The sequence below is a fragment of the Panthera pardus genome, unplaced genomic scaffold (assembly GCF_024362965.1).
Source record: "Panthera pardus isolate Hobbes unplaced genomic scaffold, ASM2436296v1 HiC_scaffold_22, whole genome shotgun sequence".
Classification (NCBI taxonomy): Eukaryota; Metazoa; Chordata; class Mammalia; order Carnivora; family Felidae; genus Panthera; species Panthera pardus.
The window spans coordinates 67,731,708-67,875,886 of NW_026526788.1; the positions used below are offsets into that span (position 1 = coordinate 67,731,708).

At 43.4% G+C, this 144,179-nt stretch overlaps 1 protein-coding gene across 1 annotated transcript; it reads right to left on the reverse strand.

The window, feature by feature from the left end:
• Positions 1-125,369: 125,369 nt before the first annotated feature.
• Positions 125,370-126,357, reverse strand: LOC109272899 (peptidyl-prolyl cis-trans isomerase FKBP3-like). The gene is given in 2 exon segments (XM_053909916.1): positions 125,370-126,158; positions 126,160-126,357. Coding segments are annotated over 2 exon segments (675 nt in total). The 5' UTR covers positions 126,349-126,357; the 3' UTR covers positions 125,370-125,672.
• Between the last annotated feature and the right edge of the window lie 17,822 nt (positions 126,358-144,179).

Here is a 144,179-nt window from a genome sequence, read left to right on the forward strand (position 1 = left end):
AGAATTTCCTTTCTTTTTAAGGCTGGGTAATATCCTTTGTATGTGTGTACCACATCTTGGTTATTCGTTCGTGTTTTGGTAGACATTTGGGTTGTTTCCACCTTTTGCCTATTGTAAATAATGCTGCTGTGAACACTGTTGTAGAAGTATCTGTTCCGGTCTCTGCTTTTGATTCTTTCAAGTAAAAATCCAGAAGTGGAACTGTTGGATTACATGGCATTTCTATTTTTAATTTTTTGAGGGACTGCCTACTGTTTCCCCCTGTGGCTGCACCATTTTTAAATCCCACTGGCAACGCACAAGGATTCCAGTTCCTCCACCTCCTTACCAACATGACAGTTGTCACTTCCCATTTTGTTGATAATTGCCACTCTAATGGGTGCGTCCATGTATTTTTTTAAGTTGCTTTTTTCTTGGTCGCAAATATCAGCAAGAACGAGAGGCAACACATTCTAAAATTTTTAAAAGTGGTAGCTGTCTGACTTCAACAAATAAGCAACACATTAATGAAGATGCCGCGTGCATACTAACATATAGTCCAGTGAAGCCAAATATATTTAATCATGTGCATGAGTATACAATTAGGCACAAGTAGCAAGTGGTTCCTGTAAAGGAGCGTGTCATATTTTATATAGCCAAAATAAGCTGAGTTTTTCCACATTATCATACCCAGCATCTGGGGTGTGTGTGTGTGTGTGTGTGTGTGTGTGTGTGTGTGTGTGTGGTGTGTCTGATGGTTTTTCCTGCTGCTTTCTCTCAGCCCCACCCCTAGTCCAATTGGATAAGGCACCTTTTTTTCCCCCCAAGGAGTCAATGCTTCACTTCTGTTTTCTATTCTTCCTTCCTCTTCTTATTTTGGATGCTGATAGGATGGATACAAATAAAATTCTAGGTCCTGAGGTTGAGGTACAGGAAAGAAGTCTAGCAAAGCCACAGAACCAAGTTCATACCCTACCGATGTCCGTTGACTACCACGTCAGGCCTGTGTTAGAAACTTTCTCATGTATTGATTTTTTGGGATTCCCACAGCCAGGCAAGGCAAATTATGCCTATTTTTACAGATGAGGAAACTGTTTCCCAGATTGGCAAGTGATTTGCCCAAGGTCACCCAGCTGCTAAGCAGCAGAGCTAGGACCTAAACCTGGGTTTTCTGACTGAGTGCTTTTTTTTCCTTGTAACACCACCTGTTCCTTCATAACTAGGTGGTTTAAATAGAAGAATGTGGACAGTTGGATTCCAAGCTGGCACCACGGTATAGCCATCTCACACCACAAATACTCATCATGCTGCAAATATTTACCAGGGTGCCTACTGTGCGCTATCTCAGTGGACACAGGCTTATGTGTTCCTACAAGAGCAGTAAATCAACTTTTGAATGGTCTTCGTGCTTTTGCTATTGCATTGTTATCACATTGACTGCATAAGGAAGGTAGTTATATCTGAGACCTGAGAAAGTCTTTTGATTGATGTGGGTTGTTTAGGAGACTAGTGCAAGAAAATCCTCCACAGAGGGTCTTGAGTTTTCTCAGTTACACCACCTGTATTGCTGCGATCTTAATGATCCTGATGATGAAGATGATGCTGATGCTGGTGGTGATTTAGGAGTTACTATTTATCAAGCTCAAACAAAATTCTGGTTTCAGTTGTAGTGACTTTTTGACTAGCATTAAAAGTTATTTATTTATGTGTGCACTCAGAAATACATACTTGGTACTTGATAGGTGCCAGGTACTTGGGATGCAAAGGTGAAAGATGACAAGGTTGTTACTGTAGCCCTTGGCCACCTCACTGTCTATGACAAAGAGTGGAGGCAGACACATAAACCTTCAGTGCACAATGTAAGGAGGGCTTCAGTAGAGAGGGGTACAAAAGGACTGTAGCAACAGGGATGGAGTAACAATGACCTCTCCCCACAGAAATCCATTAAGGTTCTACTGAGCAAGGGGCACTAGAGCTGGGCATTGAAGGTTGAGTGGAAGCTTGCACTATGCGGAATTGGAAGGTTAGTGTGTGAAGTAACAAGACTGGCAATTTGGCCTGAGGCTAACTTAGTAAGATTTATATAGGGCAGGCTCAGGCATTTGGACTTTTCCCTATTGGAGTTAAAGACTTGTTGAAAGAAGGGCTTTAAATGGACTACTGAAAGCACGGAGCTCCTTTCTGATCCTCACACTCTCACACTTTTCCAGATTGCCAGGACAACTGGTAAACCTCACATCTCTAAAAATGTGCTCATCATAAGCATCCTCTGAACTATAAAATGACTTCCAAATTACTAACAAGATACTTTCGGATTTTGTTTTTAATTTTTGAGGAATCTTCCAAGTTGTGGTGGTTTCAAAACTCTTTCCAGCCCTTTACTTCATAAGCTTCCCTGCTGGGTTGATTATGCTTTTCTTGTAGAGCTGCTCTCAGGAATTCACGAGCTCTTTGCCAGGACATGGTTGGCATACAGGATTTCAATAGCTAAGATTTCATCGAGCCAACTTGCCATTTCACAGATGAGTAAACTCCACCATGAAGAAGGTGAGTGCCTTGAACAAGGTCTCCCAGCTAGTAAACAGTGGAGCCAGGATTTAAACCCAGGATGCCTGGCTACTGAACCCTATTCTTTTTTTTTTTAATTTTTTTAAAATTTTATTTTTGAGAGAGAGGTGGGGGGCAGGGGCAGAGGGAGAGAGAGCGAGAGAAAGACAGAATCCAAAGCAGGCTCCAGGTTCAGAGCTGTCAGCCCAGAGCCCGACTCAGGGCTTGAATCCATGAACTATGAAATCATGACTTGAGCCGAAGTTGGATGCTTAACCGACTGAGCCACCCAGGTGCCCCTGAACCCTATTCTTTTTTTTTTTTTAATTTTTTTTTAACGTTTATTTATTTATTTATTTATTTTATTTTTATTTTTTTTTTTTCAATGTTTTTTTATTTATTTTGGGGACAGAGAGAGACAGAGCATGAACAGGGGAGGGGCAGAGAGAGAGGGAGACACAGAATCGGAAACAGGCTCCAGGCTCCGAGCCATCAGCCCAGAGCCTGACGCGGGGCTCGAACTCACGGACCGCGAGATCGTGACCTGGCTGAAGTCGGACGCTTAACCGACTGCGCCACCCAGGCGCCCCAACGTTTATTTATTTTTGAGACAGAGAGAGACAGAGCATGAACGGGGGTGGGTCAGAGAGAGGGAGACACAGAATCTGAAACAGGCTCCAGGCTCTGAGCTGTCAGCACAGAGCCCGACGCGGGGCTCGAACTCACGGACCGCGAGATCATGACCTGAGCCGAAGTCGGACGCTTAACCGACTGAGCCACCCAGGTGCCCCCCTGAAGCCTATTCTTAACCATGACATTACTCTTCGCCCAACAAAACCACCAAAGTACAGCTCAATAATTCACGATCTGCAGGAAGAGTCTTAGAGTTTACCAGAGAACACTGAACGGTGGAGAGAGTAGGAATATGGAGTTAGATCTCAGGTTTAAATCCTGACTTCATGAATTTTGAGTAGTCAGACCGTGGGCAAATCACTGTACCTCTCTGTGCCTTAATATCTCCCATTTCTAATGTGGAATCAGGACTTACCTTGTGCTAGTATTGCAATGATTGGAAACACTATGCCCAGATCACATAGAGCAGGACCTGGTTCATAACAGCTGCATAGTAAATGAAGGTGATTAACAGCAGCAGCAACAACAATGATGTAATTACGATGAGTTATAATGAGTTTCTTTTGTAGGGGTTTTTTCCTAACTTCAGACTTCTGAATGTTAGGGAGGTAAGTGTTTACATAATAATGGTTGTTAGGAATGATTGTAAATCCTTCTTTTTCATAGGAAATCAGATATAGATATAGTACAGTGCAGTATAGTATAATGTATATATAGTACATTGGTAGTATAATATAGTATGAGTATAGTACATATAGTATGAGAAACTCCAAGCCAGGTACACCAAGCCCATGAACTTGGGTTTATACTGTATGCAAAGCATAAAAGAACAGGAGGTGGTAGTCTTTCCTCCCTGTAGGAGCTGACACTCTCCCTTACGCTGGCTCCCCACCCCACCTCCCCCCACCCCTCTACTGTCCTTAGATGCTTGCTTCAGAAGTGCTGGAGAGAAAAAAAGTTCCCTGTGAGCGCTGGAGAGCACTCCTAATTCTGGCTAATGAGAGCTGAGAAGACTTCAGGAGAAGGTGGCCTTTGCCAGGCCCTGAAGGACAGGAAGGACGGGCAGAGATGCTGGGGAGCAGGGAAGAGCTGGAGGTATTAGGGGGCATGGGAGGAGGAGGGTAAGGACAGCAAGTGGGATCCTTTTTGCAGCTTAGCTGGGGACTGTGGCTCCCAGGAAAGAGGGAGGCAAGGGACCCAGAAGAGACCTGGAAGGAAATGAAGAGAGAAAAGGGGCCGTGATGGGGCCACCTGGCTGAGTCATGGAGACTGGCTGGGGTTCTGGAGATGAGTAATGAGGGCATCAGTGTGGAGCCAGCTCAGGGGTTTTCAGGATAAACACACAGAGGTGCTTCACACAGGCTGACAGAACCCGCCCCTAATGCATCCAGGGGACACTAAACACTTTAGTATATTCTCTGATGAAGAATTTCTCCAGCTCTAACCACATTAGGGACACACGGGGCCATGGCTCGATGCTCTGTCTGTCAGATGTCGTTGCCATTTAAGTGAGTGATGCAGAATGGGTCAACCACAGTGCCTGGGTCTGCGGATGAGGCAGGCAGCCAGGAGAGCTGGCCCCGGAGGTCTTATTTCTTTGGCTCTGTAATCAGATTGGAGGCAGAATGTTTTTCTGTGGCTCCTCCATATAATCTCTCTGTTTTGATACTATTTCCCTCTTTGCCATTCTGTTCCCGTGTCCTGGGGGTCGACATGGTTAACTGCACTGTCTCTTCTTCTTCCCGATCCACTGCCCATGCAGGATTAGACGGGGTGGGGAGGGGGGCGGTTGGGGATGACCCCACAGCAGCCCATCCTCCATTCTGTACCCAGGGGGAGCGGGGGAAGGAGAAGAAGGAGTTGATTAAATTTCCCAAAGGTACTGAGCCAGGAAGCTAAGGTATCCATGACAGAGACGGGAGTCAAAAGGACCCCAGCAGGCTGGAAATCAGTGTCCCAGCCAAAATGATGACATTCTGCAGGCATAAATGCAAAAATTGGCATTTAGGTTAAAAACTCAACTAGGTAACACCAGGAAACAAAATTTCCTGGGCTTTATTTTTTATGAAAGATTAAACATGAACAGATTGTGTGGTAGAGCTTCTTAAAACACTGAATGTAATCTTAGCTCACAATACAGAATTTTACTAGTAGAAAAGAAACCGATAATCATTGCCAAAAAAACTGGAAAATTACAAAGAAATGAGAGAGAGAGGAAGAGAGTGAGTGAATCCCATTTCTCACGATCATCTGTTAACCCTTCAGGTTATAACCTATTAATTTCTCTAGACAAATAGACATGGTGTATACGTTATAGTACGATTTTTTAAAGAACACATTTTAAAACTGGCTTTTTTTTTTACAGCTAAATCTCATAATCAACTTTTAAAGTCATTAAGTATTTTTCCACAACACTATTCTCAAGGGTTACAAAGTATTCTATTTCAGGGATTTATCATGGTTTGTTTTAAAAAAAATTCTATTTTGTACATCTTTTCCTCAATTTTTATCTACTGTAGTGAATTCTGGGATGAATAGCACCGGAAATACATTTTTGTGCACACTTTCGAGTATTTCCTTAATATAAAGTCCTAGAATTGGAAGTTCTAAGATTGAAAGGATTGTGAACATTTTTTTTTTCTTTTTTTTCTTTTTTTTTTTTTTTAAATTTTTTTTTCAACGTTTTTTATTTATTTTTGGGACAGAGAGAGACAGAGCATGAACAGGGGAGGGGCAGAGAGAGAGGGAGACACAGAATCGGAAACAGGCTCCAGGCTCCGAGCCATCAGCCCAGAGCCTGATGCGGGGCTCAAACTCACGGACCGCGAGATCGTGACCTGGCTGAAGTCGGACGCTTAACCGACTGCGCCACCCAGGCGCCCCAGGATTGTGAACATTTTAAGGTGTTTCTTTTTCTTTCTGTTTTTGCTTTTTTTTTTTTTAATTTTTTTTTTAACGTTTATTTATTTTTGAGACAGAGAGAGACAGAGCAAGAACAGGGGAGGGGCAGAGAGAGAGGGAGACACAGAATCCGAAACGGGCTCCAGGCTCTGAGCTGTCAGCACAGAGCCCGACGCGGGGCTCGAACCCACGGACCGTGAGATCATGACCTGAGATCATGACCTGAGCCGAAGTCGGCTGCTTAACCGACTGAGCCACCCAGGCGCCCCTGTTTTTGCTTTTGATGTGTGTGGCCAAACTGTTGTGTAGGCTGTCCTACTGATATGTGAGTACCTACTTCCCTACATTTCCCCTAGCCCTGGGTATTATGATTTTAGAATAACTTGCCAGATTGATCAGCAAAATGTAGTATCTTGCCTTAATTTGTATGTTTTGGATTATTAGTGAGGTTAAGTGTTTTTTCTTTCAGATTTGGCCTTTTTTATACCTTCTTATGAATTGCCTATTTGTGTCTTTTCCCTATTTTTTTCTGCCTGTCTTATCTTTTTCTTGTTGATGTTAAAAGTTTTTAATATGAAGACTCTTAGCCCTTGCTTGCCATCTAGGTTGCAAGTGTTTCTTTTCAGTTTCTTTCTTGCCTTTGATTTAGTGTATACATATTTCAGATACTTATACTGCCAACTTCATCAAAAATTTTACTTAATTTTTAATCCATCAAAAATTTAATTAATTCTCTTCTGGTGGCATATCTAGAAAAATCTCTCCTGATCTAAGATGATATGTTTCCCTATATTTTTTCCCAATACCCTTTGGGTTTTATTTTTATATTTAAATCCTCATAGTTTAATTACAATGCAGTTTTTAATTTAATTTAATTTTTCCTTTTTTAATTTAAATTTTAGTTAATATACAGTGCAATGTTGGTTTCAGGAGTAGAATTCAGTGACTTATTATTTACATATAGCACCCAGTGCTCATCATAGGTGCCCTCCTTAGGACCCGTCGCCCATCTCCCAACAATGCAGTTTAATATCTAAATCAAAGGAGGTAAGTTATGGGAAGGAAGATTTTGGTTCAAACTGTGAACGGACTTTCTAATGATTTGGAGATGTACAACGGAAGAAAAGGATAGCTGAGGAAGAAAGGAAGCTGATCTCACTGCTCCTTTTACCAGGGTTTAGGGGTTGGTTATCATTCTGTAAATGCTCAGTTAACATTTGCTGGATGAATGGTGGAACGAGAAACCTCCGCGGTGCCTTTCAGCACCGCTTCCCTGACTTGGCTCAGTCTTCAACCCTCTCTGTGTCCCAGGTCATTCCAGAATTGGAGACTGTGGTTCTCAGGGGTGGAGCAGGCAGGAGGACAGGATGGCACAGGGGAGAGTGGATACCAGGGCCGCTGCTTCTCAGATCTCAACTTCCACATGTTGAGGGGAGAGTTGCAGGGGCCATTGCTGTTTGCTGGGCACCGGGATGGGAGGGAGAGAAGTGGGCAGTCAGTTCTTGGCCAAAGGGATTTAAAGCAGGTTGGGGAGGTGAGGCAGGTGCCCCTGAGAACTGAAGGAACAGTGTGTGTGGTGTGGAGGGAGAGGGCTGTAGGAATGAGGGTCATTGCTGCTGTAGGATCTTAAAAATAGGCAAGTGCATTTTATGAGTTGAGTCCCAGAGGTTTGCTCCAAGTGGGTCTCTTCTGAAGGATATTTTGAAGAAGTTCTTCATTCAGGTAAACTGAAGAAATCACCACAAGGGTTAAGAATTGCTTCTCTGCGTTTTCAAATGACTCAGTGACTCAGGGGAGAAGAAAATATACATACTTGGTAAAATTGCAAATGAGGGAAGTGTGAGTACACTAATGTCTGTACATATACTCACATACAAAACCCATGTGTGTGTACGTGTACATATATATCCATCCGATGTTTGATTTATTGTGTTGTTTGTTTTTAGTGGATAAAGATCATTGTACTTTCCAGATTCTACCAGCCCAGGGTAAAAGTAGGCTCTGGATGATAGAGACAAATAAGAATTTCTCTGTGGAAATGCCAGCCCCGCTCAAAGTACTCGTGATCATGTCTGCTCTCTTCTTGGTAACCCCAGGCATTTGTCAGCAATGCTGCTCTGGTTTTCCTGTCTCGGGGGTGCCCACAGTGGCAGTTCTGCATGCCCTTCTGTGGCCGTCCCTGCTGTCTGCCGTCTGCTGTGTGCCCTGCTGACCAGCCCCAATGAGGAGGAGGATGAGGTCTGCATCTGGGGGCTGCCTCCATAGCAACTGAATCCATTCAGGGTTCCAGCAATTTTAATGTTAATGCCTCTGTTATTTTACCTTCCATTGCCAAGGTCGCATGAGCCTTTGGGGACTGGGTTGGGAGAGGGTTTTATGGGCAGCTGTTTGTGAAACTTCTTCCCCATCCTGACACTGGCTTATTATGTTTGGAGAGGCCTTGGACAACCCCATGCCTGTTCTTCTTTCCTGGACTCCTTATTTCTTCAGGCAGAGCCCTCTCGTCCAGGTATGCCTGAAGTCTAGAATGAACATAGTTTATGGGGCATGCTTACCCACTGAGGACAGATATGATAGATTCCTGCACAGGCTCCAGAGTCAGCTGCTTTGCTTTGTACCATTTATCACCTGGTCACATGGCTTCACCCCTTTGGGCCTTAGTACTCATCTGTGAAAGTGAAGAGGCTAATAGAACCTCACAGCATTGCTATGGAGATTCTCCTAGTTAATGTAAATGAAATGATTAAACGTGTGCCAGGCAGATAGAAAGGACACAGGTAAAAAAATGTTAGCAATTATTACTGTAACCTCAAGCTCATCCTCCTGTTTCTTAGATTTTGCCTGACTGGACAGTTCTAATGGGCATTGACTCCTCACGGATCCCAAAGGGCTGAAAGAACAAAATAGAGGAAAGCCACTCGAATAGTGGTTGCCATACATCTATCCAGGCTTTGAGCTTCCTTGAGGATCAAGAGGTGCCTGGCTAGACCAGGTTTCCTTCCCTCTTTCCTGTGTCCTTCCTCAAATATTTTTTTTGAACAGATTATACCAGCCTGGGGTAAAAGTGGGTCTCGGGCTGCTGGATGAATGAACCGGTGCTCAAGGTGGCTACGTGGAGAAGTAACAACTATCATGTAGTGAATTAATACAACAGGATAGACCGGGTCCATATTCTCACTGAGCTCCAGTTCTTACAGAGAGGGAATAAAGAGACAGATACAATAAAAAAAATTGGGAGAGGAAGTGAGAAAACAAAGATTTATAGGGTGGGCATTGGTTTTGGGCATAAGTTTTGGGGTGTGCAGACCTGTGCTTTGTCATTTCTAGTGTGACTTTAAGTATACTGCTTAATCATTTTGAACTCAAGATCTGTACAGTGGGGTTATTAATTACCTAGCTTATGCAATGGGGGTGAGGATTAAAGGAGAGAACTCATATGGTAGCTACTCAATAAGTTTTAGATGTTTATTTATTTATTTTTGAGACAGAGAGACAGAGTGAGCAGGGGAGGGGCAGAGAGAGGGAGACAGAGAATCCCAAGCAGGCTCTGTGCCGAGCCCAGTGCAGGGCTTGAACTCACGAACTGTGAGATCATGACCTGAGCCGAAACCAAGAGTTGGATGCTTAACCGACTGAGCCACCCAGGCACCCTAGTTTTAATTTCTTACCTCCCGCCTGCCCTTACCCTAACAAATGAAACCCATGTCATAAGTTGCCTGCCCATGACGTTGACTTTGGAAGCCATTAAAAGATTGTTTTTAAGAGTCTATCCAACCACATCCCTTCTATAATGTTTTCTTTTACCAGATTTTTTTTCCTTTTTCTTTTCTTTTTGTCTTTTAGAGGATGGGGCTTATCTGTAGCAAGTACAAATGAAATCTGCCATGGTAGCTGGGTAACGTGCTGACTGACTTCTCCTGACTGCTGCTGTTGTGAAATGATGTGGGCAATTGATGCATTTTGTCACTTTCCATCTGTTCCCCCCCTTCTCCATTGGTATTTTTGGAAGAACGGTTAAGTATGTCAACCTTTAAAAAAAGTAATTATTAAATCTTTCTTGTCATCAAGATGTAGTGGGGTTGTGTCACGCATAACTCTTGGCAGCATCTAAATCTGGATTTTAGAAACAAGATGAATTTTTCTCTTGCCCCTACTTTTTTTTCCTTTTGAAAAAGTCCAGCTTCTGTAGCTGCGTGATGCTTACTTCTCAGAGCTTATCCCGGCTTAACCAGTGGCAAAATGATTTTCCCACTTCAGTAGCTTTGCTGAGGTCCACCAAGCCACACAGCACAGAGTGGTGGCTAGCATGAGCTTTGTAAGAATGTTCTTACTTACAAAAAATGGTTTTCTTAACTTCTCATCCCTGAAGCCTACGAGGTGGGGCGTCAACAACGTGCTCATTGGAGCTTGCTGGCTGTCTGGGCTGCTGGCTACCATGGAGAAGTCCTGACTGCCACGTGTGGGATAAGGGCTCGCCCCGTGTGAGCAAATGCAGAGGTACTTTAGGTGGCGTTGTTTCAGCGAGCTCCCCCCATCCCATGACAGCTTGTGTTTATTGAGCACCTACTATCTATGGCATTCTCATTTAATCCCCGTATCATCTTATGAGTGTAGCTGTTTAGTGCGGATGCAAGCAGTGGTTAGCTTGACTCAGCTTTTGTTGGTGTCCAAGCTAGTTTTACCTGACGCTGACTTTAGGACAAATCGTGATAGCTTTAGGCCTTGCAGGATCTAGGTGTTCAAATGACATGATTGGGCTCTCGCTACCTCTCTTCTCATACTGCCTTGCCTTCCTTTATACTGACTTTCTTCCCAGCAGAACTCTTTATGATGTGGCAAAGATGGCCACCAGCAGCTCTGGCTTATATCCCAGCAGCCTCAACACCCAAGTAGAAAGAACGTGCCTTGCCTCAGCGGACTGCCTTGGCTTGCATTCTCATTCCTGAACTGGAAAGGGAGACTAGCCTCATTGGCAACAGCCAGGTCACGTATGTACCACAGGTTCTTTGCTGGAGGGAGTAAGGTCTTACTCCATTCATAGCATACGGACAGAGATTGGGAGGGGATGGTACTCCCAAAGAAAATCAGGGTTCTTTATCCCAAAGAAGGCAATGATAAGGCATTTACTACAGTTCTATTCTTGGACCCATTTCATAGATGAAGAGACTGAGGGTTAGAGAATTATTTGCTTCAAGGTCTTAGCACTGAGGAGTGTCAGAGCTAGAATTTGAACTCTGACCCCATCTTCGTGTTATTTTGCCTAATCTGGGGGTCCAAACATATTACAGTCTCTGTTTCAAGGAGTGCCTGTTGTGTCTTTCCATTGGCTTGGATTCCTACAGGTTACTTGTGAACACCTGAAACCTCTTGTCAAACAAGAAGTGAGCCAGTGACACAGGTGGGGGTTTAGAAAAGAGCTCTGCTGTGTGCCGTGTACGTGAATCCGGTTACTTATGTGGTCAGTGGGGCCCAAAGAACTGTAGCACTGTGGCTAGGCACAGAATGAGCTCCTTAGGAAGCAGAGGGGTCACCAAAAATCTCTTCCTTCTGAACATTGCTTCCTGGGGCCCAGGATCCTTTCCCTTTGGTACAGGGAGCCCCTGCAGTGACACCTGAGAATTTGGGCTGATGCCTCCTCTAGCTGCTGGGGAAAGGGCAGTATTACAGTGGCTTCTGTGGTTCTGTTGCCAAGAAGGGGTATGACCTTGACGCCCAAATATGTCACTAGGGAGCTTTCTACTGGGCCCCGTTCTCAGGGTACAAAGGAAACACGAAGCAAGTGGGTCGATTCTAGTGTCCTCACGGCTGGATTTGGCAATTCCCTGCAGTTAAACTAAGACCAGTTGTTCTGGACACTGAGTAACCACCGGGAAGGAAAATCCTTCCGCACGCTCCCAGCTGCTTTTCGACAACCCTGCCGTGTTGTGTCTGCACAACCTCTGGTTGCACGGGAGAGGATTCCAGATGGGATGTGCTTGGGCACGTGGTACAGGTGGTGAGAAATGCATTCCCTTCTCAGCTCTCTATCAGTCTTTCCGGTCAGCATCTCCCTGAGACTTTGTCCTTGATGTAGACACACCCTGGCACCAAATCAACTCTCTCATGTTCTTGTTAACACCAGCAGGATGGGCCTCGTGCTCTGAGCCTTGGCAGGCAGTAGCATCCAGCTGGGATTCCACGGCATCGCCTTTGTTTTTATTGTATTTGTCTTTATGGCTTCCTTCTGTGCTGGCAGGTGGTACTGGTTTTCTACTTATGGTAGGGATATAAATTTTGTGTGCAAGATAAATTTATTTTTTGGTGAGTGGATTGAAGGAAAACATTCTAAATTGTATGTATCTTAGCTATATGAATCAGGGTTCAGCCAGGTACCCCGTGGCAGTAGGAGATATGTAGGAAAAGATTTATTGAAAAGAAGCAGCTCACACAACACAGGTGACCGAGGTTGTGCAAGAGATAAGCACATCGTGGGCGGTTGGCCAAGCTGAGGCACAGAAGTGGGCAAATGGTTGGGATGCTGGGCCCTGAGTGGGAGGGCTGGGGGTTCAAGGTCCGGGCGTGAGGCTTTCTGTGTTCGGTGAAGACATTTTAGCAATCTAGGGGTTGGCATTAGGGGTTGGGGGGGTGGGGTGGCAGCCCGCCTTCTGCTGTCTCCTCTTAGGGACCTTTTCTAAGGGACCAGCTTCTGTTTGTTTTTATCTTCCTAATTGCATCTGTTCGACTTAACAGAGGTAAGTTCGTTTTGAGAAAAAGTCTTGCTAAAAGGGCCACACTCCAGTCATTTAACGACATGGCGACTGTAACACTGGCAAAGCCTCACCACCATCACCAATGACCCCACTTTGACGAAGACTTCGCTGTCAGAGTTATTGACAGACTTCATCTTGATCTTCATCCAGTGACAATGGTCACTGAATTGGAAATGTAATTACATGATTATTAATCAAATGAAATGTATTTTCTCCAGATTGAAGAAACAACTGAAACAGTCCGTGGGGAACTTTTCCTCGCTCAGGCAATTAGAAAAGGATATGAGACTTGTGCTCGGATTCGATTGACTTCGTGCAAGTCTCCTGGGGATGTAAGGGGAGGAGAGGGGGATTGGTTTTACTTTTTAAAAGACCAGAATTTTCTGTGGCCTTTAGGGGCTTTAATTAATCTTCTGGATCCTGAGCTGTGCCTTTGTGGAGCACAGAGGGCTGATCAGATGTCCAATGCCGGCCCCGTGGAGCAGTGGTGGTAAACCCGCATCTCTGCTGACTTTCTGAGATTGACGTGCTGACAGGTGACTTGTGGTGGGAGGTCTCTCTTGCATCGCTGGAACTGTACAGTTTGTCGGGGCCATTGCTCTGGGCCAGACCTCCCCCCAGAGCTGGGAAGCGAGAGTCCCCGCTGCCAGATCCATTGCACTGGATGGCTCACTTTCTCATGTTGGCTCGATTGAGATGGGTGGGTCTGAAGGCTTATTTCTTGTTCACTGGTATCTAGGAGGCAAATCATTTTCTGGGGATCCCTAGGCAAAAATTATTTCATTTAAGCCTGTTGAGAGAAAAAGTGTATTTCCACTCTCTTTTTTTGTGGCCTAAAATCTATAAGTTTGCAGATGACCGCATCACGGCAGGTAAATTTCACTTCAGCAGCTGACCTTAACTGAGTGGTAGGGGCTGCCTGTGGGCACGGAGGGTTCCAGGCCTTCCCTGGGCCTAATGGGAAGGAATGAAGTGACTGTTACATATGTCTGTCTTGGGTGGAGTGGTGGGCGTGGAGATGAAGCGCCAGCTACTAGTGATTGGTTAAGGCACATTTTCTCTGCTTTGTTTCCCCAGTGAGATTTCAGACTACCTGAGGGTAGGATTTAGGACTCGTTCATTCATAATACAGGTAATTGGGTTCTTTCAGACGGAGGCCTCATGTTCTGCCGTGTTTTAAACACAGGGCCACTGTCGCCCTCACTTCCCTCAGGGTGCCCCTCCCCCACCCCGCAAGGCTGGGATGCAGCACTGGTGAGTTGATCTTATCATGCATCTTAGGGCAGGCATCCCCTTGTTCACTTCGGAGTAGCCCTCCGTCCAGATCGCCTCTGGATTATTTAGGGCTTGGGCTTGACAGCGTGGAGCGCTAGTTTGATTTTCATGGCATCATCCCACGGGGGCTTATTTTTCTCACGTACCAAGAATTCTGGAGGTGGGCCTCCCACACACGGCAGCTCGGCCATGTCGTCAATTTTCCAGGCCTTCTCTCTTCTTTGTGCCCCACCAGCTCCGGCCTGTGGTTTCCATCCTCAGGCTTATCAATTATCTCACGGTAGCAAGGTGACTGCTTCCCCTGCAGGCCTCCGGCCCACGTTCCAGGTGGCAAGGACGGGAAGAGAGGAGGGCATCAGCCACAGGCCAGTTAAGCCAATCCCTTTTTATCAGGAATATCCAGCAGATTTCGCCTTCCATGTTTCCATCTCACCAGCCAGAATGGGGTCACATGGCCACTTCTAGCTGCCAGGGAGTCTAGGCTGTTTCTGTGCTTGAGCAGGAATAGCAGAGCAGAGACCAGGTAGGCGATCAGCAGCAGTAAGCACAGCTCCCGGCTGCTTCCTCATCTTGCCCCTGTGCCTGAAGACATTCCCCACACCTCCCACCACATTGGTTTCAGACTCCACCCTCCTGGGGATCTTCCTCTCCTCCCTGACACCCCTCCAAATACCCCCATCCTGAGTGGCCATGGAGGTGCCCGGCTCAGCTCTCCTTGCCTGGACAGCCTCAGCTCCCCCACCCCCACACCCCACTCTTTGAATTTCCCATCATATTAATGTCAAGACTACACTTCTCCCGGGCCCTGCCCGGACTGTGACTGAGTGCAGTGGGGACACTGGAATTGGCTATTTCTGCTCAGTGTGGGACTCTTCTAATGGACAGCCTTTGCTCAGTGGCTGTCTGTCCACCTGCCGAGACTTTTCCGGAGCTGCCCTGGAGACTCAAAGCTCTTCTTACCCAATCTTTTTCCCTTCCTCCTTTGATGAGTGTTAGACCTACAATGTGGTCCAAAGGCCCTCCCGCTTCTGCTTCCTTCCCCTTTTACTCTTTATAGGCATTTCCCCCAAATAAATCTCTTCCATGTCTAATCTATTTTGGCATCTGCTTCTTGGAGGACTGACACTAACATGCCTCCCTTGTCGCATGTTCAGGCCCTTTTCCTCATCAAGAGCCATTTCACTTCTGTGTGATCTCCAGTTTGCAGTGAGAGGAACGTAGTTTTCCTTATAATCTCCTCATTACCCCTTACATTTTAAAGAGGGTAAGAGCCCAAGATGTATTCTTTATTTGAATTCTTTTGTGATTCCCAACCCCCCCCCCCCCGACCCCCGTACCACCAAATGAATCAGTCACGTCTATTGAGACTTAGTTATGCACCATGTGCTGGGGAACACGGGGGTTTATCAGAGCGGGTCCCTGCCCTGCTGGAGCTCACAGGCTGGTGGATTTAGGAAAGGGCCTTAGCTTTTCAGTGATGAGGGGTGTGCTGTTCCTACCTGCGGTTCCTCTAGACTCCGGGGTCCTATCTAGCATTTCTACCTCTCTGCCGCTTTCCCAGCAAATCACAGGAGAAGCAAAGCAGCTGTTACCCTTGCGTCCAGCACATCAAAAGTCCAGGTAACCCCGGGGCCTGGCGTAACCATGGCAACCTTAATGGAACACAATGACCTGGCATAAATTCAGGCCTGAGCTAGTTATGAAATGTAAGGGAGCTCTGTTTGCTCCAGACCACTTGGAGGGAAAGGTGCCTTGCTCCCCAGGGGTGACTGCTAGGGTTCCTGATAGCGCAGGGGAGGGCCTGTGAAGCTGCATTCGGAGCGAAGAGCAGGAAGCGCTGCTGTCAGTGCAGAAGGGCTTTCCATGGCCTGTGAACTGGGTGGACATGTCGATGCGGCCATTTATTTCCGTGTGCCGGCTATGCCTTGGGCTTGCCAAATAAAGCCAGATGGGCACTCCGGCAGTGGAAGGGGCACGGGGCGTCTTGTCTGCAATACGCATGTACGTGTGCGTACGTCGTCGGGCGCGTGGGTGAGGCTGAACGGCCTTGTGCATAATTCCTTTACATGTGTCTCTTCTCGCTCTTCACCTTGCACAGCCAGAACGGCTTCATTGTAGTGCCTGCTGGTGCCAGTGCTACATTTTCTGCTCCCTTTGCTGAAAGCTGCCTTCTTCGTGGCCTCCAGGTTTTGACCCAGTGTCCTGTCCTCGGACTGACCCTCCCTGACTATTGTAGCAAGCACCCCACCTCACTGACCCTCTCTTACGTCACCCGGCTTGTCTTCCTTGTGGCCCTTAACCTTCTCTCCATTTATCTTGTTCATTTGAGTGCTTGTGGTCTCTCCTCCCACTTGCACATGACTTCGGTGTCTGCCGTGTTTTGTCTTTAGCGTGCTGGCAAAGGTCCTGGCACAAAGTAGGTGCTCAATAAATAACCGTTGAATGACTGGCTAAATGCTTTGTTTCCAGGCCCTTGGTGTCCAATAGTGGAAGCAGTATTGGGAATCCATAATCAGGGCAGTATGGGGAAGGGCTTTTTCTTTTTTCTAGAAGCTGCCTGTCTAGCTGCCATGACCTATTATAGATGAAGTTTGGCTATAGGCAGGCTGCCAGTTCTCACCTGTTGGAGTGATTCGTGCCTCTACCATTAGGTGGCAGGGAATCAGTGACTTAGGGGAGGCGCAGGAGGGCTATGGAAAGGAGCTGGCTGCCCTCTGCATTTTTGTATGTTCACATTTATATATCTTTATCCAGTTGCTTTATTCAAAAGCACTCTGGGGTATGTACAGCAAGCTGGGAGGTCTCAGGTAGAACCAGACCGATGTCTCTATTTAACTCCTAAGCTGATTATATCCTGCTGTGTCTCAAAAACTAAAGTGAAAAATAAACGAAGAACTCCTTAACTCCTGCCTCTTTTATTAAAAAAATTTTTTTTTATTAAAACACTTTTTTAATGCTTATTTATTTTTGAGAGAGAGAGAGAGAGACAGAGACGGAGAGTGAGTGAGTGACGGAGGGGCAGACAGAGAGGGCGACACAGAATCCGAAGCAGGCTCCAGGCTCCCAGCTGTCAGCACAAAACCCGAGGCGGGGCTCGAACCCGAGAGCAGCGAGATCATGACCTGAGCCGAGGTCGGACACTTAATCAACTGTGCCACCAACTCCTGCCCCTTTTAAACTTCGTTGGAGAAGGTGTGATTGCCGCTCATTTGGTGTTAGCTGTGCAGTGGGAAGGCTTCTTTCCTCTGTTCCTCTCTCCTGTGTGCTCATCTCCCTCCTCAGATGTGCCTCTGCCAGGGGATAATCAAGGTTATCAAATGTTTGAATAGCTCGTGGCTGGAAGGTAATTTCTAAATGGGATTGACATGCTTCTGTCTAGCCTGATGCGAGGGATGCAGTGCTGTGGGGCAGGGCCTGGATTAAATACCCTGTGGGGAGAGTCCCTTTGACGGGTGACTGCTCTGTGAGACGGACGTTTGTACCAGTCCCAGTAACACTGGAGGTGTTTTGAGCCTGACAATTGGCTTCTCCCTGATCAGAGAGGCCAGCATATAGGCAGTCTGCCTGGTGAGCTGGGGAGTCTGGTGCCATCAGGATGGGTGGTGGGGGTGGGGGGGGTGCGGCTGGCATCCCCTTCATCACCATCTTCCCACCCACCCTGGCCCTTCGCCACCTCCCTAGCTGCATCCGGTTGTTACGGCTGGATTGTAATGGTGTGATCCCTTGGTCAGGACTGGCCTCTCCTTCAGGCTGAGCTCTACTCCTCCTGAGATCGCCACTGGCGTTTGGTGTGACCTTCACTCCCCTCCCCCTCCCTGTTTGTGGGCCTGGAGCAGACGGGCTTGATCGTTCCTTGTGGAGGCTGGTATGATGAGCTCCCAGTCTCTGTCCCCAGTCACTGGAGTCATTGAACGGTGTTCCTTTTCTGGCCTTACGTGGCCCTTCAGCCTTACTTGTTACCTTCCTGCTCTCTGGGCAGCAAAAGTCTTCTGATGTCAAGCCTCGCTTCCCGAACCTGATGGATGGCTGCAGGGGCTGAGCTGTCATGTGTCGGGGAACAGTTTCCTCAAAGTGATGTGTTGCTTGCTCCCAACTACTCTTTGGATTCCTCCTGCAAACAGTTTTGGAATCACTTAATTCCTTAGAGTCCATCAGAATGTTCCTAATGCCAACAGGCCAGTGCTCTTGATCACATTAAGGCATTCAAATGTACTTGAGGGATTTGATTTCCCGGCCATCCCACACTGCCTCTCATCACCAGGGAGCCTCTTTTGGCTTACTGATTTTAAGGCAAGATTGATTTTCTTTGCACCTTCTTTGAGTCTCAGGGGTGGTGAAATTGGGGTGGTTGGGTCTGTACTGGGAAACCTGGCAGAGAGTCATGGGCTTGAGGGGAACAGAGGTGAGACCAAAGAGAGGGGAATAAACACTGGTGTGTGAGACTGGAAATTTACAAATTGCCCCACACACGAGTCCTCAGGAGACTAATCCTTATGGTTTTGGATGTTTCCTGTCAGTAAAGTGGAGTAAAGTGGATCAAGTGTGCAATGTCAAGATATTGGGCACTGGACTTGGAGGTAGAGAAAATCTCTGTGCAAGATCACTGAGGTTGGGCTTGTGTAGTGGGCATTATTCAGTCCAGCTTCAATTAATGGTGTTTTTAGGAAGAGAAAAAGAAGAAATACTGACTTAAGTGTGTCTAGTGTGCCAACAAATATTCTTATGTTTAATAATAATAATGATATAGATACATTCACTGAGTCCTTACTATGTTTCTTGAGGTTCTTTGCATATATTATCTCAAATCATTACAAAAACTATGGATGCTGGTAGAATTATCTCCGTTTTATAGATAAGACACCCACACCGAGCATGTCCAAAGGGATCTCTTGACTTCCCATTTCCCCCTAGCCTTGCCCATCCAAGCAGATGGTACCACTCTTCACCCTATAGAAGCTGCAAACCTGGCTGTCACCCTAGATTCTCTCTCCCCCTACCTTGGCCTTCTTTCAGCCCATGAGCCCACTTCCACCTTGTGCCTCAGACTTGCATGCCTTGCTGTCTCCACTTTTACTAACGTAGCCCAAGTCCAAACGGTCTTCGGATTTCTTTCCTTGCGCTGCCAACTGTCTTCTCCGCACCGCGTCAGACCAGTCTTTACAGAACACAAATCAGCCAGGATACTGGACTGTGTAAGACTCTTCAGTGACTTCCCATTCCCAGCCTGCCCTTCCAGCCCGTCTTGTGTGGTCCCCACCTCAGCCTCTGGGCTTCTGCCACACAGGCCTCCTTTATGGTCCCTGAAGCATGGTCCTCTGTCAGAGTCGCCCTGTGTTCTGATTCTTGCCTCCTGCTTCTCCCGTTCTGGCTGCTCTTCCGTTGTAGGTCTTGTCAGAGACCTTGCCGGTCTCCCTCATTATTCTCCACCAGCGGGTTCGTTTTAATTTCCTCATAGGTTCAGGATGGGGCTCTGAGCTGCATTTTAACAAGCTCCCTGGACTCTGCAATTCTAATGCAGGCGATCCATATTTCCATGGAAGACATAAGTGCGGTTTCCTTACGTTGCTGTTCAGCTCAAAATGATTCTTTGGGAAGTGCCTATAGAAAAGTCAAGTGAGATATGAAACTTTCTATGTCCTGGATAACATGTAACAGGTGTTAATGAAAAACGAAAAAACAAAAAGGTGTTATTTACCTCCGTCTTCCAATTATGCACCAGGCTTGGCCCCAAGTGTCTTTTAGACACTTGCTAACTCCACAGGTCGAAGTAGAGTAACCACCACCGCAGATATGTAAAAGTTGTTGCAAAACTATGGGGCGCCTGGGTGGTTCAGTCAGTTAAGCATCCGACTTCGGCTCAGGCCATGATCTCGCGATTTGTGAGTTTGAGCCCCGCATCAGGCTCTGTGCTGACAGTTCAGAGCCTGGAGCCTGCTTCAGATTCTGTCTCTCTCTCTGCCCCTCCCCCAATCGAACTTTGTCTCTCCCTCTCTTAAAAATAAGTAAACGTTAAAAAAAATTAAAAAAAAGTAGTTGCAAAACTAGTTTGGGGAGTGGCTTTGCATTAGGAGTAAAGGTTTGAGCTCCCAGGATGACAGCTATGGCAGGGATGCTGTTGGTGTGGTGGAACAGGCAGCCTCCTTGCCCACACCAGCCCTACATCCGGGGAGCTTGGGACTGGTGTGAGGGGTGCCTGTGCTGAACCCCGCTGAACAAACTTGGCAGTCTGGCGGCTGGGTTTGGACATTTCTTCCTTAAAGTTGACAGATCTGATGGTATTCCAGAGCAGTGAATTCTAGAACTACACTGATTCTGCCAAAGAGTTTGAAAAAAAAAAAATCTTTGCTATCCCCTAAGGGACTTGTGTAATTTTTGGAAAGAGGAAAAAAATATTATTAAAAGAAGATTATCGCACATGCCAGTTATTTGGAATCCAGGAAGAATGGTGGTTTGGCATACTGAGTTGAGTTTTCTGTACACAGTCAGATACTTTTTCTTCAGACGGTTTATAACTGGTACTTTTTCTTCAGACGGTTCCACTATTGTCAAGTTTTATGTGTAAGCCTGAGCTTGTTTCTTTATTAAAGTAATGAGGAAAGAAGAAAATATATTTATACACACATGCATATACTTTTTCTAAAACAACTTTCCTTGAAGTCTTCTACGAAAGTATTATTCTCTCTGTTCCAAACATAGGGAGAAATCAGTTCAAAAAGGAACCAATTAACTGTCCTTTCATCCTATTTCCCCCTTTCATTTCAACTTGTTTTTCCACAAACCTTTCCTGAGCGTTTCACAGTTACATACTTAGAATGCAGGGTGGCACCTGGCAGATCGTGTCTACCCTCACTGAGCTTACAGTTTGAAGATTGGAGCGAGGGAGGAAGAGACAAGCATTTAATAAATAATTATAAAAATAATTACCAGTATCATAAATACTGTGAATAAAACACAGAATGCTATGAGAGCTCACTCTAGGGGGTCAGGAAGGCTTCCTTGAGAAGGTTGCCATTTAAGCTGAGACCCAAGGGATAATGAGTTGGCTGAGTGAAGGTGAGTAGGGGCCCAGGATTCTATGCAGATGTTGACAAGCATCATGTGCAAAAGCTATGGGACAGGGAGGGACATGGTGCCTTTGGGAGACCAAAAGAAGGCCAATATGGTATAGAATGATGAGAGAGGAGGTTGGAGAGATTGGCAGGAGTCGGGTCTCCATAAGCCAAAGCTAAATCTATGTTCTTAATTCTAAAAGCAGTAGGAAGCCTTTGGAATGTTTATCCAATGGTTTGTGTCCTTAAAACTTACCCTAATGTTGGAACTGATTGAACAGAGTTAAGAGTGAGGAGTTGGAAGGTCAGCCAGGAGGCTGTAGGAATAGCCTAGTGATAAAATCACGATGATCTGAAAGGGGTGATGGTAGTGAAGTTGTCGAGTAGTAAATACGTGGGAGCCTGTTGACGATTGAGGAGGTGGAAGTGTCAGGATGACCCAGGATTTCTTCTTTGAACATACAGAACTTCCATTTTCTGCGATGGGGGACCTGGAAAGGACTGGGGATGGTGCATATGGCTGGGGCAGTTTTGCCCTTGTGAAGCTGATGCTGCCTGGGTCACGTTGAGTGGAGGCATCAAGAAGGCAGGGTATGTGGCACTGGTATTCAGAACACAGATCTGTCCCAGAGAGATGCATTTCTGAAACGTCACTGTTTGGTAGTGCAGATTTTTCCTGACTCCGCGTGTCCCTTGCTTGAAGAACATTACCACTTCAACTGCTATGCAGGATTGACAAGATGCCACGCACTTGTTCTACCTGCTCGGACTTTGAGTAGCAGGTGTCTGGAACCACTTCAAAGCGGAGGCCTTTTAGCACTTGTTGTTCTTTCTCCACACCCTTTGCTGGTTCGTCAGTGTATTAGGGTTCTATCAGGAATCAGGGCCAATAGGATACAAAAAAGAGGTAAATAATGATATCGTTGATGATATAGATGATATAGATACAGATATATATTTATTTTGGGAATTGGCCCACACAGTTATGGAGGCTAAGAAATTCCACCATGTGCCACCCACAAGCTGGAGAGCCAGGAAAGCTAGTGGTGTCGTTCATTCTGAGTCCAAAGGCCTGAATCAGGAGGCCAAGGTGTGAGTCCTGGTCTCAGTCTGGAAGCCCCAAAGCAAGAAGTGCCAACGTCTGAGGGTAAGGGAAGATGGATATCTCAGTTCAAGTAGAGAGAGCGTGAATTTGTCCTTCCTCTGCCTCTTTGTTCTATTCAGGGCTCAGCGGATTGGATGTTGCCCACCCTGTTCGTGAGGGAGGATCTTCTTTACTCTCTCTGCTGATTCAAATGCTAATCTCTTCTGGACACACCATCACGGGCATACTCGGAAATAAAAATTTTCCAGCCTTCCAAGCAAGCCTTAGCCTAGTCAAGCTGACATATATAATTAACCATCACTGTCAAACACTAGTGTCTGTAGAGCTGGGGCATCAAGCAGTGGCCACAAGGCACTGTGGTTACCAGGGCTTGTCATCCGCTGGAGAACGGGTGCGAACAACACACTTGAAGGTCTCAGCTAGAGAAAGATCTGTGGGTTCCCAGTGACCCCAGGGATGAGCAGGGGAAAGCCCTGAGTCAGGTATTTGGAAAGGCTGGAGTGGAAAATCTTATACAAACTAACCTGTGGAGTGCCCAGGATATGGGTCACAAATATGTGGTGTTGGGAAGGGTGGCAGGTCCCTGCCTCTCAAGCTCTCTCCAGAGGAATAAGACTAGCTGTTGAAACTCTAATACAACTTCATTACATAAATTGTGAAATGTAGCTCATAGTTCTGCATGTTTTGCAATAGCATAAAAAGCATAGTCCTCCCTATGAAAATAGACAAGCAGAGCAAAGCTAGGAAGGAAAGGAAAGGCTTTTGTTCGGACATTGTAAAGGATCTTTCGTTGGCTTAATCTAACAGTTAACGTTTTTTCCCCTCCCTCCCTCTGCCTGTCTCTCTTGTCTCTCTCCTTGTCACTTCCCTCTCTCCCCTCTCTCCTTTTTCTACACATATTCCCCTCTCCCATCCTCCCTTTTTCCTCATTCCTCTGTCATGTAATTGAGCATTTCTGGAAGATTCTGGAGGAATGACGCATAAGAGACATGCGAGAAATAGTTATGTCTTCGTGTAAAGTGAGAAATTAAGGTTGAAGACGGTGACTATATGGTGCTGGTGGTTGGGTGGCAGTGTTAATCTTGTTACGCACCCATTACCCAAGCAAAAACGTTCCCCTCCCTCTCCCCCAAGAACTTACTCGTTTACTTCAAGAATGTGGATGTCTGGGTAACAGAGTAAAGGGGAAGGAAGAAGATAGGTGTTCATATGATTCGGTGCTTAAGTTCATTTTAATTTTCATTAATTGTTTCTATTATAAAATCCTGAGACCCCACTTAGATTCTCAAATCTGTGTTTGCCTGGGCTGTGTTGTCTTGAGTGAATCACTTAATCTTTCTGATCCTCAGTTTACCAAAAACTTGAGATGACGGTGATTATCCTTGCCCTGCCTTCCTTACAACTTTTAAAGAATAAGGATTAAATAAAATAACACATATAAATTCCTTATAAAGAAATTAGTTGTTGTAATTACTCTTAGCATCAGTTTGAGGTAGTTTGCAATAAAATGCGTATAGCAATGGAACTGTAGAAATATGGGTAAAAAACAAAAAAGTAACAAAGCAATGGAATGGAATACTGAGAAGGGTGACAGCAAACAACAGAAATGAAAGCAGAAGAGAGTTCTTGTCAGCACTGAGTGTTGAACTTTCTGGCTGAAAAAGCATAAAGGGAAGTTAACTAATAAAGGATGTTCCCTATTTCATCAGCAGCCATCAACTTTTTCTCAGAAATTACTGCTGATAATTTCATCTCCTGCTTCTAGCTTAGGGTAGGCTCAGAAAATATTTGGTGAACTGAACGGATACAAATTAGACATGAACCTTGCCTTCAGCCTAGTGGGGTTTGTTATAAGAATCCTTATGTTAGGGACCCAGTACAATAGAAGGGGCCAGTTTGCTAGAGTTACTTTACCAAAGAAATAACACTTGTCTTTTTAGGACCAATTCTTTTATTGACTCTCATTGTTTGGTCAGGTCAACCATCATTTCTCTTTTCTTTTTTTTATTTATTTATTTTTAATGTTTATTTACTTTTGAGAGAGAGAGACAGAGACAGAGCATGAGCAGGGGAGGGGCAGAAATAGAGGGAGACACAGAATGTGAAGCAGGCTCCAGGCTCTGAGCTGTCAGCACAGAGTCCGATGTGGGACTCGAACTCGCGAACTGTGAGATCATGACCTGAGCTGAAGTTGGTTGCTCAACGAACTGAGCCACCCAGGCGCCCCAGTCAACCATAATTTCTGAGGCATTTTTGGTTATGGACACCGCACCGGTTGTCTGCAGAGGGAAACAAAGCTGTAAGGATACAGTGTTTCAACTTTTAGAATCTATCCCAGAAAAATACTACTTTGTGGACACAAAGAGATAAGCATAAAAAAAGTTCATGGTGGTATTATTTGTATAGCAAAGCAAATGAGTATAATGCAGAAGTCCTTCCATGGGGGAGTGGGTAAATAATTGATGGCACCTCTCTACAGTGGACATTAGGCAGCTGTTAAGATGAACATGTTAGAAGCCATGTGCTTCATCAGGGAAGTGTACTTCTCTGTCTTATGCTGCTTAGTGGTAAAAGCAAGTTGCAAAACAGCGTGTAGGCAGTGATTTCATTCTTTAGGAAGAATTATAGCATTAGTAATTTATATATATTTTACACACAAATTGATGACAGAGCATCCACCAAACTGGCAGTGGTTATCTTACAGCAGAAGATTCTGGGGCAGTTTCACTATTTACACTTTGTATTTCTGTGAGATTTGAATTTTACATTCCCTTGTATTGCACACATTATCAGAAAACGCAAGTTACTGTCCCCACCCTTGCAAAGGTCAAGGTATAGTAGGGGAGAGAGCCCCTAAAGGAATTATTACCACCATGTGGGCCCTGTAATGGCAGAACTCTGTCCACATGGACACAGGGGCTGTGGGAAGAGAGTTACAACTCTTGAGTCAGGGCAGGGTGGGGGAAGGGGTGATGGAGAAGGTCTTGCTCCTGGCCATGATCCGGAAGGATATATAGAATGGCCACGACCAGGCAGCCATGTCAACAAGGGCCAAGTGAAGATTTGAAACGGTCACCAGCACGTTGGTAATTTGGGAAGTAGCTCAGTCCTTTGGACATTCTGACTCATGAGATGCCATAGGAGGCCAGACGGTGCAGGGGACATTTTAAAGACAGATGGTCTAAGGGAGGCACGGAGGGTCAACTCAAGTTTTCTACAAACCAGTCACATGGCTCTGAGTGTCCCCTCCCACTTGAAAGAACTTGGCATTAAATCAAAATTTAGTTGGTGATCTAAGGACAGATTCTAGACAATCCTAATTAATCCTCAAGCTTCCTGCATCACATTGTTCTTACATCTTGACTTTATGGCCCAGAGATGAGACACAAATGTCATCAGAGTGAATATTTATCTAGAGATGAAATCACCAAGATGCTTTGATTGATAGCAAGGTGAAGGACAGAGCTTCAAATATCTTGATGATGAAAAGAACTTTCTGTTTTCCCAGTGTTCTCACATTCATTTATCCCAGGAAGGCCTTGAGTGGACACATCAGTAGCCTGCCTCCATTTTCGCCAGCCTTTAGAGTTGGCCTTCCTGGTGCTGCATTTCTCCACCGAGCTTCTTGTTAGACCTTGGTATCTAACTTGGTGGGATGCTTAGGAGACACAGTTCAGGATGGAGTGAGTCCCATGTGAATAGTCTCTCCCCAATTTTGTTCTTGTGCTATAGAGCCAGGGAGGGAAATGGGGTGAGAGAAATGGGCATGTTGATGGGAACCGAGCCAAGGACTTCTTGCCTACAAGAAGCTACATCCATCCAGAGCTCTTCATCTGGCTTATTGGGAATTTCTATTTTCTACCAGTTTGTTGCCACTGGCTGGTTCCATACACAGCCTCTGCGCTGTCTTTAGATCAGTAAAGTGTATCTGGAGGCTGCTCACATTATTAACCTGTTTCTTCCCCCACCATCCCCCTTAAGGGTCTTTCAGAGGCATGTATATAGCTCCTTCCCCTCGCTGTAAACTTACTGTTACATATACATTTAGAAGAGTACACAAATATAAATGTGTCACTTGATGAATATTCACAAACAACACACCTGTCTAATCAGCCCTCACATCAAAACTCAGAATATTATTGGCACCAGAAGCTGCCCTCATGCCCTCTTCCAGTCCACATCTGCCCCCTCCTCATCCTCCTCTCCTCAACCACAGGATGCCTACTGTCCTCACGTCTAACGCCAGAGATCAGTTTTGCCCATTTTTAACTTTATATAAATGGAATTATGCTTTTATGCGTTTCTGATTTATTTGGTTCAATAGCATGTTTATCACATCCATCGGTGTTATTGCATTTATTTTTTATTTTTATTTTTATTTTATTTTAACTTTATTTTTTAAATTTACATCCAAGTTAGTTAGTATATAGGGCAACAATGATTTTAGGAGTCGATTCCTTAATGTCCCTTACCCACTTAGCCCTTCCCACCTCCCACAACCCCTCCAGTAACACTCTGTTTGTTCTACATATTTAAGAGTCTCTTATATTTTGTCCCCCTCCCTGTTTTTATATCAGTTTTGCTTACCTTCCCTTATGTTCATCCGTTCTGTGTCTTAAAGTCCTCATATGAGTGAAGTCATATGATATTTGTCTTTCTCTAATTTAGCTTAACATAATACCCTCTAGCTCCATCCATGTGGTTGCACATGGCAAGATTTCATTCTTTTTGATTGCCGAGTAATTCTCCATTGGATATATATGTACCACATCTTCTTTATTCATTCACCCACCAATGGACATTTGGGCTCTTTCCATACTTTGGCTATTGTTGATAGTGCTGCTATAAACATGGGGGTGCATGTGTCCCTTTGAAACAGCACACCTGTATCCCGTGGATAAATGCCTAGTAGTGCAATTGCTGGGTCGTAGGGTAGTTCTAGTTTTAGTTTTTTTGAGGAACCTCCATACTGTTTTCCAGAGTGGCTGTACCAGCTTGCATTCCCACCAGCAGTGCAGAGGAGATCCTCCTTCTCCACATGCTCGCCAACATCTGTTGTTGCCTGAGGTGTTAATGTTAGCCATTCTGACAGGTGTGAGGTGTTATCTCATTGTGGTTTTGATTTGTATTTCCCTGATGATGAGTGATGTTGAGCGTTTTTTCATGTGTCGGTTGGCCATCTGGATGTCTTCTTTGGGGAAGTGTCTATTCGTGTCTTTTGCCCATTTCTTCACTGGATTATTTGTTTTTTGGGTGTTGAGTTTGAGAAGTTCTTTATAGATTTTGGATACTAACCCTTTATCTGATATGTCATTTACAAATATCTTCTCCCATTCCGTCGATTACCTTTTACTTTTGCTGATTGTTTCCTTCGCTGTGCAGAAGCTTTTTATTTTGATGAGGTCCCAGTAGTTCATTTCTGCTTTTGTTTCCCTTGCCTCCGGAGACGTGTTGACTAAAAAGTTGCTGTGGCCAAGATCAAAGAGGTTTTTGCCTGCTTTCTCCTCGAGGATTTTGATGGTTTCCTGTCTTACATTTAGGTCTTTCATCCATTTTGAGTTTATTTTTTGTGTATGGTGTAAGTAAGTGGTCCAGGTTCATTCTGCATGTCGCTGTCCAGTTTTCCCAGCACCATTTGCTGAAGAGACTGTCTTTTTTTGCATTGGATATTCTTTCCTGCTTTGTCAAAGATTACTTGGCCCTACATTTGTGGGTCCATTTCTGGGTTCTCTATTCTGTTGCATTGATCTGAATGTCTGCTTTTGTGCCAGTCCTATACTGTGTTGTTGATTACAGCTTTGTAATACAGCTTGAAGTCTGGGATTGTGATGCCTCCTGCTTTGGTTTTCTTTTTCAAGATTGCTTTGGCTGTTTGGGGTCTTTTCTGGTTCCATGCAAATTTTAGGATAGTTTGTTCCAGCTCTGTGAACAATGCTGGTGTTATTTTGATAGGGATTGCATTGAATTCGTAGACTGCTTTGGGTAGTATTGACATTTTAACAATGTTTGCTCTTCCAATCCATGAGCCTGGAATATTTTTCCACTTTTGTGTGTGTGTGACGTCTTCAATTTCTTTCATAAGCTTTCTCTAGTTTTCAGTGTATAGATTTTTCACCTCTTTCATTAGATTTATTTCTAGGTATTTTATGGTTTTTGGTGCAATTGTAAATGGGATCGATTCCTTCATTTCTCTTTCTGTTGCTTCATTGTTGGTGAATAGGAATGCAACTGATTTCTGTGCATTGATTTTATATCCTGCAACTTTGCTGAATTCATGAATAAGTTCTAGCAGTTTTTTTGTGGAATCTTTTGGTTTTCCATAAAGAGTATCATGACATCTGAAAAGAGTGAAAGTTTGACCTCCTCCTGGCTGATATGGGTGCCTTTTATTTCTTTGTGTTGTCTGATTGTAGAGGCTAAGACTTCCAATACTATGTTGAATAACAGTGGCGAGAGTGGACATCCCTGTCGTGTTCCTGACCTTTGGGGGAAAGCCTCAGTTTTTCCCCATCGAGGATGATATTAATGTTGGGTTGTCATATATGGCTTTTATGACCTCGAAGTATGATCCTTCTATCCATACTTTCTTGAGGGTTTTTTATCAAGAAAGGATGCTGAATTTTGTCAAATGCTTTCTCTGCATCTATTGAAAGGATCATATGGTTCTTGTCCTTTCTTTTATTGATGTGATGAATCACGTTAATTGTTTTGCGGATATTGAACCAGCCCTGCATCCCAGGTATAAATCCCACTTGGTTGTGGTGATAATTCTTTTAATGTATTGTTGGATCCGGTTGGCTAATATCTTGTTGAGGGTTTTTGCATCCATGTTCATCAGGGAAATTGGTCTATAGTTCTGCTTTTTAGCGGGGTCTTTGTCTGGTTTTGGAATCAAGGTAATGCTGGCTTCATAGAAAGAGTTTGGAAATTTTCCTTCCATTTCTATTTTTTGGGACAGCTTCAAGAGAATAGGTGTTAACTCTTCCTTAAATGTTTGGTAGAATCCCCCTGGAAAGCCATCTGGCCCTGGACTCTTGTGTTTTGGAAGATTTTTGATTAGTAATTCGGTTTATTTACTGGTTATGGGTCTGTTCAAATTTTCTATTTCTTCCTGTTTCACTTTTGGTAGTTTATATGTTTCTAGGAATTTGTCCATTTCTTCCAGATTGCCCATTTTATTGACATATAATTGCTCATAATATTCTCTTATTAGTGTTTTTATTTCTGCTGTGTTGGTTGTGATCGCTCCTCTTTCATTCTTGATTTTATTTATTTGGGTCCTTTCCTTTTTCTTTTTGATAAAACTGGTTAGTGGTTTATCTATTTTGTTAATTATTTCAAAGTACCAGCTTCCAGTTTCATTGATCTATTTTTTTTTTTTGTTTTGATGGCATTCATTTCTGCTCTAATATTTATGATCCTGTCTTCTGCTGGTTTTGGGTTTTATTTGCTGTTCTTTTTCCAGCTCTTTAAGGTGTAATGTTAGGTTGTGTATCTGAGACCTTTATTCCTTCTTTAGGAAGGCTTGGATTGCTATATACTTTCGTCTTATGATGACCTTTGCTGTGTCCCAAAGGTTTTGGACTGTGGTGTTAGCATTTTCATTAGCTTCCATGTACTTTTTAATTCCTCTTTAACTTCTTGGTTATCCCATTCATTCTTTAGTAGGATGTTCTTTAGTCTCCAAGTATTTGTTACCTTTCCAAATTTTTTCTTGCAGTTGATTTCAAGTTTCATAGTGTTGTGGTCCGAAAATATGCATGGTATGATCTCGATCTTTTTGTACTTGTTGAGGGCGGATTTGTGTGATAGTATGATCTATTCTGGAGAACATTCCATGTGCACTGGAGAAGAACATATATTCTGCTGCTTTAGGATGAAATGTTCTGAATATATCTGTTAAGTTCATCTAGTCCAGTGTGTCATTCAGAGACATTGTTTCCTTGTTGATTTTCTGTGTAGATGATCTGTCCTTTGTTGTATATGGAGTGTTGAAGTCCCCTACTATTATGTTATTATTGTCAATGAGTTTCTTTATGTTTGTGATTAATTGATTTATATATTTGGGTGCTTTCACATTTGGAGCATAAATGTTTACAATTGGTAGGTCTTCTTGGTGGATGGACCCCTTAATTATGATATAATGCCCTTCTTCATCTCTTGTTACAGTCTTTATTTTAAAGTCTAGATTGTTTGAGATAAGTATGGCTACTCCGGCTTTCTTTTGTCGACCATTAGTATGATAGATTGTTCTCCATCCCCTTCCTTTCAATCTGAAGGTGTCTTTAGGTCTAAAGTGGATCTCTTATAAACAGCATATAGATGGATCTTGTTTTGTTATCCATTTTGTTACCCTGTGTCTTTTGATTGGAGCATTTAGTCCATTGACATTTAGAGTGAGTACTGAAAGATATGAATTTTTTGCCATTATGTTTCTTGTAGAGTTTCTGGTGGTGTTCTCTAGTTCTTTCTAGTCTTTGCTGCTTTTGGTCTCTTTTTTTTTTCCATCTTTGCTCTCCTCAGAGAGTCCCCCTTAAAATTTCTTGCAAGGGCTGGTTTAGTGGTCATGAACTCCTTTAATTTTGGTTTATCTGGGAAACTTTTAATCTCTCTTTTTATTTTGAATGACAGCCTTGCTGGATAAAGAATTCTTGGTTGCATGTTTTTCTGATTCAGCACATTGAATATATGCTGCCACTCCTTCCTGGCTTGCCAAGTTCCTGTGGATAGGTCTGCTGAAAACCTGATCTGTCTTCTTTCCTTGTAGGTTAGGAACTTTTTTTCCCTTGCTGCTTTCATGATTCTTTCCTTGCCTGAGTATTTTGTGAATTTCGCTATGATATGCCTTGTTGATGGTTGGTTTTTGTTGAATCTAATGGGAGTCCTCTGTGCTTCCTGGATTTTTGATGTCTGTGTCTTTCCCCAGGTTAGGAAAGTTTTCTGCTATGATTTGCTCACATGACCCTTCTACCCCCTTTTCTCTCTCTTCATCTTCTGGGACTCCTATGATTCTGATGTTGTTCCTTTTTAATGAGTCACTGATTTCTCTAATTCTTAAATCGTGCTCTTTTGCCTTAGTTTCCCTCTTTTTTTCTGCTTCATTATTCTCCATAAGTTTGTCCTCTATATCGCTGATTCACTTCTCTGCCTCATTCATCCTTGTCACCGTGGCATCTATTTGAGATTGCAGTTCAGTTATAGGATTTTTTAAAATTTCATTCTGTCTAGGTTTTACTTGTTTTATCTCCGCAGAAAGGGATTTTAATCTATTTTCAACCCCAGCTAGTATTCTTATTATCATGATTCTAAATTCTGGTTCAGACATCTTGCTTGTATCTATGTTGATTAAGTCCCTGGCTGTCGTTTCTTCCTGCTCTTTCTTTTGGGGTGAGTTCCTTCTTTTCATCATTTTGAAGGAAGAAAAGGAATTAATAAGGTAAAAAAAATTAAAAAAAATTAACAACAACACACACACACACAAATCAGATAAGTGATGCTAGATCCTAAGTGTGTTTTGGTCTGGGTGTTGAAAGGAACTTGATAGATTAGTGAAAAAAGAGAAAAAAAACGAAAACGAAAAAGGAAAAAAAGGAAAACGTTTGAAATTTTGAAAAAATGAATACAATGAAATAGAATAAAATGAAATAATGGAAGTAAAATAGAATTTGAAAATTTTATGAAAATAAAAATATAGTAGAAAAAGATTAAAGAAAAATATTATAATAAAAGTTGAAAATAAAAATATGTGCACATATGTTCAATAAATTCTGTATTCAAGAAAAAGAAAGAAGCAAAAAATTCAATAAATTCTGTATTCAAGAAAAAGAAAAGCGAAAAAGAAAAAAAAAGAAAATTGAATAGATGGATCAGTGAACAGACTGAAATACGATTGAAATTATACTGTTTTCCCCTAGAATTCAAACTATGAAGCACTTTATAGTCTGTAAACTAAGCAGGAGGAGAGACTTGTGTTCCTGAAGAGCAAGGTTGGCCCAGTTGGGCGGGGCTTAGTGTAACAGCTCCATTCTCCACTAGATGGCGCTGCTTAGTTTACTGGGGTGGATTGTTGTGGTGCTTGTAGGTGCGTATGCACCTGTGGGGGAGGGGTGAAAATGATGTCACGCAGCTACCCAGTCTCTAGTATCGGAACTCTGTTGTCCCCAATCGTGCACCTGTCCTTTGTCTCCGGCTGCCACCTACTCCCCACTTTTACACTGTCTGTGACCAAGCCCCAGGCAGCACCTCCCTCCTGAGCTTTATCTCAGGATAAAGCTGAGATGTCTGTGTTTCCCGATCCCTCACTTCTGAGGGACTGCGGCTTTGACCCGTTCTGTCCCTCTGTGGGAGGGTCTCACTGAGCAATGGCCGGGTGCCTGCCGGCCACACCCAGGAACGTTTGTAGGCCTGTTGCCGATGCAGAGACTGCGGCTGAGTGCCAGCCCACCCCAGAAAAAGTTCACGCGATCCTGTAGCAGCAGCGTTTCAGGGATTATGGCAAATCACAACACACATCTGGCACCAGGCTTCACTCTTAACGTTCTTGCTCCAACACCAGTGGATGTGGCCTTTCTCCGGGGTCTTCTGAGACCTTTGCCCATGGAGAGGTCACACCGTCTCTACCAGATGTCCTTCCAGCAGGGGAACCGTCTGTCCCGTGTGGCCCGAAGACCCCTGGACTTCACTCTGCTCCTGGGGATTTGCCCTTCCCACCAGAGCACTGCCAGGTATCGAGCTGCGGAGTTTCAGACTCTGCGCTCCTGCTGTTTATAGAACCTTAATGGAATTTAAACCCTCTCCTTTTTCCTTTCTCCCTTTTAGTTCAGTCCCTGAGGCTGTTTCCACTTTTCCACTTTCTCTCCAGCTGCTTTTGTGTGTGGGGGGGTGCTTTTCCCATACTCTCCCCCCATCTCCGTCCTCTCTCCGCAAGCAAAAACAGCTCCCTGCCCTCTGCGGCTTCTCTCTCCCCCCCCCCCCCCTTTCACCTCTCTGCGCTGCGTACCTGCTGAGTTCTGTGGTTCAGGTTGTGTAGCTTGTTGCCTTAATCCTTACGTCAGATTTCTAGGTGTGCAGGATCAGTGTTATTGCATTTATTTGTCATTTGAACATGCTTATTGTATATTTTTATGAATAACCATCTGACTATTGATGGAAATTCTGCAGAGTTGAAGTTTGGGTTATTAAGAGCAGTACTGCTCTGAGCATTTTTGTACGTGTGTTTAGGTGAACATATGTGCACGTATCTGCTGGGTACATTCCTAGGAGTAAAATTGCTGCATTTAGGGAATGCATATGCCCAATTTTAGTAGCTACTTCCAAGTAGTCTTTTGATGTGGTTGTCCTAATTTACACCCCTAGCAGCAGCAGTGTGGGCTTCTCAGTTGCTCCACGTCATCTCCAACACTTGGCATGGTCTGCTGTTTTCTTTTCAGCCATTCTGGTGGGGTCGTAGTGGTGTCTGATTGTGGTGTTTTAACTTTGCATTTTCCTGATGACCAATGAAGCCAAGCACCTTTTCATCTCCTTCAGCGAATTTGCATATACTCTTTTGTGAAGCACCTGTTTGTGTCTTTGGCCTCCTGTTTTATGGGATCATATTTTACTTGATGATTTTGGAAATCGTGTATATATTTCTGATGAGTCTTTTGTTAGATATATGTGTTGCAAATACACATATAGATGGCCCTGACCTGGGATGCTTTGACTTAACGATTTTTTGATTAGAAGATGGTGTGAAAGCAATATGCATTCTGTATAAACCATTCTTCAGATTATGAATTTTGATCTTTTCCCAGGCTAGTGATATGTGGTAGGACACTTGCTGGGGATGCTGGGCCGTGATGGCTGCAGCCATGTGATCATGAGGATAAACAGCAGAGACACCTACAACCATCCTGTCCCCATACAACCACTCTGTTTTTCACTTTCACTCTGGTATTCAGTAAATTGCCTGAGACACTTAACACTTCATTATAAAACAGGCTTTGTGTTAGATGCTTTTGTACGACTAATGTAATGTGTCCTGAGCATGTTTAAAGGCTAGGCTAAGCTATGATGTTCTGTAGGTTAGGTCTATTGTATGCATTTTCAACTTAACAGTGTTTTCAATTTATGATGGGTTTTTCAGAATGTAACCCCATTGTAAGTCAAGGACTTACAATGTATCTATGGCTTTAAAAAAACTCCTTCAATGATGTCTTTTGATGAAGAAAAATTCTTTTTTTTAAATGCTTATTTATTTTGAGAGAGAGAGTGAGAAAGAGCACGTGTGTGAGCAGTAGAGGGGCAGAGAGAGAGGGAGAGAGAGAATCCCAAGCAGGCTCTGCACTGACAGTGGGGCTTGAACTCATGAACCATGAGATCATGACCTGAGCCGAAATCAAGAGTCAGATGCTTAACTGACTAAGCCACCCAAGCGCCCTGATGAACAGAAATTCTTAATATTAACACAGTATGATTTATAATTTTTTTCCTTTACTGCTAGTGCTTTTTGTGAGCTACTGAAGAAAGCTTTGCCTACCCTAACATAAAAATATTTTCCTGTTTTCTTCTAAAAGTCTTATGGTTTCACCGTTTGTATTTAGATTTACAGTTAAGCTGAAACTGATGTTTGTGGATGGTATGTGGTAGGGGTCAGGACTAATTTTCCCTCTTATGGATATCCAATTGAATGAGCACCTGTTATTGAAAAGGTTATCCTTTTCCCCTACACTGTATCTTCACGTTTGTCATAGACCAGATGACTGCATCTTTGTGGGTTTGTATTCCTGGACTATCTTCCATGTCATTGGTGAGTTTGTCCGTCCCTGTGCCAATGCCACCCTGTCTTAATTCCTGAAGCTTTGATTTCAGGTAATGTAAGTCCATTGTCGTTATTCAAGACTATTTTTCTCCTCTGTACATCTTAATGGAGATTTTGGAATCACTTGTCAATATCCAAAAGAAAATTTGGAATTTTGAGTGGGATTACACATACAACTTGTAGATCAATTTGGAGTTTGATATCTTTATGACATTGATTCTTCCAGTTCATAAGCATGATATAACCTTCCATTCATTTATTCCATAATATGTTGTAGTTTTCAGTGTAGAGGTCTTCTGTGTTGTTAATTTGTTTTATTATTAATTGCATTTTCTCTTTTATTGGTCAGTTGTCCTAGGAATTCAGCAATTTTATTAACCTTTCAAAGTCAACTTCTGGCTTTGTTTAATCAAACCATATATATATATTTTCCTTTTGGGAAAAATTTTTTTTGGAGGTTTTGTTCTGAAATAATTCTGGATTTATAAAAAAAATTGCAAAGGTGGTGCAGGGAGATCCCATATATTTTTCTCTTAATTTCTCCTAATATTAGCATTTCACATAACCATGGTGCATTTTTTTAATTAAAAATTAACATTGATACACTATTATTAGTTATATATAATATATACATTATATTAGTTATACATATAATAATATATTATTATTCTTAGTTGTCCTGCAGACTTTATTCACACCCCCAAGTTTGTCCATTAGTATTCTTTTCTTTTGTTCCTGTTCCTAGATCCAATCCAAGATATCATAATACATTTAGTTATCGTGTTTCTCTAGTCTTTAGTTTGTGACTGTTTCTTGGTTTTTTCCTTGTCTCCCATAACCTTGATACTTTTGATGAGTGCTGTCAGGAATTCTGGAGAATGTCTGTCAGTTTGGTTTTGTCTGCTATTTTCTCATAATTAGACTGAGGTTACAGATATTGGGGAAGAATACCAGAGAGATGATAACTCCCCATTACATTATATCACAGAGTACATTGGATCAGTGTGATAGTAATTTTCATCACTTGGTTAAGGCAGTGTCTGCCAGGTTTCTCCATTGTAAAGTTACTACTTTTCCCTTTCCATACTCTGTCCTTAGAAGTGAGCCACTAAGTCCAGCCATGACTCAAGGTGAGGAAACGTAGGGTCCGCCTCCTGGAGGGAGAAGTATCAAAGAATATGTGGACATATTAAAACCTCAATTGTAATTAAGACATATTTTAGGGAACATACTTTGAGGCTATGCAAATATCCTGTTTCTCCTTAAAGTGTCACCTATTAATTTTAGCATTCGTCAGTGGATATTGGCTGTAGTATTTATTACTGTGGTGTTCTAATACCGTTTTTCTATTTCTCTCATTCCTTATAATTTTTAATTGGAATTTTTCTATAAAAGGATTTGTCTTGTTTATTAAATCACTATGGAGTAATGAGTATTCTTTGGATTATAATCCCACACTATTGTTATATATTTTGTTGCTCACATTTTTTGAGTCTGGCTATTGGGAGCTCTTTCAGGTAGTCTCCTGTGTCCTTTGACATGCTTTTAAAAAAATTATAGTAAGGACACTTAACATGAGATCTACCCTCTTAACAACACAACAATTATTGTTGACTATAGGCACAATGTTGTACAACAGATCTCTAGAGTTTATTTATCCTGGCTTGACTGAAATTTTATACTTTGTGATTGATAAATCCTCATTTCCTCCTCCCCTGACCCCTGGAAACCACCATTCTACTCTTTGATTCTATGAACCTGACTATTTTAGATATTTCATGTAAGTGGAATCATGCACTATTTATCTTACTATGACTAGCTTATCCCACCTTTTTTTTTTTTACACCACTTTCTTATTTTCTGGCACTGTGGGATCTTTTAGATTCCAGACCTAAAATTAACCCTTTCTTTTTATTGGGAAATGGTATTTAGAAACCAAGATCTGGGTATTATTTGTGTTCATTACTATTGGGATGTCACTGCTTCTAGGGCTTCTCAGTGGACAGAGCAGGAAATGATATAGCATACACACATATACACATACATGTAATAGTCCATATCTAGATTTATTTATGTGTCCCTTTGTATACGTGTTTGAATAAAAACATGTGTTTCTACTGATCTCTCTGACTCAAATCTAGTGCCACAGGGCTCATTTTTTATTCTTCCTTTCTTCTCTCTCTGATAGTGAAAAACCTGGCTGTCATTATGTGCAATATGTGTATTGTCCAATCCTAGTATATATGTAAGGATGCTAACCTGTGCTCCTGTGAGAAACAAATTTACCAACTATAATATTGTGTTATTGACAGGCCTTTGTCTTTAACTTTACAGCATCTAGAGAAAATCTTGTTTTCTGGGGTGATTTAGATCTGTTCCTTTCTTCCCTAGCCCTAGTGAGGTTATGTCATGCATTTGTAATGCAGTTAAGATTCATTTGTCACACGTGTATGGTTTAATCAGGAAAAGGCTTATGTTATCTCATAGAAACAGATTATGGACCCAGCAATATACTGAAAGGGAGAGTTGGTAAGGCCTCTCCTTTTCTCAAGATCTAACCCACAGGAAATAGACGCAAGTTGCCAACTGGGAATCAGATCATAGTATCACATTTGATACTGATGAAGATGGGTTGCAGAATGCAGCAGGGCATCCTCTCAAGTGCAATTTAATCAGTGCTCTGAGCTAGAGGTAGAAAACAGCAGATCTCACTTGTGGTGGGGTAGAGGGTGGAGGAGGTGGAGAGGGGCATATGTAGGTGAGGAAGAAAGCAGACTTAGTATGGGAGTGAGACGGGGGCACAGGGCAGAGCAGGAAATCAATTCTACTTGAAAGGGCTGGTGGGTTACATGGGCCAACTGGATTTCAGGCTCTGTAGAAGGTGAACGTGCGTGGTGGTCAGTAACAGGAGTGTTCATTCTGGGACTGGAGCCATCTGGAGCAGAGTAGGGCTCTCTTCCCTTCGGTAGAAACCTGGGTGGGAGGTGCTCTCTTTCAGATAGTTACATCATCTAATCAACAGACTTTCTGAAGGACAACTGTCTTTTCTTGGAGAGCAAGGCACTGCAGGGCTTCCGAAATGAACACAGGAGTGGTAATTTGAAAAATTGTGCTTTGATGTTCCCATTAGAATTCGATTTTGTGCTCACTAAAAGTATTGAGAAAATATGAAATATAAGTAATAAAATTAAGCATTTATAATCTAACCAAGAAAGGCAAATATTAGCATTTGTGAGCATTCTTTTTTTAAAAATTAATTTATTTGTATCTTTTCAAAGAACTAGCCTTTGGTTTCATTGATTTTCCTCTGTTTTTTGGTCTGCCTTTTTATGTCATTAATTTTTCTTCTTTATCTTACTTCTTCCACATATTTTGGGCTTATCATTTCCTCTTCTAGCTTTTAATGCAGAAGTTTAGATGTTTGACTTTTAAGTTGTTCTTCTTTTCTTGTATACACGTTTAAAATGATAAATTCTCCTCCAAGCACGGCTTTAGCAGTATCCTACAGTTTTTGATATGTTGGTTTTTCTTTTCATTCAGTTCAAAATATTTTCTAGTTTCCTTGGTAATTTCTTCTTTGGCCCATGAGTTATTTAGAAGTGTCTTTGTTTAATTTCTAAATATTTGAAGATTTTCCACATATTTTCTCTTCTTTATTACTAACTTAACTTCAGTGTGGTCAGAAGACATACTCTGCATGATTTCAATTCTTTTAAACTTATTGAAATTTATTTTATGGCCCGGAAGATGACCTATCCCAGTAAAATTTCCATGAACACTTGGAAACAATGTGTATTTTGTTGTTGTTGGGTAGTGTCTGTAACTGTCAATTAGGTCACATTGGTTCAAAGTGTTGTTCAAATCTTCGATATCCTTACTGATCTTATCTATTTTTCCTTTTGGTCTGTTTAGGTTATTTGAAGCTTCATGTAATTTGAAGCTTTCTTATAGCATACATATACATTAGGATTATGTCTTCTTGATAAAATGGTGAAGAAATGGTGAGTTTGAGAAAAATGAATTGTCCTTCAAAAAACGTAGGCAGGCCTCATCCCATCAGTTGAAAACCTTAACAGAACAAAGACTGACCTCCCCTGAGCAAGAAGGAATTCTGCCAGCAGACAGCCTTAAACTTGAGTTGCAACATTGGCACTTCCGTGGGTCTCCAGACTGCCTGCTCACCCTGCAGATTATGGACTTGCTGGCCTCCATACTCATGGGAGTAAATAAATCTTAAATAAATCTCTCTATTGATATATATCTTTTTTTTTAAATATGAAATTTATTGTCAAATTGGTTTTCATACAACACCCAGTGCTCATCCCAACAGGTATCCTCCTCAATGCCCATCACCCACTTTCCCCTCCCTCCCAACCCCCATCAACCCTCAGTTTATTCTCAGTTTTTAAGAGTCTCTTATGGTTTGCCTCCCTGCCTCTCTAACTTTTTTTTTCCCCTTCCCCTCCCCCACAGTCTTCTGTTAAGTTTCTCAGGATCCACATAAGAGTGAAAACATATGGTATCTGTCTTTCTCTGTGTGACTTATTTCACTTAGCATAACACTCTCCAGTTCCATCCACGTTGCTACAAAAGGCCATATTTCATTCTTTCTCATTGCCAAGTAGTACTCCATTGTGTATATAAACCACAATTTCTTTATCCATTCATCAGCTGATGGACATTTAGGCTCTTTCCATAATTTGGCTATTGTTGAGAGTGCTGCTATAAACATTGGGGTACAAGCGCCTCTATGCATCAGCACTCCTGTATCCCTTGGGTAAATTCCTAGTAGTGCTATTGCTGAGTCATAGGGTAGAACTATTTTTAATTTTTTGAGGAACCTCCACACTGTTTTCCAGAGTGGCTGCACCAGTTTGCATTCCCACCAACAGTGCAGGAGGGTTCCCATTTCTCCACATCCTCTCCAGCATCTATAGTCTCCTAATTTGTTCATTTTAGCCACTCTGACTGGCGTGAAGTGATATCTGAGTGTGGTTTTGATTTGTATTTCCCTGATGAGGAGCGACGTTGAGCATCTTTTCATGTGCCTATTGGCCATCTGGATGTCTTCTTTAGAGAAGTGTCTATTCATGTCTTCTGCCCATTTCTTCACTGGATTATTTGTTTTTTGGGTGTGGAGTTTGGTGAGTTCTTTATAGATTTTGGATACTAGCCCTTAGTCTGATATGTCATTTACAAATATCTTTTCCCATTCTGTCGGTTGCCTTTTAGTTTTGTTGATTGTTTCCTTAGCAGTGCAGAAGCTTTTTATCTTGATGTGGTCCCAATAGTTCATTTTTGCTTTTAATTCCCTTGCCTTTGGAGATGTGTCAAGTAAGAAATTGCTGCGGCTGAGGTCAGAGAGGTCTTTTCCTGCTTTCTCCTCTAGGGTTTTGATGGTTTCCTGTCGCACATTCAGGTCCTTTATCCATTTTGAGTTTATTTTTGTGAATGGTGTAAGAAAGTGGTCTAGGTTCATTCTTTTGCATGTTGCTGTCCAGTTCTTCCATCACCATTTGTTAAAGAGACTGTCTTTTTTCCATTGGATATTCTTTCCTGCTTTGTCAAAGATTAGTTGGCCATACTTTTGTGGGTCCAATTCTGGAGTCTCTATTCTATTCCATTGGTCTTTGTGTCTGTTTTTTTGTGCCGATACTATGCTGTCTTGATGATTACAGCTTTGTAGTAGAGGCTAAAGTCTGGGATTGTGATGCCTCCTGCTTTGGTCTTCTTCTTCAATGTTACTTTGGCTATTCCGGGTCTTTTGTGGATATATATCTTATTAGTTCTGTTTCTCTGGAAAACCCTGACCAATACAATTACATTTGGTAAATTTTTCATTTTTGATATATTTTTCATGTGTGGAAGTTCCTTTTGTTCCTTTTCTTCATGTCTTTTAAATATCTGCATTTTGTTCATATTATTCTTTATTCTTGAGCATGTTTGTAATGGATGTTTTAAAATTCTTATCTGCTATTTCTATCATTTCTGGATCTGTTTCTTTTGATTGATTTTTCTCCAGTTCAGTCACATGGCCTTTCCTTTGTGTACAGGCTTCCCTGATGTCTTTTCCTTTTCTTATTAGGACACTAGTAGTATTGGATTAGGGTTTGTGGTCTCATTTAACCTTAATTACCTTTTATTTGTCTATTTTTTAAATGTTTTTTATTTATTTTTGAGAAGGAGACACAGAATCCGAAGCAGGCTCCAGGCTCTGAGCTCTCAGCACAGAGTCCGAGGCAGGGCTTGCACCTACAAACCACGAGATCATGACCTGAGCCGAAGTCAGATGCCTAGCCAACTGCCTATCCAACTAAGCTACCCTTAATTCCCTTTTAAAATGCCCCATCTGCACGTATCGTCACATTGGAGGTTAGAATTTCAACATATAAATTTGGGTGAAACACAATTCAGTCCATAACATTGTTGTTTTGTTTTTCCTGTAACAGGTGCCAGGCTTTATTCTGGCAGGGATTTATATTGCTTGAGGATCAGCCTATTTCTTTCAAGGCTTGTTTTCAGTTTTGTTAGGGCAGTTCTGCAGTAGTGTTTATTCTGGATCTAGATTAGCCCCATTACCAGGGCATGGCCCTTCTAGACTCTCTACTGAATGATCTGGGTGATCAATGATGAGTCTCTACTCTGGCTGGTCAGAACTTAAATTTCTCTCAGCCCTTTCAGTTCTGGAAAGTGTTCAGCTTACAGATTCCTAGTCATTATTTTCTTGGCTTTGTGGAGTTTCTCCCTATAAACACACACCTTAGTATTTGGCAACAAGCTAAAGGGGACTCTTCAGGGTTTTCTGAAGCTCTTTCTCTGCATCACTGTCTTCTCTGGAATTTTGCCCCCACCCCATCCAGCTGCCTCAGCCTACTCAAATTCAGATCTCTGTATCCTCAATCCAGCAAGATTGCCCACTTGCTTAGGATTCCTCTCCCTGTATATGGTCTGTACAGTTCCACCAGTCAAGAGCTAGGACAAAAACAGGGCTTACCTTGTTTCCATTTTTTTTCCCAGAGATCATACTCCTACAATGACTGTTTGTCACTATTCAGAAACCATTGTTTGTGTGTTTTTCCAGTTTTCTAGTTGCTTATAGTAAGTGGGCATGTGCATTCTCAGTTATTCTATCATAGGGTACCTATTTACTCTTATATATTTGAGACCTATAGTGTCTAGATTTTGAATCTGCTTTGTTTCACTCACTTTGTTTCCAAATCATTTTCTGCATCATTAAAAACTCCTTAGGAACATTGTTTTAGATGGATGCCTGTTATTCCATTGTATCGGCCTGTGTATTTTGACCGAGGAACAAGGCAAGGGGTAGATTGAGGCCCTGAGACTTGGCCTAGGTCTTGATAAGGCATTGACAGATGGGGGAATTGGGCTATGGGAAGTAAAACACCAGGGCTCTGGACTTTTATGAGGACTAATGTGGTGTCCTCCTTATAAGAGCACTTCCATCCTTTTTCTCAAATCATGGCTTGCGTTTGCATTTTGTCAAATAAATACCTCTTTCTGTAGGTAAGTTTCTTACCTCCAGGTAGTTGGATAGAAGTACGGTCTTTGGAGGTCAGACATGTTTAGCTTGCGGCTCAGTTTTTACTCAATAGTTACATGCTCTTGGCAAAGTCATGGTACCTCTTCAGAGCCTCCGTTCGCTCACCTGTAAGGTGGAGAATGTGTATAATGGCCTCACAGGGCTATCCTTCAGTGTAATTGAGATGCTACCTTCAAGAGCACTGGGTGTCATGTCTGATACAGGATAGGTTTTCTTGAGTTAGCTTAGGGTTTCTTTAAAAAAATCAGGTCTAAAACTGTGGGCTGGATGTATCTAGGCCTGAGGTGAGCTGCAGGGGACTTGAATGCCCAAATGAGCCTCTGTATCATTTCCTGCCTCTCTTTGCTCATATACCAGAAAATGAAACGAGGCAGATGATCTCTACCTAGGCTCTCATCAGATTCATGGTTGCGAAAGTCTAGTGAATCTGCCAGGTGAGGCTTATCTTCATCTGACAATTTCAGGACTGGCTGCACAGGCAGCTGTTTCTGTCCCTTGCACACAGCCTGGTGGGCCCGCCCTCCGGCCTTTGCATGAGGGCTGCCAGCAGCTACAACAGGGACGGGCTGTGGCAGCTGCTGTACCTATTATGCCAGTGAGGGATCATCACAGAATAGTCTGTCTGGGTCATAGGCAGTGTGGGACCAGACCTTTACAGAAGGCTTTTCGTGCAGTACAAGCAGTTTCACGTGTTGTTCTTCCTCTTTTTGCTTTGTTGCTTGGCTAGTTTCTTTCCTGACCCTTTCCTCATTTCTGCTGTTTTCATACCTCTGTGTCTTTTGTCCTCTCCTCCTGGAATGCCCTGTCTTCATCCTACTCTGGCTACCCTGATTTGTCCTTTAGAACGTGGCCCCAGGTTGGCTCACATCTGCCATTCGCTCTGCCCTAGCTCTTCCTGAACTGTTTAGTCGCTCGCTGTTTGTTCATGCATGTTGTCTGGTTCATAGCAGGGGTCAGAGGGACGGCACAAACTCTTCAGTGCCCACTGCCACCTGGGAGAGACTAGCCGAAGGAAGAGCTCTCCACATCACAAGGACATCACATTTGAGATGGCCACAGATGTGTGTGGCAGGACAAGATCCTGAAGGTTCTCCAGAATGTACTGGAGGCCTGGCCAAGTACTCATTTGCTTGTGTGGTCCTTCATTCACTCGTCTATTCAATATTTATTGACTTATATGTGCCAGGCCCTGTTATAGATACTAGAAATAGGACTAGTGAACAAAACAGACAAAAATATGCCTTTCTTCATGAAGCACATACTTTAGTCAGGGCAACTGCTCGTGGCTAAAGAGGTTCAATAAGCCAGCTGGTGATAAGCATGATGAATAGAAATAAAGCAGCAGTAGGGAATAGGTGACACGGGAGGAACATGAGGGAAACTTTCTCTGAGTGCATTTGGACAGAGCCTTGGATGAAGGGAAGGGTCAATGATGCATATATCTGGGGAAAACAGTGTTCTGGGCCCAAGGAAGAGCAGGGAAAAGACCCTGGGGTGGGAGCAGGCTGGATGGCAGTAACCACTATATTTTTCTGAATGAGCTGATCACAGAACTCTCATTTTGTAGTTTATTCTTTGGCATTTTAGCCCTCACAAGATGAGCCAAATAATATAGGTCCACCTCATAATATGTAGTGGGCATATTCCTGGAAGTGTGAGCATGTCTGTGTGGATTTTATTTCTGTAATTGGATTCCACTTTTAAAGGCACACGATAAGCTTGTCATTTTAAGGAACCCCCATGGCTAATCCTTTTAACAGAGTGAATAATCAGCCTTAGAGGATCCCTTAGGTTCTTATCATTTTAAAATCCTTTGGTTTTATGTCTTTAGAGATGCTGAAATTTCATGTGTTTTCATGAAGGTGGAGATGACACAGTACCAAGTATATATAAGTGGCAGTTAAGCAGGAAGAATTTCATGGGAAGAGATTGAATTTTTTTTTTCCTGAACTATCAGGCTTTTTAACTCTTTACCCTACTTCCTAGTCTTAGTTCTGTGTTATGCAAACATAACACATTTTGGCATTAAGAAAATAGAAAGGAGAAGGCTGATAATTAGGAATGCAAGACTGTAAAATAGCTATTTCCTAAATCTCTATTTAAAAGAACAAGCCAACGTTTCTTCTCTTAGGGGAGGTAAGTCCTTGCCTTTCAAACTTCAGTTCGCATGGGCTGTGATAGCAGCAGGTAAGGATGATCCAGTTCCAAGTCTTTCCTCCAGTTTCCCAATGTCATCCTGGTTATTGTGAACAAATGAACCAATTGAACAAAGCATAAAATGACTCTTGTGTGTGTGTGTGTGTGTGTGTGTGTGTGTGAGACAGAGGGGTTGGCATGTGAATATTTTACATGTCCCCATGTAAATGGCACTCGGCATTGTGGCCCTAACTGGAGATATCTTTGGTAAATGGATTGGTTTCCTGGGTGCCCAGCTAGGACATAACATGATAACCTCATATGCCCTCTAAAGTTTTCATTTAAAATGATTTATCAGCTGCTAAAGCAAAAAGAGGGAAAAATAAAAACAGAGATCGATTACGTATTTTTCAAGAACAGAGCAATTTTCTGGTTAGAACAAGGAGCTCATCCTCAGAAAAAGCCAATTCAGAAAGTTCATCCTCCAGCCATTCATAGACCTTCCCGGGCCGCTGGCACCAACCCAGCTTACTGACACAGTGTGGCTCGCTGTTAGTAGTGGACTTTGCTCCATCACGGATGGGAGGGAAGATTCTTCCTTGGCCTCCTCTTTCCACCTCTGGTGAAGTAACCAGAATGTTGGTTCCTGTGTATGTATATGTGTGTGTGTGTGTGTGTGTGTGTGTGTGTGTGTGTGTGTATACATATATATGTATATATATATATGTGTGTGTGTATATATATATATATCTTTGAGAGAGAGAGAGAGAGAGAGCATGTGTGAGGTGGAGGAGGGGCAGAGAGAGAGAGAGAGAGAGAGAGGGAAGATCAAAGCAGAGAGCCCAATGCGGGGCTCAAACTCAAGAACCGCAAAGTCATGACCTGAGCCAAAGTCAGACACTCAACCTACTGAGCCACCCAGGTGCTGCCAGAATGCTGGTTGTGAAGACAGTTTCCTATGTTGTGTATGTTCCCCAGGTTTTCACAAATGGAGCAGTTTCATCATGATTTTTTCTTACTTGTGGACCTTAGGAGGTTCAGGCAGTTCTATACTTAGGCACCAAAGGGGAACAGGTAGTTACAATGCTGGGGTAACTCCTACCCACAGAGCTGGTTGTTTGGCTTCTATAAAGTACTGCCACCCATGAGATCAACTTCACCGAAGTCTTCATGTCCTCTCTTCATCCCTACTTTCTGTCCGACAAGGAAGCAAATGAAGGTCTGTCTGGAACTGCCCCTGGGTGAACTTCTTAGCTTCATCCTTCTAAAACACCTTCCAAGCTCTGTTTTCCTTGAGCTGACACAGCTCGTTGACCCACTCACCTGCAGCTCTTTGAATCCGAATTTTGGGTAAAAATTGTCCATGTTCAACTAGACGGTAAGCTCTTTAAAATTCCACTCACTCATTCACCCTATGAATAGATACTCTGTAGTTGCTCTGGGCCAAGCACTATTCCTGTGCCTGGCTGTGTGGAACTCACATGGTCATGGGAGTGCTTATTAGCAATCTAGAGTTCTCTTACCTCTGGTAATTCCATAGATGGATGTTGTACCTCCAGCAGTACCTGAATCACTGCTAATGTGTTACTGCTGGCAGGAACATAGAAGCTTTTTGGTCCAGTGAGCTTGCAGTGAACGTTGATGTTGATGATGCAGATGGAATGAATGTCAAGATCATGACTCCGTTGTGGAGTCAGAGAAAGACATGCTTTCAGTCTGATTTTATCCATTTCTTATATTCTCAAGGTCAAGTCTTCTCTCTTCTCTCCTCTCTTCTCTCCCTCTCCCTCTCTCCCTCTCTCCCCACTATCGGATGCTTTGGCAGCGAGCTCCCTCATGTTTTCAACTCTAACAAAGAACTCTTATACCAGGGCTATTTTAAAAGAAAATTAAGCAGAAGCACAGCAAAGGTTTTAAAAAGTATTTTTTTCTCATTATTTTATTGTTGAACTAATTATTTTATAGGAGATTAAAAGCAAAGTGATCATTGAGTGGACCTCATAGCATGTACTGACCCAGTCTTAGAAGATTGCATGTAAACCAGAATTTTGTAACTCAAGTTCTATTTTAGGTTCACCCTGAAGAGTTGTTATTTAAAGCAACCTTGTAAAAAGAGTAATCAGAACCTTCCTGAATGTTAGAGTTAGCAGGGGCAGCAGATTTCTTAAAGGAGGGTGGGAACATGACTCTTACAGCCTTCCTGGTTTTATCTCCAGACTGGTGGGGCCTGGGAAACATGATTTTATTCTTAGGGAACTTTGGGAATACTGAAAAGAAAAAACGGTTCAAAAGTTCTGTAGAGAATGGATGATGGCTTTGTTTGCTTCATTTTTTTCCACTGGGGGAATGGCTCACCGCATACCCCCCACCTCAGCCTGTCCCCAAAGGGAGTCAGGGAAATGGCCACAGTTCATTCTGAAATGACTGGAAGGAGAGTGGGGGGGGGGGGGCAGGCGGGATGCTGTGCCTTCACAGTACCCAGTTACTGGACTGAGCATCATTTCCCGGAGCCACAGGGTACAACATTACAGGGAAACAGGAGATTTCCACTCCTGCACGGGGAAGTTCCTAAAGGTGTGTTTGTAATATTTCGTTTGGAAAGAGACAAGATCATTTATTTGAACATCTGAATTGGCCACAGAATCCCATAATTTGTATTTATTGGGGGATTTTGTGGGTTGTTGTCTTGAGAAGAAACACAAAAAAAGCTTGTTCCAAACCCAACATTCCACAAGGAAATGGAAATTTCATTGCTCCTTTCTGACATAAAAGGTCATCTTGTTGTTTATCTACAAAGCCAGGGGAAATTGGCTGTTGAGTATTTTGCATTTGGAAACACTGGCCCAAATTCAAAGAAGTCTGATGCTCTCTCCCCTCCTTGCCCTGTTTTTATTTAAAGATGTTGCACTCATGAATCATTGGGTGAAAGCTTGAAATATAGTTCCTTCTGTTTCAGAAGATGAGGGCGGGCCTTAGTCCAAAAGGAGAAACACAAAGTCAAGGATGTCCTAGAACTCCTAAGAACATAGACACTGAGAATGTAGCTGTTGTAATGCTCCTGGTCTCTGGGTTATAGGATACACTGGACTCTCTTGTACTTGTTAAATCACCAAAAATCTTTGGCAATATGCAGATCTCAGACTTACCCTGAAGTTTCCAGCAAAGCCTCAGAATAGTTGCCCACTAGGCAGGACAGTGATGTAATACGTAGGGCCCAAGGCAAGTTGACAATGTAGGGCTGCTTGTTCAAAAAGGTACAGTTAGGGGCGCCTGGGTGGCGCAGTCGGTTAAGCGTCCGACTTCAGCCAGGTCACGATCTCGCGGTCCGTGAGTTCGAGCCCCGCGTCAGGCTCTGGGCTGATGGTTCGGAGCCTGGAGCCTGTTTCCGATTCTTCGTCTCCCTCTCTCTCTGCCCCTCCCCCGTTCATGCTCTGTCTTTCTCTGTCCCAAAAATAAATAAAAAACGTTGGAAAAAAAAATTAAAAAAAAAAAAGGTACAGTTAAAGGTATTAAATTATAAACCTTTTCCTTTAAAAATATTTTACTATTTAGAAAACAATGATGTAATTGTAATACGGGAGTAACAAAATTGATAAATGGTAAATAATGTGTTGTGGTCTTAATTTTATATACTACAGTAAAAATACTTTATCAGTGTAATATCTTGATTGGCTGTAAGATTTTTCTGGCTCTCATTTTTGTGAATTCATTTATGAGATTATCAAAATTTATGCTCTTAGCAATTTCATTTTCAATTGATATAATTGAAAGCGATATCTTTTGCAAGTACTAAATCACAAATAGTTTTTGAAAATTTTTAACTTTTGAATATTTTTTAATGTTTATTTATTTTAGAGAGAGAGGGAGAGACTGAGTATATGTGGGGGAAGGGCAGAGAGAGAGACACACAGAATCCGAAGCAGGCTCTAGGCTCTGAGCTGTCAGCATACAGCCAGACGCGGGCCTCAAACCCACGAACTGTGAGATCATGACCTGAGCTGAAGTCAGACGCTTAACCGACTGAGCCACCCAGGAGCCCCAGTTTTTGATAATTTTTAATTTTGAGAAGGATCTTTCTGCTGAGTTCCTGGAGTTATTGGAGTTACTGGAGTTGAAGAACATCTTACTGGGTATAATAGCTTTAGGGTAAATTTCTAAAAAATTATTTTGAAATACAGATGTCAGCATGTCTAGAGCTAATGATTCTTAACAAAGTTTCTAAAAAGATTTAATTCTTCATACAAATAAGTTTTGTGTAAGTTTGAAGTTAATTTTAAAGTAAATTTATATAAGGGCATTTTAATGTTTTCTCTGACATTTCCCGTAACTTGTAGGCGTCCTGCGAGCAACTGAAAGTACCTTCACAATTTTGTGTATAATTCAAAATACTTGTTTATAGAGTCCAATGTGTTTCTTCATACCAGGAAAAATTAATTTTTGAATAATTTTTTTAATATTTATTCGGTTTTGAGAGACAGAGACAGAGCACGAGCAGGGAAGGGGCAGAGAGAGAGGGAGACACAGATTCTGAAACAGGATCCAGGCTCTGAACTGTCAGCATAGAGCCCGACACAGGGCTCGAACTCACAAACTGGGATCACGACTTGAACCAAAGTCAGCCACTTAACCAACTGAGCCACCCAGGCACCCCAAGGAAACATTAATTTAAAAATTGTTTTCCTTGCTAATAAGTGGTTCATGTAAAGTTTCATTATGAAAATGGCGCTTTCTTCTGTTGAATGCAGCAAGCTTTAAATTCAGTTTGTAGTTCTAAGCCTGAGGATATTTGCTCTGCTTTTTGCAACAGTTTTCAAAACTGGAGATCCTAACCTCTTTGAAGAATCCTCATAACTCCTGGAAATGCAGTATTGCAGTGTTCATGTGCACATTTTTATTTCGTAGTAATTTACTGACAAAGTTTACTGCCTGAGTACCAGCAGTTTCTGTCCTGGCGCTCAGGACAGAGAGTTCATATTTCTGCAGATACAACAGGGATGGGCTCCAGACGCTGACAGGCGGGCCCGCCTCCCCCGGCCATGGCCACGGCTGCCACGCATCTGGGCTCAGGTTCTGGTGCTGGCCGCCCTGGCCTGCCTTGCCCGAAGGTCTGAGCCTGCGTGTGTTATTGCTGCCTGGTGTATCATCTCTGCTCATATGCATGCTCCATTGTCTCATTAGACTTCACTTGCATAACTCACAAAGAGAAAATTATTAAGAATTTCAAGATAGCAACTGTAGAGCATTAAACTCAGCATGGACTCCTTCTGAGAGAGTCCCTTTCTGACTGCACAGGTCATCACACATGAAGCCGGTCCCGCCTAGACATACAGAATATGGCTAATTGAGGGAATGAAGGTTCTTACCACATGCAGCCTTAGTTTCTGGCGGACCATCTTCATTGCCAGGAAGTTCCAACCTCATGTCTAACCCTGGCCCAAAGATGCCATTTTTCTTACCCTTTCTCCAAAGGTTTTGCTACTCACTTTTATCAGAGCCTCTCATTAGTTCACCTAGTGAGTATAGGTTCGCCTGAACACGGACTAGCGTCTGTTTTCATACCTGGGAAGACTGATTCCTTATATTCCTGTCTTATACACTGTGAGACTGCATAATCAGTCTGCTTCCTAGTTTCCCTAATCTACAAGGTCCTTATCAGAATCTCCTGCAGCCTTGCAAACATGTTATATTCCTTGTGCCTATCCCTAGAGATTCGGATTCTGGACATCAGGAATGGAGCCCAGCCATCTGCATTTTAATCAGCTTTAGCTAGGGATTCTGATAGCCTGGTCTGGGAATATCTGGTGGTTCTCCTGATTAGGAATTTGTTCAAGGCTCCACAGCTGTAGTCCCATCTCTGTTCTGGACCCCAGGGCTCATCTTAGTCCGCCCGTGATTTGTCTGCTTTATCTGATTCAGCAGTCCATGTCCCCTCTTTGTATTTTCTCCCTTTTAACCATGTATTTGTAAAGCAGGAGGTCACTCCTTTTATGTTAAATCCCTTCTGTAGCTCTATGAAGTGACTTTCAACCAATGTAAATTGGTTGCCCAGCCCTCGCTAAGCTGGTACCATCAAATGGCACAAGGGGTGTGTGTGTGTGTGTGTGTGTGTGTATGTGTGAGTGAGTGTGTGCATTCATGTATATGAGTGTGTGTGTGAGTGTGCCAGCAGTGATGATGGTAGAGGAAGTCAGGATGGATTCTAATGTTATGGTACTTCAGACCGGAAATACCAGACCTGATAAGGGATGAGACCATCCCTACAACTCATGAATGGTTCAGAAAAATCAACATAGATTAGCTAATTTAATTCCTGAGTATACTATTGGAGGCATAAAACAAGTAGTTGTAACTACTTGTACCATTTAAGATAGACTCTTTTTTGCTGTAGTAACAACCCCCAAATCTCAGTGGCTGTAACAACTTAGATCGTATGTCTACTGCGTAACTTCTGGGAACTTGGCTCTGTGTTTCCTGAGACTCTGGCTGATGGAACAGTTCATCCTAAACCCTGTATTTTTCCTAGCAGAGGGAAGGAGAACTTTGGAGCATCCTGCCCAGCAATATAATGCTCTGGCCTGGAAATGACACATCATTTATGTTTATAACTCATTGGCCAGAACTAGTCACATGGGCCATAGAAAAGAGGCAGTGAGATCATACAAAAATGTGAACTGTAAAGCACTGCGTAGATTCAGTTGCTCTTTCAAAGGATTTTAAAGCAGGTGTAGCCTTATCCAGTCAATAGTAAGCATACGACCTAAGGAGTGGGAGCGTCCGGAAATAGGCCCTTTCAGAAGGACTAGATATATTAATGAATAATAGATTCCCACCACTGAAAGCAGAGAGGCCTCTCAGCTGGAGGAACCATGTTGGGAGGATCTGGCTGAGATGAAAATGTTTCATGTTCAGAGACCCAGGTGGTGAACTGGGCTTTCTTCCTGGTTCATTTCCTGAACATTTTCTAATCCCTGTTCTTCTCTTGCTTCCATGTACATCTTGTTGGTGAGGATGGAGATTGATGGGGATGATTATAGGTCACAGAGCCTAGAGGTGGCTGAATGGGAGTTGTTTTTCTAGTTATTTTATAATTTTATGTTGTCCTAGATCTTAATTACTTGCCTCCTTGTCTCAGTATTTGATTTCCTATTATGTGCTTGATTTGGACAAAAAGTTCCATTTAAACCAGAAACCGTCATTTTTTTTCAGGACTTGGGACTCAGGGAGAACTTTGCAGTTATTACAAATGGATGCGAAATGGTGGGTCCCAATATGGGATTGAGGACAGCCAAGTATGATCAAAGCATTTTATGTTTGAGTTTTAGAAGTGGAAAATAAAGGATAGACGTAAAACAACAACAAGTACTCAGCATCCTAGAACTTGCAGAAGGTGTTTACCTTTTAGGAAAGCAAATTGATTTTTCGTTGACATATTGTGTCTTAAGAATGGTTAACGTTATTATGAGTTCTTGCTTGGGACTCAGAGATACAACGATTCAAAGCCCCGGTATGTTAGAATTCTCCAGAAAGAACCAGCAGGCTGGCCTTCCTTCCTTCTCCCTTCCTTCCTCCCTCCCTCCCTCCTTCCCTTTCTTCCTTCCATCCTTCCATCCTTCCTCCCTTCCTTCCTTCCTTCCATCCACCCATCCATCCAACCTTTTATCCGTCTGTCTATCTTGGGATATCTTGGCCTCTGTAATCTGTTAAATCCTTCTAATGGTGTCAATTCCTTCCAGGTAAATCTCTATGTTAGAAGGAGTTGACTCACATAATTATGGAAGTTTAGAAGTCTCAAGATCTGCAATCAACAAGCTGCAGGAGATCTAGGAGAGCCAATGATGTAAGTTCTAGTCCAAAAGCCAGTAGGCTTGAGACCCAAGAAGAGCCAGTGTTTCACTTTGAGTCCAGAGGCTGAAAAAGATGAAATATCCCAGCTCAAGCAGTCAGACAGGAGAAGTTTCCTCTTACTTGGGCTTTTTGCTCTATCCAGGTCTTCAGTTGACAGACTGAGACCCACCCCCATCATGGGAGGGCAACTTTCTTTACTGGGTACCGACTCAAATGTTAATCTCCTCCAGAAACACCCTCATACACACACACAGAATAATGTTTGATCACATATCGGGCAGCCTATGGCCCAGTCAGACTGATCTATAAAATCGACCATCATGCCAACTCTGTTACTTGGGAGCTGTGTGAACTTGAGCAAGTTATTTAACATTTTTGTGCTTCATTTTCTCTCTCTCTGTAAAGTGGGATAATTAAAGTGCTTACTCATAGGGTTGTCTTGTGGCCTGAATGAGAATATATATCAAACCCATAATGTAAATTTACTGGATGCTTGAGGTACACTGGTGCTGTGCTGGTGCTGTCGTCATCCTCCCCATCCCCACCCTCAACGTGATGGGTATCTTCTCACAGGGTGAGTTGGGAGGCAGGGCGAGGGACTCTGTGGAGGAGTCTCGTTGTTCTCTGGGATTATTTCATGGGTCAGTTGCTACATAAGTTACATAGATTTTTTTCAACATAAGTTTTTTTTTCTTTTCTCTCTTTTAAATATTAGTCTCTGTTTCAAGGGAGCATTTTGGTCTGCATGCTAGTGATTTATTTACAGTTAACCCATCACTCCACAGATTAGTAGGCGACGTGTAGACATTTGGATCTTCTGAGCCTCTTTAAGGGAGGCAGAGCAGGAAGGTTTCTGCAACAGGGCACCTGAGTGACTCAGTTGGTTAAGCTTCTGACTCTTGGTTTTGGCTCAGGTCATGATCTCACAGTTCGTGAGTTCGAGCCCCACGTCGGGCTCTGTGCTGACAGTGCAGGGCCTGCTTGGGATTCTCTCCCTCCCTTTCTCTGCCCCTCCCCTGCTCTCTCTCCCCTTTCTCTCCAAATAAATACATAAACTTAAAAAAATAAAAAAAAGAAAGGTTTCTGCAGACAGCAAACTACTTTGCCCAAAGGTGAGTGTTAATTCAGAGGATCGTAATTCAGAAAGTTCAAGAGAGTTCCAAGCTGGGCAAAACAAAACAAAACAAAACCAAAAACAAACAAAAAACAAAAAACAAAAAACACCCTTCCCATTTTTATTTTATTTGCTATTAAGTAAAGTGATATTTATACGTAATATACATGACAAACTTCATCACTGTTTTAAATGTCAGGTTTATTGGAGCATAATTTACATAAAACAAAATTCATTACTTTAAAGTTTACAACTTAGTAAGTTTGACAAATGTATATAGTTGTGTAGCCATAACAACAGTAAAAATACAGAACCTTTTTATTTCCTGTGTCCTTTTGCGGTCTGTCCCCTCTTCACATTCTGAGACCCAATAACCACAGATTTATTTTCTGTCCCTATCATTTGACCTTTTGTGGAACTTGATATACATGGAATCATACATTGTGGAGCTCTGTGTCAGCCTTCTATCATTTCACATAATGTTCTTGTGATGTAGCCATGTTGTTGCATGGATCAGTAGTTCTTTTTTTTAATGTTTATTTATTTTTGGGAGAGAGAGAGAGAGAACGCACATGTGCACGAGCACACAAGTAGGGGAGGGGCAGAGAGGAAGATACAGAATATGAAGCAGGCTCTAAGCTCTGAGCTGTCAGCACAGAGCCCGATGTGGGGCTCGAACTCATGAACTGAACCCGGAGATCATGACCTGAGCTGAAGTCAGATACTCAACTGACTGAGCCACCCAGGCACCCCCAGTAGTTCTCTTTATTCCATTCTGGCGATACACTAAAATTTGTTTATCCATTTGGTAGATGGACAGTTTGCTGTTTCCAGCTATTGTAAATAAGCTGCCGTGAGCATTTGCACACAGGTTTTTGTTTAGACATAGATTTTTATGTCTCTTAGGTAAATAATAGGATTTTTAGAAGCAGGGTTGTGTGGCAAGAGTATGTTGAACTTTATAAGAAATTGCCAAATTGATTTCTAAAGAGGACATTTTGCCTTCCCACCCAGCAGTGAATGAGAATTCCAGTTACTCCACACCCTCATTAACACTTGATGGTATCAGTCCTTTTCATTTTAGCTCTAAGTGAGAGCTGTGAGCATCATTTCACGTGCTTGTTGACTATCTGTATGTATTTTTTGGTGACCTTTAAAATATTTTACTTTCAAATATTTCAGATATTTTTATTGCCTTTTTAAATTCTTACTGAGTTGTGAGAGTTCTTTATATGTTCTGTAATCATATCTGTGGCTAGATATGTGTTTTTTGAACATTTTTGCTCAGTATGCTGCTGCTGTATTAATTTTCTTAACAGTCTTTTGAAGAATGGAAGTTATACATTTTGGTGAAATCCAATTTAACATATTTTTTCTTTATGAATCATGCTTTTTGTCTTATCTAGGAAATCTTGAGTAATCAGAAGTCATAAAATTTTGTCTTGCTTTCTTCAAAAAAATGGTACAGTTAAAAAATTCTATAGTTTTAGCTCTTTATTGTTTATGTATGTAGTGTGAGAGAAGGGTTGGGAGTCTTTATTTACTTCATTCTTTCTGTCTGTCCACCTATTGATATCCAACTTTCCAGTATACTTGTTGAAAAGACTTTACTTTCTTTACTGAATTACTGTGGAATCTTTGTTGAAAATCAATTGGCTTCTCTTTGTTTTATTCATCTTTATGTTTATTCTTATGCTATTATCATACTGTTTTGATTTCTGTGGCTCTATATAAGTTCTTGAAATCTGTGAATGTGTATCCTCCTACTTTGTTGTTCTTTTTAAAAATTGTTTTGTCTCTTCTTACTCCTTTGCATTTCCATATGAATTTTAATCAGTTTGCCATTTATTACACAAAATACTACTGGGATTGGCATGATATTTAATCTATAAGCTAATTTGTTGAGAAATGACATCTATCTAACATCGAGGCTTCTAATTCATGTATTTAAGTGTTCTTTATCATAGTAAAGTTTGTAGATTTCAGTGTACAGATATTGCAAATATTTTGTTAGATTTATTCCTAAATCCTTCTTTTTCTGATGCTGTTGTAATGGTATTTAAAATTTCCAATTTCCCATTGTTGCTAACATATAGAAATAAACTTGATTTATTGTCATGCTTTTAACTGATGTATGTCTTTACTTTTAAAATGAATTTCACAGTATATAGATATTACTTAGTTTTATCTAATTTGACAACCTTTGCCTCGTAATTGGACTGTTTAGACTATTTACATTTAATGTTATTAGTGATATGATTGGGGTTTAAATCTACCACCATCTATTTGTTTTCTATTGGTCCCATCTGCGATATCTCCTATTTTCATATCTATACTAACCTTTGCTTATTCTCTGGCATTTAGGGCTTGTGTGGCATGTTGGATGAGGAAAGATGGCTTTGGTGTCAGTTAGCCTATGTTGGAATCCTGCGAATTTAGGAAAATTACCAAGCAACTTTGTATCAATTTTCTCATCAGTACAATGAGGGTAGTGGTAGCACCCTCCCCACCCACAGGGCTCTGTGAGGATGAGAAGAGATACCGTGTGTATCTAACATGTATGTTGTATAACGTAGTGCTGAGCTCATAGTAAGTGCTCACTACATAGAAACCCTTCTTCAACCTTAAATTGCATTGTAAACATTATCTCCTATTTCTATGTAATCTTTATAACTGTCATTATTATGGCTGGATGATAGTCTACAAAGCAAATACAAACCACTATGACCAACTTCCATTTGGTTTGACAGGTTATTTCCAGTTTTGGACCATTCTAGATAATTCGGTTGACCCTTGAACAATGCAGTCGAGGGACACAATCCCCCATGCAGTCAAAAATCCATATATAACTTTTGATTCCCCAGAAACTTTACTACTATCCTACTGTTGACTGGAAGCCTTACTGATAACACAAATAGCTTATTAACACATAGTTTGTATGTTATAGGTGTGATATTCTGTGTTCTTACAATCAAGCTAAAGAGAACATGTTATTAAGAAAATCACAGGGAAGAGAAAATACATTTGTAGTACTGTATTGTATTTATCAGAAAAATTCCACATATAAGTGGACCTGTGTTGTTCAAGGGTTAACTATATTGTAATTAATGTCTTTTTTTTCATATAATATGCTTGTTCTCTCAGTACTGATTTCCTTTAGAAAAATCCTTGGGATGGTATTTCTGGATAAAGGATATGAATCTCAACATGGTTCTTGCTATGTCTCCAAGCATATCTTTTGGAGTCACAATAGACACTGGAGAGATGTTACCTTCTACTTCTAATTCTCATGGGACCAGAAGATAGTCTTTCCTATGTCTCTCCTCTTTAAAGATGCATCTTCATTTTGTCTGTTCCTCTGTTGAGTGAACTGTCCTGGACTTCCTTATCCTAATGGCTCATTACTCACACCTGTCACCCATTTCGGTGGTTCTGGAAAATTGCAAGTCTCGTTTTTATGTCTGCTGCCTCTGGTTGGAGCCCCTCAAGAAGAAAGGCAGCCTGCTGTTGATCGTGGGGTGTCTGTTTTACAGCTCTCTCCTTATTTGGCTCAGCTGGAATGCACATTATCTGGGAGGGTTCGCTCCTGCGCTGCTTAGAAGCTTCCAAGCTGGAGAGAGAGGCAAGCCTGGTGTCCCTGCCCAAGGGGTCTCATTTCTCATGCAGACATCATTGCTTCAGGGAGAAAATTAGGGAGAACGGTTTCCCCTTTCCTGTAGTGCCTGCTCCCCACACCCCTCCAGAGCAAGACCTGTCTGTAACCTTTCCCTGCCTCCTCCTCTCAGGAACTCATCCCCCTACCATCTCACTCCGTGTCACCATTGTCTAGATGAGAGATCGTACACGCAAAGACACACGTCGTTTCAAATTAGGCCAAGGAGTCCAGGTGTGAAGGCAAATTCTGCCAGTGTATCCAGGTAGGACAGGACAGCTGCCCGGTCTAAGGAAGTCAGGTGTTTGGCAGAAGGTCACGGTGAGCTTTATGCTCCCTTGGAGGGTGCCTTGGCACACAGGCATTGATTATAAAATGGCGATACTGACAATCTGGTTGATCTCTAACTCAACCTGATTTTAAGTTGAGAATGTTTTGAGCAGGCAGTATTTAAATTCAGAGACCCTGGGAATGCAGTCCTGCATTACTGAATGTGCTTCCGTTAATTTGGGTCTCCCGGGTGACCTCTGCAGCCTAGCCTGGAGAGCACGGTGGCTTACGGCAGAGGCTTCGACCTGTGTCCTCATAAACCTAGCCAGCCTTAGATCAAGCGACACCCCTTCAGCTCTTTTTACATCGCGACTCGGGTTGATTTTTCAAATCTCCTATCCCTACCTGTTACCAGCCTGGGTTGAGAGCCAGCTTCCTAACTCTGTCACTTGTCAGGTTCTTCTTTGTCAGGATATTTTGAAGATCTTCTTCCCTTCTGCATTAGATACACTGTCACGCACCTGCTTTTTCACATTAGCTCCTTCCAATGCTACTTCCATGTGTTGTATTTTCTTAAGGCACCAGGTGTGTGGGTCTGAAAGAGGATGTAGAGATGAGGGGAGGAAACCTCAAAGGAGGTGAGTTTATTGGCTTTGAATCCACCCCAGAAAAGTGAGTGATGGGGAAGAAGTTTCTTATTATGGGGAAAGTGATACTCAGGTAATACACTCTGAATTAAAAATGAACATCCTGTGAAGACAAATCCCAAGCTTATTAATAGTTTATAACATCACCTTGCTTTTCCTGTCGTAATGATTTCTCTGCAGTTCATGCCAAAACCATAATGTAGGAGCCTTACTGTAGGGAAGCCACGTTTGCCTGCTTCCAAAGGGGCCTGGAACATCATAAATGAATGTTTTTTTTCAGTTATAAAAACAAGTTGGAGTGACTTCACATGAGCTCCTGGCTCCTCTGGGCACAGGGGGAGCATCATCAGTGATGACCTTGTGTTTCCGTGCCTGATGGCACTCTTACTTGGGCTTTTTGCATCCAGGCTCTGGGCAGCGTGTGCTCAGAAAATAAGCCATGATAAAATGGTTCCTGAGAGAAGACCCAGCAGTATCTTGCCTTGGTTTAAGTGGCGACAGAACTTCCTGGGTACCCAGAAGGGAAAGGAGGGAGAGACAAGAGAGAAGAGGCTTTTCTGGGCCACACGTTCTTCTATGTGATGAGGCGCATTCTTCCATCCATCTTCCCATGACCTCTTGTGATCTTCCTGCGAAGAAAGTTTTAGGTCCTATCGTGTTGCTTCTATGCAGCATGGTATAGCGTGGTCCGCGGGCAGGCTAAATACATGCTTAAGGTGTCAACAAGACAGAGGCATCCCGGTCAGAATATCTCTACATCTACAAACACAAGCATATGTAATACGGGTAGATGTTAAAACAAAACCAAATTCAGGTATATATGGTATAGAGTGATACTCATGTGCATTTTGTTTCAAGATCTGTTTCTACATACATACATACATACATACATACGTACATATTGCAAAATGACATTTGGAGTGGCAATGGAGACCTCAGAGTTTTAATTAGATCTTGGGTAAATTGGGTCTTTGACTACTTTTATAAAACTCAAACCCTGCATATGTACCAAGACATATTTCAGCCTCCTTTCCCTCCCCAGAATTGTTGAATAAGGATGGGAAAATGAATCTTTCTGGAAAGGTTTGGCCTTTTCCACATATATGGAAAGGCACAGGGTGGTGTGGCAAACAGCTGAAGGCTTCCCTGTCACTCACAGTAGAGACATGTAGCCTGTCTTTGCTGTGACCTTGGCCCTTCAAACATCCTCAGCTGGGGTCCAGCCGAGTGCCGGTGTGACAGTAAGCACAGTGAGTTTGAAACCACCCTGTGTGGTTTGAGGATTTTCCTACTCCCAGTCAATGTGCTAATTTTTTTTTTTTAAATGTCAGAAATGGATTCATTTTTGACTCTTTAGGAAAACGTATAGGGTGTGGACTTTGGAGCCAGGGAGTGTTGGGTTAAACTCTCAGCTCTTGCAGGGATCAGCTGTGTGATTGTGAAAGTTACTTTATCTCTCCAGGCGTTAGCCTCCTTGTCTGTAAAACGGGGTGTAAAACGGACCACTTCGTGTGGCTGTGATGATGTTCAAGAAAGGTTTGTTCCTTCTCTCTTTTCCTTTCTTCTCTCTCCAGCTCCCTGAATTCCCTTCTCCTGTCTCTTCCCCCATTCTTCCCTCAGGTTCCTCTGAGGATAGAACCTACTGTAGCAGATCTTGGTATATTTTGGGGGAAGGACCTGAAAGTCGGATTGGAGGAGAAGCACGGGCAGATCATGGATGGGGCTGGCTGGGGAGAGCTCTGTGCAAGGAGGGGCCGGCAGACAGGGTGTCCCCAGTAGGAAGAGTTATAGCAGGATTTGGGGGCCGTGTGGCCTATGAAAGGCAGAAGACCTGTCTGTGTGCTTGGGAGAGCTGGCATAGGGATAGGCCCCCTTCTAGGTGGGTGGGACTTTTCCTGCTCCTTTCCTGAGCCTTCAGTTATGACTTACTTCTCACCTTTGCTTGCCCCTGCTTTATATCTGGAAAATGCGCTGGGGGTGTGGACCACAGTGCAACCACGTGAGCGTTATCCTGATCATTCTATGCCAGGGCTAATATGGATGTTTTTCTAAAGTAGGCTTGAAGGAGAATAAATGTGTGTACTGCCTAAATTAATTTATTGTGAAAACAAAGTCACTTCATTCTCCAGATTCCTTCAAATACTTGATCTTTCCTCCAGTTTTCTGGCCCTCGTCCTTCATGACCCATCTCTTTTCTGGGAACGTTTTCCTGGCTTAGAATCCCAGCCCTGCTCTGAATGAGGAAAAGGGAGGCCGTGCCCAGATCACTTTGGAGGAGCCAATGGCAGGACCCACCCAGTCCAATGAGCCCCAGGGGTGCACGCCAAGGACCTCAGCAAAAACTTAGTTTCTTAACATGTCTGTCTGAAAATAGCTTTCCTGTCATAAAGTGGGTTCCCAGGGAATTGTCAAACTGTCCAAGAAAACTAAATGAAAAAAATATATATGCATATATATATGCACATAAAAATTTATATTATTCATGTAATCCACTATATGGTTCGAATTTAGCTTGATGGCTTTTGAAAATGAGTCATTTAATGTCAGCCGTGTTCCCAGAGCCTTCTCAAACCTACTCTCCAGCCTCACTGGAGCCTGAGTCAGGCCTGAGACGCAAGAGGTCTGTCTCGGAAGCAATTAGGGCTGTGGCTTAGAGTTTTGCTCGTGCTGTCCCTTCACCGGGCTTCTGGACTGATTGGACAGTGCTTGGGTCAGGGTGTGCTGAGTTTTGTGGGCCACACTTTCTTCTCCCCCTTCTCACTCACTTTTAAATTATTTTATTTATTCTATCATTTATTAGTTGCTTGCTAAGTCCCAGACACTGTGCTCAGTCCTAGAGGGAAGCGGGGCCTGGAGTTGAATATGGATGTTGGCCCTTAGCCAGGATATTGCAGCTCAGTTAGAGGGATAAGCTATGTTCCCAAGAAAGGCAAAGAGTGCAAGGTAAATAACAGGTAACACTTACTGAACCCTCACTATTTGCCAGACTCTGTATTGAATAATCTCCATATATTCTTGCCTTCCATTTCTAGAACACTTGAGGCGTATACTTCTCCATCTCACAGATAAGGAAGCTGAGGCGAGGGGAAGTAAACAGTTTGCTTCAGGGTCTAGTGCCAGAGCCAGGAGCTGAACTCAGAGCCATCTAACCCCAAACCTTAAAAGGCAAAAGGGGCTAACTGCCATAAGAGTGATAATTCTCTCATTTCTGTTTCTCATCCATAAAACGAGAATCATTGCCCTGATGTCCTCCCCACAGGGCGTTGAAGTGTTTTAATAGCCACAGGGGAGGCAGGTGGTTTATATTTGTTTGCTGGTGGGATTGGTTGGAGTCTGGAAAGAAAAGAGGAGGAAAGTCCATTTGACCTTTCCTGTCCGAAGACGCCCACACCCTGCTTGTGTTGCTGGGAGAAGCCTGCTTGCTCACGGGCAGCTCCTGCCTCCCGCAGGGCACCGTGTTTCAGTCGTGGCCACTGTGATGCGCTTGTGGTCTCACTGTCCAACTAAGCCCTGAGCGTCATTCTCTAGAGGAGAAACAAGGAGAGGGTCTCTCTGCTCGGTTCACTGTGTTTCCTGGTCCCAGGGCTGGATTTTTTTTAATGTTTACTTATTTTTTAAGAAGAGAGAGAGACAGAGCGTGAGCCGGGGAGGAGCAGACAGAGAGGGAGGCCCAGAATCCAAAGCGGGCTTCAGGCTCTGAGCTGTCAGCACAGAGCCCCCCCGACGCGGGGCTCGAACTCACAAACCGTGAGATCATGACCTGAGCTAAAGTCAGGTGCTTAACTGACTGAGCCATCCAGGTGTTCCTACAATGTGTTGATGTGATGCATGTCTATACTGCAGTATGATTATCACCTTAGCTAACACCACCATCGTGTCACATGATTACCGTTTTTGTGTGTGTGTGGTAAGAAAATGGAAGATCTCCCCTCTTAACAACTTTCAAGTGTGTGATACAGTATCACTGTGTCTAATCATACTGCCGTGCATTAGCTCCCCTGTCTTTGGGCCTGGGGAATGTGCCCATCTAAAGGCTTCATCCCGTCTAGTGCTGGGAACCCTAGAATTCCCTACCTGTGTGGGCAGGCCTCTTCCCTGGACTCAGGAATCCATATTCCTGAGGTCAGACCATGCTTCCAGGTTGCACAAGGCTAGCCCCAAAGGGTGGCCATGGCAAGGAGGAGGCACTGTTTTCAAGGGCTCCGAACGAAGCTTGTGGTGTGGCCTGGGATGTCCACCCTGGACAGTGGGAGAGCCTGGTGTTGTAGAGTGACAGCTGGGTGGGAAGTGTGGAGGAACGGGCTGCAGGCCAGAGGGCCTCTGCTTGTACTCTTGCTTCAGGCCCCCCAAATGTTCAAGGTGAGTCTATGCCAGGCACTATTGCTACATTATCCCCATTAAACCTCATAACAAACCCATGTGGTGTATTTTCTAGATCTTGCAGATGGGGAAGCTGAGACTCACAAAGTTTAAGTACCTTGTTCAAGGTCACAGAGCTGGGCTTCTAACCCAAGTGTCTTTCCAAAGCTTATGTCATAACCCACCACCTGACATCCATGAGCATGGGAGTCACTTTGGGGTGCTGAATAGAAATGCAGATTCCTGGGCTTCCACCCACCCTAATGCAGCAGGATCTCTAAAGGTGGGGCTAGGAGATCTGTTTTTAATGGACTTCCCGCGTGATGGTATGCTCACTAGCAGAGATCAAATCCCTACCTGCCCTGTCCTAGCTGTAAGACCGTGGCCAAGTAAATTGACCTTGTTAAGCCTCAGATACCGAATCTGTCAATAGGGATAATAACCCCTGCTCTTGCAAGGATTGCAGTGGAAATAGATGGTGTATGTTACGCATTTGACATGGGATAGGTACTTAGGGTGAGTTGAAAGTCTCTCCCTTCTGATCTTTCCATGGCTTGGAGTCTCACTCTCGCTGTAGGTCATGCCTTGGTCCTACTTCCCTGGGGCCAAATTATCCACAGTATCTGCTAAATTAACTTATTTCTGAGATCTTGGCTACTAAGAATTACAGTTTAATAACTCCTTTCTTGGCTATTGGTGGAAGAAAGGGGACACTTGGAGATGAAAACACATTCAGAATCCCTGGGTCTGTTTACCTGACATGCTCTGTCAGGGGCAGGGGAGAAAGTCACAGCTTTTTATCAAATGTGGGTCACTGCGTAGGAACTGCGGCCTCTTCCCGGGCCAGCTTCCTGTGACCTCTGAGAATACCTGTCCTACCTGTCACTCGGGACCCTGCACCAGCGTCCTTGGGTCTTCCCTCTACTTTGTGCTCCTCTTCTCTCTGGTCTCTTCTGCCTGGATTTTTCTCCACTGAAAAGTGGGGGGAAAAAAAGTCCTCTCCCTTCAGATGGGAGGTGTTCACAGTTTCCGTGAACTCTTGGAGGGCCACAGAGGAGGTGTTAGAATCTGACAAATGCCAGAAGTTGCTCACAGGGAAGGTAAGAAGCCAGGGAATCCATCGCTCTCCCTCCCCGGAGGGTGCACAGATAGACATGCTGCCAGGAAGGGCACGCACAGCTTGTACCATGCCACCGTGTTCAGGGGGAGGAGGGAGCTGCCTCCATAAATCTCTTGTTTACTCCATACCCTTAACATGTGCAGTGTGGCTCTAGCGGCTGTGAGGGATCAGCTGTGGTCCCTGGCCCCAGGAGCCCCAGAGCCATGCAGGAGGCAGGGCCAAGCACCCAGGAAGCCCTCGGCCACACCAGACTTGGTGGGGGTAGGACCCTGCCTGGGTGTGGGGACCCCACAGAGTTGAGGTCACCGCCTGGGCTCAGAGCGGCTTCCTGCAGGAGCCGGCCTCACCGGCCTTGCGGGTGGGACGGTTCTATTTTTTGAAACATGTCCACATCTTCATCTCCCAGAGTGAGGCGAGTCAAGCAGATGTTGCAGTGAAACTCTGACTCTGTTCTTGACACTAGGAAGGGCTCTTTGTGGCACCAGCCATGCTAGGCAGCTGCTCTAGTAAGTACCGTTATTGTCATTGCTTTCCATCCCTTTTAGTGAGAGGCACTTGAAAATCATCAGATAGCGCGCTCCCAGGCAGGTCCACCGTCGCACAGGTCTTGCCAAGAATAGACTGCTGTGGCTCACTTTGACGTCCTGTGACAACTCCCAAACGTTACCGTGGCCCTTCCCTTGGAAAGCACTGCTCTACGTCTGGACTTGGAGAGTGCCCTCTGTCCCTGGGCCCCTGCTGACTTGTCCTGGTTCGTCATGGGTGTGTCCCTTGCACCTGATGCTTCTGCCCTGCTGAGCCCTCTGGGTGTGCCGGGCTCACTCCTGCCTTTGCCCATGGAGATTCCTCCTTCTGGCCCCTAGAATGCAGATTCCTCCCACAGTGCTCTAGCCTGGCCCAGGCTTGTTCTTCCACAGGCTTCAGTCTCAGCTCTTACCCTGGTCCACTGTGCAGGGTCCACAAGGGAGGCTGCACCTCCTCCAGTGCTCCCAGCACACCCAGGGAACACCCTGTGCTCACGGCCATCCCCGGGCCTCCGCTGTGGCTCGTTGCACTAATTTTCCCACCATAGTCTAAATCCCTCTAAGGACAAAGGCTGGGCCTTGTTTACTTCTGTTCCTTCGCTGCTTCCAGCACGGGCCTGGCCTGCAGTAGGACTTGGCACATGTTTGCTGAGTGACTAAATGATCACGAGAAGGTAGAAACAGCACCAGACTGACAATTGAGGGACATGAGTGCTAGAGCAGACTGGAGGGGGCCGAACAGCTATGTGACCTTAGCCCAGACAGCCCCACCTGTGTGAGATAAATAGCATTCATTCCCAAGAGCACGTGGGAAAGTAGAGATAAGAGGCCAAGGTTCCCAGAAAGTTGTCTTCATTTCCTAGTAAGCCTGTGACATTATGGAGAACAGCCAGAGGACATGCTTTTTAATCATGAATAGAAACATGTAAAAGTTGGCCTCATTCCAAATACAAAGTCCTTAAGGCCAGTAGTTTAGTTTAATCATCTACATAAATTGAATATATGGTTCTGTAAAAGACACTTAAGGCCTGGATTTTGGTCACGGCTCCCTCGTTGTTAGCCGTGTGTACCACTACGGGAAATGCCTCCCATGGATGCGTCTGTCTGTTACTTGTCAAATGTAATTGTCAAACATCCTTGCTCTGCCCGCCTCACAGGGAGGCTGCGAGAATGGGTGATGGTTTATGGGAAAGAGAGCCGGGAGGTGCGTGGACACATGTGGGCAATGCGCTGGATGCCCGGTGCCCTCTTCGGATCCCCTGGTGCCAGCACGGTGAGCGTCGGCCACAAGGGTGTGTGGCTGCCCCCAGAGGACCTGCCTCACAGAGAGCCCACCACCCTCTGGCCCTCCTCCGCTTCAGGGGGGCCCAGTCTGTGGTGCAGTGGGTGTCTGGACATCCCCTCCAGGACACCTTGTGAACCCCAAGGAGCCCCTTTTAAGTGAGTTGCTATTGTAATCGTCGTGCTAATTCTCCAGAGAAGATCATCTAATCTCCGTATACCAAATATCAAAGTCGCTAAAAGATCTAGAGTGGCGAATATCTCTAGCCTTCACACACTTCTCTTCAGAGCCAGGGATGCCCCGGGGACTTCCGGTGTTTGGTGAAAAAGAGGAGGTCCAGAGGGTGGTGTGGGCTTCCCCGCATGGATCCAGCCTCCCCATTCTGCTGATGAGGTGAGGGGGCTGTAGCCCAGAGAGGCAAAGTGACTTGTTCAAGGTCGCATGGCTTGTCAGAAGCAGAGCAGCATCTAGACCTTGGCTTCCCTTAATCCAAGATTAACACCCTCCCCCTTGTACCTCCCGACCAGCCAGAGTCCTGCCCGCCAGGAAGCACAATGCCTCTTGGGTGGTTTGATGAGGGTAAAACCATAGATAAATGGGCAGGGTTATAAGGGTCAACCAGGGATGTTGAGGCCCCCAGAAAAAAGCAGGATCAGGAAGCGCCCACCCTCCATAGGCTTGAAGAGTCTAGGGTGGAGAATAGTGTCATTAGAACCCAAGGAGAGCTGCGTGTGAGATGGCTGCTGGCAGGGGCTGAAGTGTGAAGGGTGGACGGAGGCAACCCTGCCAGCTGTGTGGCCCAAAGCAGGGAGGGGGTAGCACAAGGCGGACCTGATGCCTCCTCCCACACTCTCATCTTCTGGCAGTGTCTCCTTCAGGGGATCCCCCCTGGAAGGCAGGCGGTGACCCCGCGCTGGTGATGCAGTTCCTAGAAGAAAAGCGGGACAGAGGATGGAGCTGAGGAGACAAACGGACAATGGCCAACACAACCCAACCACGCGATCATTCCATCTGCCCAGCGTAGCGGATGGTGATGGGGCAAGACCTTCGCATATTTCAAGGCTTCCTGGCCCTTTGTGTACTTGGTGGTGAATTTAGTGCTTGCGGTCATGTCCTGTGTCCCCTCAGCCTCAGAGTCCTCTGTTCTGAGAGGGACTTGTCTTTCTGAGGGGCCAGGGAGAGAAGAATACTCCGGTGGAGGGTGAGTGAAAGAGTGACAGGACGGGGAGTCCCCTGACAACTGTACGCACCTTGGGCTCTACAGGGTGGGTGTGAGTCACTCACGGGTGTGCACCTGATGGTTTGGACAAAACCTTGCTAACAAAGCCCAGCTCCACCATGCTAGACAGACTGCCCCAAATCCGAATTTGCAGATTCTGAGGATCAGTGTTTGCATGCTGTCTCTATGAAGAACTTTATTCAAAGCTGGGTTATTCATTGTGGTCTTGGCACATCCTGAGGAGAAAAGCTTGCTTCTGTGGAAATAATTTTATGATTTATGAACCTCAGTCTCCTCTTATAAATTCTTGCCCCCAAGGAGCAGAGCCTTTCCTTGGCAGGAGTTTGGGGAATGCCCAGGGGACCAAGCAACACTCTGGTTATTTTTAAATCAAGCATATTCACACTGATTTCAAGGACAGTGTGATGCGCTCGTTGACTCAATAGGCATGATCCCGCATAAGCAATGATCTGAGGGAAGGCTGTACTGAAGGCTGGAATGGAGAACAGGCTCTCCTCCCGTCCCCAGGAGCATGCAAGTGTAGCTTTCACTGAAATTTAGTGTAGGCTTTAGGTCCATCCATCCATCCATCCATCCACCACCCATCGTCCATTCACGTGTTTGCCTCATATTGTCTTGCATTGCCACGTAGTTCCTTGTAGCTAAAAGGGCTACAGAGAAACACCAAGGTCCACGCTGTTATCCGTAGTTTAGCTGACAGATCAGACATGTCTGTGGCCTCTGCTGCACTGCAAGGGGACCATGATGCCTGAGACCCTGTTAGTAAAAAAAACTAAGAGGATTGGAGTGTAAGGCTTCACTTGAAAGAGGGCACATGTCCTGTGGCTCAATGGCTCTTCTCTGGTACCTCTTGGTATTTAAATTTGAAATCTTTCATTTATTGATACATACATTCATTCATTGAACAAATGTTGGTTAAACACCTGCCATGTGCTAAGTACTAGGTCTATAGAGCTGAATGTGAAATGATCTGTGCCTTCAAAGGGTCACAAGTTGGAAGATTAAAATAATTCTCAGTAAATCTTAAGCCAGAGGTTAAGATCTGTCCCCTTTATATCCCCCTTTTAACCTCAACTTATTTGACAGTTGGAAAAAGGGGTACTATTTTTGTCCTCATGACTCTTTTTCCAGAAAGTTGGGCCAGGCTTTCCACATGCCTCTAGTGGTGTTATTGGCTGAGGATTCCAGCAGAGGCACATGTGGGATTTCTTTGTGGCAGGGTTCCTGGCAATCAAATGTTCGTGTAGACTGGGGCTGGGTGTGGAAATCAAGACAGTGTGACATTGGGTATTTTAGCTGGTATTCTGGAGCCGAGACCCCCCCCAAGCAAAAGCCCAGCTCTTTGTTTACTAGTTGGGTGACCTCAGGCAAAGTTACTTATCCCTTTATGCCTCCATTTCCTCATATGTAAAATGGGGCAGCCATTATGGTCCGTAGATTATAGGTAAACCTGTTCTGTACAGAATTGTGGCAGGTACATGATCATGCATTAATGAAAATGCATAGAACAGCAAACAAACTACAAAAATATATTTTATTGTATATAAATTAAAAAGAAAACAACCTAGATGTGTGTGTATATTTGGGGGGGGGATGGGTGTGTGGGGAGGGGTTTGGAATGCAGGCTAGAACACATGAGGCTGACTATATTTAAAATTTTTTTAAAATGTTTATTTATTTTTTTGAAGGAGAGAGAGACAGAGTGTGAGTGGGGGCGGGGGCAGGGAGAGAGGGAGACACAGAATCCAAAGCACGCTCCAGGATCTGAGCTGTCAGCACAGAGCCCGACGCGGGGCCCGAACCCACGAACCGTGAGACCATGACCTGAGCCGAAGTCGGACGCTCAACCGACTGAGCCACCCAGGTGCCCCAGAGTCTGACTATGTTTAAAACAAATCATGGTATCACACTGCGGCGTCTGGGGAAGGGAGGAGTGGACAGAAGTGATCTTGGGAAAACAGTGCACACTTAGTATCTAGTTAAAAAAAAAAGGCCAAAAGGATTGCACACAAACCCAATAACTGGTAAATTTGTTTTTCACAAGGGTATCAGGTAGCAGATCTGACACCACTTAAATGTATCCTGCTCGTGACTAATGCTTTTTCAATCTGAGGAATCTCTATTTAACCTTGGAAAATTCCCTGCTATCATGTCTTTGGGTCTAGCCTTTCCTCCATTGTCTGTTTTCCTCGCTGCCTGCTCTTCTCGCATGCCCCCTAACTTCTCATTCATATTCCCCGCCAGTACCTCTTTATGTGCGTTCTGAGTAAGTTTTACAGATTAAATGTCTGTTCGTGAAGCCCCTCTTAGGTAGAATCTGTGTACAGTTTTTTTTTTTTTTTTAACGTTTGTTTATTTTTGAGACAGAGAGAGACAGAGCATGAACGGGGGAGGGTCAGAGAGAGGGAGACACAGAATCTGAAACAGGCTCCAGGCTCTGAGCTGTCAGCACAGAGCCCGACGCGGGGCTTGAACTCACGGACCGCGAGATCATGACCTGAGCCGAAGTCGGCTGCTTAACCGACTGAGCCACCCAGGCGCCCCTGTGTACAGTTTAACCAGGTGAAGTCTCTGCCTGCCTCTCCAGAACTTTCTCCCACCACCCTCTTGCTTGCCTTCTCACCTCAGCTTCTTCAGAGAAGCCATGCTTTCTGGCCTTGAGACCTTTGCACCTGCTGTTTCTTCTGCCTGGAAACAAGCCCTCTCCCCCGGCCTTCTCCTTCTGGATGACGGCTGCTCCTTCCTAGTTTTTATAGACCTCCCTCTAGGATTCTGGGGAAGTTGCTTCACAGCTGTATTTCTGCAATGTCCCCTGTGATTTCACTTAGGTTGACACTCCCTTGACATTCATCAGCAATACTTACTTTTTCCAAATTCTTCTTCTCTGCTTGGTGGGAGAAGCTTGAGAAGGTGCACCTACCTCAAATTCCCAGCATCCAGCTCGATGACTGGCACACACTAGGTGCTCAGTGAGTATTTGTTGAAGGAAGGGATTTGTATCAGCAGTTCTGATGAGCATTTGCTCAACATGGATTTTGTCCTTGGGATGCCTTTAGTTCTATTGCCTCTTCAGCTGCCTGTTTCTTTCTTCCTTCTCTTGTCTCTCTTATCTTCTCCTTCTCCAGTGTGGCCACGTTGGAGGGCCCTGTGTGACTGGGGAGTGTCCTTTGCTTCCCACCTCAAGCCACCTAGTTTCAACCTCCTCTGCCCATAGGTGGATACAGCAGGAGGAAGGAAACCAATTCCATCTCATGGGCTGAGTGCCTGGCTTTCCAGTGATCGCTGTGCCCCAGCTTGATTATGTTCTCCCCCTTGTCTTGGATGCCCAGATCCTTCTGGCAAATGATCCTGCCACTGAACTAACTAGGAGGCATGGCTTATTTTTTATTTTGATTTGCTCCTTCTGAGAAAATCTCATTCCAGTCTTTGAAGGGGGATAGAATTTACTGAAAATGGGCTGAAGTCTATCAGCAGAGTGTTGCCGAGGGAATTATGTGCAGCTTCGTGACAGTCTCACCTGTCCCGTCTCCGATGCGCCAACATCCTGACCCTTCCCACCCAGTAGGCTGGGCTGTGGGTCTGCCATTCACTAGGGAGTTGGGGTGTTGCAGCGGCTAGGCAAATGGCTTACCCCTGCTCACCAACACCCAGGTCACATGCCAAGCAGGGAAGTTGGCCAGTTTATTTATCTGCAAGGAGATTCAGTCCACATAAATGCCTAACTCAGGCTTTGTTTTATCCTCAATGTGTCACTGATTGGGGCCAATAGAGGCCTGTGCAGGGATTCGGCTGACTTCCCTTCCCTACGTCTAACGGTTCATTTGGTTCAACTATAGCTGCTGAACCCCCCCCCCCCCCCCCCAAAGATGTACATTAGAAAAACATCCAGGAAATATTGCTAATTCACTTGCAGGAGCAGAGACCTACCGAGCGGCACCAAATGGTGTTGATTAGCAGAGAACAGGGACAAACATGATTAGAACCACCAGGAGAGAGGCAGGAGCAGACTTTCCAGATTGTACCAGGAGAAGCAGGCATGACGGTAGTTGAGCAATGTTTTCTCAGAGTGACCCACACTCCACCTGGCTCTTAGGGTCTCTTGTAAGACTCAGTTTGGGTTCCTCTAAAAATAGACTCTGAGATGAGGATTTGGTATAAGCAGTCCATTTGGGAGATGATCTCAGAAATCACTGTGAGGGAGTGGGGAAGTGAGCGGGAGAGTGGAGGGCCCCCCAATAGAGGGTGGGCTAATGACTACGAGCCACTGTGGGCTGCTGGGGCTTAGTCCTTCTGGATATTCTCTGAGAAACTGTGTGTAACACATCTCTGAATAGGCTTTTCCCCTCACACGGAGAGGAGAAAACAAGGAGATATTTACCATGAACTCCTATCATTCATCGGTAGAGATTTGTACCTGGTTGTTGACTCTCTGGTGCTTGTGGCTTCTCAAGCATGGTTGAGCAAGGTCCCAAGGCAGAGCATGTTCCCAGGTAGAGACACAGGAACCCAGCAACTATGGGAACCATCCTCAGGTGGCCCTGGGGCCAGTGCATGGGCATGGCCAAGTCTACTCTGCCTCTAGTAGCAAAAAGGACATTGGTCTCTGATTAACTGCAAACCCAAACTTCCTCATCTAAAAATAGAATCTGCTGGGCCCTCAGTGGATATGTGATCATTAGAAATCTTTAGACTGTGAAGAACAACTTTTGGTGGCATTTCCAGTCTCCCAGGAGGGATGGTGTGGGGAGTTTGGTGGAGGGGCATTGTGGCCACCGTGGGGCCCGGCATCACATAGCATGGCGACTCAAGTCCCAGCTGCTTTATGAAGACTCCATGTGCAGCCTGGTCGGGCCTGATGTTTTCAGTGACCACTCTCCATCATCCCCCTTTGGTAATATCACCTACCATGTCACTAGGCATTTGTTACTATTTTTTCTTGTCTTGATTTCCCTAACTAAGAGGCAAAACTCTTAAGGGCCATGATCGTAACTTACGCGACTCCACTCTAGACAATGAGACCTTCGAGCTACAGACAGTGTGATTCCCACAGGTAAATACAGTGAAACACCACTGCACACTCAGGGAAGCCAGTACACCTGTCCACTGGGTTACTGGACAACATGATTTCCTTCTTGGGATTGGAAAGAAAAATTACTTAATTTTAGAAAGAAATAAAATATGACTTTTACTGGAACTTATTTGAAAGCAAACATGCTAGATACTGTTTGGGGACAGTGTCATGTATTAATTTTTAATGCTTACCAGTCCCCCATTTTGTAGATGAGAAAACTGAGGCACAGACAAGTGAAGAAATGTGCCCCCAAGGTCTCTTATGGGAAAGGCCTTATCTGGACTTTTGAGCCAGATTCTCTCTTTCTGCTGTGCTACAAGGCTTCTGTGGTGAGTAGAAGAGGAGGGGTGGGGTGTGTGTTCAACCAGAAGAGGCTGTCGGTTACCTCACTCCCCACTGGGGGAGTTTCTTGGAGCCCAAAGCAGCAATGGCTGCTGGGCTTCATGACAGACTGGAGCAAAAGCCTGAAAGGTACCAAGAGATGGTACGACTTGCCTCATTCTAGCTTATTCCTGTTTCTCGTGAGTGTCTGCTTCTCTCTTCTCTTTCTCGGCAGCTTAATCCTCTCTGTACATGGGTCAAAATGCCTTTGCCATTTAAATGCCAACGGAGATTGGCTACAGGAGCTGTGTTACAATCCCAGGGAGAGAGTCTGAACTGTCCACTCCATCCAGTCTACCCTGGCTGGAGACGGGGTGACCAAGCACTAAGCCCATTCCCCACTCAGTTAGTGCTTCTGCCCATCTGTGCACCCCTCTAAGATGTCCATTCTATAGTCACTGTCCTGAAGCAGGATCGGGAAGAGCTGTTCACCAGTTGGGTTCTAGTCTGTTTTCTTTTCCCTGCCACTTTTGCCTCTGGTTTCTAGGGTCCTCACCCTTTGGTGAAATCCTTCTTAACGCCACCTAGAAACTTGAGTGTCTCAAGGAAGCAAAGGGAGGATTGAGGAAGGGAGACCCTGATGTCCTCTTGGCTCCTCTGGACCACTTGTACTGATGGTGCCTTGGAAGTGACAGGAAGTGGATGGCAGAATGGTGCTCCCTTGACTCCATGGTTCTCCATCCTGTCAGGTGATTTCTCTGAAAATCCTTTCTTTATTTTTTTAAAAATGTTTGTTTATTTTTGAGACAAAGAAAGGGTGAGAGTCAGGTAGAGGAAGAGAAAAAAGAGAGACAGAGGATCTAAGTGGGCTCTGTGCTGACAGCAGAGAGCCTGATGCGGGGCTCAAACCCATGAACTATGAATCATAACCTGAGCCAGAAACAGACGCTTAACCAGCTGAACCACCCAGGCATCCCTGAAAATCTTTTTTTTTAATTAATTAAATTCAAGTTAGTTAACATACAGCATAAGTATTGGTTTTGGGAGTAGAATCCAGGGATTCATCACTTACATACCACACCCAGTGCTTGTCCTGACAAGTGCCCTTCTTAATACCCATCACCCATCTAGCCCATCCCCACTCCAGCAACCCTTGGTTTGTTCTCTGTCTTTAAGAGTCTCTTATGGTTTGCCTCCCTCTCTGTAAAAATCTTGATTTTAGGGTTCAGACACTAAAAAAATTTAAAAAATTGTTTTTAGTGTTTACTTTTAAGAGAGAGAGAGAGACAGTGTGGGAGCAGGGGAAAGGCAGAGAGAAAGGGAGACACAGAATCTGAAGCAGGCTTCAGGCTCTGAGCTCTCAGCACAGAGCCCGAAGCGGGGCTCGAACTCCTGAGCCACGAGATCATGACCTGAGCTGAAGTTGGATGCTTAACCGACTGAGCCACGCAGGTGCCCCGAGACACTAAAAAAATTTAAAGCTACCTTGGTGATTCTGATGGGTAGCCATGGTTGAGAACCTTCCTCTTGGCATTAATTTGTGGTTGTGAAAGACAGTGCCAGGTCCCAAGCTGAGCTCCAAGGATCAGCTCTTGGGAGAAAATGGTGTGTCCTTTTGTCTTTTTCACGTTCCCTGTTTTCTGAGTCCACACAAAGTCCCATGTAGAATCAACATTCTGCCTCCATTCTGTGCTGGTGGCACCAGAGGACTCATTGTACTCTACCTCCAGTCCTTCAGGGACTTCTCATAGAGAGTATGAAAGGCAACTTAGTGGACTGGAGCAGTTTTGCATCAAATGCCAGCTCTCCCAAGAGCACCTCTTCTGGAGCGAGCGTCTGTGTGCGTGCCACCACAGGAACACTAGGTCCCTGCATAGGTCACCTCGAAGGTATACATCCCTCCTTTAATTAATAACTTGCTTCTCCACTCTTGAGGGAGCTGTGGATGCCTCCTTGACATTCTTCCTGGGAAACGAGAGAAGACAACACACTGGAAGGCCATCAGGAGAGTGACTTGACAACATCTCTGGCTCTGTACACCCCACCCCCCAAGGTGGTTGTGGTAATTCTCACATGGTAGTTAGCGTCCAGCATCAGGGTTTAGGTGAGAGCCTTTTGGAAGGTGTTTAGACTCACAACTGGAGTGTATAGTGGCTAGTGGTGGGTCTCTGGGCAAATTAAGACTGTGTTTCCTACCATCCTCATTGGATTGGAATAGATTGGATTTTAAGGGAAGACTGAGATAATTCCCTTTCCAGCCTTGTTCTCTGAACTTTATACTTAAGGCACTCTTTTGTTGGTTGAAGTATAGTTTGGTAGGCTGATTTCAGTGTGCAGGAAGCTAAAAGTCCTGCTAAATTGCAGTCTCTTTCTTTCTTTTTTTTTTTCCAGAAGTAAATTACAGTTTCAATAAAATTTGGGGATGGTATTCTTTCAAAGATCTGTCTGATTTTTGGCATCTTTTCCCCCTGGAATATCCACTCCTTGTCTCAGCGGATATATTAGTTGGGTTTCTGTTTCATAACAACAAAACAAAACAAAAAAACCAAAACAAAAAACCCAGAAACCCATATCTAACTAGTTTGAGGGAAAAGTAGTAAGGGCTAAGTCCATAAGCTTCAGGCATGGCTGGATCTAGGCCTCAAATGAAATATCAAAACTCCCTTTTCTCTCCACCTCTTGGATCTGCTCCCCTTAGCATATTGCCTTTATTCTCGGGCAAGCTTTTTCCATTTGGAAGGAGAAATGGCTACTGGTCTTCCAAACCTGGCATCTTCAAAGTTCACAATCCAAAAGGAAGAGGGGCTGACTTCCTTCAGTATCTATATTTCTGTTCTCAGGCATGATTCTAATCATCTCTGTTAGGATGCTATGCCCATCCTGGAATTAAACACTGAAATTGGGGGAAGGCAGACTCAACTAATCCTGGTACAATGCCCATTTCACCTAGAGGTGAGCCCTACTCCAAATACATGGAATAGGTTTCCCGCGTGGAGAATGAGTTCTATTATCTATGAAAGAAGGAAAATGATGCTGAAGACATGAACACAGTGACTTTCCACCACAGCAGCCAAGCTTGTTTTTCTGTTGGCCTACAGGGTAGTGTTGTGGGCTCTGTTTACACTTCCTCCTACCATTGCGAGGTTATTTAATTGTTTCAGCTGCATAATTGACTAAATTGGTTAATGCGCCTCATTCTGTGGCTCCATAACCAGCCTTTATGCTCTCTCTATTCTTTCTGCCATTTCTCTCCTGCCCCCACCCCCGCCCCCATCCATGCATGAATCACCACTCATGTCTTTCCAGGACTATACTGTTTTGGGAGGGATAATTCCTTACTTGTATCGGAAGAGGATGAGAGCAATTAGCTGAAGAACTGGGGCCGGCATCCATCCAGGCCTCCTTGGAGGATTCTGTGTTCTGTGGGAAGAAGGATAATCTGGTTAGAGATAATTTAGGAAAGCCAATAGGATGAGGATAGCGCTTGGGTTTGATGGAAAGGGCACCTCCTATGCTTGACAGGGTGGAACATTCTGAGTATTGTAGCATGAGAAACTTGGTTTGGGGATATCTTGGGTCCTTGGGCTCATTGAGCAAGGATCTCAGCACTGGGATGGGGGGAAAGAATGGAAAACACCATTCTTATTTGTGAATAAGGCTCAGTCTACTTGTGGAGACTTGGAAAAGAGGCATGAAGCAGTGGTGGCCAATGAGAAGCTATACATAGCTATATACAAGCTCTAGTTTGGGTTAGAAATGAAAAGACAAAGATTAGAGAGGGATTGGACCATCAGGGAAGACTTCCTGGAGGTGGTCTTTGAAGCATGAGTAAGAATTGGAAGAAGCATGAGTAGGATTTGGAAGAAATGCTTGTGGGTAGAGGCCAGGTTGCAAAGCATCCTGGTGGAAGGCAGAGGCATGGAGTGGGGGAAGGTTGGGTGATACAGAACCTGGAATGTGCTGGACTGAGCCGAAAGTGTAAGATTATCTTCCTGACTCAGCCATATTAGAGGATTTATCTTTGTTCTGGATCCCTCTGATCTTGACTTTACTTGATTCCATTTATACCAAATATTATGTGTCCAGTGCTGGTTACTATAGACTATGGGAAGTGTTGATGCTCTGTGAAGTTAAAGACAAGGCAGTAGAATGACTTCCTATGGCCTCTGGGGTGTCCAAGGTTTATTTCTTAGGGATGGAAAGTGAAGAGACTTGGGACTCAAACTTATTAGTGGACTGTTGTTCGTTGGAAGTTAGGGAAGCACAAGACACAGCAATAGTAGCTGACAACATGGAAAATACCAAGCTCTGGTTATGCACTTGGGAGTTTAACAGTCATTCACTAAGCACTTCCTATGTGATGGAACTGGGCAGTTCAGGGGAAACAAAGGTGTTATGCTGGATGCAAAAATCTTACCATCTAGTAGGGTCTTTCATGGAGAAGAAATGGGGCACAGTAGCAAATGTGGGCTTGGTGGCCAGACAGACCTGACTTTGAATCCCGACCATGCTACTAGCTGTGTGACCTTGGACAACTGCTAAAACTTCCCTAAACCACATTTCTTTATCTGTAAAATGGGACTAACACCTACTCTGCAGGGTTTTGGTAAGGATTACAGATAACATATGTAATTACACTGCCTGACTCATAGTAAATATTAAATAAGTGTCAGTTACTAATATGATTTGGGTGGAAATCAGTACAGCATCCTTAGCTGAGCTGAAATGATTCCCCTAGAGCATGATGAAGAGGAATCTGAACCTATTTTCTCAGTCAATCTTTATATCTCAGGGCATTTTCCATTGGAAATACAAATACATTTGTGTTTCCTGGACAGTTAATAATTATAACTTGAAAGAAAATCTTCTAAAAGACTGGGATTTGGGCAAATCTCAAATTATAAATTTCAATGGAGGATAATGAAGTAAATGTTATTTCTTCAATATTTTCTCACCAACCATGACTTTACTCTGTCCAAGATTCCTGGCAGTGTTGCTCCATTTGTGCATTTAATGACTATTTATTGAGTGATTACTACGTTGGGCACTTTTCTAAGTATTAGATTTTTGACCCTCTACAATAGGTATAGGAGGGTTAAGTAACTCACCAATGGTCAACCCACTGACACCAATGGAGTTGGATGCTAGAATCTAGATCTCAGCCATGACAGTAGACTGCCCATTCCCACAAAAGTCTGCTCCCAAAAGTTGGCTGATGCCAACGGAAGATGGAAACTCTCCTAAGAATGTTCATACTTTCCCAGGGAATACTTGAGGGTAAGCAAGGCTTCATGGGATAAAGTTCCAACAGTGAAATGATAGGATATGGGGTTGATTATTAGTAGCCAAGATTTTCTCCTGAACACCTCCTGGGGGCACCTCTGCAAATACCAGCTCTAGCACTGGTGTTCCAAGAACTTTTAGGATCCCTTATAGGCAAAAGAGTAGCCAATTCTAGGATTCCTGGGAAAGAGTCAGGGATTACCTTGAAAGCAGAAGTAGTTTAGAGTTGAAAGCGGTCTTTAGACACTCTGTAGCTCAAACCTCTTTCCAGTACAAGATTCACTGAGATTGGCCAGGAAGGCTACAGCATTCTGTTCTCTGCTTATACACTGCCTCTGACAGATAGCTCACCATAGCTGCTGTGCTGTTGCTGGACAGCTCCAGTTGTTAGAAAATTTTTTCCACTCTTGACTCAAAATCTGCCTCCTCCTAACACCCACCAATATGTTCCAGTTTTCCCGATAGAACAAATTTATTTCTTCTTTTGGATGATAAAATGGTGGGGCGAGAGTGTGTTACTGCTGGCATCTGATGCAAGGTTGGCAGGAACTCCCTAACTTCCAGCCACTCATTCAACCTGCTTGCTTAGAGCTCTGCAGGTTTTGACCTCTGTACCTCTTTCCAGGGAAGAGGTGCTCATGCTTTGGATCCCAGATCCCCTCCATCTGCTTCCTCTGGGATCTTTATCTGCCAGTTATCTCCTTTGTCTTCTTTAACCTAACCTTCTCAACTGGCTCAATGGAGTCAGCTTTTAAATATGTATTTTTTTCCATTTTAACAATAAAAATAAAAATAAAGCTGTCTACAGTGTCCTCAGCCCACCTGCCCTAGTTTTTCTTTCCCTTTGTAGTCAAACTTCTGAAAGAGTTGCATCCATTCATTCTTCCAATTTCTCACCTACCAGTCTCTCCTCAGCCCACTCAAAACTGGCTTCATTCTCACTTACTCTCTGCAGCAAAAAGCTAGCCAGATGAAGGTCGCCTAAGATCTCTGTCATTCAATCCTGCAGACAGTTTTCAAAGTCTAATATTATGTGATCTCTGTGTTATGTGACACTATGGGCCACTCTTCATTTGGCTTTCCTGACACACAGTCCTCTGGGTACACCTCCTTTCTGTCACTTCACTAATTAATCACTTTCAGAAGTCATATTCCAAAGTTGCAAGTCTTGGGTGCATTGGAGTTCTGTCCTTGGATGTCCCCTGACTTGGAGCATTCATACTCAGTCACACACCTTTGATCCCACCTGCATCTAAAAACTCTTAACATTTTTATGTTGAGTTCAGATGTGTCTCTGGAGTTCCAGATCTAGATCTAACTGTCCAGTTAGTGTTTCCACATGATATCCCACAGATTCCCCAAACTCTATACATACAAAATTGAATTTGACATCCTTTCCCTTCAAATCTGCTTCTTCTCTGGTGTTCCAAACTCAATATCTGGCAGCACTATCCTATGTATTATTGTGCAGCCAGAAACTTTCAGGTTATCTTTGACATTCACTTATTACACTCACCCACATCTTACTTATCCTCATGCCTAAATATTTCTCCCTAGTTCTTCTTTCATTAGCCTTATCTAGTCTATTGTATTTTGCCTAGGTTAATACATCAGCCTCTACCTAGTTTCCTGTTTCCTTTTCCATTGCTTGCATTGAGGTCACTGTGACCTTCCTAAAGGTCCAATGTGTTGGCATTATTCCTGTATTTAAACCCCTTCAATGGCCGCCATATGTGTTTGTGTTCGATGATGTGAGGTATTGATGGGCTGGGTTGTGGTCAGAGGATCTCAAACAATAGATAAAGCTTGGTCCACGGAGATTGGGAAGTGTTGCAGAACATGCACAGATTAAGAACCGGTGTGGATGTGAAGTCATAGATTGGGTCTATATAACCAGAAGAGCAATGGGAAGGAGTTGCACATGGACAGATCAATAGGCAAGATTCTCTGGGGACCCAAGATTCTCTGGGGCAAGATTCTACAGTAGCCATTGAGACAGCCTTGGTACAGCTCCAATGCCTTGGTCCAGTTGTAACTACTGCTGCCCTATTTAATCTGAGAGCCGTTTCATACTTTGTTAAACTGTGTGGGCTCTTTGATGGTGGATTAAATTCTGATCCTCACATAGGCTCAGTCCTATCCTTTCAGAACTCTCCAAAATTTGAGAGAAAGTAACCCTACAGTTCTGGTGCAGGGGTTGTTTGGGGCTCAGGTAAAGAAGTATGGGAAGTGTATTCTTTTTGTCCTTAGGGCTCATCTCATGAGCATCCTTTGGGTTTGGCACTCCAGTGCTTTCATAGTTTTGACTAGAACCTTGTTGTGGCTCCCTTTGATTCCCCTCAATAGCAGACTACCCTGTTCCCAAAGGCAGAAAGTATGTCAGTTCCATACTGCACTGCAGTGGGTTTCTTCCTCATACGGTTGTGAAATGGTGCAATGAAGCATTACAAGCAGATGCTCAGAGCTCTCTCCCCAGAATGCTTGCAGGGACTTGCTCAATCTGGGGAACTTCAGGAAAGGAAATGGAGAACAGTCACCGAGACGTGTTGTCCAATGTCGCCTTCCTCAGGAAACTGCTGTGGGCTGTTCAATGGCCATGCCTTCCATACTTCTTTTCCAAGCTGCTCTTCTCCTAGATATCAGGGTACTTCTTCTGGAAGTTTCCAGGGGAGGTAGGAATGGGACTGGGGAAAATCAATCTCCAATTCTAGTCAGCATGAAAAATAAATGAGTTTATTGGGCAGGGAGGGGGGACTGTGGATTGCACAGAACTCAGGGGCAGAGCCCAGATATTTCAAAGATGTTCTAAGGAAAATAAATTCAAATTTAGCATTTTGTCTCCTAGGCTCAGTCAGAAAATGTGTTTCTGTCTCCTGGGGAAAGAAACATTTTTCTTGCTGGCATAGTAATGGTGAAGATATTATTATCCTTTTAGGTGGGCACAAAAAACCCAGAACTGTTTTGGGGGGGTGGGGATAGCAAACTCATTTTCTCAAAGACCAGGATAATTCCCTTAAGTTGACAGGCTCTGGTGGCTTGATTTCTTGAAGACTCTTTATGTTCAAGGGAAGTAAAAGGCATTCATTAGTTCCACTCGAATATTTGATGATGGCAAATGCACAGGGTGGAAAGCGAGCTGGATCAAACTTACTGTGAAGCTGTCCTCTGAGACGAAAGCCCAGGACTGTGCAAGAGTTGCTGATGCTTTTCCAGCAGGCAGATGATGCCAGCTTGGGAGAGAAGAAGTTGTTCTTAGAAAACTAGCCAAAGTCTTTGCAAGGCGTCCACTTGGGCCTTAAGCTTGGATCTGGAGCTACCCCGTGCTGTTATTGGGAACTAGAGAGAAGGGTTTTCAATCCATGTGTGTTGGGTGTTGAGGGGAGGCAAGTGGGAGGGGCACATCTATTAGTTGCTAAAACAACTGGCACCTGCTATCTCAGCTTTCTGCAGGGCTCCCCTACACCTGCTCTAAAAGCTAACAATTCATAAGTGAAGTAATTGACGCAGGAACCCTAGGAAGAGCTGGAGAAAGGCCCAGACTTGCACAAAACCCTCCATGTTCTGTGACACCACTCGAGGGAATTTTTATAACTTGAGGAACATTTGCCACCAATGTTCTCTTGAAAATTTTCAGCATGATGGATGGCATATTGAGTTGATGATGCTGGTTGCTTGGGGCCAGCTGCTTGGTTTTCAAAATTGGGGGACAAAGAGATTACTCTAGAGATCTGCAGAGGGAAGTCTGTCATGATTCTCAGTATACCCCGATAGTTCCACACATCTCGCATTTTCCCACATTTGTAAAGGAAACTTTCGGCACCAAGTTAGCTAACTTGGAGGTGAAAGTTATGAACTTAGGAGTGACATGGCTTGGGGTGGGGCAGTGGCTTTACCACTTCCTAACAGGGTGACATAGGACATGTAACCTCTCTGAGCCCCAGTTATCTCTATGTAAAATGCAGGTATGGTCCACCTCAATGTGCCCCTGTAAGAATTCAGTGGTGATGCAGGTAGGGTACCCAATGTAGTGCTGGGAACATGGCAGGCACATAGTAATCACTAGCTGTGTGGGAAGGAGACTGGAATTTTGGTTTGGTTTCCCCTAAATGCTGCAGCTTCAGGAGGAAGTTGTAGCCTGTGTCTCATTGAGTATACTGGTTGGGAGTTTTGACTCTGGATTCACACATATTTGGGTTCAAATCCCAGCTTCACTACTTAGTAGCTGGGTAATCTTCAGTAGGTCTCTTAACCTCTGAAAGCCTCAGTTTTTCATCTATGGAGTAGAATAAAATACCATGGGCATCCCTGAATTGTAAAAATTAAATAAAATAGTTCATATAGAAGGCTTTGCAGAATGCTTTGCCCAAAGGAAGAGCTCTCAAATTTAACTTTTTAATACAGTTATTTTGTAATCATTACTTAAATGACTATGTTCTGTTCTGGGTTTGTTTAGCCTCACTGAAAGAGGGAAAAGATGATATAGCTGTATCAGTTAATTGAATGTACTTTCTTCCAGGAACTTTTATCCCCCCAGGTTGATGTTTTTTCTTTTATTTTAAATCTAACCACCAATTTAACAGAAACATTTTCTAGGCTTCAAATTCAGTGAACTTTTCTTTTGTTAAGTGCCTTTGTTAACTCAGTTTAATCAGGGTGGACTGGCTTTGAATTGAATGGTAATCCCCTAATCTCTACATTTGGCACTGATCCTGTCCCTGAAGGGGCAAGGGAATGAATGGATTCAATTGGTATTAGTCTTGGGACCTCCTAATCTTCAGTTATTGTTCCTGGGATTTGGGGCCCAGGAAAATGTGGAATCAGAATTTAAGTTTACCGAAGAATTGGCATGAATAGCAGAGGAGTTGGAGCACATAGTATCTGGTCCAGGAGAACCCCGGGGAAAGAAGGCAAGGTCCTGTTTGGTGCTTTGCCACTTAATTCTCCAAGGGTAAGAAAGGTGTTAAGTTCCTGTCATAGGCCATCCTGATAAGGGTTCTCCCAGTGCAGGTAAGGTTTCTCCCAGAGGCTGTCCCCCATGAATGACCAGAAGCAAAGGTTTAGAGGCTCTCCTTGGCCCACCCTGGGTGACATTTGGACAATGAAAAGGAAGTTAGTACTTAGGTTTCAGGCCCAGAGATGAGTGCCTGTTGAGCTCTGGAGGGGGAAAGATGGCTGATGGATGACCTCTCTCATAAAGGAATTATCTACTATCAAGAAATCCAACACATACTTGGGCATCTACTGTTGTATAGCAGTCTGTCCTGGCTATGGGGACCCCAAATGAGGGAGCATTCCATCCTCTATCTCTAGGAGGCCATTTGGTCTTAAATTATTTCTTAGAGAATTTGAATTCCCTAGGAGAGCTTGCTTAAGCTCTTTAAAATCTCTATGCCTCTGCCTTTAGGGAGAAGCCAGGAACGAATCGAGGTTGCCAAATGATGAGAGGTAAGGGTATATTGGGATGGCCTGTCTTTCTCTTCTCAATTATTCTCTTAGCCAAGACATCTTTAGTGAAGCAATGATTCCCAAACCGATTCGCAATATATTAATCCTGTGATTCATCAAAAGAGGTCCTGAGATCAACACATGCTGATGTATGCTATTTTTCCTTGCAATAGCTAGTTGTGTACCACTTTGGTGGTGGGGGGGCTAGTTCAGGGGGCAGAGTTGTGTGGTCTTTGTTATTTTTCTGTGTCCTCCCTGGGCCCAAGAAGGTTAGACTTGAAAGGGGATAGGAGAAATGTTGCTGGACCTTCCCTGTCAGGCAGCTTCCTAGGGACTTATTGATGTTTATAAACTAACTGCCATGTTCTTATGCCTTGCCTAGGATCTATTACCTGGTAGTTTGTCTTGCTCCCAAGCAGAGAAAAGTAGAGATTTAAAATGGAACAGTGTGGGCAGTGCATGCACATGTAGACAAACTTATGCACAGATGTATATACATCTTGTCTTTGGGATGCAAGACACTGAAATAGTCTATGAGCTTCTTATTATGGGGGTAGGGAGAAGAATTGAACTAAATTGAATTTGTTGTTTAAAAACCTAAGCAAATTCGAGCTGTTCGTCCATTGAAATCACATGTTTATTTCATCGGCTGTATACTTTTCAACAAGACGGGAGTGTATTCAGTTACTTCCTCTGGAAAGCAATCATTACCACACCTTTATAATAGGGTCTCTCCAGCAACCCCATTTGTCACATCAATTCAGCCCACAGCCACTATCAAGTAAAAGGAAAATTCTAGTTACAAAGCAGAGTTTTTTGTTTTTGTTTTTTCCAAAGGAATGTACAGCATATGTAAATGACAGGTTTGCAGATGTAGGTGATGCTGATAAATTCTTGGGCTTGGAAAATGTACCTTCTCGGGTAGTTGGAGACAATCTAAACCAAACCTCCGCAGAGGCTTCAAATCATATATAGACCCACTCATTTCTCCTAATAGACAAGGTACAGGTTGTTGCCAGAAATTTGAGCTTCTATGAAATAAGCATCTTGACTTCTTAATTTTAGCATGAGACGGTTCCAAGTGCCAAGATATACTTTTGTGAAAGTCCTAAGCTGCATGGGACTTTAAAGACAAGGTGAAAGTGACAGAAGCCAGCCCTGGTTTCGCTTCCCTCTGAGCAAGTGGATGTTTCTGGTTGACAGGTGCCTAGAAAGATGGAAAGTACTGTAATTAAGACTACCTATCGTGGGGCTGGAAGGCACATAATAGGCAGCTGTAGTGCCATACATGTTATAATGGTATAGGTGGGAAAAGCAGCGGTTTGGGCTAGAGGAGGAGGGGATAAAATATTTACTGAGTCTTTTCTAAGGGCCTGGCAGGAATTCAGGCACTTTGCATATATTAACCCCTTTAATCCTCTATAGAGTCCTAGGGGACTGGTATTACCATCACTACAGGAAGTCCATTAAATCTGGAACTCTAGGTCGCTGTATATAATGTCATGGAGGACAGATCTTCAATTTGCAAAATAGTAAAATATATTATTTTCTTCTTCTTCTTCTTCTTCTTCTTCTTCTTCTTCTTCTTCTTCTTCTCCTTCTCTTTCTTCTCCTCCTCCTCCTCCTCATTCTTCTTCTTCTTCTTCTTCTTCTTCTTCTTCTTCTTCTTCTTCTCCTTCTCCTTCTCCTTCTCTTTCTTCTTCTTCTTCTTCTTCTTCTTCTTCTTCTTCTTCTTCTTCTCCTTCTCTTTCTTCTCCTCCTCCTCCTCCTCCTCATTCTTCTTCTTCTTCTTCTTCTTCTTCTTCTTCTTCTTCTTCTTCTCCTTCTCTTTCTTCTCCTCCTCCTCCTCATTCTTCTTCTTCTTCTTCTTCTTCTTCTTCTTCTTCTTCTTCTTCTTCTTCTTTTTCTTCTTCTTCTTCTCCTCCTCCTCCTTCTCTTTCTCCTTCTCCTTCTCCTCCTCCTCCTCCTTCTTCTTCTTCTTCTTCGTCTTCTCCTTCTCCTTCTCTTTCTTCTTCTTCTTCTTCTTCTTCTTCTTCTTCTTCTTCTTCTTCTTCAACTGGATGGAACTCTGTATTTGCAGAAGGATAAAGTGGAGTTCAGCTGGTAATGGCATTGCTGGGATTGAAATCCAGATTTGCCTGATTTCAAAGGCCAACTTCTCTGAGGTGCACCCCACAGCCATAATGGGGAGTTTGACCTGCCTGGCAAGCATGCAACAAACGGGAATGGAGGGGGTAAAGACAGCCAGCTAAGGCAGGGCAAGCAGCAAGTATCACCCATGTAGGAAAACATTTCTGGAGGCCAGGTGTCAGAAGACTCTACCGGGGCAGCACCAGGAAGCAAGTGAGGCTGAAGCCCTGGGTTTGCTTTGGCTGCATCCTTGCCTGGGAGGAGAGGCTACAGAGATCAGAGGCCTGTAGGAAAAGCCGGAGCCTACCAGGAATCGCTGCAGACGGACAGGCTGTGTGGGAAAAAGAGCCCCTTCCCGCAGTAGCAAGGCTGGCTTGCGAGAGGAGGGTCGGCTGTGGCTGCGCGCAGTAATTGCAGTCAGGGGGCAAAGCAACCAGAAGGAATATGTGGACCCTGAGTTCAACTTCCCAGTACACAGAGGTGTGAGAAAGTTGGCTGCCTTCTATCCCAGGGAAGGAAGGGAGAATTGCCAGTCTTATCCGAAAATGCCTTCAGAGAGTGCTCTGCTTGGAATAGAAAAATATAATCCCCATCCCCTGAAAGCACCCGGAAGACTCCACGCACATTTGGAACAGACGGCGCACTGGGAGATCACACAGTTCGGGTCCCAGGAGTGGTCTGAGCCTCCGTTTGCTGCTTGCAGCATCTTTTTGTTTTCCCCACCGCTCTCTTGGTTTGGTGGTTTTTAAAAACCCAACCACTGTTTTCTTTTTGAAAAAAAAATTAGTCGAAGGGAATCTGAGCACTGCTGTCTCCTGCAGGCCTCGCTGGAATTCCAAGAGAGCTGCTCTCTCCCCGAGGCTCCGTTGCAAACCAGAGGCCAGTGCTAAAGCCTGGGCCTCAGAGCCCGGGCCCAGGAACTTGGGTGCCAAGGCAAAGAAAGATGGGGAAGGCCTATTTGGTCTTTTCCTTCCCCGATGATTGGAGGATTTTGTGCTTAGAATGGTAACTTCTGATGTGCCAGGGGAAGTGATCCTTAGAAAGAGGGTTGAGGTTGTACACAATCCTTAGAAAGAGGGTTGAGTTTAAATTGATGTTGAGGGGCAGGATGCTTATCAGTCCCCAGACAGTTCTTTTTCTCTTATTTTTCTTCGTTGCATTCATCACAATTTCAAATTATATAGTTATTTCTCTAATAACCTGTTTATTATAATCTTCCATGAGGACACATTCTGCATCTGCTTTGCTCAATGCTGTATTCCCAGGTTCTAGCACAAAGCACGCGATAGATGATTTGGGGAAGGCAGGAATGAACGAGCATCTGACCTGGGTGGGGCTGAGTTGAGCACTGAGAACAGGACACAGGATGGTCCCCCGTCTGTGTCCTTCCACAGAAGGATAGGAAAAGCAAGGAGGCCTTCGGATGTGTCACATGAAGGGGAAAATGAGGCAGCATGTGTTGGCTGGAGTGCAAGAGAGGGAGGTCCTTGAGGACTGGAGTGGTCAGAGAAGGCTCCACAGAGGTGACAGGCTCAAATATGCTCTAAAAGTCCAGGTTAGGGGAGGGCACCCCAGGGGGATGCTGGCCCCAACTGCCACAAGTTTGAAACTTGTCTTGGAGATGATGGGAAGTTCCTGAGGAAGGCATGACAAGAGCACTTTAATGATACGCAACAACAATGATGGCAGTAATAATTAATACTTACTGAGCTCTTACTAGACATCATGCCCTAGTCTAAACATTTTACCTTAATTCATTCTTCTAACTCATAGATGAAGCCTGTGAGTTAGAAATGATTACTCCCACTTTCTAAAAGAGGAAACTGAGGTACAGAGAAATTAAGCCAGTCAGTGTAGGGTCCACTTGACTTCAGACCCAATGTCATTGCTATTGTACAATCTGTCTCCCTCCTCATAGTTTAGGTGGGCTCTATTTTTTTTTTTTAGAGAGAGAGAGAGAGAGAGAGTGAGAGAGAGAGAGAATGAGAAGGGGAGGGGCACAGAGAGAGGGAGACAGATCTGAAGCAGGTTCCATGCCGACAGCAGAGAGACCAATGCAGGGCTCAAATTCAGGAACCATGAGATGGTGACCTGAGCCGAAGTCAAATGCTTAACCAACTGAGCTACCCAGGAGCCCCAGGTGGGACCTATTTAATGACACCTCTCCTGTCCTTCCAATCAAGCCCCTCACGTGGGTGATGCTGTTTCTTTAAGTTTTTTTTTTTGTTATCCTAAACACTGCCATTTTTGATATTTGTTCATTACCATCTTCTCAGGTGACCCTTAATACAGTCACTTTGGGGTCCTAGAACCAGAAGCTGGTGAAGTGGGCAGATTTTGGGATCTGAGAGGCCTGGCTTCCAGTCCCTACTCCTATCTACCCTTTCCTAGCTGTGGGGCCTCGGGGACAGTCACCTGATCCTTACAGTGCTGTGGGATGAACGTCATTAACGCCCTTCACAGAGTGGGGACTGAAGCTCAGAGAGAAGCAGATGCATGGGAGGCCCCCAGCCTGGGGCTCTGGCATGGAGAGGCTGAACCAAAGGGCGGCAGTTTCAGTTACTGGGTTCAAGGTGGTGAAGGAAGTTCAGTGTATGTGCTGTGCTTTCTTGTACAAATGTCCATACTTTAGGTGAACCATCAAGAAAAGGAAAATCAACAGCCCAGAATGCTATCGTGCTGTTGTTTGGCTTCCAGAGAGCTGAATGGGAGTATGCAAAGCCACCTCAAGCTCTCCACGCCACCAAGGGCAGGAGATGAAGGTGTGGGGTGTGTGTGTGTGTGTGTGTGTGTGTGTGTGTGTGTGGCAGGAGCCAAGGATGGATGTTCAAGGAAAAAATGTTGCTGTGGTTACAGCCTAGAAAATAAAAACTCTGCGTGCCAAACAGAAGCCTCTTAAAATTTAGTTGGAATTTATAAGCTGATGAAACAGGTGTTCTTGGAATTTAATTAAACACCGAAACACTGTACAAATCTGGTGAGGAGTTGCCAACAAATGTATTTGCACTGCCTGGGGACATCAGAGCTGGAAAGTTCCAGGCACAAACTGTGGTTGCAACCTAAGAGCACTGTGCTTGGACTCACAAGATTGCTGTGTCCTGAGTGTGACTTTTGCTTCAAGTGTGAAAATAGTGCAGTTCCAGGGTTAGGGTGAGGAGAGCAAGGCACTCACCTCAGCAGCCAAACGTAAGGGGGTGCCGAGACCCAGAGATCAAGATAAATAACATAAAACATTTTTTAATGTTTATTTACTTTTTTGAGAGAGAGAGACAGCAGGGGAGGTGGGGGCAGAGAGAGAGGGAGACACAAAATCTGAAGCAGGCTCCAGGCTCTGAGCCGTCAGCACAGAGCCCGACCCGGGACTCAAACTCATGAGTTGTGAGATCATGACCTTAGCCGAAGTCAGACGCTTAACCGACTGAACCACCCAGGCGCTCCTACATAAAACATTTTTAAATTAATTGTTTATTTTATTCCGGTAAAATTAAACAGTGTTATATTAGTTTCAGGTGTACAATGTAATGATTCAACAATTCAGTACGTTACTCAGTGCCCATCATGATAAGTGTCCTCTTAACTCCCTTCAACTGTTTCACACATCCCCACACTCACCTCCCCTCTGGTAACCATCAGTTTGTTCTCCATATCTAAGAGTCTGTTTTTGTGTTTGTCTCATTTTTCTCTGTTCATTTATTTTGTTTCTTAAATTCAACATATGAGTGAAATCGTATGGTATTTGTCTTTCTCTTACTGGCTTATTTCCCTTAGCATTATACCCTCTAGGTCCATCTGTGTTGTTGCAAATGGCAAGATCTCATTCTTTTTTATGGCTGAGTAATATTCCATTGTGTGCACGTGCACATGTGTGTATGTACATATGTATATATGTACATATACGTATATATGCATATACATATATGTACGCATACGTATATGTACGTATATGTACATATACATACCACATCTTCTTTATCCATTCATCTATCGATGGACACTTGGGTTGTTTCCATATTTTGGCTATTGCAAATAATGCTGCAATAAGCAGGAATGTATGCATCTTTTCAAAGTAGTGTTTTTGTTTTCCTTGGGTAAATACTTTGTTGTGGAATTATTGGATCATATGGTAATTCTATTTTTAATTTTTTGAGGAACCTCCATACTATTTTTCACAGTAGGTAAACCAGCTTGCATTCCCACCAGCAGTGCAGGAGGGTTCCTTTTTCTCATCCTCATCAACATTTGTTATTTCTTGTGTTTTTTACTTTAGCCATTCTGACAGATGTGAGGTGATATTTCCTTGTGGTTTTGATTTGTATTTCCCTGATGATGAGTGATGTCGAGCATCTTTTCATGTGTCTGTTGGCTATCCATATGTCTTCTTTGGGAAAATGTCTATTCATGCCTTCTACCCATTTTAAAAATGAATTATTATTATTGTTTGGGTGTTGTATAAGGTAATATTTTGATGAGATATTTTTAAAAATAAAAGTTAATGAAAAAAGATTTGTGATAAAGAAACTATTAAGTAATTTTAAGTAAATACAAAATCTGAAAGCACCAAGCCACCCCCTAAACTCAGCCTTCGAATTCCTATATTTAGATGGAGTGGCACTGTCTCTCTAGCCATTTGGAGTTCAGAGATCAGTGATGGCTTCCAGAATGTTCCATTGTCTCCTGTCAGAGGAACAGTTCCTCCCTCCCTCCCTCTCAGTCAACACACACTTACAGAGCACCTATCCTACAATGCTTGCTCTGTGTCTATACTGCATGACAAAGTATTAGGTGTTGAATGGAGTTATCTGAAAGGCTTGAGGGGAGCCAAGGAGAGACAGCCTTGTGTGAAGCAGTATAAGGGGACAAAAAGGGTTGAAAGGCATCTTTCCCGAGGCTCCTGTAGCCAGAGGTGCTTTGGAGTGACTCATAAGGCTCCTGATGACAGTCATAGATGAGGCACGTTTCATTCTTCCAGAGTCTCCCAGGATTAACTTATTGCATATCTTGATTTAATTGTCTGCCCTTGTCATGCTGTCTCCCAGTCATAGACATATTAGCAACAGGTATAATCTTATTGTTTTATTATTAGACACTGATCAGGGATAATGCACTTTGTTTATATCAGCTTTATGAACTCGGAACATGAACTGGAGTAGATGATGCTGGGAACTTTATAAGCTGTTTTTAGCTGACCACCCCTCCATTATGTGATTGGGACACTCCGGCATTGCTGAGTTTGGATTGGCTGAGCTTTCTGACAGGTCAGCTGGTATTGATAGACCGGCAGGCTGTGAGAATGGCTCTTGCAGGGAAGTCATGTGGTTTAGACTTTATACTTATAGAACACTTGTTTTTTAAAAAACGTTTTTATTGCAACATCATATGCCCATATACCCATTCAGAAAAATGCACAAATTATAGATGTATAGTTTGATGAATTTTACTAATTCAGCATGCTCAGGAAGCTAGCATTCAGACCAAGAAATGTAGCAATACTAGCATCTCAGAAGCCCCTCCTTCCCCTGCCATACCCCTTTCTGTCACTATCGCTTCCCTCCTCTGAGAGTAATGATTACCTTGGCCTCCAGAAGTGTAAACTAAACTTGCTAGTTTTTATATTTTATGTAAGTGAAATCCTACAGGAAATATTCTTTTGTGTCTGGCTTGTTTTGCTCAACATACGCTTGTGAGAGTCATCCGTGTTGTTCTTAACAGTTGTAAATCTTTTATTCTTGTTACTGTATAGAATTCCACAGTACAACTAGCTCATGACTTACGTATTTATTCTGCTACTGATGGATGTTTAGTTAGCTTCTACTTTTGGGCTATTAAAAATGGAGCTTCTGACAGACATATAGAGCAATGGAATAGAAAGCCTGGAAAGAAACTTTTCCATCTGTGGTCAAATGATCTTCATCAGGAGTGCCAAGATTTTTCAGTGGGGAAAGGATAGTCTTTTCAACAAATGGTGTTGGGAGCACTAGATATCTACATTGAAAAGAACAGAGTTGGACTTTAACTTTACATCATATGCAAAAATTAATTCAAAATGGATAAAAGACCTAAATATAAGAGCTGAAACCATAGAAGTCTTTGAAGAAAATATAGGGGGAAAAAACTTCAGAGAGGTGGATTTGACAGTGATTTCTTGGATATGACACCAAAAGCACAGGCAACAGGAGAAAAAAAGAAAACAGATAATCTGGAGTAAATTAAAACTTTTGTGCATCAAAGGACACGTCAACAATGTGAAAAAGCAACACGTGGGATGGGAGAAAATATTTGCAAATTATGTGTCTGATAAGGGGTTAATATCCAACTATCCAGAATATCTAAAGAATGCCTACAGTTCCAATAAAAAAACAAACAGCTCAATTAGAAAATTATGTGAAGTACCAACAGTAGTCAAGTTCATAGATTCAGAAAGTAGAATGGTGGTTGTCAGAGGCTAGGGGAGGGTGGCATGGGGGTTCCTGTGGAATGGGTTTGGAATTTCAGTTTGGGAAGATGGAAACGTTCTAGAGATGAATGGTGGTAACAGGTGCACAATAATGTGAATATGCTGAATGCCACCGAACTGTGCGGTTAAAAATGGATAACATAAGTAAATTTCATATACATTCTACCACAATTTAAGAAAAGTAAAACATAATGGTGCTGCTAGGAACATTCTCCTACGTGTCTTTTTGATAAACGTATGCATATTTCTCTGTGAATGATTGGGTTACACAGTGTGGAGACGTTCAGCTTTAGTTGATGTTGCCCTCAGTTTTCCAAAGTGGTGGTACCAGCACAAGTGTCCCCTGCAAAGTCGCGTGAAAGTTCCTCTTGCACAACGTTCCTCATTGTCACTTTATCCTAATTAGCTCTCTTTTTTTCAGTTAGACCACTTGGTGTGTCTTACTATCTCATGGATTTCTCTTGCCTTTCCCTGATGACTAGTGAAATAGAGCCCTATTTATTCTCTTTTTTGAGCTCTGCTCAAGTCTTTGCTCATTATTTTTTCTCTTGGGTTTTTTTTTTTTATATTGTACGTAACTTCATTTTATTTTATTTATTGTATGTTATTGATTGGTTGATTGGTTGATTGATTGATGGTATATATAATTGTTTTAAGGAAGTGTCTGACTATATCTCATGTGATGGATTCTGAAAATGAAATGGCCCCAACCAGTCAAATGTATACATTTTCACTGTGCAGTTTATGAAAATTAAACCTATAGATTTTCCAGAATTTCTTTGTTTTGTGGAGGTGGGAGGAGGAAGGAGAGGGGAAGGGGGGGCAGGGGGTCTACTGTAGCTTGAGCTTTTAACAGCAGAGGCCATAAGACATTGCTTGCTTAATGGCTGCTTCTGGTTAGTGTGCAGCTACCCAGGACAGAATCAGCATAGACCAAGCAAACTAAGCAAGAGTGAGTTAGGGATGTAGAAACTGCACAGTCAGATCTACTAGGTTTGCTTTGAGTGTACATTTGATAGTACATTTGATTGCAAATGTTTAGCCTTGATGGGCTTCTGTAATTTTAATATAAATTTTCTACAGTTATTTTATTTTATTTTATTTTATTTTATTTTATTTTATTTTATGTTTTTAAATGTTTTTACTTATTTTTGAGACAGAGAGAGACAGAGCATGAGCAGGGGAGGGTCAGAGAAAGAGGGAGACACAGAATCCGAAACAGGCTCCAGGCTCTGAGCTGTCCGCACAGAACCCGACGCGGGGCTCGAACTCACGGACCATGAGATCATGACCTGAGCTGAAGCTGGACGCTTAACCGACTGAGCCACCCAGGTGCCCCTACAGTAATTTTAATATTAACACAGTTTTCCTAAGAAGATTGTCTGGAGGGTTTTGAGCCCTGTCTTGCCTTCATTGTGGATAAACTGTGGTAGGCTTAACGGCCCAGAAAGGCATCCGAGTCCCCATCCATAGAATCTATGGATGTTACCTAACGTGGCAAAAGGGACTTTGCAGATATAATTAAGTTGGGGATCTTTTGATGATGAGATAATCCAGGTAGACCCCAAACATAATTGCAAATTTTTTACAGCTTATTTATTTTGAGAGAGAGAGAGAGAGAGAGAGAGACAGCGAGCACGCAGAGGGCGGGCAGAGAGAGAGGGAGAAAGAGAATCCTAAGCAGGCTCTGTGCTGTCAGTGCAGGGCCTGACGCAGAGCTCTATCCTACAAACTGAGATCATGACCTGAGCTGAAATCAAGAGCCAAGTGCTTAACTAACTGAGCCACCCAGGTGCCCCTAACCGCAAATGTTCCGAAAAGAGGGAAGCAGAGGGAGATTTGAACACAGAAGAAGACAATGTGAAAATGGAAGCAAAATGCTGTGCTGCTTACTGTAAAGGTGGAAGAAGGAGCCACGAGCCATGAGCCAAGGAACGTAGGCTGCCTCCAGAAGTGGGACAGATCCTTTCCTAGAACCTCCAGAAGGAACCAGCCCTGCCAGCATCTTGACTTTAGCCCACTGAAACTAACTTCAGACTTCTGACCTCTAGAAATTAAGAGGATAAATATGCACTATTTTAGGCCACTTAAGTTTATGGTAATTTGTTACGGCAGCAATAGGAAACAACTATGTGGACTTCTGAATTATCCCCCCGTGGGGATCCAGGGAAGCCACATTTGCAAGGACTGCTGGTGAATCGGCCGTGCTGAAGACTGGTTTCGAATATTGAGTGTGAAATACATCACTAGACCGTGGGTCTGGTTTTATGAAAAGGCTAAACTAAGCCCTGAGAGGCATTTCGTGATGGTGCTGTCCCTAGCTGCTCTCCTGGTAAGAGGTCTGCTGGTGGTGGTGGGGGAGGGGGGGGTTGTGAGGGGATTTCTGGAAACAGGTTTAGAGATATGGGTTCTGTCCATGGCTGGGTCATCTTGGACAGTTCAGGTCACCTCTCAGGCTCAGAGTTCCTCCTCCATGAACCAAGAAACACCCTGTGGGGATTGGGTGACCAAGAGTGTCATGTGGAATCTGTCCTCCTGCTGGGGAATGTTCTGTTGCTAACGCCTCCCTTGTGGCTCTTGAATCCATCAATAGCTGTGTCCATGGCCCTCACCTGAGTAGAAGTCACTTTCACTTCCCACCTGTTGTTCTGCACGAATTCTCTATTTTCTGTTTCTACGTTCGTCCCCATCTCATTCATTATGGGAATAGCTGCTGAACTGATGTTTAAAAACACGGTTCTATTCAAGCAACCCCGAACTTCTCATAATAGCTTCTCATGCTCCTGGGATAAAGGCCCCCATCCTTGTAGGCCCACCACTGTCTGGCTCTGCCACCCCAGTGTCACCTCAAGGCTACTCTCTCCCCTGTTCCGGGGGCCTCACGTAGCTCCCTTCTGCCTCCTGGCCTTGACCCTGGTTGCCTGCCTTTCCTGGAATGCTCTTGAAGCTACTCTTTCTCAGATTAATTCCAATTCATCTTTTAGAGCTTACATGTCACTTTCTGGTGAAGCCTTTTGTTACTTCCCAGATTAGGTCGAAGCCCATCTTTCAACTCTGGTAACCTCCCTGTACTCTCCCCCCATAGCACTTACTCCAGAATGTGATTCTATGTTTGTGCTGTTGTTTCATCAATATCTGTCACCCCTCTCCTAACTGCACACTTCCTGACACAGGGGCGCTGTGTGCTGAGAAGTGGACTGCAGGTGAGCCAAACACAAAGCCTGGCATATAGTAGGTGCCCCATCATATTTGATGAGTGAGTGGATGCATTAGTGAATGACTCCTTCTCTTCTGTCGCTGCTGCCTTGCCTGGGACCCAGCTCCCACCCATTAGCAGAAATGCTGGTCTTCTGCTTGGTGACATCGATAAATGAGATGAAACCACAGTATTTATAATGCTTTCTTCTGCCACAACAAGCCTGTTCAAATCCATCAATGAGTGGCCTTCTCCTACCCTGTGCCCAAAAAGGCAGGGGTTAACGTCTCTAAAAGCTGGATTTTTAACTGTTTTGTCCATAAGCTAAGTGCTCGCACTCACAGAGTCGCTTTCTGTGAGCTTAAGATCACTCCTCTGTGAAATGCTAGGTACTTTGTAGAGTGCTGTTCCCTTGAGAAAGGCCAGTGGCAGAGTTTTTATTTTGAGAGAGAAGGAAAATCAGAAACTCACTTGGTGCCAGAAGAGGACATACTAAGCACATCTTCTCTGTTCATTCTGGTGACCAGTTGAAGGCATCTCCTTCTCTCCTCCCTCTGTTCTAATCGTATCTGCTCTCAAGGGTGAACTGGATTGCCCCCTCCTCCAGGAAGCCTTCTGTGACTGCCTTAGTCCTCAGAGATTATTCCCTTTTCCAATTGTCAACTGAATTCAACTAGCCCCACCCACCTAGAGTGGCCCCTAATTGATTTTTCATAAAGATTTTTTAAAATGTTTATTTTTTAAAGAGAGAGAGAGAGAACGCAAGGGAGAGGCAGAGAGAGAGGGAGACACAGAAACTGAAGCAGGCTCCAGGCTCTGAGCTGTCAGCACAGATGACATGGGGCTCAAACTCACAGACCGTGAGATCATGACCTGAATTTGGACGCTTAACTGACTGAGCCACCCAGGCACCCAAGATTTTTTTTAAATTAATTTATTTTCAAGTTAGTTAACATACAGTGTTGTCTTAGTTTCAGGAGTAGAACCAGTGATTCATCTCTAACATAAGTGACCCAGTGCTCATCCCCAAAAATGTCCTCCTTAATGCCCATCACCCATTTAACCCTCTCCCTACCCCTCACCTTCAGCAACCCTCAGTTTGTTCTCTGTATTTAAGAGTCTCTTATGGTTTGCCTTCCCCTCTGTTTTTCTCTTATTTTTCCTTCCCTTCCTCTATGTTCATCTGTTGGGTTTCTCAAACTCCTCATATGAGTGAAATCATATGATATCTGTTTTTCTATGACTGACTTACTTCATTTAGCATAATTCACTCTAGTTCAATCCATGTTGCAAATGGCAAGATTTCATTCTTTTTCATCACTGAGTAATATTCCATTGTGCGTATATACCACATCTTCTTTATCCATTCATCGGTCGATGGCCATTTGGGCTCTTGCCATAATTTGGCTATTGCTGATAGTGCTGCTGTAAACATTGGAGTGCATGTGCCCCTTCAAATAAGCATTTTTGTATCCTTTGGACAAATCCCTAGGAGTACAATTGCTGGGTTGTAGGGTAGTTCGACTTTTAATTGTTTGAGGAACCTCCACACTGTTTTCCAAAGTGGCCTTATGGCCCAATTCTTCTCTCCTCAGCTTCAGAAAAAGCAACTTTCTGGTTCAAAGGCTGTCCTGGATGTCTGTCCCCCAAGACTTTCATCTCTACCTCCCTGGCTTCTTGCCTGCTGGCCTTCTAAGTGACCAGTTGTCAGCCTTGTGCCCCAGGCCCAGGGGTACATTTCCTGCCCCAGAATTCTTGACCCCCCGCCTTGACTGATTCCTCCGTTCCTGGAGCTGGAGGTCCCCTGGGCAATTGTCACTTGATTTGACTTTCGGTTCCTGAGAATTGATAGCAGTATAGCCCAGAGGTTAACAGTGGGGACTCAAGACTCCAATCTGTTCTAGGTTCAAGTCTGACTTCCTCACTTATTCTGTGGCCTCTGGAACTCACTTGATCTTCAGTTTTGATTCTCCTGTGGAGAATAAACACATCTAAATACTTTAAAAATAAATATAACAAAAGTAGAGATAATAAATGACTTTTTAAAAGAGGAGTTAAGTGAATAATGCGTTTCAAACTCTTAACCTTTAATGAATGATGCATGATCATCATTTTTATTATGGACACAGCTGTTGTGTCCTACCTTTTTTTCTGTGGAGGGTGCTCCTTCTGCCTGAGAGTCACCCAGCTCCCTGCCCACCCCACCCCCTGCTAGTATGGCCTCAGTGGCTGGGCCAGAAGCAGTCTGAAGGAAGCTGGTGATGGGACACACAACAGTAAGACATCTACCCACCCAAGTGAGTCTAGTTGTCCAAGGAAGCCTTCTGAGGGCCCCTCCCTCCCCTGCCAGAGGCCAGGGAGCCACATTTTGTTTGTCTCACAGCTGCACACATCCAGAGCTGCCCTGAGAATGACCCGTTCAAGCACAGAAAAGTCAGTGGTCCACAAAATGATCTGCCCTTTGTCCTAACACTAGTTGGAAGGCCTTTCTTGCAAGCCAGCCACGTGTCCAGAGCCGGTGCTCCTGGAACCTCACTTTGATTGGACATCTTATCCCATTTCCCAGACAGAGAAGCACGTAGAAGGGCTTGCAGATGGCCAGGGAAGCTCCACCAGGGAAAGAGGTGGAGGGCTGCGTTAATCCACAGACACGACAGAGCAAGTTAATCAGCCTGTGGAAGTCGCAAGCCGAGAGCAGGACAGGTCCCAGGTCTTGCAAATGACTCTCAGGAAATTCATCATTTCACTTAGAAGTGTCTTGCTTCCTGAGAGAGAAAAATAATTCTTGATATATTTCTTTTTTCCATAAGAAGGCAGGCTTACCAAGCTCCCCCTTCTGCTTTCCATCCCACATCTGTTGCTGTCAAGTGTTTGGAATGTACGAGGTTTGTGTGCAGGCTGCAGCGCTCCTACAGGGTCTGTGAAGACCGTGGCTTGGCGGCCAGTGGGGTCCACCTGGCTGAGCAGAACCCGCCTGGCTGGGCTGAGTGGCAGGGCACTGGGCGGCCCGGCACTGCTTGCTCTGTTCACAAGAGTTTCACCCTCTCACATGTGGCCACTGCCTGGGAGACTTCGCAAAGCATCCTCACTCTGTGCCTCACCAGAACCCTGGCAGGAAGACTCATTTTGCAGACGACCAGGCACGGATGATCACATGGATGTCGCCTTGTCCAGGCTCCTGCTGAGGCCACCACCGTGTGGGAACTGGGACCCGGGGCATAACATTCTTTTTCCATTACTTAGAGAATTCTTTCCTTATGTATCTGGCAGACTATTTATTTTTTTTCATGGAAAATTTCAATTATAGGCAACAAGAAAGAGAAAGACATATTGAAGTTCCTTGTTCTCATCACCCAGATTTATCAGTTACCAGCATTCCACCAACCATTCTTTTATGTATCCCTTTTGTTATCTATCTACACCTTTTGTTTTTACTGGAATATTTTAAGGCAAATTTCAGGCATCACATCATATCACCCACAGAAAAATCAGTATGTATTTCTAACTAGCAAAGGCTGAAAAAACAACACAATCAGCATGTCATTATCACACCATGCAGAATTATCAGGAATTGCTTAATATCATCAAATCCTGTCCATATTCATTTTTCTGGTTTATCAAATAATTAGTGTTTGGTCTGTTATTTAAAAAAATGTGTAATTGAAGACTGACAAGTTATAAGAACAGCACAAGGAACTCTCATATACCCTTTGCCTGAATTCATCAAATGCTTACATTTTATTTGACTTACTGTTTACATATTTTCTGAATTATGTGAGAGTATATTAGAGATCATATCCCTTTACTCATAAACGCTTCAGCATGCATTTCCTATGGGCAAAGAGATTTTCTTATATAACCGCAGTATAATTATCAAGAGTCGGAAATTTACCACTGGCATAATACTGTTATCTATCCCCGACCCACATACAAAATACGGCAATTTTCCTAATAGCTCTTTTTATAGTTACGTATTTTCTCCCAGTCCAGATCCGATCCTGGATCACCCATTTAATTAGGTCTCTGTAGTCTTTTTCATATGGAAAAGTTCCTTAATCTTTATTTGTCTTTCTTGACATTGTCATTATTTTTAAGGGTACAGGTCAGTTATATTGTAGATGTCTCCATTTGAGTTTGTATAAAGTTTCCTTATGATTTTTTTTTAAGTTATGCCTCTTTGGCAGCAATGTCAAAGCTGTGATGCTGTGTTGACCCCAGTGCATCATATCAGAGGGTCTTGGTCATGTCAACTTGCATCATTTGGTGAAGATAGTGTTGGGGCACCTGGGTGGCTCAGTTGGTTAAGAATCCCACTTTGGCTCAGGTCATGGTCTTGCGGCTCTTGAGTTCAAGTCCCAAGTCGGGCTCTGTGCTGACAGCTCGGAGCCTGGAGCCTGGTTCGGATTCTGTGTCTCCCTTTCTCTCTGCCCCTCCCCTGCTCACACTCTGTCTCTCTCTCAAAAATAAACATTAAAAAAATTAAAAACTACAAAAAACAAAAAAGATAGTGTCTCCAAGTATCTTCACTGTACAGTTGATAAATAATTAGTGGGTTCTTTGAGAACTTCTTAGTTCCTGGTGCAATGAGGTTTTACAGGATCTCCTCTCTTTTCCCTGTTCCAGCTCTGGAATCAGCTTTTTCAAGTTCCTAGTCTTTTTAGTGGAGAATAGTATTTAGAAACCAAGCTCTGGCTACTAGCTCTCTCCTCCCTGCCACTGTTACATGACTGCTTCTTTGCTGTCTCAGTGGACAGAGATAGGAAATAGATATACACACATTTATTTTATTTATAAAACTCGAAATTGTTACAGGCTGTATTAAAAGCTCTAAATTGATATGGGTGCTTCTAGTCCCAATCAGAACTTTCTAGTTTTTTCCTGTTTCACATTTGTATCTCCATCCTTCAGTACTGGGAAAACTGGCCGTGTTATCCTCAATGTATTTACTTATAAATTGCTCAAGCCTATAATACACAGAAAGTGGTTTCAGAATTGTTTATACCCACCACTGTGAAAAAACCTGTTGGCTAGAGTTCAGTATTTATTTTTAGTTATTTTTTCTTAAGGTCAAATTTACTTAGAGTAACATGTGCAGACCTTAAGTGTACATTTGCATAAGTTCTGGCAAATACATACTCTCACTTAATTCACATCCCTGCCATGATGTAGAACATTTCCATCACCTTAGAAAGCAGTCTCCTGCCCTTTTGTAGTCAGCCTCCCTTCCGGAGACAATCACTTTTCTTACCTTTTTTGCCATAAATTAGTTTTGCCTATTCTAGAACTTTTTACTTTATCAAATTTTAGAGCAATAAATTGGTGCCTTAGCAACCTCCAGTGGTGATGAATGAGATTTTAATTTTTTTAGTGTCATAATGAACTCATGAATTTTTATATATTTGATATGATTTGCTTCACTGCAGTCATTATTTTTTTCTCACACATAATATCATCTTACGCCAGCATGTGACTGTGATTTGGCCCCTGTAACCTTTTGGCATGACTCTGTCTGCGGTGGCTTTCTTGCCTTCCTGGTGCAAGCTGTCTTGGGCTCCTTTTGTGTATTCCAACCCCAAACTTGGAATCAGTCATTCCTAGGAAGAGTCTTGGTGTCTTTCTGTGGGGAATGATATTAAGACAGCCCATTGTGGACACTAGAGTAGCTCACTGCTATGCTTGTCATTGCTTCTAGACTCACTTATTCATTTATTTATTATTTTTTAACATTTTAATTTATATTCCAATTAGTTAACATACAGTGTGATATTACTTTCAGGTACCATATAGTGATTCAACACTTTCATACATCACCTGGTACTCATCATGACAAGTGCACCCTTAATCCCCATCACCTATTTCATGCATCCTGCCACCCGCCTCCTTTCGGGTAACCCGCAGTTTGTTCTCTATAGTGAAGAGTCTGTTTCTTGGTTTGCCTCCCTCTCTCTCTTTTTATCCCTTTGCTTGTTTGTTTTGTTTCTTAAATTCTTCATGAGTGAAATCCTATGGTATTTGTCTTTCTCTGACGGACTCATTTTGCTTAGCATAATACTCTCTAGCTCCATCCATGTCTTGCAAATTGCAAGGTTCCATTCCTTTTTATGGCTGAGTAATATTCAATTATATATATATATATAATAATAATAATTGAATTATATATATATATATATATATATATATATATATATATACTATATCTTCTTTCTCCATTCATCAGTATATGGACACTTGGGATGCTTCCATAATTTGGCTGTTGTAGATAATGCTGCTATAAAATATCAGGGTGCATGTATCCCTTTGAATTAACATTTTTGTATTCTTTGGGTAAATACCTAGTAGTGCGATTGCTTCTAGCCCTTCTAGTAGTTAGAACTAGGAAATACATATTTTTAGAAACAGAAAAAATATGAGCACATACTGACACTTTCCATTCAAATTTAACTTTATAGGGTCTTCCTTTAACTTCTTTGATTTATACTATTTTATATTCAACATTTAGATTCCTAACGGTGTCAAATTGATGATTTGCTGCAAAACACACATAACAATTTAAACATATGCACGTTACTACTGTGTGTGATTCTTTTGCTCTGTGTGGTGGCAATGACGTTCACGTGGTGGCTGGCCTTGGCTGGGCTGGCCAGGAGGATATAAGACAGCTCACATACATACTTGATGCCTTCACAAGGGCAGCTGGAACTCTGAGTTCAGTTGGGCTCTTCTTTTCCAAGTAGTCTCAGGGCCTTCTTACAGGGTGTTCTTACCAGCAGGTACCAGGACTTCTCTCGTGGTGGCTTGGGGTTCTAAGAGAGTAAAGTGGAAGCCGCCAGTCCTTTCAAAGGCTAGGCTCTGACTGATTTAGTTTTATTTCCACCACGTTTTATCTGTCAAAGTAGTCACAAGCCAGCCCCAATTCAAAAGGAAGGAAAGTAGTTCCAGCTCTGGACAAAAGGGGGCATCAAAGAATACATAGCTGTCTTTAAACCATCATGTTCTTGCCCGTCAAGTCACTCACCTTTTGTCACTGAAGGGTGTAGCCGGGAGAGTGTTCTATGTCCTGTTTATACTGTGTGATCCTCCCTCTTATGGAAGCTTCACTATTTATTCAACCAGCCCCATTTGATGAACATCGGTCTTCTTTCTAATCACTTACCATTGTAAAAAGTGCCCCAATAAATGTCTGTGTGCATATGTTGTTTGTTTTTTTGACAGTTATGATTCCTAGAAGTGCAATTATTATGTGAAAGGACAGCTACATAAATGATGTTGCTAGATATTGCCAAATTGTCCTCCATAAAAGTTGTATGTATCAACATCAGCAATGTATGAGCCCCCATTTCACCATAACCCTACCAATAGAGAGTGTTGTCAAATTTATTGATTTTTTGCCAGTTTACTAGGTCAGAAGTGGTATTTCAGTTTACTTGTTTTGTATTCTTGAAATTTATTGAGGTCTAACATGCAAAATGTGTGTAGCAAACTAATTTTAAATATAAAGCTTGATATATTTCTGTTTACAAATACAAATACTAGCTACTTGTGGCAGCTATGTTGATTGAGAAACGACAGAAAGGAGTTTTCTGGGTTCTGAAACTGAGATATAAGACAGTTTCAGAACCCAGAAAACTCCTTTCTCCTGTTTCTCAATCAACATAGCTGCCACAAGTAGCTAGTATTCTGATTTCTAGCACACACACAAAAATCTTTACCTCAAATACATGAATCGCATAGCATGCACTATTTTATTTCTGCCTGTTTTCACTCAACATTACATCTGTGGGATTTCTCCATGTGGTTTATATGTAGCACGTTAGTGATTTCCTATTGCAATGTAGTATTTCACTATATGGGTAAATAAATAGTGACATATTTACTCTGTTGATGGACATTTGGATTAAAAAAAGAGCACTGATATGAACATTTTTGGACATATGCACTTACTTCTCTTGGGTATTTATTTAAAAGAAGGATTCCTGGGGCATGAGGTAGGCATGGGTTGAGCTCTAGCTGACACTGTAAATAGTTTTCCAACATAGTTGTACACTTTACACCTCGCCAGCAGCCAAGGAGAGCTCTCAATGATCTGTATCCCGGTCAACAATTATTCTTAGTCTTAAAATAGTGGCCATTCTAGTAAATGTGTCATGATATTTCATGATGATTCATATTTGCCTTTCCTTCATGGCTAATGATGTTAACTACCTTTCCATAGTCCTTTGAATATCTTCTTTCGTGAAATACCTGTGAAAGTTTTTTTTTTTGCCCATTTTATATTAGATTGTTTACCTGTTTCTTTTTTTTTTTAATTTTTTTTAAATGCTTATTTATTTTTGAGACAGAGAGAGACAGAGCATGAACGGGGGAGGGTCAGAGAGAGAGGGAGACACAGAATCCGAAGCAGGCTCCAGGCTCTGAGCTGTCAGCACAGAGCCCGATGCGGGGCTCGAACCCACGAGCCGTGAGATCATGACCTGAGCCGAAGTTGGATGCCCAACCGACTGAGCCACCCAGACGCTCCTGTTTACCTGTTTCTTAATAATTTTAGGAATTCTTTTTATATTCTAGATATGACTCTTGTCACATACGCAGTTTTATTTGCTCTGATTTTGAAAAATGTTGAGTTTCTTCTTAATTAAGGGCCATTGAATTTTTTTAATTGCCAGTTTATAAATTTTGCCTGCTTTAAATTTGGTTGTTGGTCTTTCTCGTCTTAATTTTAGGAGATTTTCATATACTGGAATATTTGTCTTTTGCCTATGATATTCACTCTAATAGTTTTCCCTGTTGACTTTATGGATTTTTTTTTCTTTTTGCTGTGCAAGAGGCTTTTTTTAATGTCTTCAAATTTCTATATCTTTTGTTTTATTGCTTTTTTATTTTGAGTCATAGGACAGATTTTCCTCATTTATTTTTAAAAACTTTTAAATCTCTACCCCATTTAGAATTTATTTGAGGTATGGTATGAAAAATGAATATATTTTTTCTTCCATATGGTCATCCAGTAGCTTCAGCATCACTTATTAAAACTCTATCTTTTCTAATTAAAAAAAAATGTTCATTTGTTTATTTAGAGAGAGAGTGAGTGGGGGAAGTGTAGAGAAAGAGAGAGGGAGAGGGAGAGAACCCCAAGCAGTCTCCGTGCTGAACAAACCCCAACCTAGGGCTCAATCTCACGACAATGAGATCATGACCTGAGCCAAAATCAAGAGTCAGAGGCTTAACTGATTGAGCCACCCAGGTGCCCCTATCCTTTCTAACTTATTTGAGGTACTGTCTTTATGATGTATGCGTGGGTCTATTTTGGGTTTTTTTTATTCTGGATCATTAGTCAGTTGGCCTCCCTATCAAAGTGAGTTCACAGCACACTATTTTATTTGAATACATGTTTTAATACTCATAGGTCTAGCCCCACCTCCCATTATTCTTTGTTTTTTAGAACCTTCTTGGATATTCTTGTGTTTTTATTCTTCTATATGAATTTTATTATCAACTTGTTTAGCTCCAGAAAAAAAAAAAAAAAAGCCTGATTGGATCACAATAAGCATCCCTATGTTATTGAGTTTTCCTATCTAAGATCAGGTGTCTTCCTATTGGTTCAAACTATTTTTGTGTTTTCAGGAGAATTTAATGGGTTTCCTTGTAGAGGTTATTCACATTTCTTGTTAGTTAAATGCTTATCTTGCTTTTTCCTCCTTTTGCTTTTGTGAAGGGGGCTTTCTCTTCTCTTCCTCTCTTCTAATTGGTTATTTTGTACATGTGAAGTCTATTGCTTTCTTCATTGGTATCAGTCAGGGTCCAGTCAGGAGACAGAAATAGTACCAATTATGTTAACAGAGATTATTTAATACAAATAATTGTTAACTGGTACAAAGGTGTTAAGTGGGTAACTGAAAAGGGGAAAAGAGAGCATCAAGGTATCACAGGGGAAGAAACTATAAGCACAAACCACTAGCCCTGGGACTGGGTTAAAAGGATAGAGGATGGAGTTATTAAATCTAAAAGTCTGAGAGGTGCTCTGCAGAGCCAACCCTCAGACTTTCAGGAAGGGGCTGCCCAGCTGGTGCTGGCCTCTCCAAGCTGGAAGGAAGAGCCCATGGGAGGCAGACCTCTAAGGGGAGGACATTGGCTGACTGGAGATGATTCTGCAATTCTTAGAGAAACTGAAAACTAGATCCCACTGCTACTACTGGAGTGAGGCGCGACTGCCTGGAGAGAGTCACAGGAACCGGAAGTTGCAGAAAGTCAACAGGAAGAAACAAGGCCTTTCTTTCCCTTCAGCCTTGCAGTCACCCTCCAGGGTCCTGTGCTGCTAAAACCACACGGGGAGAAAGATCTGTCCAGGTCTGTAGTTATGGACACTTACTAAAGAGATCTCACAGGTTTATGTGGTCCATAAGTTCTAGTCACAATGAATACATTATTCATTCAGTGGACAAAACTGAAATTGGATTTGCAGAGTCCCATTTCTGCATCACAATGGGTATGGACAGATGTGGCTGGAGCTGAAGGACAATAGCTTAATAGCTGGAATGCCATGCGAATTTTCTACTTGGCCATTTTACGAAATGCTTTTATTGTTTGTAGTAGTTTCACCCATGATTCTTTTGGGCTTTATGATTATATAATTTGTAAGTAGAGATCTTTTTACCTCTTCCCCAGCCCTCCAGTTTTTTTTTGCTAATCTTTTGATCTTGGTTCCTAAAATGTCTCAAACATAATGATTGTGAAATCTAAGTCACATTTCTCTTGGAATAAATTACTCTCCATTTTTACAGAAACTTTGGAAGAGGGGGTGGTATTCTTTATGATCCTCTTTGCTGAGGGCTTAGAAAAAGCCAACACACCACAGACCGCTATTTCTTGGCTATGACCAGGAAACCAGAGGTGCCTAATAAATGCTAAATACTGAGGAGGGAGATGGATAGCTTTGCCTGTTCATCTCACCTTCCTTGTTCTGACCTGGTTGCATCCATTCTTCCTTCTTCTGATGTATAATCGAGACTTGTTCAATGAAGACATTTCTTCCATGTCACTGTAGTGTTTGGCTCAGGGGTTGACATGTGATCTAAGCCAGTCAATGAGCCTCAATTGCAGAATTTTTGCTGAAGCTAATGGAAAGAAGCACTCTCTCTTTCCCTTGGGCCTGTAAGCCTTCGACTCTTGATGTCTATCCTTGCTTCCACTTAGAGAAAACTAATACAGAGAAGCAACTGGAGAGAGACGGATTTCTGGTGGTTTGATTTGAGCACCTGGATGTAGCTCTACCTGAAGTTTTAGGTCTAAAGGCCTTTTCATGAGCAATAAGTTCTTTTTTAAACTTAGAGTAGTTTGAGTTTTACTTAGGGGTTTTTCATTCCTTACAACTAAAGAAGTTCTAATTGATCAAGTAATAATTGTATTCGTTATTACTAGAACTTATGAGCCGTGTACACCTGTGAGATCTCTTTATTAAGTAACCATTGCTACAGACCTGGACAGGTTTACTAGGATTTCCATAGTGTTCATAGATCTTTCTTTACTTTGAACAATATTCTTTTTTTTTTTTTAATTTTTTAATGTTTATTTTTGACACAGAGAGAGAGAGACAGAGCATGAGTACGGGAGGGACAGAGAGAGGGGGAGACACAGAATCCAAAGCCAGCTCCAGGCTCTGAGCTGTCAGCACAGAGCCCAATGCGGGGCTCGAACTCACAGACTGTGAGATCATGACCTGAGCTGAAGTCAGAAGCTTAACTGACTGAGACACCCAGGCACCCCTACTTTGAGCAATATTCTTGATTCTGGTGGCCTCACCTCTGTTCTGGCTTTCTTGTCTCTGTCCTGATGTGATACCTTCCCATCCTCTCTTGAGGACAGTCACGAACCATTATTCCACCTTTAGGTCTGTGATTAGCCATGAGTCCTCCAGTGTACTTTTAAGAGCCAGAAAATTAAGGAACCACAGAAAATACCAGTTCACCTGCTTCTGTCTTCTGGTCCTATCTGGTTTTACATTGTGGTTTCTGGTTTCTGTTCCAGAGCTTGGCTGAGGCAAACTGCCCTGCGATGGGAGGTACCATCTCCTCGCCTAGTTGGACACTCCCCGTGTATAATGTTTTTGGCTTCTACAGTTGATCTCTATTTGAACGTTGTAGCCACCCCCCACCCCCCCGAGGGTTGCTAGGTGTTCTCCCTGTGTGAAATTGCTATGGAGTACCCAAAGAGGAATGAGACATGGTCTCTGCCCTCAAGTGGGAAAGAGACAGGAAGCAAGTGTTAAATTGAGGTACAAACATTGGGCTATGGGGGCACAGAAGGCGTGCGCGTGTGTGTGTGTATGTGTGTGTGTATATGTGTGTAAGGCACAGTGGTCCTATGAGAAAGGCTTCAAGGAAGGGATAACTGTTGGGCTGAGCCTTTAGGAGTGAGTAGAAGATCAATCAGATGATCACCAGATGATCAATTCGGTTTGTTTCAGTCATTCAGGTAGCAGATAGCTGATTAGCATTATTTCAAACTCTTTCCCTGCAGGAGGGAAGACAAATACAAGAAACCACTTGGAAGACCATGAGGAACAGCATCATTTCAGTTCAGTTGGTCCCAGGGCAGTACCATCTGATAAGGCCGAAAACCACAGTCGGGGGGGGGGGGGGGCCAAGTCTTTGCAGGCAAGAGAGCAGAGCCACCTTAGAAATGCAGGTGATTTGATGCAGGACATGCAGCCGAATTAGACAAATGTTTTGCATAGAGTTTCAGGATTGCAGGCCTTTTCTCTGGTCACCTTGCCTTCCTGGGAATTTCTTCTGGCATATAATGAAGATAGAATGGTTGAGGCATGGGGGTATGTGTGTGCAAATGAAGGCTTTTTTCCTTTCAATTATTTCAGGGAAGGCACAAAGGAACTGGTAAATAAAACGTGGGAAATTGATAGCAACGTTTTTACCTTGCATAATTATTATTACCATTAATCAAGATAACACTTTCCTGGGTGCTGATAGTGTGGCTAGCATAATGCCAAACAAGGATGTGGATGCAGTCTTCATAAAAACCAAAAGGCAGTAATCTACAAAGCAGCAGGAGAAGATAGATCACCTACATAAGGAAAGGCAAGTTGCCTCCTGGTTTCATTTTGTTTCTTTTTAGGACCTTCTGACAACTGAGAGGTTTGTGCCCTAATTGCAAAGACCCCCAGCTTCTATACTTGGAATGATGTTCATCCATTAAAAACACAATGTTGTGGTCAAAAATCAATCCATATGTACTCATATTCTTTCTATTTGTACCATCTCCCTTTTCAATCAGGAATAAAAAACAGTAGTCATGCTTTGCAAAACTTTCATTATAGGAACTGAGAAGAAAAGTAATAAAGAAAGGATGTTCTCAAGAGAAAAACTTGGAAGAGAGCATAATATATCAACCAAATAGAAGGAGGAATTGCATGAAACTGCCTTCTAGCTTACGACTGTATCAGACATGAAGCAAAAAGAATAAGCCAGGTTGATTAAAACAACTTATCACCTTAAAAAAATTCAAGATGATGAAGCCTGGGCACATAAATTATACTTTTGCCAATCCAGCTAGGGGAGCATTGTGACAAGCTTCCTTGGCTAGAATTCTCCAGGATATCGCTATAATCTTTATATGCCTCTCTTATCTCTTGCCTTCTTTTTGCAGTTGATGTTTGTTTACTTCACTAAAGTGAGAGCCCCCCCCCCCTTTTTTTAACCTTCTTTATTCTATTATTTCCATCCCTGAAAGCTGAGCTTGAAAGTGGGCCTCCTGGGCTCAGCCTAATAATTAAGCCATAGAAACCTCTCTGTTGCTGGTCTTACTACATGAAACCTTAACCACTTGGACACTTTTATAGTAGTCATTGGTCATTCAGTTGTCAACTATTGTGTGAGTTGAATTTAAATTTATAAACATCCTTGGGCACTTCTAAAGTGTCAGGCATTAGGGATGCTGTGATAAAAGAAGTGATTCCTGCCTTCAACTTTCTTATCATTGCATGGGAAGAACATTAGGCAAATGACAGAATGAGTTTACACAAGGTGCCTATTGCTATGTTAGGTACATGATAGGCACCCATGTATCTTGGGGGCACCTGCTCTCTTTCTAATGTAAATGTCCTAGAGAGTAGTAGGAGCCATTACAGAGGGGTAGGACAGGACCACATGGAGCAAGGAGGGGAGTGGTCAACTCTATTGGGGTAACTATGGGATGGCTTTACTTATGAGGTTAGCCTGAACCAAGAGGGAATTTAACAGGTGGGCAAAGTGAAGAAAGGCAGGGAGAGAGGAACAACAAAGGCATGTGGGAGAAAGCAGTGTCCTGTATTGGGAGGTGGCAAGAGGTTTGACTGGAGGTGGGACTGGTGTGCAGAATGTGAGGGGATAGGAGCTGGCAAGAATTAGCCTGGAAAGGAAGGCAGGGGCCAGATGAGAAAAGGTAGGTCCTACAAGTGAAGGAACTGGGAACTTATCTTCTGGATAGTTGGCAGCTTTTGAGCAAGTCAGGGACTGGGTCAAATCTGTATACCTGCTTAATTTTTTTCATTATGACGTTGCAAATGAAGATGAGTTACCACCAGCACAGCACATTGGCTGGTGGGAATGAGTTTAAAATGAATCTTCTTTTTCTCCCTACTTCCTTAGGGACCAGTCACATGTGCTATGAGATGACAACCCTTGGGGTGGGTGGGCATGGGGGCATGGATGTCTTAGTTCCCAAGTGGAATAATGTTGATCTGGCATCTAAGCCAGGAGCCTGGACAGCTATGCTCTTACCTCTAAGCTATTTATCTGTGGCTTACAAATAACTGCTATTTCATGGAAGGGTGATTTCTAGGGGGTGTGGAGTTTATGAGTGAATTAGATGGTTACTGTTTGGGGCTTGGAAAGCCTTCTCCCTTTGGAATCAAAAGTTTGAACCATATCAACCAAGAGTTGACTTGAGGAGCTCTTACAGCTAATTAGGTTGAATCAGCCCCAAGAATTTGGGTTCTAGCCTAGCTTTACCCATAAGGAAGAGCATATCTGAACTACTACAAGAACACCCAACTGGCTGCAATCAACTCTTGGTTACCAGAAACCACAGGAGCCCCACTACTGTGATGGTCTCCATGGGTGTCCCTTTCCTTTCCTTTCCTTTCCTTTCCTTTCCTTTCCTTTCCTTTCCTTTCCTTTCCTCTCCTCTCCTCTCCTCTCCTCTCCTGACCTCTTGTCTCCTCCCCTCTCCCCTCTTCCCTCCTCCCCTCTCCCCTCTTCCCTCCTCCCCTCTCCCCTCTTCCCTCCTCCCCTCTCCCCTCTCCCTCTTCTATCTCCCTCTCCCTCTTCTGTCTCCCCTCTCTCCTCTCTCCTCTCCTTTCCTTTTAACTTCACTTAGTTAAGTAATCTCTACACACAAAATGGGGCTCAAATTCACAACTCTGAGATCAAAATTTGCATGCTCTTCCAACTGAGACAGCCAGGTGCCCTGATGAGTGTTGCTTTCTGCTCACCAAATCGGAAATAACAGGGAGAGAAGGAGAGAGAGAGAAAGACAAGAGAGAGAAGTAGGACCCATCCACTCAGGGCATGCAGCAAGTTCCTGATGGAGTCATGACCCCTGACTTCAGTCAAGTGCCCTTCGACAGTTATCCATGTGTGTGACTTGATTATAGGGTGATGAGTAGGGTTTCTTGAATACAAGGTTATTTATAGCCTTACTGGGGCAATGACTCGTTATTAGGTCAGAGCGAACCTACCTATTTTCACTTGGGAGTAGAAAGAAGAGTAGGGAAATTGGATGGATCCAAATGCTCTGTGCCTGGAAACCAGAGTAAGAAATCTGAATTTTACTTTCTGCTTTAAAAAGTTCAGTGACTCTGGGGTGCCTGGGTGGCTCAGTTGGTTAAGTGTCTGATTCTTGATCTTGGCTCAGGTCATGATCTCACGGTTCGTGACATCGAGCCCCGTGTTGGGCTCTGCACTGACAGTGTGGAGCTGGTTTGGGATTCTCTTTCTCCCTCTCTCTCTGGCCCACCCCGTCAAAATAAATAAACTTAAAAAAAAGGTTAGTGACTCTAACAAGGATTAAATTGTTGCCAATTTTGTGTCATTCTTTGCTTACTGTGAATTGAAAAGTTGGCCCCTTGTAGAAAGAACTTGACTATCCCAAGCTACAGATAATTTTTATGTTCCTGATTTTGTATCCAGGTATATATTGTTTCTCTGGGAGACTTGGAGGATGACCTTTGCTGAGGCCCAGTAAATGGAGACCAAGCTGTCAGCAAAAGCAAAAACAAAAAAGCCCAATAAAAAGAGGGTGGACCAATAAATAAACACATAGCCTAGAGAAAGGTAAACTCTATAAAGGCATTTGAAAATTGAGAAAAACCTGAAACCAGCTCTAACCTTATCATTATAACCACTGCACTGAGAGGTGGCTTCAATATTCTCAGCGTTTTTGCACGCTAATACCTGAAAAATGCAATAATCGAGTTTGCCAATGTGAAATTTACTTAGGAGGCAGCCTATTTGCTATGACCATTGGCTTGGGATGCTGGCACTTGGGAAAATTTTGCAAGTGGGTAAAGATGCCAGCCTTCATCCCAAATGATAGATGAGCAGTGAATTATGATATTCAGTGAGCATTCTTCATTCATTGCCATAGAGTATTTTAAAAGATGAGCTCCTATTATTTCCACTATATGTTGATACATTGGATTTTTCATTCTTCCAGACAGTTTATCTCTGTTCTTTTGCCCATCTTTCCTCAGTCCTACCCCAAAAACTGCTTCCTTCAGAAGACTGGCACCCAGATGATAATTGTCAGAATAAATATGACCCGAAGAAGTCTGTATGAGACATCTTGAAGGTCATGGTCTTGGCATGTTGTGGCATTAAAAACACAAATTTGAAAACTGCCATTAGTCTTTTTAAGACCATATTTCCTATTTAGGACTTCACCAAGAAAGGTCAGATAGTTAGGATGGTTCAGAAAGGGGTGATAAAAAAAGAACTAAAACAGATAGCTGAGTGGAAATGTTCAAAGGAGATATGATAGTGGAAAGCATAGAGGAGGGGCAGCTGGGTGGCTCAGTTGGTTAAGCACCTGACTCTTGATTTCAGCTCAGGTCATGATCTCATGGTTCATGAGTTTGAGCCCCGAGTCAGGGTCTGCACTGACAGCACCGAGCCTGCTTGGGATTCCCTCTCTCTCTCCCTCTCTCTCTGCCCCTCCCCGGCTTGCACTCTCTCTAAATAAACATTTTTTTAAAAGCACAGAGGAGAAGCTTGGAAACAATGTAAGACTTTGGAAAAGTTATGAAGACTTCTAAGAAGAAAGATAAAGGTAACCTGTCATTTGAGGTAGGCAGCAGTAAGTGATGGAAAGGTAGGAGTTGGAGGTTTGGTGAAATCAGAGAGACCTGGTTCCTGTCTTGGATCCACCACACATAACTTTGGAACATCAGGCATGCTACTTGACTTCTTTGGCCCTCGGTTTTACCGTCTGTGAAATGGGGATTATGACACTGCGTTCATGGGACTATTTTAAAGAATGAAATTATGTATGTTGAGCACCTTGGACAGTGCTTGGCATCAGGGGGTACTAAATTACTAAATGGTGGTTAATAATAATACCAGTTGTAAATAAACTTCCACTGCAAGAAAGCCAGAAGTTAAATAAAGCACACCAGCTTTGCGACCTGCTAAATTGATATAGTCTTATCTGCAGGCAGAAAAACAGCTTGATAGAAGCTGGAATTTGGGGGATGTATTTGGGAAGCAGAAGCATGGGTGTTAACACTGAGTTGCCAATGGCTATCAGAAGCCAGGTCAGGGAAGAGAAAAATTTGTTCTTGAGAAGGCACCAGACAGAGAGTTGTCTTTAGTCTCTGTAGGGACTCACTAAATCTGATAACCTGGCCCAAACCTAGATGATTGTTGCCATAGAAACCAGCACGTGGGCACAGCAGGAGTTCCTTTCTCAAAGCTTTTAACCCATGCCAACAGAGCATTGCTCCAGAGGTGAGAGAACTGGTCTTCATCCCTGAGTAGAGGTCCTGGCACCTGGCGGAGAGTTGAATCAGCTCAATTTGTGAAGCCCCAGGAGCCCCATCCCAGAGGAGAGACTGGGCCAACCAATCCTGCCATGAGAGCATTCGCATCTTTAAAATGGTCAACATGCAACTGAAAAAATAAGTCCACACATCACCATCTCAGATCAGTTGACAACCTATAAGACATAACTTTCCAAAGAAAGGAAGTGGCCTGCACTTTTCTACACCACGTTGTGCCTTGCTCCGAAACATTTTCTCTAGTCTCCTTTTTCTGGGAAATGTCGATGCAGCTCTGGGAACACCCTGCTCCGTTCTTGGCTCTTTGGCTTCTGTCTTCTTCCTGGGGATCCAGGAGACCATCAGAGTTCCTCTTATAAATGGAAAGTGGCTTTTCACGGTAAGACATGATAAAAATTGTATGAAATTCAATATATTTTTTTGTCTTCCCCCAAATTAAAAAAAATGGCTAAATCTTCACTAAAGCAAGCTTCATTTCCCTAGGTGCTGGCTTATATGTCACATTTTTTTCAACTTGGGGAACATTTTAAAAGCCAAGCCTCAACGTCTCTCTGACAAAGGAAGAACGAGAAATACTTTTGATCAAAGTGCTTCCTGAGCAGCTTTGACATCACATGGGCTAGTGGCAGGCTGGGACGGCAGGGAATGGAGACATTTACCAATGAGAAGATTGGGGCCTATGTAGAGAAATGAATTGTTTTAAACATTTTATTTTATATTTTGAGAGAGACAGAATGTGAGCAGGGGAGGGGCAGAGAGAGAGGGAGACACAGAATCTGAAGCAGGCTCCAGGCTCCGAGCTGTCAGTACAGAGCCCGACGTGGAGCTTGAACCCACTGACTGCCAGATCATGACCTGAACGAAAGCCGGATGCTTAACTGACTGGGCACCCAGTCACCTGAGAAATGAATTTTTGAGTCAAAAAATGTCTTACGCTATTATTCCATGGTTTGCTGGAATTTCAGTTGTGCATCCATAGAAGATCTAATGAAAGGTTACTCTGTGCTGATGCATGGATACTGAGACTCACTGAGAAACTTCCTTGGCAGAGGGTACCAGGCTGTAAACCCTTGAAACTTTGAGTAATAATTCATGAATTGACACTTTTCCTTTTCCTTATTAGCTCCCCCACCACATAGCCAGCAGAATGAGTAGAGATGAGTTAGCCCTAAAAAATGCTATTTATAAGATACTTCTAACTTAAGGCCAAATAATTTACTTTTCTGGACATTCTGACCTTCTGTTTCATGTGCCTGAAGCTGGCAGGTGCACATAGTCAGTGGTTCTGGCGTTGAGAAAACTTCAGCTCACCATTTCCCTGAAGAGAGAGGCCGAAAATGGTTGAGAGAAAGGTTCTCTGGGCCAATCAATCAAGAACCTCCTGTAGGACCTGGGAGAACATCCATAGAGCCAGGTGTGTGGTGTTCCCTGCACCTCTACTCTCCCCCAGTGCCTGCTATCTTTCAGGGCAGTGGACCTCGTACTTTGCCTCTAGGACAGAAGCTCTCAAACTTGAATATTGGAGTGGGGGTGGGAAAAGCACGTTACCCATGCAGATTTCCAGGCCCCTAGAAGTTTTGATTCAGTATATCTGAGGTGGGACACCGGGATCTGCATTTTAACCAGCTCCCTTGGTGATTCATAGGTCACACCTAGTGTTCTTGGAAGATTTCTCCCACTGAAAAAATTCCATCGTTCCCCACATGGACTAATTGTGCCAGAATAAGGTCAATTTCCCAAGGTAATTACCTAGTTGTACTCTTGGTCACTTGTGCCTTGTCCTGTCAGTACTTTCACATACCCAGAAATGGCCTCCTCTTCATCACACACTCTACAAGATGAGCCTGGAATGTGGGCTACTTCAGTAGAGTCTAAGCGCTCCCGTCTTAGGATTTGTGAGCCCCTGGCCTTAGCTTTCACACCTATACACAAAGGGTTGACAACACCCTGGCCTGTCTGGGGTTTACAGGAAATGGTGTGTGCCAACGTCTGTAGCACATTGAGGGGCTCGCCTGACACGTTCTAGGTGTTCGGGCATCATCCCAGACTACCTCCTGTGGGATCTGTCCTGAGTGGCTGAGTTTCACCGAGGTGCCTGGGTTTCCTCTGAACGTTTCTCCCAGCCTCATCAGGTTGTGTGTGGAAATAGTAGATTAAGGAAGAAGGGGACTAGAGTGCTTCCTGGCAGAAATGCCCGAGGGGTGTAAATTAAAGCAGTCATTGTTTACTCCAATGCATCAAACTTAACTATTTGGAACTTGTGTGCTCAGAGGAGAGGGGGGAAAAGAGAGGGAGAGACAGGAGAGGAAGCAAAGAACCTTAAAAAAGTAAAGGCGATTTTTGGGAATCTAATCTGTCTTGTTGCATGTCAACCCAACTCAATCCAACTCCCGTGTTGACCGAGAGTGATGAATTGAGTATCTCCTAGAGCCAAAAGATAATTATGTCTCTGGGCCAGGTTTTAGAATGCCTTTTCCTCTGGAGCAATGAGGCCTGACAGGTGGGATGTTTCCTCAAATGGTTAATGCCATTGAATGAATGGCCCCATGTGTCAGGTCACAGAGTCCTCATTCATCCAGCTAACATGTTCCAATGGACACCTTCTCTGTGCTAGGCTTGTGCTGAACACTGAGTCCTCAGGGATGAAGAACAAGTGGCCCCAGCCCTCAAGTGACTCCCAAACTAAAGAGAGAGACAAATAGATGAGAACAGTGTGGTAATGGCTGTGATGTGACCAAGAGCCCTGATGTGACTGAGATCTTTGCCTGGCCCCTGAGAAATTGTGGGACGTGGGTAAATTACCGAACCTCTCTGAGCTTTAGGACTTAATTTATATATTTGGGATTATAATTATGATTATTTCATGGCGTTATTAAGACGATTAAAGAAAATGAGTATAATTTTTGATACATTATAATAATAATAATAATAATAATAATAATAACAGTAGCTAAGACTTACTATTGTTATTAGTACTAGTGTTGGTAGTAGAAGTCTTATTAGTGGTGGTTGTAGTGGCAGATATGATTGCATTAGACAGATGTTGCCCCAAGTTCATAGAACGCCTCTCGGGGAACTAACAATATATATGTTAGGGAACGCAATTAACTGGTGTTTTTGTTGCTGCTCTTGCTGCTGGTGGAGGCAGCCCAAGGGAGTGCTTATTAGGGTGGAGGCATAGCCAAGGATGTCTGGAAAGCCGTCATGCAAAACTGAGAGCTTCAGCTTTTCTGGATGCTGGGCTAGGGCAAGGATACTCAGAAATGAAGCATAAGTTAGGGTGTGTTCTATACCTGCAATGAAGTAAGAACTGCACTTACCCAGTGGGGCTGACAATGTCTGGCTAAGTATGGCAGCTGCTATATCAGGGAAGAAGCAGGAGGTGAACAGGGGAAATTTCTACCAAATAGTATTCCCAAAAATGAGGGACCTTAAGGGATAGAGTTCACCTGCACAGTGGGGGAGGGATAGTGATGTCTGTTGGCATCATTTTTTTTTTTGTTGTTCATTCAACAATCAAGAAACATTTTAGAATTCACACATTTCACCAGTATTAATTGAATATCTATGTGCAAGACACTTATCTTCCCCAAGGTCACATAGTTAATAAAAAGGTCTTGGGATTGAGAGATGTTCAGCTTTGGTCACCAGAGGGTCCTTGGTACAAATTGTTCCTCTGATAAAGTTCATCAGCCCTGGAGAGGGACTGTTTGTTGGAGCTTCTCTACATTTATTCACTAATTCAATTCACTGATTTATTGATTGAGTCACGTGTTTATCCATTCAACAGACCATGTTAGAATGTATTCAATCCAGAAATGCTGAGTACCTACGAATGGCAAGGTGTCTGCTATGTGCGTCCCGGTGCAGTGATTACCCCACATGAGAGTAGGGGAACATTGGGGTATTTCAAGTACAAGGTGCCTCATTCAACATGGCGCAGCTGGTAAGTGATAGTGCTGGGATTTGCACATCACTTGGATATAGCCTGGTGTTTTGTATTTAGCTGGTGGTCACTTGAGATAATTCAGGTCAAGAATATTATTACTTCTCTACTCCATCTAAGTGTCTAGACTTGGGTTCTCCTCCTGCTAATGTAGGAATAGTGAGTGCTCTGGTGCATTGTTGTCAATGCAGTGGCCACCATTCCAGCCCTCCTTGGATGCACAAGCCACTCCTTACATAGAGGGATGGGGCCTTTCTCCTCCCTTTGTATTGGGACTGGCCTTGTGACTTGCTTTGACCAAGAGCATGCGATGGACTTCTGCAGTGCCCGTTTCCAGCCTGGTCCATAAGAGACCTGGCAGCTTCTGCTTTTGTTTCCTTGAAAGCCATACAAAGGAGTCTGAGTAGTCAGGAGGGTGAAACTATGAAGAAAGAGGGAGAGTCAAGTGGCCCCATGCCATTCCAGCCTTTCCCAGATTAGATGCCAGATGGATGGGTGAAGCCACCTTTGATTCTCTGGCACAAAAGAGCCACCCAGCTGACACTATGCAGAGGAAAGACAAACCATCCATGCTGAGCCTTGCCCAAGTTGCAAAATCATGAGCAAATAAATGACTATTGTGTTAAGTCACTAACTTTTGGGGTGGTTTGTTACACAATAATAGATTAATGAAGGCAATTATACTATGTATTACTGTATTTACTTCTCATGACAACCTTTGTAGGATCCAGCCCCCCTGGGTAAGTATGGTAAATTTACCCTTTTTTACATAACCTGGCCCAACATCTCGAAAGCTAAGAGCTTTACAGGTGAGGAAAAAAAATTCAGGGAGGCTGGGTGACTTACCTAAGGTCACATATCTATCAGGGGTGGAGGTGGGTTTCAAACCCAGGCAGTCTGGTTCCAGTGTCCATGCTTGAACTAACCACTATGCTCTACTACTCAGATTCTCCTATATCCTTTGGATGTGACTGCTTTTTCTGCCCTGACAGAGATTCCTAGAGCTTATAGTATCATGGTCCTGGGTTTGATTGGGTGTGGCCAGAACCAAGTCTATACTTTGCTCACCCTGGCCAGCCATCCCATAGGTGTTGTGTTTCAGGGCAGAGGAGGAACAGGTAGGAGTGAGTGTGTCTCATGTGAACAAACCCCACCACTGGGCAGACCATTCAGAAACCGTGACTGGCAGGGTGTGGCCTTCTTACACCCGAAGGGCTGTGTGCTTCAGACCCTTTTCCAGGTGTGAGAGAAGCTGTATCTCATCCCCATACATGGAGGTCTCCTGAGACCCTACTTGACACTTCAGGGGAGTTGCAAGGTCACCAGGGCTTGTTTTTAATGTATTTGGATGTTGGGAGCTCAGAGCCCATACTGGCTACAGCCTGGTGTGGACCATGCATGAGGTATTGCCTTATATCCTCTGGTTCCTGCAAGGTGAGCTGGGAATCAGCAGTAGCATTTTGCTAATGAGGAAATGAACAAGCAAATGTTAAACATCCCCACATGCTCAACATCTACTGTCCCCCAGCTGCTGCTCAAGAGAAACCCCATGAAAGCCACCATCTGATGGGGGCTGTCAATGAGAAGGCGGTGGACGTCCTCCAGGGTTCTCAGTGTGCTTGTGTTTGTTCATTAATTCAGTCCTTCACCCCACAGATCAAGTGCCCATCTGTGCTGGGGACATGGTGGTGAATGAAGTAGAAAGACAAGGTTTCTATTCCTAAGGAGTTTACATTCTACTGGCAGAACATGTCTTCCCCAAATGAAGGGATGGAAGAAAGACACCCCCTTCACTGTTTACTGTGACCCTCAAAATAGGCAAGGCATCAGACTCCAGCTTTTACAGGAATCCACTGTTGACCTTTAATGAGCTATTTATTCAGTCGCCTGTCAGTGAAAGGGCTGCTTCCTTCACTTTGCATGTACACATATAAATACATGCCCTGGGCTGAAAACAGGTCTTCTTGCTGTCCCAGATCTGGGATAAAGAGGCTCGGTGAAAAAGCAACCATGTTTTTCTCCAGCAGGTGGAGTTCCAGAAAGTTAAAGGGAGAGTTCTGCGTACAGGGAGCCTGTGGATATGAGCCAAAACAGCTGAGCTCAGTAGAGAGAAGCTAATTCATTGCTTTTGTTCATTTGTTCATTTCATATCTATTTGGTGCTCAGAACTGCCCAAGAGTGTGTTGGTGATACCAGAGTAGTAATAATAATAAAGTTCAATTGTTCAAGGCCTCAGAGCGTTCAGGATCCAGTTAAGTGGGACATGGCCATTGAATGAAGCATTGAATGATGACACAAAGTGGTGGCAAAGCAGAACCCTGACAATCTGCACAGTGAGAGCCACAGCAGGTCCCAGCAGGGCCTGACGTCTGTGCAAGGTGGCATTTGGGGATTTTCGAGTTGGTGTGGACTTGCTAGCATTCAAAGGATGGGTTGTTCTCAAGGTGGGAGGGGCAAGTAGGAAAAGGTCATTTGAGTGAGTGGTAGTGTGATTTCGTGACAAGGAAGGAGAGCGAGAGCAGTGGAAGCTGGAGGAAGTGGAGGTCCGTGGGAAGTCACGTACCTTCCTGGAGTGTGGAGAGGAGGAGGTCAGTTGGCATAATCCTCTCACTAGACACTGGAGCAGGGTGAGGTTCCCAGGGGTTGCCCCAGGTGGGGGGACCTGGACCAGGACTGGAGCCTCAGCATCCTCAGTGATAGGGTACTGGCTCAGGAGTTGGCGAACAGTTGGAGCCCACCTGGAGTGGGAAGGCCTTGGAGAGCAGGCTGAGGCTTTCTGTATCCTGGAAGCAACAGGAATCCACTGAGGGTTTCGGATCAGGGAGCCATGTTATAATATTGATATTTTATTCAAAATAATGGGCAAGGCGGTGTTGAAAATTCCCCATTAGACATTTTCTGTGTCCAGCCTACTCATGGTTACACTGTCACCTGGGGCTTCCTTTTTTTCCCTCCTTCCTTATTGCCAAGCAGCATCAACTATCTCTCCTTCTCCCCCCTTCTCCAGGATTTCTCCCAGAAAGTCAAGTTTCCCACTCCTTTCTTATGCAGAGTAGTTTCTTCAACACCTCCTGTCTTGGGCTTGCTCTGGGAGTCTTACCTTGACCTGAAGCAGTTTCACAAGCAATGTCTTCAGAGTAAATGCAGTGTTGACTCCAAAGGATTTTTTGGTGAATGGAATTTTCTCCATCTTTCTTTGTATATCATATGCAGTAGCAAACATTATGCCTGAATTGTTTTATTATTTGTAAAATCTTTAATTGGAAAAAGACTCCTGCCCCAGGACTGGTTTTCCTTCATTATTTACCCAAGGGAAGACCCCAGTCTATAATTTTGCCCATGGCTTTTACACTTATAAATCTGTGCCCACAGAAATCAGAAATGACTTGATGGGGAATGGGAAATTGTCATGGATATAAATGCAGATCCTTATTGTGGGACTCCACAATGCTTATTAAATGGTGGGTTGGATGTTGGTTAGGTTTGGGGTGCAAATTGTTGGATGGAATAAAAATATGGGACAGCATGTGGAGGAGGGGGCTGAGTGTGCCAGGTGTATATATGTGTTTGTGTGTGTGTGTACAATTTTTTGAATCGCTGTGTGTATGCAGCACAAATCTTCCAGGATTTCCAGTCAGCAAGTGACTGCAAAAGCAAAGAGGAGCTTGAATCTTGCTTAGCAATCAGAAGACAAAAATCCTTACAGAGAAGTCTTGGCCTTGTCGCCTCTCTGTCTATATTGGAAAGAACATTGATTCTGGCAAAATTCTGCTCAATCTGCAGAAGTGTTAGTTCAATAACCTACCTCCAAGATTCCTGCCAAAGCCAAGAAGTTGAGTTTCACTGCTATTTAGTGGCGTTTCAAGATAGTATTTAAAAAAAAAAAAAGATTTGTCTGTATTGGTGGATGAGGAAGGCTTGCTTATTTTTCCTCTGCATTTATTTATTTTATTTTTTGCACATAGACACTGATTATAAAAGATAGCTCCAAGGTTGATAAAAACCAGCCTTCCTCAGCCTTCCTTGGCCCGCTCAGAGAGTTGCCCTTATTTCCAATTATCCAACTCACTGGCTGCTAAAGTATTGCTCTTTCAGTGCTACAGACAAGAGGAATTAGTTACGGAGGCAAATTGCTTCGTTGTGTTTCTCTCCTTACCCATAATTCATGTGGAGGGACGTCCAGCATTGCGCTCAGATCCTTATTCAAAATGCAAGTGTGCATGAAAGCTCTCTCCCAGCCCTGGTCCCGCTGGGTGAACTGCCCATCTATCACCCAAACTAGCGCCAGCAAAAACACTATTTCCATCATCCCTCTTTGGGCCAGGTGCCCTCACGTTTTGATGAACCACCACAGCATCTAATTATCTAATGTTCCAAATTACATAGTGCCCCAAATGCATTTAGAGCCGGGAGCGCCTCGTATGATGCAATGCTCCATGGGATCGGAATATTTAAAACCGACAGTGAATATTTGCAAGAGAAGCGTTTTCGCTGTCACTCAGATCTGGGTGATCTGCAACGTGTCAATTCTGTCGAATCTCTGTTTTCTCATCTGCCAAAGGGGGATGATATTTACCCTATGGGTGGTACAAAGGTTGGCTGAAATAACAAAAAAATCCCATCAGTTGGTGTCCGGTACCTAAAAGGCCCTCAATGCTTTCCTTTCTTGAGTTAGGTAGATTTTGCTCAATTCATGCCTGCTTATGGAGTGTCTACTATATGCCAGACACTGAGTGGGATCCTGGGAATACAGCAACAGGGAAGATGTGGCCCCTGCTCTCTGGAGACTTGCAGCACTGATAAAACAAACAAACAAACAGTAGTGTATGCAGTAAAATTGTAGCCAAACTTCCACCTCTCCTGAGCAGTTTAGCCCTGTATGGAACCTGATTACTGGAGAAGCAAGGTGCTGTTTCAGAGCCAATTTAGCTTCCTCTCTAGTCAGTGCCTTCTGGTCTTGATTTTGTCATTGTCTTTGCCGTGGGAACCAGAACAAGCAGTTTGCCCATATACGGCCTCTAGAGTCTTGGGGGCAGTTGGCTCAGAATTTTTCAAGGTATGAAAGACAATGGTCACAAGTGTCCAGTCACCCCAGAAACTTAATTGTTAATCTAAACTGATGGTTTTTTTAAAAAAAGAGTTTTAGATCTAGAATTTTCTGCAAATGTTGAACTTTTGAAATCTGCGAATACTTGGTGTCATACCTTATCTTGCCTAATGCTATGTCAGGCTCTAGGTTATGCTGGTGCCAGACTTTTGATCTGGAGGATGCAAGAGAAGACAGGTCTAGGAGGGAACTTCTAGCTCTAGGAATCCAACATCCCAGACATTTCAAAAACTTCCATTTGCCCTTTTCATGTTGGATGCCCTGCTGGAGGGTGGAGTGTGTGAATGGGAATGGAAGGTTGTCTGGGACAGGTGTGGGCATGTGTATGTGACTCAGTAGGAGGGAGAGTGGTCTGATTGGAAGTGGGAATGGTGTTGGGTTCCAGGGATCTTGTCCCCACCCTGTGCCTGCAGAGCAAACTTAATCTTTTTTACTTGGACTTCAAGTTTATTTGGGGGCAGGGCATGCTGCTGCTGAAGATTATTCCTACACCAAATATTGAGTGAAGGTCTACGATGTGCCAGGAATTATTCTAGGTACCAGTGTGCAGTGGTGAATGAAAAGAGGTCCCAGATACAATGGAGATATCTTATGGGGGTGCTGAAGTCTCCCTACAATTCCTTTATCCTCTGGTTTGTTTTTACTCTCTAGATTCTTCCTGCCCATTAAAAACCATAACCATATTACCTGGGATTCCCCAAAGGGCGGATCAAAGTAACCAAAGCAGATACAGTGAATTCATGTTTTCGTAAATGAACTGAGATATTACAAAGGAAAGAAGGAAATGATCAATTTGTAAAGGATTTGACTGTTTAGCCACGTTAAGAGAGAAGAAAGAGATAAGCCCACGCAGGGGAACAGATGAGCAATGGGTTATAATACTGCATTATTACAGATATTCCTTAAAAATAAACAAGCACAAACATAATTTAGGCAAAGTTATCCTCAGCATTATACTGGCTTGATGTTGTTGCTTTTTAAACAGGCTATTAGGAATAGCTAAGAAAGGAGACCAGGAATGATGTTAGTATCTAAGCTGCTAAGATGAAGCTTCTCTACTGTCAATGGTACTGATTTCTAGTGCCTTTTGACCTTGAATTTGGCACTAACTTGTGGTGGGAACTTGAACCTGTCCCCCTGGATGGCCCCTGGAGTCTGGGGGGCAGAAACCCCAGAGCTGGAGATGGTATGAAAGATGGAGCAGCTGACCATGCGGGATCTTAACAGTAGACATGAGCTTTCCATAACTGAAATATACAAGCATTTGTGTCCGTTGTGGGGAGTTTCTCTTTCAGAAGTGAGTATAGCCTCAAATAGCTGGAGCCCTGGATTTCCTAAAATGAGCATTTGGTTTGGAATGGTCTCTAGGGTGTGTGTGCCCAGGGAGCCAGGAGGGTCCCCTTCTCCTCTTCCTCCTCTCTCCTTCTGTCTTCTTCCCCTTCCCTCTTTTCCTCCTTCTTGCCCCAACCACATCTTCTCCTTCCCCTCTCCTACTCTTAGAAACAAAACTTAAAGCTTTCTCCTGGCTGCTGACATGTGTTCACATGTCTCCCAGAGGTCCCCACGCGGATCCAGTCTCTGCTGCCCAGACTGGAAACCTGCTCACAAACACACCCTTCATTAGCTTTATTCACTTCCCTCACTCATTTCTCCTCTCCTCTTATGGGGCTTCCTGGAATTTCTTTCCAAATAAACTCCTTGTTCCCAAATCCTGGCTTTGGGCTCTGCTCTTGGGGGAACCTAACTTAAACCTACAGATCCTTGACTTACAAAGGGCAATGCACTGTACCCGCTCCTCTGTACCCTCCTTTTCCTCATTGACAAGATATCATGATGGTTGTTCAGTGTTGATATGTCTGTTTATCTAGACTTTCAATGTAGGGTACCCACATGCTCAGTCTCTGCAGAAATTTACATTTCATTTTCTAAACCAGTCTTAAAAGGAATAGAACTTCCTTGTTGTTGTTTCTTGAATTACGAATACTTGTGGCACTGAGCTGGAGCATGAAAAATACAGGCTCTGGGTGAGCCAGAGTTCAGCTGTCTCTTCCACCTGTGTGACCTCAGACAAGTTACTTAAGCTTTCTTAGCATCACTTTTTCTTCTCTGTAGAAAGCCTACCCACCTCAGAGCACATGAGATGCAAATAAGACAATGGCTGCAAACACCATGATAATTGTTTAGTAATGGTGGTCCCCGTCCCGACCTCCACCCCAGCCCTCATGGGGTTCCCAGCATGTTGTAGCTTCTGTCACCTTGCTCTCTAGCTGGTGGATCTATCTGGGCTGTTGTAGGACACAAAAGAGGGAGGGTGTCAGGGACTAAGTTCAATGGGAAGCATCGGGCAAGATATCCCAGAGAAGATGACATATGAGCTGGGTCTTAAAGAGTGATTAGGATTTCACTGAGACAAGGAAGAATGAAAACAGACACTGTGGGCATTGTCCTGGGTGATTATAGCTCACCTGGCCGGAGGTGAAAGGAGCTCACCTCTGGGATCGGCTGCAGGAGGCTGGGCATTAACTGCTTGAGCTCTAATCCCCCATGTCCACAAATGGCTCAAAACCAACACTGGCTTTGGTACTTCAGACAGGACAGAGTCCTTGGTCCTAGGATGGATCTTGAGGGAGTTGGACAGGGACAGTCCCTTGTTCCTTTAATCCCTAAGTTCTTCAGAGAACATGGGACCTACTATTTCAGTCCCTAGTCTTTAGGGCAGATTGCAGGGGACACACTTATTTTATTTACAGTGTTTAAAAAATATAGTAGAGATGATCATTAAGAATTGGGAGAAGTCACTTGAAAATCTGAATACTTAACATCTTCTGCAATTTGGGAAGATCTGGCGAGGCCCAGTCCATATTCCTGTATGCCAATAGCCCACAGACATGGAGGGAGCTTCCCCCTTCCTAGTCAGGACCTGTACCCTCCTGCTAGCCCCAGGCCCCCACTGTTCCTCAGCACTGAGCCAAGGGCCCCTTACTCTTTGCTACTCTGCTTGCACTATTTATTTGTTTAATAATAGGGAAATATTTATCTATATCCATGTTTCTATCAAAAGACTAAGTAACTTGATTTCACTTGACTGCAGGGTGGAGTGGTCAGTTTTCTATACATGCAAATGGGCTTGTGGGGAAGTAGTGCCATTTTAAAGACCTCTTTGATTCCCTTCCTCTTTAGGAGGACATTCTTAAAAGAAATGACTTATATAGTGAGACTTTGTCCTTGTTGCTAATAACTTCCATGCTGGCTCTTCTCTGTTCTCTCTCTACACCTTCCCTACCTGCATCTACATCCCTGAGTCAAAAGGCGTAGCCCTGAAGACAGATGGCAACAGTAAGGGCCCCAAAGAATGCCTTCTAGAATGTGCAGTAAAATACTCTTCTGCAAGAACCAGTTGTTTTTTGCTCTCATGGTACCAAACCTGAGACTTTGGCAGCTACTCTTGAAAAATAGATCACTTGTCTGGGTCCACTTAGCCCCCTCTTGAGAAGGCACAGCCCTTGGGGTATCTTTGCGGCCAGTCACCCCAGACTAGGTGTGGCTAGTCACCCCTAGCCCAAACCTAGGCTGTTTCTTTTTCTTTTTTTTTTTTTTTTCAAGACACTGAATACATTTTATTGATCCTTTCAGTTTACAACATGAGGTAAAAGGAAAGTCAGTTCTCTTTAACCAATATTTTACACAGCTGTAGTAAAATATTTCAAACTTTAGGGAATTATAATGGATTACATATATTAAAAGTTGCGGATCGGGTAAACAGTATCTGCATTCTTGAATTTTCCAGTTGACTCTTCCCTTACAATAGTAACCAGCTCTAATTAGTTACATAAGTTTCTTCAAGGCCATGTTTTATTGTTGCTGATGTCTTTACATCTGAAGCATTGCTATTTCAGTCAATATCCACTAATTCCACTTCAAAAATGAGTTTTGCATTTGGTGGAATTTTGGCATCAGGCTGTCCTTTCTTTCCATAAGCCCATTCTGGTTCAATCTCTAGTCGAGCCTTTTCTCCTTTACTCATGGTCAAGAGTGCTTCATCCCATCCTCTGATAACTTTGCCTATTCCAACCTTAAAACTTAAAGGCTTGGCGTTTTTCTTCTTCTTTGAACTCGTTTGAATATTAGTATCAAAAACAGTCCCATCCTGTAGTGTTCCTGTATACCAGCAGTGAACAACATCTCCCTTTTTGGGAAAGTTGGTTTTATCTCCTTTTTTAAGAACAGATTTTACATATTTTGGTGGACCCTCATCCAGAGTCTCTTCAGACTTGGTTTCTTTGGGTTTATCTTCATTAAGCTTCACATTTTTCACCTGCTCAGATACTTTACTTATACTTTCAGTACCCTTGAAACGTTTACTTTCAAAAAGATGGTTAATAGGCTGTAACCAAATGGTCCTTGTTAGCTGTCTTAGCCACATTTTTAATGTTTCCTAATAACTTATGTTCTGCAAGAAACGAATCTGAACCGTGGTCCTGTAGAAACTTGATAATGTCCTTCTTGGGGAGCTGCTCGCTGCGCAGCTGCTCCACGGTCCAGGCCCGCTGTGGAACAGCCGCTGCCATCTTCCCCCCGCTGCCTCTGCTTTACTCAAACCTAGGCTGTTTCTAGGCCAAAAGGATAGGTCAGAAAGAAGAAGGCTGGGGGCTAGTGTGTCCCTTGCCCTGCTCCGGCCTCCCCACCTCCCATGCAACCTCTGCATGCATCAGGCAGTCCACGACGTGGCCTCTGTCTTTGGAAAGGCTGGGAAGTGGCTCCTGGAGACAGAGAGGGATTCTCTAGAGGATAGTTGGTCATTTTTCTGGTCTCTTGGAGATTTGCTGGCTTTTTTTTTTTTTTTTTTTTACACCTTTAGTGTTTCCTGGGAAAGGAGAAGTTTTACTTGCAACCCTGGGAATAGGTTTGACCTCTTGGTGGAGGCCTCAGCAATACCCAGAAAAGGGAATCAAGTCAGGGTGGAAGTCGGCCCTCAGGGGTCAGCTCAAATCTGGGCTCAGAAGGCAAAGCTGTCAGAAGAGTCACTTAGGTCCTTAATGAAAATGAAGTTTTGTGGAGTGTCTGGGTGGCTGTCAGTTAAGCATCTGACTTCCGCTCAGGTCATGAGCTCATGGTTTGTGTGTTTGAGCCCCGTGTCTGGCTCTCTGCTCTTGGCGTGGAGCCCGCTTTGGATCCTGTCCTCCCTCTTTCTGCCCCTCCCCTGCTTGCACTCTTTCTCTGTCTCTCTCAAAAAAAATAAATAAGCTTAAAAAAAATGAAGTTTTGTGGGCTTTACCTGCTAACATTTTAGTTTGCTCAGTCTGGGGTGGGATCCGGGAATCTGTATTTAACAAGTGCAAGGTGATTCTGTTGCAGACATGTTCCAGGTGCCACTGTTGCAGAACCCCAGCTCAGAGGTTCTCCAAAGCCACTTCATAAATTTTTTTCAGCTAGTTAGAAAAGTGCTCAAGGATTTATGAGTATGTCCTCAAAGTGTGGACTTCAGCACTGCTTCAACAGACAGGCTTATTATTTTGGATTTAACACAATGGGATTATAAATTATTCATTCCCAGTTGAAAAAAGGAACTCGACTCAACATCTGGGGGCTGAATGCAGCGTACTGTTCGCTTATGCTATTTCTATAAAAATGGAATTCACTTCCCATCGAGGTGCATATGCTGCTGTTTTCCCTTAACTTGAGGTTGCTCTGCCCTGCCGGCTGCCTGCAGAGAGGTTGTTAAGTGGGGCTCCGCTGGCAGCCAAGATACCCATCTTCTTTTGGCTTTTCTTACCTTCCCTGTACATGGGTTCAGATCACTGGTTCCCAAATGTTGGTAGGCAAATAATCCCCTGGAGAGCTGATTAAAAATGTAGATTTCAGAAATTTGAGTTCACTGGTGTAGGGCGGGGCCTAAGAGTATGCATTGCATCGCTGATGGACCACTGCTCTACCCATACTTCTGGGATCCTCTTGGGGACATGGAGTCATTTATCTATTGGGCATTCTAGACTCACTGTCTGGGGCCTAAAAGCTTTTCTGGGGCTGACAAATGTTTGAGATTGGAAAAAATTATGTTGGCTCCATATTAAGAGTAGACAATTGCAAAATCAAAGTTGTCTACCAAACATAACATGCCAGCTGTATTCATTATTAAGTTCAGTATTTATAAGATTTTCACTACATTTGAGAATGATTTGTGGGCTAGATTTTTTTTCTTCTAAATATACATGGCAATCGTTAAAAAGCCATAGTCAATGATAAGTGACTCATAACTGGATTTCAAAGGCAAAATTGTAAAAATCTTCAAAATATTTTTATGGCAAATGCTTATTTATATTCACATGTATATTTATGTTTATTATAGGATGTAACTGTAATTTACTAGTTTTGATGGCATGTTGGGGTGTGTCCTTTAGAAGTGAAGGTGCTTAGGTCTTATAAAGTGTTTGAAATGTCCCTAAGGGTACATCTAGGACTTTCTTGATCTTTGGGCAACTGTGTTTATAGTACCCCATTTATTTGTGAAGTAGGGAGTGTTATAATACCCATTTTACAGAGAAGGAAGTCAACGAGTTCACTGATTTACCAAGGACCAATAGCCAGTAAATAACAGCATCAGAATTTAACCCCAAGTGTGTTAGGGCTCAAAATTTAGTATATCTTGTACTTCAGGGTCAGGGGCCATGCTACCAAAGATCCTGCATACTGCTAATTTGGGAGATCCAGATTGTTGAATCAGCTAGGAATCAGTCATAGTAGAGAGGCAATTTAGAGACTTTTGATCAGAATAGAAATGAATTTCATATTTTGGGTCAGGCAACAACCTACTGACAATAATCTTCATGCGTTGGAGAAGTCAGTGAGCAGAGAGCTGGCTTTGGACTCATGATAGTACAGCTAGTTTGCTGAAGGTAAGGAGGGTGGGGAGTGGGGCTATGGCTTGGTATATCTATAGATCTGCTCCTTGAGCACATTAAAATCCTGGCAATCTTGAAGTGTGATAGCGATAAGGCTGGAGAAAGATAGCACATGGGTCTTCTCACAAAAACAGCTGGCTGGTTAGAGATCAAGCCGTCAAAAACCGGAAGAGACCCGGCAGACCGTGTCTGGAGAGCTTTGTGCTTCTGCTCAGACTGCAGAGCCCCTTCCTGAGGGCCTGGGCTCCTAGTGTTTACCCCCAGTGGTCTCCTTGCTGCTGCTGCTTGTGTTGGTGCTAGCGCCATTCACTCTGGACTTTAAATACTTTTGAAAAAGGTGTTGAGGGAAGAGAGCTATTGATCAGGTTATTTTTCCTCCATCTCTGAACAATAAGAACTACATGTTCATTGCAAAAAATAAGAAAAATATGAGTGAGGCAAAAGGGAGATAAAAAGGTCTGAAATTCCCCCATCCAGAATATCTGCCATTAATATCTTTGTGCATATCATTCTGGGATTCTTTTTCTGTATAAAGACATGCTTCCTGGTACTAAAATGGGACCACTTCTATTTCATAACCTGCTTTTTACCACATGACAAATTGAGTATTATGCCATATAAACAGGCACACATCTATGGTTACAGATAGTTTGATGCAAAGCCTTTATTACATGGCTGGACCACAGTTTTACCAACATCTTGTTATTGGTAGGTTCATCTGTTTCTTTTTTTTTAAGGTTATTTATTTATTTTGAGAGAGAGAGTGAGTGAATGCATGCACGAGCAGGGGAGGGGGGCAGAGAGAGGGAGGAAGAGAGACAATCCCGAGCAGGCTCTGCACTGTCGGCAGGGAGCCGGATGAGGGACTCGATCCCACAAACCATGAGATCATGACCTGAGCCGAAGTCAAGATTTGGACACTTAACCGAATGAGCCACCCAGGCACCCTGGGAAGCTCACCTGTTTCTAAAATTTTAAATTTATAAACGGTGCTGCAGTGAACATCACTTTGCACGTGCCTCCTATCTTTCTTGAGGTGGAAGAATTGCTCAATACCTTTTCATAGCTAAGGCCCTAAACAGAAATATAGAGAATATTGATAAGAAAGTAGACGCTTTGGCACCGAATGTTCAGCGAAGAATTTTTCCTTGGCAGCAAGCTCTGTCACTGAGCATTCTGTGTTAAAGGCTGTGAAGGGTCTGAAATTTCACTATTTTTGCAAGATAACAAGTAAGCCTGCTATAGTTTCATGGAGGCTGGCAGAAGATAGGAGACTCCTGGATCAGAAACAAAGAATAGTTTATTACTCACAGCAAAGACAGTAGTCTAAGTATTAGCATTTATGCCAGTTTTCTGAATCCCAGTTCCAACCATGCCATATGAAGAGGGTCAGATTCATAAGATGTTTAGAAATGTGAGAGACCCACAGACCCAGGGTGAATTATCTCCCAATATTCTGTCTGCTAATAGGAAAATTGCTAGCATTTTGGTTCAAAGTGTGAAATTAGCCATTATAGGTATATGTTATGGACTGAATGTTTGGGGCCCTCCAAAATTCATAGTTGAAACCCTAACCCCTAATGTGATGGTATTAGAAGGTGTGGCCTTTGAGAGGTGATTAGGTCATGAGGATGAAGCTCTCATGAATGAGATTAGTGGCCTTATAATAGAGACCTCAGAGGGTTCTCCTGCACCGTGAAAACACAGTCATCTATGAACCAGGAAGTAGGCCCTCACTAGATCAAGTCTGCCAGAGCCTTGATCATGGACTTCCCAGCCAACAGAACTATAAGAAATAAGTGTTTTAAGCCACCTAGTCTATGGAATTTTTATTACAGAAGCCCGAATGGAGATTATACATGTGTATGGTTCTGAGATACAGGATAATGGGAGCTGACAATTAGAGGTACTAAATAGGTAACTTTATCCGAAGCAGATACGTAAAATCCTCCCCCAGCTCATCCAAGCCAGTCCCCTGCTTTCACCTAGAGTATCTTTTCTATCTATTATTCTCTTGCTGGTGCCAGTTTATGAGATGCCATGCCAGGTCACGCTTCTGGAATAATAGAATATCAGATCTACGGTATCAGTGCTGAGATCATTCTTAAGCTTGGCCCAGCAATGAAGTATCTGGAATTCATGGTGCTTTTTGGGACATCATGCAATATATTATTTGTAATATACTGAGTCTAATAAATCAGATATCGCAAAGTAGTAAAATATACACACATGGCTTAAGAGACGTTTATGGAATAAAGCTTTTAAATTGAGAAAATAGCATACATTAACTAAATCTTATGTGACCAGGAAATCATTGTTTGATTTTAGTAGTGGAATGCCACTATATACTCAAGGAATATTGATTGTTCATAGGCCCTTAGTTTGAGAAATTTGATTCCTGGGATCACCTAAGGTGAATCACTTCTTTCCAGGCTCTAGTGTCCTCGCGTATATCAGGATGCAGCCAGGATTAGGACCCAGGTTCTGAAACTCGAGGTGATGTATTATGAGTACATCACCACCCTGCCTGACCTGAGAAGATGCCCCTACCTCTCTCCATCCCTCTTCCTGATAGGAAGTTTCTTTCAAGGTCTCAATCTTAGCAAATATTTTCCTGCTTGTTCCTCTAGTAGTATAGGGTGAATCTTCCTTACATAGAACCACAAAATAAAACAAAAACCAACCAAACAAAAAAACCAAAACAGACTTTTTTGTGTGTGATTTTTTTTTCTCTTTAAAGATGTAGACTCACAGCATATGAATACTTGCACGACTTTCCTCCCCCTGTGCCCCCTACTCCCTTTCTCCATAATCTTCCCTTCCTTCTCTCTTTTGATGGCACGTCTTTTGACAAGAAGTAGTCTTAATTTTTTTTTTTTGAAAACCCATCTTTCTTTTGTGATTTTATTCCCTTTTAAGGTTTCTTTATGACTTCTGTCTCTGTGAGATGAAGATTTGTTTCAACCCTTTCGATTCCTTGGATTTGGTCCCATATTTGTTCTTCAGATGGCCAATAATGAACTTTTTACTTATAAACTAAGTAGCCTCTTCATTCCAACACTTTCATCTTTTTTTAAAGTTTATTTATTTATTTTGAGAGAGTCAGGGACAGTGTGAGTGGGGGAGGGCCAGAGAGAGAGGGAGAGAGAATCCCAAACAGGCTCTGCACCCTGACATGGGGCTCAAACTCACAAGCTGTGAGATCATGACCTGAGCTGAAACCAAGAGCTGGATGATTAACCAACTGAGCCACCCAGGCGCCCCTCCAATTTTTTCATCTTTATTGCTGACTATACATTTGGCAATAAATGCTGTTGGAAGTTGTATTTAGTTTAGTTTAGTTTAGTTTAATTTTTTAATGTTTACTTTTGAGAGAGAGAGAAAGAGAGAGAAAGAGATAGAGAGAGAGACTGAGTGCGAGGGGGGGAAGGCAGAGAAAGAGGGAGACACAGAATTCGAAGCAGTCTTCAGGCTTTGAGCTGTCAGCACAGAGCCCGATTCAGGGCTCGAACCCATGAACCATGAGATCCTGACCTGAGCCAAACTCGGCTGCTTACCCAACGGAGCCACTCAGGCACCCGGGAAATTTTAAAATATGGCCCCAAGTTCTTTGACACTTCTGTCATTGAGAGATGGGGTCCGTGTCCATTTCTCCCCAGTCTGGGCACACGGTGCCTGCTCTGACAGTAATGTATACTGGAAGTGCAGCTATGTGGTTTCCAAGACTATGTCATGAAAAGCTTTAGGCTGTGGGGAATACTTGTTTTTGGAGTCATGGGGTGCTACGGAAAGAGTACAGTCCTGAGGTTGTCACGCTAGAGAGGCCACAACCAGCTTTTCTAGAACAATCCCAGCCTAACCTGCCTTCCTCCCACTATTCCAGCCCAAGCTCCAGTCATAGAAGTGAAGAAGCTCTTTTAGAATGAATCCTCCAAATCCAGCTATTCTAACCTCCAGCTGTTGAGTCTTACCTTGTCTTAAGAGTCATCTCAGCTAAGACTCAGACACTGTGGACTAGAGAAGGGCCAACCCTTATGGTGCCATTTCCCAACTTCTGATCCAGAACATTCTGAGCATAAAAAAAGTAGTGTTGTATTATACCACTAATTTGGAGTAGTTTGTTACACAAAAATAGATAATTATAATGTTCTAATCTAATTATAATATTCCTCTAGTAGTATAGAATGAAATCTTAGTTTAGTTTAATAGAACCACAAAATAAAACAAAAACCAACAAACAAAAAGCCAGAACAGACTTTTTTTGTGTGATTTTTTTTTTCTCCTTAAAGACGTAGACTCATAGCCTATCAATACTTGCATGACTTTCCTCCCCCTGGAAGTGAGGTGCCACTGTAACAAAAACTTAAAAACAAGTAGCATTGGTTTGGAATTCCACGGTAGGTGGAAGCTAGAAGAGCCTTGCAGGAATGGTTAACAGAAGCTTGACAGACCTTGAGGAGGCTGTTGCAAGAGCTGGAAGGGAAATGAGGACAATGTTTGGAAGCTGGAGGAAAGGGGAGGCTTGTTTTGTAATGGTTGAAAGTTGGTCATCACTGAGACCTGGGGTAATGTAGAGATCAAGAATATACTTGATATACACCTAGGGAGAATTCCAGGCAGAGTGTTGGAATCACCACTTGGCTTCCTTGTTACAGACCTGATCAAATATGTGTGGAGACAGATGAATTAAAGAATAACCATTCAGATTTTGAATGGAATTTGGAGCAAACATAAAAGCTCCTGGACAGTCTTTCCACCCAGGAGAATGTTCTCAAACTAACAAAGAACCCCAGGGGAAAAATTAAATCCAGGATGCAGTCAGGAAAATGTGGTCTTGGGGTAAAGATGAAGCTAAGAATCTCTCCCCCCCACTTTTTTTTTCCCGGAAATACTTCAGAATGGTTTAAAATGATGCCTCATAGACATTTTGAAATAGACAAAAATCTCCTAAGGATATTAATGATACACTTCATAGGCCCTAAGAATCTTAGTGGTTCTGTCTCACAGTGGCCTCATAGGGAGCCCAGGAAATAGGAGGGTTTATCTGGAACAGATATTTAGATACAGCTTCTGTCTAATGAAGTAGATTTTAAATTGATCATAAGAGACTCACCAAGTTTTTAAAGCATCTGATTGAAAGGGAAAGAGAAAACACAAAATGAAAAGAGTCCTTTGGACCACTTCCCCTCCCCCTCCCCCTCCCCCAAAGTTTATGGCAGGAGGCAGGTGAGAAACTACTCAGCTACAGAGAAGGGTGGCTTTAATGGATGAGAAAGATGGCTCAGAGGGAGCCATGAGCTTGGGAAGATCACTCCCCAAGAGGAGAATTGAGCCTTAGAAAGGGAACTGGCAATACATGCTCAGATGGATTGTAGAATTGCCAAAAACCAGTGACTGTTGTGTGCCTCTAGTTGTCTCCCTCTTTGAACAAGAGTGTCTATATTCATTATCTCATTCCCGTTCCACCATTATGGTGTGTTGGGGGGCAAGAGTGCAGATAAACAATTGATAGGATTTCAGATCAAGAGAAACTGTAGCCAAGGCACTGAACTTGAAGAACCTCATTTGCATGTGGCCCTGATTTAGAAGATGATACTCTGAACCTTGAACCTGAGCCTGATGCTGTGATACGATGAAACTCTTAGGGGCCTTGGAAGGGTGCAAGTATGTTCCCAAGAATATATGTGATTTGTGGTTGGAGTAAGGACTGCATTGATTTTTAAAACATGGCTGCATATTCTTTGTAATTTCTCCCATCAAGAGGTGATATCTTTGTCCCCTCCTCTGACTTGCAATGGGCTTGTGACAACTTTGAAAAATAGAGTATAGTGGAAGTGATGGCTTCAGAGACCAGATCATAAACATCCATGCAATTTCCTCGTTGTGCTGCTGGGAACATTTGCTCTTGGGGCCTTCAGCTTCCATGTAAAACTTCCAACTGCCCTGGGATATCTGGCCATGCTGGGAAGGCTCCACGTAGGTGCTCTCGGTCCTTCTACCATCCCAGCCTAGGTTCCAGACATGTGATTGAAAAAGCCAACATGGAGGGGATTCCTACTGTTCCGACTGTTCTAGCCTTACCTGTTCCAGATTCCTCTGGCTAGTGGAGTCATCCATGGTGAAAGCCCAAATATCATGGACCTGAGAGGAGTTTGCCCTCTGAGTCCTTTTCAGATTCTGGACTCATCGGATCTGTGAGCATTGTACAGTTGTTATTATTATTGTATGTCAATTGGTGTGGTTTATTATGTAGCAACAGATAACTGGAAAATGCTGTCTCATTTAATTTCCTGCTCCTCATTTCCAAAACATGTCAGATGGTATAAGTACCCAAGAGTTTTACCTGGGGAGAAGTCTGGACCAAAGGGATTCCTTGTAGAAGTTATGGCATAGCCCTTTGCTTAGCATATGGATGGGTTGAAAGACTTGGCCATCTAGAGTTATTTGCCAAGTACCAAAGCAGAGTGGAGTCTCTCTGTTGTGGGGAAAGAACCGGAATGGCCCAATGCTGTCTTCCACTCCAGATTTAGTAGGATGCTGAGGAAGAGGAGTATGGGTCTTTGGGTGAATGGTGGCCTTTGCAGAAAATCCTTTGCTATGTGGGTGAGAGAGAGAGTTTGTGGTAGGAAGCATGGCACTAAGATTTTGTGGAGCATTAAGTGGTGTGGGAAAAGGCTTTGATTCAGAACAGAAAGGAGTTCATGGAGACAGTAACCCAGATCTTCCTTATCAGAAATCTGGAACATTTGTATGACCCTTCACTTTGTATATCCTTAATGTTTTTTCCACTGTGGCTTCAATATCCTTCTTAAGTGTAATGACTTTTAGCACCACTGTTGGCTAAGCTTCTCATATGTGAAACTCTTCTTTTTATGAATTCCTTGATACATGAAATGGGGGCATCTCAGCATATTAGAAGTGGAAACAAACAACCGTTCCTACAAGAGATCTTGGTATGCTAGGGTTTTCCCTACTGGCTAAAGTTCTACTTTGTGAAATCCTTTGTGAAAAATATATTCTTTTTGCCCTTCAGAGCAAGAATTAGCCCTTGAGTTATCTGATGTGATAGTTTGTCTTTGAGCAGATATTTGATTTGACAAAGGCACATAGTGAGATTGGTGCTATTAAATTGATTTGACCAATATTAACTGATAGTTACTCTGTGCCAAGCATTGTGCCAAGCTCTGCCTTAAAGAAGAAAGAAATGGTCTGAACTCTAGTTAAACTATTTTATGCGTGATAGGAAAAATGCTATAAGCTTGGTTTGCTCTTTTTTAAAATCTTTATTATTTTTAATTTTTAAATTTTATTTATTTATTTATTTATTTATTTATTTATCAATGTTTATTTACTTTTGAGACAGAGAGAGTGAGAGCATGAGCAGGTAGGGGCAGAGAGAGAGGGAGATGCAGAATCCGAAGCAGGCTTCAGGCTCCAGGTTGTCAGCACAGAGCCTGATGCAGGGCTTGAACCCACGAATCGTGAGATCATGACCTGGGCCGAAGTTGGACGCTTAACTGACTGAGCCACCCAGACGCCCCAGTTTGCTCTTTTGTTTGTAATAATGACCTTTTATTTTTATTACTTAAAACATTTTTTTACTGTTTATTTTTGAGAGAGAGAGAGAGCGAGCATGGGGGGGAAGAGCAGAGAGAGAGGGAGACACAGAATCTAAAGCAGGCTCCAGGCTCTGAGCTGTCAGCACAGAGTCCGATGTGGGGCCTGAACTCCGGACTGCGAGATCATGACCTGAGACAAAGTAGGAGGCTTAACCAACTGAACCACCCAGGTGCCCAATAATGCCCTTTTAAAGATTTGTGGTAAAGATCAATTGAAATCAAAGGAGAATACATAGAGTAAGATTTAGAAAACACTTCCACATTCCTTAACTCACCAGGAGAGGATGGTGTTTCATTCAGTCATTTACTAATTCAAGAAGCTTTTACTGTGTGCCTGCCTGGTATATAGCATAGAGCAGAAGCTCAATCAACATTTGCTAATGTCAGATGACTGGGGCCATAGTTTCTTCCGTGGGATGAGTTCCCCTGGCCCCTACCCCAGCATGGAGGAAAGGCGAGTACAGGTGTTGAGTTGAAGATGTCCATTTAGGGAGGTTCTACTATTCTTAAGCCAGTGGGCGGGCCTCTGGGGATGAGAGTAACCAATGGTCCTCCCTGCTGTACCAGCCTTGTGGGTCCTCTGGTTGTCATTCTCTGGGGCCAGGACTGTGTAGACTTCCAGGAAAATGGAGATTGGCCAGATTCTCTTACTGAGCTGACCAATGGACCCATTCCCTACCAGCCCCAGATTCACTAGATTTAAGGGTAGTTGGTAGGAAAAGGGAGAAAAGAACAGAAAGTAGAGAAGATGGAGAGAAGGGGGACACATGTTATTAAAGGAAGACGGAATGTGTGATTCAGAGAATCTAGATGTTGGGTAATGCCCTCTGCCCCTCATAGATCTGGATAAACTTACTCTGAACCCCAGTGTGGTTGAAACCTTTCCTCTGGATATCTGAGAGCCCCACACCCTTATGCAGGCTTTGCTATGCTGTGAAATGTCCATGTCCAAAAACCCAGACTGTGCCTGGTGCACAGTGGCCAATGAAAAATTCTGCCACACATAAATTCCTACACCTCCAGTGAAGGTGTTGGCCACGTGGCGTGTCAGATTGCACTGAGGAATGTCACACAGTGCTGTGTGCTAATGCCCTGTGGCTTCCTGGCTGTGTGATCACCCTTCTCACTGGTGCTCCTTCCAAAGCCCACACTCTGGCCTCATCAACCTCCTCTCTGCTCACCACCTCTGCACGGAGAAGTCAAGGGCCTAACCTAAATGCATCTCTTGTAGAAAACAGCCCTGCAGCCTGCCTTCCCCTGACTCCTCTTGGAAATCTGGGATATCCAGTGACCTCCATAACTGGGAGGAGTGAGGAGTCAAATCGAGTGAGATCCAGTGTTGGAGCACAGTTCCATGCAGCAATAGCAACTCCTGTCTTTTCCCTTTAGTCCCTGGAGCCTGGTTTGCCCCCAGGAGACGCAGAGGCACCCCACCTCTGTGGTTTTGTTGAGCACTTCCTCTGGGGCCTGGCTCCAGGCAAAAAAGAAGTCAAGACATCTGACCGAGGAGATGGACACGTGTCTCAAGTGAATTAACAGTGCAGGCTCCAGAGAGCCGCATTTGGACGTGGCCAGACGAATCTCCAGATGGGGTCAGGAGGGCCTCACATTCATCAAGGCTTCAAGCTGAGAGTCCGATGTTGTTGCCACATGTTTCTACATGTGGTCCTTGAGTTCCTCTGACCAGACTGAAAGAGGGCGTTCGTCGTGTGATATTAAAACTGTGTCCCTTTATTGGATGACAGTTTGTGAAATGTAAGCATTTGAGATATGTTATAGTTTTGTAGCTACGGTCCAACATCCCTTTATTTTCAACATTCTGAGAGCTGCAAGCAAAACGAAAAACTAAAGAGTTATGGCTTAGCCCTCTCTGGTCTCTGAAATACCCAGACAAGTGGCAATCTCTGTGTGTTCAGAAACTTAAGAGGAGCTTAAGAAGTCCTTGGGGCAAGTATTTGTTTTATGTTCTGCTCAGTGGCTGTGTCTGTGGCGGACGCACTAACGAAGACAAACCTGGTGTCTCTGAAACGAGGTTTGTAAGGATCATAGAGAAATCACAAAAGCTGAAATGGCAGGCAAGTGGATGCTCCCATATTATTTTTGGCTCTCACCATGGCAGTTGTGTTAGAAATTGCTGGAAGTACACACTGAGTTGGGAGAATGTGGGGAGAAGGGATCAGCTCATGTTGCCAGGATCTGGCTCGGGAACTGAGAAATGATTACCCTTTAATGGTCATTCCACCCAGGCTGTCGTGTTCTTGCTGTCTTGGCCGATGGTCCCCTTGTTGCTGTAATTTCTGCTTTAAATGGCCACTCTGCAACCTTGTTTCTTTGTTCCCTCTCCAAGTTTTGCAAACTGCATGAACCCGCCATTACATAACCAGTTATATACTTTGCCTTATAACTGCAAATAAAAAAAATGCCTGATGGTAGAAACAGGATAATAAGCGATCTGGCCCTTTCAATGTGACTAGAAGAAGAAGAAATAAAACCCTACAGTTTCCACATTGACAGAGTCACAGCTGTAATGAATACTGTGGAGCAGAGGCAGCCTGTGCTTCCCCATTATTAATGCTCCCCTGGAAAAGAGGGGCTTCCTATCCACAGTGTGTCGCTTTCTGTGATGCCAAGAGAGAAAAGTAGTGAAGGAAATCATGCCCACATTTCCTTAAAGGAGAGAATATCAAGGTTTTTACTAAAATTGTTCTTCCTACCCGGTATGTGTCTACTAGGACTTGAATGAACATATGGCACCCAAGCCCTCCCACAGGAGTTGGCATTGATGATGCTTCTTCCTTTGGAGCCGTGGCTGTGTCTAATTCTTCATGCCCTCAGTGCCTAGCACAGTACCTGGAGATTGGGAAGCAGTCCCTCCATGTTTGTGCATTGGGTGAATGATTGAATGGAAGGAAGAAATGAATGGATGCCATTTAGCACTGAAGAAAGAATGGCCTCCTAAGAACTATCAGCTCTCTCCTTCCCCCAAAGGAGTCATTTAAGCTGAACAGTCACCAGAGGCCCCTTGATCAAGTTTTTGTGCTTGTTGAGCAGATGTCGAGCTGTGACCAATGGTGTCAGTCAGCCTTCATGGGAGATAACAGCAAACAACGAGCATTTGTAGTTCCTTCAAAGTGTACAGTCAATTGGCTTCATTAGTCATGGGCATTTGAAGTTTACCCAGAACAATCTCAGAAGTTAATTTGTTTCTGTAGAACGTTTGAGAATTGACTATGTGCCAGGCACTTTTCTGAGCATTTTTGTCACAATTGTCTATTTAATCTTTCTCCCCGTCTGATGAGGTATGATTTAATGTTACTCTCAGTTCTACACATGAGGCCGAAGGATTTGTCTCAGATGACAGGTGTTGTAAATGGCTTCACTGAGGCTTGAACCAATACACGTATGGTATCTTGGAACTTCAGGCTGAGCGGGAAAGAGCTATTACATCGTGAAGACCACTAGGGCATTCCCATGTATCCAAGATGGCAAGTGGTTAAAACAGAGAGAGATTTGTTGCACTGTCTGTGGTCCTGGGAGTCCTGAGGTTCTGGAGGGACTTTATTCAGTAGTAGTACTTAGTAAAGTATCAATCATCCTGAACCTTAGGAGATTAACCACTTGGTTAAAAAATGGAAATGCTGGGGCGCCTGGGTGGCTTGGTTGGTTAAGCGTCCGACTTCGGCTCAGGTCATGATCTCACGGTCCGTGAGTTCGAGCCCCGAGTCGGGCTCTGTGCTGACAGCTCAGAGCCTGGAGCCTGTTTCAGATTCTGTGTCTCCCTCTCTCTCTGCCCCTCCCCCGTTCATGCTCTGTCTCTCTCTGTCTCAAAAATAAATAAATGTTAAAAAAATAAAATAAAAATAAATAAATAAATAAAAAATAAAAAATGGAAATGCTTTAGTGAAGCAGATGACTGCAAGTGCAGGTTTGAGAAGATTTATCAAATAAATCATCCAACTGCAGGAAGAACATAATATAATATTAGGTCTGGAAGGGAGCAGGGAGATCAACCAGTTCAGTGGCTCCCAGATGCTTTGATTTCACAGGCTAGTTAAAAAAGTATTTGGGATTGATTGAGTTGATAACTTTTAGTTTTGTTAGTGAAGGTATTTTTTTTTTTTACATGTACTGTCACTGGCATTTCTTAAATGGAACGGTACTTTAACATTAAAAAGTTTAGAGAAGATAGAGATTAAGAGCAGAGAATAGTTTCTGTTAGTAAAAGAGGGTTGGCAACTTTCTGTTGGCATTTAAATAACTTTTTTATTAGGTTTATTTATGTATTTTGAGAGAGAGAGAGCCCTTGCATGAGTGGAGGAGGGGGAGAGAGTGAAAGAGAGAGAAAGAGAGAGAGAGAGAGAGAATCCCAAGCAGGCTCTGCATTGTGAGTGCAGAGCCCGACGTGGGACTCCGTCCCACAACTGTGAGATCATGACCTGAGTCAAAATCAAGAGCTGGATGCTCAACAGACTGAGCCACCAAGTATCCCTCTATTGGCATTTTAAGAGAAATGCCTTTCTCTTCACCATTTCTTCAGTTCTGAGGTGCTCGCAGTTATAAAGCATGCCATCAATTAATTTAAACACAATTGAGGATATATCCCAATTTTAGAGATTTTATTTATTTATTAAAAAAATTTTTTTTTAACGTTTATTTTTATTTTTGAGACAGAGAGAGACAGAGCATGAATGGGGGAGGGTCAGAGAGAGAGGGAGACACAGAATCTGAAACAGGCTCCAGGCTCTGAGCTGTCAGCCCAGAGCCCGGCGCGGGGCTCAAACTCACGGACCATGAGATCATGACCTGAGCTGAAGTCGGACGCTTAACCGACTGAGCCACCCAGGCGCCCCTTTAGAGATTTTAAAGTAAAATGAGTTTTGTTTTTCCTGCATCTGAAAAGAGACCAATGCTGTATTTCCTTAATTATTTGATATCACGGGACACGTATTTGTTTTCTTGATACAGGGGTGTGCTTTGGGGTGGGGGGGAGTCTATATCCAATGGTGCACTGGGAAAGTATCTCTCAAATTTGGGTAGTTTGTTGAAATTCTGTTTCACGAAGTTATCTTCACTCAGTTTGTAGTGTTCTGGGCAATCTGAACTAAATGTTAGAGAAGTAGCCCACTGTCTCTCTGTCTCTCTGTCCTTCCTTTGCAGGTGTGTGGAGAGATGGTGTCTGTGAAGGCCTCTGGGCCTGGAGGAAATGACTGCAGATGTAGGACTGTCCTCACAGGCCCTGCCGGCCTAGCATGACCCTGTCAGAAATTTGCCCGAGAAATGACTGACCGTGGAATTTATTTCACTTTTTATTTTATCTTCATTGACTAATTAGTGTATTTATATCCAGGATGGGCATTGGGAACCACAAATTGTCTCTAATCGCCTGGTATCAATACAAAAACCAGATTCAGAGAGACTCTGTGGATTAAGTTTACCCAAAAAATGGTTGACAGAATCTGGAATAGAAGCCAGGGTGTTAATCTGTCATCCTGGTTCTATACTTGGAAAATTGCCTTCCAGGCCCACGAGGCAACTTTCTATAAGTGTAGCTAGACACAGCCACACTTTCTACCCAGACAAATCCATAACCAAAAACGTACTCAAATGCCCCTGGGGTCCTGGCAGGTGAAGGACTTAGGTGACCAAATCATATGTGTCCACTGAAGTCACCACCTTCTCCTCAACTCTGGCCTATTGCTGTCGAGTGCAAATGTAGGCTCAGACCTTCTGATTGTGTTAGAGAACTAGAAAGTCTAGATTGTATTTGGTTGATTTTTTGTTTTCCCAAGGAAGATATGAGTCCTGGAAGCTTGACTGCCCTAATACTCCTATAAATGCACCTTGAGAACTTGTTTGGAGGTTCTAGCAGAAAAGTGTAGCTTTTGGCCCCAAGAGCGTCCTCTTTTATTGGGGAAGGTCATCCTCTTTGATGGAGCATGCAGCTTCTGGAGGGACACACATGGAATGGTGAGGGAGGAAGCGGGCACCCGTCTACATAGCCAGATCAGCTGAATCAGCCCCGGTGATCAGTGGGGTGACAGAGGTCCCAGCCAGATCACCCTCAGATCCATAAGTCTACATTAAAAAAAAATTTTTTTTAACGTTTATTTATTTTTGAGACAGAGAGAGACAGAGCATGAATGGGGGAGGGTCAGAGAGAGAGGGAGACACAGAATCCGAAACAGGCTCCAGGCTCTGAGCAGTCAGCACAGAGCCTGATGCGGGGCTTGAACTCACGGACCGCGAGATCACGACCTGAGCCGAAGTCGGATGCTTAACCGACTGAGCCACCCAGGCGCCCCAATAAGTCTACATTTTAAATGGAATCTCTCACATTTTAAGTTTTGGTAATTCAAAAATTAAAAAAAAAAAAAAAAAGCAACCCCAAAGTAAAACATGGTACAAGCCAAACAAAACATGTCCCTGGGCCACCTTTGGTAACTTGCTTCCAATTTGCAATCTCTTATTATAAAGAATCATTGACAGTTTTGGTTTTGACCTTTCTGAGGTTTGGCTTGAGGAAGTTTTTGTGCCTTGCATCATGATGACCCATATGATGGAATGTTGTGATGCCATTATTGAAGAACCATCTGTAGTGATGGGAAAACAGTTATGGTATAATTAGTGAACACAGCAGGATACAACATTTAAAAAAAAAAAAATTTTATTTTTTGAGGGGGGGGGCACAAGGGCGTGAGTTGGGGAGGGGCAGAGAGAGAGGAAGACACAGAATCCGAAGCAGGCTCCAGGCTCTGAGCTATCTGCACAGAGCATGATGCGGGGCTCCCGCGATCATGCCCTGAGCTGAAGTCGGAAGCTTAACCGACTGAGCCACCCAGGCGCCACATTGAGATGCCATGATCCCCAGCTATACAGAAGTGTGCCTGAAAGACACATGATAAGCAGTGAGCAGATGGTGTATCTGGTTGAAGCTATCCCTTCTTCTTCTTCTCCATACTTCTTTAAACTTGCCAAGTTGTCCTTTTAAAGCAAGTAATAAACAAAAATGCTCATTTATAGTTATACCACTCTTGGGACCGTGCCCTAAAGATTATTACATAAATTAGAAAGAGCTTTATGCACAAAGTTCCTCTGTTCTATTTAAAACAGTGGGATATTGGTAAAGTGTTCAACAATTGGGCAATGTTTGAGTAAAATGTGGACTATTTATACAATGGAATATTTTTCAATCCTTGTTTTTGAGGACATTACTAACCAATAAGACAAAGTGATGATCATAATATAAAATGGAAAAATAGGGGCACCTGAGTGGCTCTCGGTTAACCATCCAACTTCGGCTCAGGTCATGATCTCACAACTAGTGGGTTCAAGCTCCGCGTCGGGCTCTGTGCTGACAGCTGGGAGCCTGGAGCCTGCTTCTGATTCTGTGTCTCCCTCTCTCTCTGCCCCTCCCCTGCTCATGCTCTGTCTCTCTCTCTCTCTCTCTCAAAAATAAACATTAAAAAAATTAAAAAATAAAGTGAAAAAATTGAACGTATTATTGCATAAGCACTTGGATTAAACTTAATCTTAAAAATACCTCATGTGTAGGAAAAAGGCTGAAGAAAATTGCCAAAGTATAAGCTAATAGCTCTTTTGTTGGCTAATAGGTTATGGGCAACTTTTCCCCCCTATTTTTACTTTTTTTTTTGTCTTTTCCAGATTTTCCATGGTAAGTTTGCAATACCCCTCCTTTCTTAAGGCTGTTATTAACTTACCTTAGATATGTATTAGTATTTATACAAAAGGCCCTCCTTTAAATACAGTTATTTTTTCCCCTAATTCAGTGATATGGTTTATTCCTTAGAAATATACTTCCTATTCTTCTTACCTTTTTTGCTTGGCTAGTGGGAAGCTCAGAAATTAAAGCAACCATATTAG